At 39.4% G+C, this 132,561-nt stretch overlaps 4 protein-coding genes and 1 long non-coding RNA gene across 9 annotated transcripts; 1 reads left to right on the top strand and 4 right to left on the bottom strand.

The window, feature by feature from the left end:
* The first annotated feature begins 25,774 nt into the window (after nt 1–25,774).
* On the top strand, nt 25,775–26,857 carry LOC127414931 (melanocortin receptor 3-like). Its single transcript, XM_051653341.1, has one exon. The coding sequence runs from the start codon at nt 25,871–25,873 to the stop codon at nt 26,855–26,857; it is 987 nt and encodes a 328-aa protein (XP_051509301.1). The 5' UTR covers nt 25,775–25,870.
* Nucleotides 26,858–44,475: 17,618 nt separating this feature from the next.
* LOC127414937 (uncharacterized) lies at nt 44,476–51,412 on the bottom strand. Of its 4 annotated transcripts, XM_051653351.1 has the most exons (8): nt 50,984–51,394; nt 50,536–50,645; nt 50,082–50,304; nt 49,137–49,759; nt 48,634–48,764; nt 45,769–45,979; nt 45,000–45,175; nt 44,477–44,898 (listed from the first exon to the last, which is right to left on the bottom strand). In XM_051653351.1, exons 4-8 carry the CDS (start codon nt 49,159–49,161, stop codon nt 44,854–44,856), a joined length of 588 nt encoding a protein of 195 aa, XP_051509311.1. In that variant the 5' UTR covers nt 49,162–49,759; nt 50,082–50,304; nt 50,536–50,645; nt 50,984–51,394; the 3' UTR covers nt 44,477–44,853. The 4 variants fall into 4 exon arrangements, with proteins under 4 accessions (XP_051509309.1, XP_051509310.1, XP_051509311.1 ...); XM_051653349.1 differs by lacking the exon at nt 50,536–50,645 and having other exon boundaries at nt 44,476–45,175; nt 50,984–51,412; XM_051653350.1 differs by lacking the exons at nt 50,082–50,304; nt 50,536–50,645; nt 50,984–51,394 and adding an exon at nt 49,885–50,075 and having other exon boundaries at nt 44,476–45,175.
* Nucleotides 51,413–51,881: 469 nt separating this feature from the next.
* LOC127414944 (uncharacterized) lies at nt 51,882–63,357 on the bottom strand. 2 transcript variants are annotated; one of them, XR_007892875.1, is made up of 5 exons: nt 63,302–63,357; nt 57,830–57,937; nt 57,287–57,482; nt 54,446–54,594; nt 51,882–53,804 (listed from the first exon to the last, which is right to left on the bottom strand). It is a non-coding gene; the product is annotated as an uncharacterized LOC127414944 (long non-coding RNA). The 2 variants fall into 2 exon arrangements; XR_007892874.1 differs by lacking the exon at nt 63,302–63,357 and adding an exon at nt 62,243–62,458.
* Nucleotides 63,358–80,474: 17,117 nt separating this feature from the next.
* LOC127414939 (transcription factor 15-like) lies at nt 80,475–82,467 on the bottom strand. The gene is made up of 2 exons (XM_051653352.1): nt 81,752–82,467; nt 80,475–81,113 (listed from the first exon to the last, which is right to left on the bottom strand). Exons 1-2 carry the CDS (start codon nt 82,235–82,237, stop codon nt 81,048–81,050), a joined length of 552 nt encoding a protein of 183 aa, XP_051509312.1. The 5' UTR covers nt 82,238–82,467; the 3' UTR covers nt 80,475–81,047.
* A 38,105-nt stretch (nt 82,468–120,572) lies between these two features.
* Nucleotides 120,573–121,838, bottom strand: srxn1 (sulfiredoxin 1 homolog (S. cerevisiae)). The gene is made up of 2 exons (XM_051653353.1): nt 121,561–121,838; nt 120,573–121,305 (listed from the first exon to the last, which is right to left on the bottom strand). The coding sequence occupies exons 1-2, from the start codon at nt 121,786–121,788 to the stop codon at nt 121,096–121,098; spliced, it is 438 nt and encodes a 145-aa protein (XP_051509313.1). The 5' UTR covers nt 121,789–121,838; the 3' UTR covers nt 120,573–121,095.
* Nucleotides 121,839–132,561: the final 10,723 nt, after the last annotated feature.

The raw sequence follows: 132,561 nt of genomic DNA, 5'->3' as shown, positions 1-132,561 counted from the left end.
TTTTTGTTTTTATTTCAGTTAATGGAAATCTCTTTTCAATGCTTACATTTTTAGTTTTTTAACAATAATAACCTGATTAAATCTGATAGCATGTAGAGAGTGAGACTTGCAGACCAAAATCAGAGCATAACAACACATCACAAGTTAATTGGTATTTTTTTTTTTTTCATAAATGAATGAAACAGGGGACATATAGTTCTTAATTTATCACTATTCTCCAGAAAACACACTGACCCAGGCCTCCGCTACCGGGTCTCACACGTCATTCTGATAATAGGTACCCGATACACACATTTTCACTCCTTTTAATGTTTCACTTAAGGTCTTTGTGTTGGAATTAGCGGTATGCAACAATGGCATCCTGCCCCCAATAATACAAAGAAGAATGCATTGTCTCGCCCTGCAATGTAGACAATTGCTCATAAAGGCTGACCATTGCTCATACACTCTGTTAATCCTGAGAGACGAAGAGAAGTTTCCTTTCTTTATTTGCCATTTGTTTGCATACATTCTTTTCTGAACCATACCTTGTCCTGGCCCCTTAGCGTCCACTGCAGTTATTCTAAGTAGTTAGGTCTAGTGTGCACTTCCAGCTCAAGTGGTTTTCCATTAACTAATATGTCATTGATTACTGATATACTGAGTTGCTGCATCGATTATTGACTATAAATGTATTTATTAGCTAAACAGGTTTTCCTTGCCTGGGAACTAGGCAGCTGCTGTCAGGTAAACTGTGTGCATACTTTTTTTTACCCTATCAGAGCATTCTTCTTTTAACAGGAATCAGCGGATTGATTGAACACTCCTCTTTATGCCTCAGCTTTTGTTTAGCTTTGGATAAAAGGTGCCTGATACTGTATGTAACAAGTAACCCATCATTTCCAAAACCACCATGGTTTTTAAGCCCCAATGCATGTGTTCAGTTGCTAGAGGCTCAATAATTCCGCCACTGTCTATTTCTCTCAATTCTCGTGAGATACTTCATTATAGTCTGGCTATCTTCCATGTGGTCACTAACCAACTGGATCTGTCAGATCACTGCCCACTCCCCTGATCTTTGTCATTTCCTTTTATTGGAACTACTTTGCCCAATGGCCATTTAAGCTCTGAGAAATGCCAAACTCCATTGCACAGGAGATATAATATGGTTGTCTCTGAAATTCAGAATTGTTGATAAATAAGCAACTCTTTTAATTCTATCAGCAGTTCAAATTGCAGTAAAGAAACTTTCAGAGCCTTAAAAGGCCCATAACACCTCTCAATCAATTATAATGTTTCACAAACCTTTCCCTCCCCTAAATTGTAATCCAATGTCAAACTTTCAAACTAACTTAAATTCTACAGTCTCAGAACTCACCTTTTTAAAACAGGCTGATGAAACTTGATACATTTTCACCTTTGCTGCCACCCAGGGTCAGAAGTTAACCAGAGCTAAGGGGGAAAAATGCCACCTAAAGTGATAAAAAAAAAAAAGCCCAAATAGTGAATTCCCCATAGTAAATTCCTAGTGTGTATAATATAACACAAACGTTTTATTTATTTAAAAAGTGTTCTTGAAGAGCTTTCATTGTATTACAATATATTGTGTATTACTTTCAGCTACTTATGTATTTGCTGTTAATGTGGTTTTATAACTAACAGCCATAACTGTAGATTAAGTAGTTGATTCAGTTGAAATTTCTGACATAAATGGATGCACACTGTTTTACATGGATAGAAAAATATGTCTTCAGAAAGTTAATAAATGCCTCTGAAACACTGGCGCCAGATTCGAGTTTTAAAGTGAGGGGGGCGCAAATTGTGCTTGTTGTGACATCATCACAACAACATTCCACAGTCAATATGGCCAATTTATACCAGACCAGCTTCCAAGATTGTCAAAATCATGGTGACTGGCTAGTTATTTATCTATATACACAGTTTGAATGTTGACGTAAACTAACTAAACAGATTCAAATCTGCTTTTGCGCCATTGGCACAGAGAGAGACTGGCTATGCACTTGTCATTACATTCACAGTTCACAAATACCTTTGAGGAGGCAGCTGTCTTCCATTTTGGATATTACTGGAATACTGTTTTGGTTCATCTGCGTGTTCTTGTGTATGTATGGGTCCCTCTTTTTATGTCTATTAAATCGTTTGACAGTCATTTTATTGTTTGTGTCTGCATTCAACAATGTTACACAAGCGTAATATGTCCTGGGTTTTATACCGTTTTAAAGCAGCATATTGCATTCGACATTGTGTGACTTGAAGAGGTAGTGGTTAAATTATTTCCTCACCCCCAATAATAGGATATAAAGCAATATTTGTTCATTATCCTTTTAATAAATTAAGACAAATTTCCCTCTTGAAAGAAGAATAACAAGAAACCCACATAGTTTTTAAAACAGTTATTTTACTTGACAAGCTTGATAACATTGTGCAAACAGTATATGGTCATTGTACGACTATCATGTAAGTCATATCATGCAAGTTCTAACATCATAGTTACTTGTGTAACCTCCGTTCCCTGATGGAGGGAACGAGACATTGTGTTGATGTAGTGACACTAGGGGTCACTCTTGGGAGCCCGAGACACCTCTGGTCTTTGATAAAAGGCCAATGAAAATTGGCGAATGGTATTTGCATGCCACTCCCCCGGACATACGGGTATAAAAGGAGCTGGTATGCAACCACTCATTCAGGTTTTATGCTGAGGAGCCGATATAAGGTCCAGCCATTTCAGCGGGTAGTTCAGTGTTGTGGCAGGAGGGACACAACGTCTCGTTCCCTCTATCAGGGAACGGAGATTACACAAGTAACCATGACGTTCCCTATCTGTCACTCACTCAACGTTGTGTCGATGTAGTGACACTAGGGGTCCCTATACGAAACGCCACAATTGGCTGAACTGTGTTACGTGAACTGGCAGTGTGTGGTGGGCAGCCTACTGTGTGCTTCATAGCCAGGACACCAGGTCAACACGTAACCTCCCCCAACATAGTTATGAGTGTCGAACGGCCCTTTTTGGGGACAAGTCGACTACCCAAAAGATAGAGACAGGCTAACCCAGTCGTGGCCTCTTTTCCCCTTCTCTTTTTTCCACTCCCTAAAAAAGAAGGAGGATTATCCGACTGGGCCGCCAGGTCTAGTCGGGGGTGTCCCTCCCAAGGGGAAGACACAGCGGAGACCACACCTCGCCCAAAGAGAGGGGGGGATATTTAAGTGGAAGGATACATCACATGGTCTTTCCAACCATGTGGAGAGTCTTCAAGGTAGATCCTGCCCAATGGGGGAGGAGTTACTACAAACATGGAGACTGGGGCAGAGGGGCTCTGCCCAAGGAAGATGCAGTTTGCCAACAGGGAAACAAATTAGCGGAAGATATATATTGCATGGGGTTAGCCTTACAGGGAACCGCCACATGCGGAGCACCTACCCCAGAACAGGACACTTAGCGCGTGTACTGGGCCGGCAGCAAATCTCTCCGAAAACTCGACTGCCACAGGGCTCGGAGGAAGTCAACCAGGGAACAAACTTGAGAACACTACTGGGAATTAATGGCGCATGTCTTCAGCTCAAAAGGAGGTGGAAGGCGCTATGTGCAAGCGATACACCCGGCCGGCTATCCCGGGCTTATCCGCTTGTATTGCGTGCCACTACCTGGGATGAAACCGGTTCCACCCGGAGGTTGTAGAACCTTGCAAAGGTGTTGGGTTTTGCCCAGCCCGCTGCTCTGCAAATGTCTGTTAGAGAGGCACCCCTGGCCAGGGCCCAGGAAGCCGCTAAACCCCTGGCGGGGGCGGCATGTCCTGGGCGATATATGCCATAGTTATGGCGTCAATTAGCCAGTGGGCGATCCTCTGCTTGGAGACAGCGCTTCCTTTCTGCTGTGCACCAAAGCAGACAAAGAGCTGCTCAGAGATTCTAAAGTTTTGCGTGCGATCCAAATAGATGCGTAAAGCGGGCAGCATTTGCAGGTTCACCACCTGGTCCCTAAAAGGGGTGGTGGGAACCTTGGGCACATAGCCCGGTCGGGGTCTCAGGATCATGTGAGAGTAACCTGGACCGAACTCCAGGCATGTTTCGCTGACAGAGAACACTTGCAGGTCACCTACCCTCTTGATGGAAGTGAGCGCAGTCAGGAGGGCAGACTTCAAGGAGAGTGCCTTAAGCTCGGCTGACTGCAAAGGCTCAAAGGGGGCTCTCTGTAGACCCTGAAGAACTACAGAGAGGTCCCATGAGGGAACAAGGCGCGGTCTGGAGGGATTCAGCCTCCTGGTGCCTCTTAGGAACCTGATGATCAGGTCGTGCTTCCCTAAGAACTTACCGTCGACTGCGTCGTGGTGTGCTGCTATGGCGGCAACATACACCTTCAAGGTGGAAGGGGACAGCCTCCCTTCCAACCTCTCCTGCAGGAAGGAAAGCACTGATCCGACTGCACATCTCTGGGGGTCTTCGTGTCAAGAAGAACACCACTTAGCAAACAGACGCCACTTAAAGGCATACAGGCGCCTCGTAGAGGGGGCCCTAGCCTGAGTGATCGTGTCTACCACCGCTGAGTGATCGTGTCTACCTGGTCCAGGGGCCAGACACGGAGATTCCAGAGGTCTGGGCGCAGGTGCCAGAGGGTGCCCCATCCCTGAGAAAGAAGGTCCTTCCTCAGGGGAATTCGCCAGGGGGGAGCTGTTGCGAGGAGCGTGAGGTCCGAGAACCATATCTGGGTGGGCCAGTAGGGTGCTACCAGGACGACCTGCTCCTCGTCCTCCCTGACCTTGCACAGGGTCTGTGCAAGCAGGCTCACTGGGGGAAACGCATATTTGCGTAGGCCAGGGGGCCAGCTGTGTGCCAGCGCATCTATGCCGAGGGGAGCCTCTGTGAGGGCGTACCAGAGCGGGCAGTGGGAGGATTCTTGGGAGGCGAAGAGGTCCACCTGTGCCCATCCGAATCGACTCCAAATCAGCTGGACCACTTGAGGGTGGAGTCTCCACTCTCCCCTGAGGGTAACCTGCCATGACAGCGCATCCGCTGTAGTGTTGAGGTTGCCCAGGATGTGAGTGGCTCACAGCGACTTGAAGTGCTGCTGACTCCTGAGGAGGAGACGGCAGGCGAGTTGTGACATACAACGAGAGCACAGACCGCCTTGGTGGTTGACATATGCTACCGTTGCAGTGTTGTCTGTCCGAACTAACACGTGCTTGCCCTGGATCAACGGCGGGAACCTCCGCAGCGTGAGCAGAGTTGCCAAGAACTCGAGGCAGTTGATGTGCCAATGCAGTCGCGGACCTGTCCAGAGGCCAGCGGCTGCGTGCCCATTGCAAACAGCGCCCCAGCCCATTTTGGAGGCATCTGTCATGACCACGGCGCGCCTGGAGACCAGTTCTAAAGGAACACCTGCACGCAGAAATGAGAGGTCGGTCCAAGGGCTGAAAAGATGGTGACAGACCGACGTGATGGCCACGCGATGTGTCCCGTGGTGCCACGCCCATCTCGGGACTCGAGTCTGGAGCCAGTGCTGAAGCAGCCTAATATGCATCAACCCGAGCGGGGTGGCCACCACCGAGGACGCCATATGCCCCAGGAGCCACTGAAAAAGTTTCAGTGGAACCGCTGTTTTCTGTTTGAATGCCTTCAAACAGGCCAGCACCGACTGGGCGCGCTCGGTCGTAAGGCGCGCGATCAAGGAGACTGAGTCCAACTGAGAAAAGAGATGCTCTGAACCGGGAGGAGCTTGCTCTTTTCCCAGTTGACCCAAAGCCCTAGTCGGCTGAGGTGTGAGAGCACCAGGTCCCTGTGTGCGCACAACATGTCTCGAGAGTGAGCTAGGATTAGCCAGTCATCGAGATAGTTGAGAATGCGAATGCCCACCTCCCTTAATGGGGCAAGGGCAGCCTCTGCGAACTTCGTAAAGACGTGAGGAGACAGGGACGGGCCGAAAGGGAGGACTTTGTACTGATACACCTGACCCTCGAATGCAAACCGCTGGAAGGGTCTGTGTCGAGGAAGGATCGAGACGTGGAAGTACGCATCCTTCAGGTCTACCGCCGCTAACCAATCTTGATGCCGGACGCTCGCCAGAATGCGTTTTTGCGTCAGCATCTTGAACGGGAGTCTGTGTAAAGCCCGGTTCAGTACTCGCAGGTCCAAGATTGGCCGCAACCCACCGCCTTTTTTCGGTACGATGAAGTAGGGGCTGTAAAACCCTTTCTTCATCTCAGCTGGAGGGACAGGTTCTATCGCGCCCTTCCGTAGGAGGGTAGCGATCTCCGCGCGCAAGGTGGCAGCGTTTTCGCTCTTGACCAAGGTGAAGTGAATACCGCTGAACCTGGGCAGGCACCTGGCGAACTGAATCGCATAGCCAAGTCGGACGGTCCGGATCAGCCATCGCGACGGATTGGAAAGCATGAGCCACGCATCCAAGTTCCACGCAAGGGGGACCAAGGGGACAACGTTGTCGGACATACCGGCAGGTGGGGCCTCGCAGCGGGGCGGAGCTCGAGGTGCCACACCACGTCATGGCCGTGCTGAGTCTAGGGACATCGAAGCACTTACCTGGCTCCTTGTGACCACCCCCGGAACAGCCTGGGATGGGGGAGGAAGAGGCCTGTAACCCATGGAGACTGCCACATCGGGGGCGGCTGTGTGCCACAGCTGGGCGCTCAGGGGCAGAAAGGTCACCGCTGGAGCGCCAATCCTGCAAGAAAAAACCTGTGGACGGTAGTCGTGGTGACGACCATACACACCGGGTATGTGACCCAGGGAGGAAGGAAGCCGCTCTTTTGCTGAACTGTTGGGTACCGCAGCCACTTGGGCATGCGGCGAAATCAAACAAAAAGGCAATCCGCCCGGCCCTCCACCGGGGGATGGAATGGTCTTTTTACCAGCTCCACGTGAGTGGGTTCCCTCGTCCCTGGGTCGCCCGTCTCAGGGGTGCTTTGAGGACCTCCGTGGGTTCTTAGGCACCGGCTCTGAGATGGGTGGCATCTGCTTCCTGCGGTGGGCTCCACGCCGGGGCCAGGCCGAAGGGGCGGGCTGCGGCGGAGCCAGTGCAGTCACCGCAGGGGGACGCCCTTGGCGACGAGCAGACGGGGTGTGGGATCTTGAGCCACGCCAGGGCAGGATGTGCCGGATTGCCTCCGTCTGCTGTTTCACCGCCAAGAACTGCTGGGCAAAGTCCTCGACAGTGTCACCGAATAGGCCTGCCTGGGAAATGGGGGCAGCAAGGAACCGTGTCTTGTCGGCCTCGCCCATCTCGACCAGGTTGAGCCATTAATGTGGCCATCGTCCGTCCGAGAGACCGCGCCATGACCTTCGTCGCTCGGAGAGCGAGGTCGGTCGCCGAGCGCAGTTCCTGCATCAAGTCTGGGGCGGAACTACCCTCGTGCAGTTCTTTCAACGCCTTGGCTTGGTGGACCTGCAGGAGAGCCATGGCGTGCAGAGCAGAGGCGGCTTGTCCAGCAGCGCTGTAGGTTTTGGCCATCAGGGACGACGTGAGCCAACAGGGCTTGGACGGGAACTTAGGGCGTCCGCGCCAGGTGGCGGCGCTCTGTGGGCATAGGTGCACCGAGAGCGCCTTATCCACCAGGGGAATCGCCGGATAGCCCCTGGCCGCCCCGCCATCGAGGGTAGTGAGAGTGGGGGAATTGCGGAATTGAGGCCGGGCAGTAAAAGGTGCCTCCCACGACTTCGTCAGCTCCTCGTGCACTTCCGGGAAGAATGGCACTGGAGCGGGGCGTGGCTGCTTTTTTCTTACGCAAGCAAGCCACGACCGCAACATTGCCATGGTCATGTTCTCGCAGTGAGAACATGAACCATCCACAAATGCTGCCTCCGTATGGGTTGCGTCCAGACACGAAAGACAGCGATCATGACCATTCGAAGTTGAGAGATAACGACCGCAACCAGGAATAACACACAATCGGAAAGGTATCTTTAGAAAGACGCGTCTTTAAAAAGACGTTCCGTGTGTGCCGCTCTTTTAGAGAAATATATACTCTTTTAGAGGAGGAAAAGCTCTTTCAGAAAATATACTCTCTTGTTTTTCTGCCGAAGCACCCAGGGGCGTTCTCTGCAGTGCACCAGTGCAGAGGAGGGAGAAGCCGCTGAAATGTGCCGTCAGATCCAGCAGAGGTGAATGAACAGTAGTATTCAGCTCAATGAGCATGAACGTTCGGCTCCGAAGAGAAAATCTGAATGAGTGGTTGCATACCAGCTCCTTTTATACCCGTATGTCCGGGGGAGTGGCATGCAAATACCACTCGCCAATTTTCATTGGCCTTTTATCAAAGACCAGAGGTGTCTCGGGCTCCCAAGTGCGACCCCTAGTGTCACTACATCGACACAACGTCGAGTGAGTGACAGATAGGGAACTACTTACATAAACATCTGGACTTAGTATAACGGAACATCTCCTTATGGCTCTACACACGTCTACAATCAACAAATGTTCTGTGGCGTTTGTAGATCAGTGGTTAGAAGGATCGATCAGATTTTGATCTATTTTCACTTTTCTTAGTGCAAAGGTCAAAATGGCACGTTTACCTATATTTAAATGAATATCAGTTCCTTAAACTACATCTAATTATAGTCCTTATCAGGAATATGCTTTAATGTCTGTTGTTGTTTATGCTTGAGGACTTGTTATTGGCTTTTGTCATTGCATAATTAATGATGTACATCTTTGCAGGTTTTGGGGACTGTTTGGTGGTGTTATTAAAATTTAAAAGTTATTTGGGGTAATAGTTATGTTTTAAGTTACATTTAATGTTAATTATGTCATTTTAGTTACCCTGGGTGAGTTACTTTGAGTTAGGTGTGATACTGTTTGAGGTAATGATGGCATAAACTAAGCATTTTGAGCTCTGAATCAAATTAACCAATTGATCTGCAAAACCATTCGCTATAACGAAGCGTTTGAAACCCAACACGCTGGTGACACCTGCTTGGCGACACCTGCTGGAGAAATCACATTTGGCCAGTTTGATAAGCCCTCCGAAGCATTGGTTCGAAACAAATTATTCATAAAGCTTTATGAAATGTGTTTCGTAAGCATCCATCACTTGTTAACCTGTTCACACGTATGATCAAACCAGTGTGATCTGCATTTGTAATGCTGTTTACCAGCAAAAGAGGGACTGAAGCGGTTGTCATAATGAACCGGCTGTTCAAATAGTCTTTTCAACATCAGAATATCTTTATTTTTGTATGTTACAAACATTCAAACAATCACTAAATAAAAGTTTAAAGCAGTTACCGTCGGAGCACACACTTTTGATGCAGCAATGCATCCATGTTTGACGTCAAACAAAGAATATACGAACTAGTCAGTCACTCAAGCCTTCTTCCATTCCGTCTGTCACTCATTCTAACCACTTCTGGTGCTGGGAAAGTGGAAGGGCTAGGTTTTTAGAACCTTCTATGCTTCTATCATGAACTCAGAATTCCATGTTGCATTGCATGTAAACAATATGTGGTAATTTTTTGTGGTACTCAACATTGTGCCACAAATGCTGTCAGTTGGGCTTAACTTGTATTGAATCCACAATAGACTTTTGAATAAAAATAATGAAGTAAATTTCTAGCACTGTTGCTTTCTCATTGCAAATCTTATAGCTAATGTCTCTGACCACAGCCTTTTTAGTATTTACCTGTTGAACAGCATGTTAGATATTACAAAAAGAACAAGCTGGTCATCAGTTATATTGTAGACTATCACTACACCCACTGGATCCTCTCAAGAACTTCAAGGCTTTGTCTGTATTTTGATTGTATGTATATTCCCTTGTTTTATTTTAACTAAATGGTAAATGTTGTTTGGAAATATGAGAAGTGTTTTGTAATGTTACCAGAATAATAAATCATATTGCTTTAATCTCATATTGCATCTAAACTTAATTTGTCCCTACAATGCAGAGACAGGGTTCATTAACAATCAGTGTCAATTTTATTAATCTTTGAGGGTAAATTCAACACAAAACAGCAACAACAAACATACATAGGTAGTTAAACAATGGAAAAATATTACACATCACACAAACAGTAAGGTATACATAAGAGAACATTCATTGGTTATGCAACAGTGTGAGGGAGAAGACTGTACATCTTCTCTTATTATGCTACATAAGACCCTTCTAGCCAATCTAATTTTTGATTAATATACAGTACAACCTTCTCCAGATTGAAGTAAAAAATAAAAACTCATAAAAGCTTAATACAAAAAGAAAATAGATGGGAAGAGAACGTAATGGAATGGCTTCTTTTCATCTGCACTGAGTGTTCTCTTTGCTTTCTTTGAAAACACTGACATTTTATTTAAATGTTTCTGTCATAGCTCTCTTTCTACATTTACACAGATCAACATCTTTTACCCTCAAAAGTGCACGGGCGGGAATGGTTCTCATGATCATGAGAATAAAATGAAAGTCAATTTTAAGAAAAGGTTATGCTTCCTCAGGCATTATTCTGTACTGAAACTGGTGTTTCAGTTCTTAATTCAGTTCTTATTTTGACCCATGTACTGCACTTACACCCTCTACTGGTCAAATTATCAACACTGTCTGGATCTCCCATCAGTAATGTGTGTCTAAATAATAGCTCATTAAAAAGACACCATTATTGACAGTTGTCCCAGTTCTGGCTAAATTGTAAGAAAGTTTGTGTAGGCTGGCAAACGTTCAAGATATTGTACATTGTATTTTAGGATGGCTCATAAGGATAGACATATTTTGAACATGTTATTTTAAATAAGTTATTACATCTTTAACGGCTCAGTGAAATCAAGTTCATGTGCTGCTGCCCTTCTTAAACTTTTTTAAAGTAAAGGCGATTTGTGCAAGAGCAATGTATCAAGAGGATTTTCTTTTCAAAGAGCATTTCGCAAAGTTTTTCTGGAGCTGTGCTTTTGTAAATGTGTTTGTGTGTGTGCAAGGGTCATGGAACTAATTAATAATGAAGAGAGACTGTTGAACACGTCCACATATATTTCAGAATTCAAAAGTCTCAAAACATTTCCATTACCAAATATTACCAAAAGCAAACACTTTATTTAGGGTTTGAAACTCTAGTGTTGTTAAAACACTCTCTAATTACACACTGAGCAAACATGATTAAAACACTGAATGATGCAGTAATAGTGGGTGGACACCCATAGCAATTCTTCTAAAAATATTATGTGACAGCTGTCAAAGTACTTTAATATTTAAAAAAATCATGTAATATGGGTTATGTCACAAGGATTTTAGTGAAACTCATCCTCAATGGAAAGAATGGTGCATTTGGCTGTGTAAAATCCACAGTGTCAGTAAAATTGAAAATGAGCCACACTCTGGTTGGAAAAAAAAAAAAAAAAGAGAAAGGTCTGTGTATTTTGTATGCAGATAAAGCAGGGGAATTCAATTCATAAATGCAGCCGTGTTCTCTAAGTACTGATATAAAAGTAAAAAAAAACCAAGCATGTCTCTTTGGCTGAGAGTAAATATAGATTGTTATATGGCACTGTGAATATAGCCCCTAAAGCCCCTACTAAGACTACTGTACATGAAGTATTCCACTCTAAAGTGTAAATATCCCCAGGAGGGGTAAAACCCATACTGTGTGATCCATGAATCAAAGAGACTGCAAGTCAGTGGGATTTGATTAGGACATGAATGGACTACTAAAGGTTACGGTGCTCCCTACAGCTACAAGTTCTGACAGGTGTGCAATGACGAACAGGAATTGACATTGTAGAGTCTTTTCAGTAGCTTGAGGAAAATAAATTCATGCTGTTTTGATGCATGTATCACTCTTGCATAGGATGTCAGAGGTTTTTTAACAGAGAATGACTGTGGCTGTGACTGCTGTGCTTGTAATGGCAGTGATATGTGATTTCCCCTATAGTCTTCCGTCACTCTACCACCATAATATCTTTATATTATTGACAAATCATGAAAAAACAGGAGCTAAATTGCCAAGTTGTATCTATAAATTATTTCTATATGCATTGAAGTAAAAATGGCATTATCCTTATGCAAGATAAATATTGCACACTGAAAACATCGTAATAGACCTCAGGGTATGAGGGAGATACATAACATTTTTTAAAATTCTCTGCCAACTGTTGCAAACATAGCATATAACCATAGTGGTTCATTCATTCTGTTAAAGGGATAGTTCACTCAAAAATGAAAATTCTCTCATCATTTACTCACCCTCATGCCATCCCAGATGTGAATGACTTTATTCATTCTGCTGAACACAAATGAAGATTTTTAGAAGACTATTTCAGCTCTGTAGGTCTTCACAATCCAAGTGAATGGTGACCAAAACTTTGAAGCTCCAAAAAGCACACAAAGGCAGCATAAAAGTAATCCATAAGACTACAGTTTAATCCATATCTTCTGAAGCGATGCGATACTGCAGATGTGGGAGAGAAACAAATCAATATTAAAGTCCTTCTTTATTATAAATCTCCAAGTTCACTTTGAGTTATAGTAAAACAGAACTTAAATATTGATCTGTTTCTCACCCACACACTACAGTATAGTATCGCTTAAGAAGATATGGATTAAAGGGGTCATGACATGAGGAATCAAATTTTACTTGATCTTTTGACATATAAGAGGCCATGTACTATAAAAACATACTGTAAGTTTCAGAACTGAAATCTTCCTCCTTAATAGAAAAAGAGCATTTATTTAAACCAAGCTGCAAAAACGGAAATTGTGACATCACAAGGATCAAATACATCTGCATATGCAACGTCTATTTTTCCGTCATTGCACCCTTGGCCCCGCCCACTGGTTCTCAGTCAGTCTCACAGGTGAAGAGCAGAGAGATTGGGCCTGTCATGGGAGATTCATCCTAAATGGATTTACACAGGACACCTTCATGTGCCTGTCTGGATTAAAACATTTTTTTTTTACATAAACATGCACAGACAGATGTCTTTGACCGCTTGATGCATATCTTGGGCCATTTTTAAAAGATGTGCTGTCAAGTTACAACTCTGAAGAGGAGAAGCTCTCTGTCATTCAGCTGCTGCCCTGCTGTTTTGAGCACAAACGTGTCATGGATGCTTTCACCCATCTGCGCTATTTTTAGTCTTTGGTACGATTCAAGCTTTGCAAAGGAACTGTTATTGAAGGATGGGGCAGTTAAAAACACTTAGACATGATCGCAAAAAATGTGAGTAAACAGTTTAATTCATGAATATTTCATATGTTATCATGACTGACATGCTGACACCCTGTTTACACCGGACGCGTTCGTTGACGTGACGCGATGCAATTGCTTGAGGCTGTCTACACCGGGCGCGTCAACTTAAACTTTATATACTGTTTATTTGTGTTGTTGGCAGTAGTAGTGCCAGTGCGTGCAGTGCAAAATGGAAAGGGACATCTGTTTACTGTCGGTGCAACGCACCGCGCCACAACGGATGCTTCCATCATAGACAGCATCATTGATTATACTGGGTTCTATTGTCTTTGACGCGACATGAGTCTCATGTCCATTGTAAACAGAGTGTGAGTGTTAACAGCTGTGCTTAAGATGAACAGTTTAATGTATGTATTGGATGCAATGTGTTGGATGTGCTTTATGTGTAAACCCTGATATTTAGTTTTATAATGTTTTGGTGCTTATTCAGTTTCTTCTATTGAGTTTCAAAAATGGCTCTATTCGAGGGGCTGCACAATGTTAGCCAGTCAGAACAGTGGGTGTTTACGTTGAAGTTTTAAGGAGGTGCATATGCCAAAACAAAGCGTTTCAGATGGATGGCCAGAGACAGGGAAAATGATCATATATTACTAAATTATGACTGTTTTAATGCGAAAAAAAACCCTTTACTAAAATTATCAGTGGACATATACGGCCGTATACGGCCCTCTGTATCGTTGAATATGGCCGTCGGACAAGACTGAGGATTGATTTTATTTCTTTGAAAAAGGGATTATGTAAAGACTGCATTCAGTTTATGATGTTATTACAACTATTGACCAGAAGAGGTCGCTTGTTCTTAGCAGACCTGCTGATCATTCTAGGATTCTAGCATGCAACATCTTACATTTGCTCATCAGTTATAAGGTAAATTGAGCTAAATTTTACCTTGGCTTGTCAGCGACAATGTTAATGTATGCAGGTGGAACCCATGTCTTTTGTTTGCTTGGATACGAAATCTGTCATTAAAGATTTCAATTTGATTCGCAAATACACCATTGATCAAGTGATCAAAGAGACATACAGTATGAGAGATACATACACCAGAGCTGCTCTCCTCACAGATGTAAATGGTAAATAAAATACAAGGGTAAAAGGCATCAAACGTTTTTATGAAATCCATGACAGTGCAGGAATCACCAAAGTCATCCAATGCTGTTTCGCTTGTGCTTGTGAAAAACGAAAAAGTTGTTATAAGAGGGAGCAAATTTGAAGACATGCGTGATTGAGATGCCTGACTGATTGTTGAAAAGTCTTGCAAATAGAGAGAATGTTCTCTGATGCACGGGACTGTTCGGTCCATGTGTGTATGTTGTGGTGCTGAAATGTTTTGTAATAATGCACTGAAATTTTATGTTCTTGTATCCAGTATTGTTATTGATGATAATATTTAGATTTTAATTAATACCTATAAGCTGTTTTATGAGGTGGGGTTGAAAATTTTCATTTGTGTGTTTCTCTGTTGCAAATGTAGACAATGCAAATTAGATACATTTTCTTGAAAATGTAAGTCTGAAGTATATTGCTTGTCAATTTAACATGAATTTGTACATGTGAATGGCATGTTTTAGTAAAAACGCAAGTAACAAAATAATTATATTAGTTTTTATAAATATTGTTAAATAAAAAATTTAATATAGGTAACAAAATCTTTAAAAGAACATTGCATTAGTTGTGCATAGATTACCCACAATAATGAGGAAATTGAGTAAAGGGGTGAACATAGTTGGAGTAAGGATTTGTAATCTGGCCCCTTGGTAGAAAGGAGAATAAATGCTGGCCCACGCCCCCTTCAAAGTTGCCCATCCCTGCCTTGGGCTGATCTGAGTCAGCTTTGTTAATGCATTGTCATAGAAATTGTTTTTTAGATAATTGTGTTAAAGTGAGTCATATGAAACTGTGTAGGTAGCAACTGGAAATCTATATGTCACCTTTTACTATCTTAGAATCTTACTAATATCTTCAAATATTTGTGTCATCAGTCTAATTAACTGTATACAGAATCAAATTGCACAAGCGCTCATAATGACTATTGGTTGGATCTGAATTATTATTCCACATTGTAACAAAGTTCGTGATGGGGGTGGGGGGGTGGAGGAAGCGGGAGATGGCAAAATTCAACTCAAAATGTCATTTATTTTACACTCAAAAAACTTGCTTTCAGCGGACTGCCAACACACGCTTTCTCTGGGTGTGTGTGCATGGGTAGCTCTCTCTCTCCTCACTGGCGTCTGGCTCGCTCTTAAAACCTCTCCACTCTCACTGCAATGATAAACAGCTGTTAGAGACAATCATTGCCAGGTGATGATCCTTACCGTTCTCATCTCCTGATCTCATTCTCCATTCACAAGCCGGCGCTCAACCACACCCCCACCACCACATACCCCACTGCCTGACTCAGGCCAGGGAGCCATCCGGCCTGCCCAGTACTCCCGCTCCCATTTCTGGAGAGGAAGTCCGCAACAGCCATCTGCGCCCCCTGCCTGTGGACCACCTCGAACTTAAAAGGCTGAAGAGCCAGATCTGCACATTGGTATCCTTCATGTGATGGAACTACTGTAGCAGGGCGTGGTCCGAGCAGAGGGTGAAAGCCAGTCCTAGGAGGTAGTACCAAAAGGTGAGGACCACCCATTTGATGGCCAGACACTCCTTCTCAATGGTGCTGTACCTTGCCTCTCTCGCCGAGAGCTTCCGACTTGTGTACAGCACCAGGCGCTCCTCCCCCTCAACCAGCTGGGACAACACAGCTCCCAACCCTCTGTCCGACACGTCGGTCTGTAACAAAAAAGGGAGAGAGAAATCAGGATAATGTTACAATGGTCCCCCACATAGCGCAGCTTTCACTTGCATAAAAGCCTGTTGGCACGGCTTCGTCCACTGGACCGAGTCTGGGGCTCCCTTTGTAGTGAAATCAGTCAGTTGGCTGGTGACATCCGAATAATTAGGCACAAACCTTCTATAGTAGCCAGTCAGCCCCAGGAACTGTCTCACCTCCTTTTTGGTCTTGGGTCTCGGGCAGGCTGCAATAACTGCAGTCTTAACAATTTGGGAACGCACCTGCCTGTGGCCCAAGTGGAACCCCAGATTCCGTACTTCCACCCACCCAATTGCGCACTCCTTAGGGTTTGTTGTGAGTCCTGCCTGTCACAGCGACCTCAGAACAGCCCGCAGATGCTGCATATGCCACTGCCAATCATTATTTTATATAATGATGTCATCTAGATAGGCAGTGGTGTAAGCAGAGTGTGGTCTGAGGACTCTGTCCATAAGGCAATGAAATTTAGACGGGGCCCCAAACAAACCGAATGGAAGGGTCACGAATTGTGTAATCCAAACGGTGTGGAAAAAGCCGAGCCAATTTGAGGCATTGGATACGTGTCAAATTTAGACACTGGTTTGACTTTTCTATAATCCACACAGAACCGGACAGAACCATCACTCTTCAGAACCTGCACCACCGGGCTGGCCCAGTCACTGGGACTCTTCTATTACCCCATGTGGCAGTGGGGGCGTGGTCAAGCATCTCTCCGGAGAGAGAGAAAGCGGTAAGGGCGCTTACACCTGAGTTAAATTATGTCTAACACCTGTCTCTAATTTCAGTGAGGACGGGGAAAGCGGCATAAATAGAGCCACACAGCAGTTAGAGGAGAGAGAGAGCCTGGGCACGGACTATGAAGCCAGAAGTTTTTATGATTACAAATTGGAGAGTTTATTTTGTAAGCTAGTTTGTGGATGTTTTGAGACTGTGTTTTCCAACAACGTAAAGCCCTGAGAGTGTGTTTGTGCTGCACTGAGGAAAATAAAAAAACGCCTACCTGAACCAGGAAATCTGCTTCTCGCCTCCTCCTTCCACTGAGAAGTGTTACACTGGTGCAGAAACCCGGGATTAAAGTTTGGTTGAAGATGGATGGAAGTCGCCCCGTAGAGTCCTCCCAGTTGGCGGAGATCCTCCAAGTCCTCGCTGGTTTACATCGGAGCCACCAGCAATCCCTGCTTGAGCTCTGGCAAGATCAAGACCGCCGGTTTGTGGAGCTCATGCGCGCTCAAGCAGTTATAAATGAGCGGTTGTATAGAGTGACACAGGACACTCGGACCAAAGAGGATACAACCCAACTTTTGATTCCAAGGAGCCGTCGGGAAATGGTATTCCAGGCAGCTCATTATAATCCCATGGCAGGTCACTTAGGAGAAAGGAAGACACTGAACCGTCTAATAGCCCATTTCTATTGGCCGGACATTGGTGGCGATGTCCGCAGGTAGTGTGCGGCATGCCGCGAATGCCAGCTGGTTAACCCACCGGCCACCCCAAAAGCGCCATTGCGCCCTCTCCCTCTGATCGAGATCCCCTTTGAGAGAATTGGAATGGACCTCGTCGGGCCATTAGCTTTGTATTGGTCCTAGTGGACTATGCAACGCGATATCCGGAAGCAGTGCCTCTTCGCAACATCTCAGCACGCAGTGTTGCGGAGGCACTCTTCAAAATAATCTCCCGGGTGGGGATTCCGAAAGAAATCCTCACCGTTCAGGGCACAACGTTTATGTCACGGACACTACACGAACTGTACGAGTTGTTAAATATTAAATCGATTCGCACCAGTGTGTACCATCCTCAAACGCATGGCCTGGTGGAACGATTTAATAAAACCCTCAAAAACATGATTCGTAAGTTCGTGCACGATGATGCTAGAAATTGGGATAAATGGCAAGCCTCCACTGGCTTCTCCCCATTCAAGCTGCTGTATGGGCGACGCCCACGCGGTGTGCTTGATGTATTGCGAGAGGCCTGGGAGGAGGGACCTTCAAACAGTAAAAATGAAATTCAGTACATTCTTGATCTTAGAGCAAAACTCCACACTTTGGGGCAGTTAAAACACAGGAGAATTTGCTCCAAGCTCAAGAATGACAGCGCCGACTGTATGACAGGGGAACTCAGCTAAGGGAATTTGCACCGGAGATAAAGTGCTTGTATTGCTTCCCACATCGAGCTCTAAATTACTCGCCAAGTGGCAAGGACCCTTTGAGGTCACACGACGAGTGGGAGATCTCGATTATGAGGTTAAACGAACCGATAGAGGGGGCGCACGTCAAATATACCACCTCAATCTCCTGAAATTGTGGAGGGAGGCGGTTCCCGTGACGTTGGCTACGGTAGTTCCCGAGAAGGCGGAGCTCAGACCGGAGGTGAGTTCAAAACATAATCAGTTCACCCCGGTCATTTGCGGAGACCACCTCTCACCGAGCCAACTCACGGAGGTTGCTAGGTTGCAACAGGAGTTTGCAGATGTGTTCTCCCTTCTACCGGGACGTACAAACCTCATCCATCACCACATCGAGACCGAGCCGGGGGTTGTGGTACGTAGCCGCTCCTATCGACTACCCGAACACAAAAAGAAAATCGTTCGGGAAGAATTGGATGCGATGCTTGATATGGGGGTAATAGAAGAATCCCACAGCGATTGGTCCAGCCCAATTGTTCTAGTGCCTAAGAGCAATGGGTCTGTGCGGTTCTGTGTGGATTATAGAAAAGTCAACGCGGTGTCTAAATTTGATATACGCATCCAATGCCTCGCGTTGATGAGTTGCTCGATCGGTTGGGCACTGCTTGTTTTTATTCGACATTGGATTTGACGAAGGGTTTTTGGCAGATCCCCTTGACACCAATTTCCCGTGAGAAAACCGCCTTCTCCACACCGTTTGGATTACACCAATTTGTGACACTTCCGTTCGGTTTGTTTGGGGCCCCAGCTACGTTTCAGCGTCTCATGGACCGAATCCTCAGACCGCATTCAGCTTACGCCGCTGCCTATTTAGATGACATCATCATTTATAGCAATGATTGGCAGCAGCATATGCAACATCTGAGGGCGGTTCTGAGATCGCTGCACCGAGCGGGACTCACAGCGAACCCGAAGAAGTGTGCGATTGGACGGGTGGAGGTACGGTATCTGGGGTTCCACTTGGGCCACGGGCAGTTGCGTCCCCAAATTGACAAGACAGCGGCGATTGCGACCTGTCCAAGACCCAAGACCAAAAAGGGGGTGAGACAGTTCCTGGGGCTGGCTGGCTATTATAGAAGGTTCATACCTAATTATTCGGACGTCACCAGTCCGCTGACTGATCTCACTAAAAAGGGAGCTCCAGACCCGGTCCAGTGGACGGAGCAGTGTCAACAGGCGTTCACGCAAGTTAAAGCCGCACTTTGCGGGGCGCCGCTTTTACATTCACCTGACTTCTCTCTCCCTTTTATTTTACAGACAGATGCTTCAGACAGGGGGCTGGGGGCCGTACTCTCACAGGTGGTGGAGGGGGAGTGTCTTGCCATCAAGTGGGCGGTCCTCACTCTTCGATACTACCTGCTGGGGTGGGCCTTCACCCTCTGTTCCGATCATGCCCCACTCCAATGGCTCCACCGCATGAAAGATACCAGTGCCCTGATCACCCGTTGGTATCTGGCTCTTCAGCCGTTTAAGTTCAAGGTGGTCCACAGACCGGGGGTGCAGATGGCTGTCGCCGACTTCCTTTCCAGGAATGGGGGGGAGTGGTAGGCAGGCCGGATGCCGCCCCGGCCTGAGTCGGGCGGTGGGGATATGTGGCAGCGGGGGCATGGTCAAGCATCTCTCCGGAGAGAGAGAAAGCGGTAAGGGCGCTTACACCTGAGTTAAATTATGTCTAACACCTGTCTCTAATTTCAATGAGCACGGGGAGAGCGGCATAAATAGAGCCACACAGCAGTTAGAGGAGAGAGAGAGCCTGGGCACGGACTATGAAGCCAGAAGTTTTTATGATTACAAATTGGAGAGTTTATTTTGTAAGCTAGTTTGTGGATGTTTTGAGACTGTGTTTTCCAACAACGTAAAGCCCTGAGAGTGTGTTTGTGCTGCACTGAGGAAAATAAAAAAATGCCTACCTGAACCAGGAAATCTGCTTCTTGCCTCCTCCTTCCACTGAGAAGTGTTACACCCCAACATTGAGCATGGCCTTTAATTCTTCTCAAATCACTTTTTTTGTGCTCGGGTAATTGGTAGGGATGACTTCGTACTACTACCTCTGGGTTTGTTTCGATATGGTGTTCTATGAGGTTTGTACGATCGGGAAGGGGTGAGAATACATAGGAGAATTCTCTTTGCAACTGGGCGACATCCGTGATTTGCGATGGTGAGAGGTGGTCTCCGCAAGTGCCTCGATTGGCTTTTAAGTTCACCTCCGGCCGAAGCTCCTCCCTCTCCATTACCACTATCGCCAAAGCCAAGGGGACCACCTCCCTCCATGGTTTTAAGAGGTTGAGGTGGTAAATTTGCCGTGCTCCGCCCCTATCCATTCGTTTAACCTCATAATCGACTTCCCCAATTTGCCGTGTGACCTCCAAAGGGCCCTTGCCACTTTGCGAGTAATTTAGAGCTTGATGTGGGTAGTAATACAAGGACTTTACTCAAAAGGTAATTTATTTTACACTCAAAAAACTTGCTTTCAGCAGACTGTCAACACACACTCTCTCTGGGTTTGTGTGCATGTGGGTAGCTCTCTCTCCCCTCACTGGCATCTGGCTTGCTCTTAAAACCTGTCTCCACTCTCACTGCAATGACAAACAGCTGTTAGAGACAATCATTGCCAGGAGATGATCCTTACTGTTCTCATCTCCTGATCTTGCTCTCCATTCACAAGCCGGCTCTCAACCACGCACCCACCACCACAATAGTGCATTTATTTAAATAGTTAAATGTACAGTACCACTCAAACTGAAATAAATCTTTTATTCATTGAGATTAAACATCATCACAATTCTTCCACCTTGACCCTGCTGTCCTCTTGGACTTTAAAACACATTCAGTTACAGTTTATAGTACATGTTCAAATGGCCCTGAGACTGTTTTTTCCTTGATACGTTTGCTTAGAGGAGAGGTACCGATAATCAAAATGTCTAAACATTAATTCATCTTACCTTTCAAAGCACCATGTATTCAGAATTAATTACATCTATTCACTTCGATTTGACATGCCCCATCTACCCTGTCAGCAATATTCAACTCTCAGTCTAACTGTTGAATTTAGCTTCGGGTTTCATACATTTTTTAGAAGGAGGCCAATAGGAATCAGATTTGTTGATAAAGGATTATCTGTTGGAGTGTGCATCCAGCACCCTGTGAAAGAGTCAGGTCCAGAATTTTTCATGAGATCACTGAAGTGGGTAATTAGTTGTGAAAACTAATCAATCAATATTCTGTGGGAATAGACTCATCATACACACCCAAAATAAAGTGATCTCTCTCACATAGCCCTACACACCAGTATTGCGGATTAGCTAACTAAGAGTAGTGATGCTGCTAACGAAATTTTTCAGTGCTTGACAATAGCTCAACTATTTTCAGAATAGTGTAGCTTTTCCAGTAACAAACTACTTTTTGTAACGCTTAATGGTGTATAAGTGCTTTTTGTCACATTGAAATGTGCACGCAGTAAAACAGTCAAGGCAGTAAGCAAACGCACTCACCTAAACGGCCTTGTATCTCTCAAATGTAGTGTTGGGAAGACCAAAACATTTGAGTGAATCTGTTCATGTGGGTGGTTCATGAAAATGAACCTGTTAAAATAAACAATTCAATCAGTTTGTTTCAATGGTTCATTTAAATAAATCAGATCAAATAATCGATTCACTGATCAACAACAATCATGCCACAGTCGAAATCACTGAGATCACATTTTTCCCCCCATTCTGATGGTTGATGTGAACATTAACTGGAGCTCTTGACCCATATCAGCATGATTTTATGCATTGCACTGCTGCCACACAATTGGTTGATTATATATTCGCATGAATAAGCAGGTGTACAGGTGTACCTAATTAAGTTCTCAGTGAGTGTATAATATAATATTAAGTTTGGCTGGGTTCCAAAATCAACAGTGTAAATACAAAGTTGACCAAGGATAAAGCTGACCAAAAAGAGAGACAAATTATGTATTTGGAAATACTGTAGGCCTTATATTAAACAATTTATAAAGTTTTCATGTCACTCTACTCCTGTGCAAAATTTTCCGTGTTTGACAAGCCCTAATACAGACAAACTGTTAATTATTTGTATGACAGTTAATTAATTGTCAGCCAAATTTCATAATCGTGGCAGCCCTACTAGGACGTAACATAAAACCAATAACGTTGAAAGCAAATACTGTATATGAACTACAGCACAATCAGCACAAAATGTCAAAAACAGATTTTAGAATCCAACTGACTCTCTCTTAAAAAAAAAAAAAAAAAAAAAAAACATTTCCTATACATTTTGTAAAAAAAAGACTTATTTTTTCCTTTTTTGCTTTCCATCTGGATGCACCACTACTACAGCATTTATGATCCATTTATCATATTTACTATACATTTTACTCTGTGCAAGAAATAGCTAATAAGTAACAAATGGCACTCAAACTTAAGCAAATGTCCACTACTAATTTTATTTTTTTTTTACAGGCAGAACACTTAAGGTAGGCTTTTTAGGGAACTTTTATTTAAAATAATCATAAAATAAAAAAAATCACAAAGCAAGTTCATCATACTAGACATGACCAAAACACACACAGACACACATGCACGTATTTTAGCAAATCTGCACTTGGAAAAGTGCAGATATGCTAAAATACATAATTGTTTGTCAAACTGTTTATGATAGTATTATATAAAAATATTTTTTAAGGCCTCTGATTAGTGGCCCAGGGAGAGATAAAATGGCTGTCACACATTCAAGCAATGTTTTTCTATTTATAGAAATTTTGCATTTGCTGCATTTGCGTATGGCAGTTGCCATACCATAGCATGCAGACAAAGCCGGGAAAATATATGCCTCATTAAGATGCAGTTTGCTTATCACTTCAGTCTGTGTTGGCCTCGTTTCCCCAAAGCATTTTAAGCCCAATTATATCATTGAAACGACCATTCGAATCATCATGTTTCCCAAAAGCATTGTCATTGAAGTATTTGAAAATGGTCATAGATCTAATGTTCTGGAGTAAGGGCATATCTGACTTATGCAGACACTTGTAGGACAATCGCAAAATTACACCTCATACAATTTAACGTTAATGTCTTAAACTTTATGCACTATGCAGACGTATACAGTGTGACCATGATAATTAAATATTTTATTTTATTTATATTTAAATAGAACATAATTATAAAGGTCTACTTGTATCAATTAACTTACATAGGCCTATTTTTTATCTAATATATAATAATATATAGTTTAAAATTACGGCATAAAATAGATAAGAAAAAATAGATAAGAAGAAAATAAAAATTGATAAAATAATTTAATAGCATAAATCAATAAATGACTGACACATATTTGTGTGCAGGACCAAAGTGACCACATGATTGAATTACAAATTAAATTTAGAGGGAATTGAGATCTTTTATATTATGCACTTGCAATAGGCCCACTGCCAACACGGTAAACATATTTGTGTAAATGAAACACTGAAAACATACTTAGGATGAACAAAGCATTGATTGTGTAAAAAATAATAGATCTTACTGTACTGATCGTACAGTAATAAAAACAAAAAATATGTTAAGTTAACTAGTTTAAGATAATTACTTTAAACCTTTCCTAGCTTGGTAAATTACATGTAAAATTTGTAAAGTTATGCGCCAAGTTATGTGTTGGTTATTCAAGGTTTTTTTTTGTTGTTGTTGTTTTTTTATGCCATTCCCTACTTTTTGTGAAACGCCGCCGCTGTTTGCAGTGTCCTGTTTCTGAGTGTTGCATCACCGTGGTAATTTTTTCAAATCAAGTTCTATTTAATGTTGTCACCATAATTGTTTAATTTCACCCTTAGAGATCTTCATTTCCGTGCCTGATAAATAGTGTTCTGATTGCATAAATAAATAATATAATCTGATAGTTATATAAAAAATATTTTCTTTCTTAAATAGCTTCAATATTGTTGGCTACGTTTTGTTAGTAGCTTGAAGTGTAGCTTTTTTTTTTTTTTTTAAGAGTATAGCCAAATGTACTTTATCTACTAAAGCTTGTAGAACGGGAAGTTACAGTTTCAAAGTAGATCCCCCAAAACTGATACTCACACACTCACCCACACAATCAGTTCAAACAAGCAGTTTCAAATGCCCTTCTGTGGTGTTTCATGTTGTGTTTCATGCAAATGTTCACTATAGTGGACATATCTTTAAAAGTCATTTTTAACCATTTGTGGGTTTGACTATTTCATAAGTGTCTATGACTTGTTCATAACATGTTTCCCTGCTTAAGGTATGACAATTAAATGATTGTGGCAAAGAACTTACAAGTTGCCCTAGATACAGCTGTGTGATATGAGAGAATGCATTTTTTTTTTTTCTGTTGCCTGTAGCAAATGACTGTGAATACTTTACAGAGATCAGTTCTGCAAGCAAGGACATTTCATTATAACAGCAGTTCACATGTGAGTCAGTGATTATTGCAAAATCACTGAAAAGCCAAAGCTAGAACACCATAATTTGAGCTATTTGTCTCTGATTAGAGACTTACTGTATGTCATGCAGTAATTAATTAAAAATGTAGATGGTGTAACTATAGAGCTGTGATATGAAATCATTCTGAATTCCCAGCTAACAAATCTTTGGCATTCAGCCATAACGTGCTGTCTTCATTATGCCACTTGCTCATATGAAAAACTGCTCCATGACATAATCAAACTTTCATTTAATTATTATGATTTCAGTAAGTTTTGCATTGTATCCTCAAATTTATGAACTGTTCCAACCTATACAGTTCTATACTGGATCTATACAGTTGTTCTGCATTAACCCCCTGATGCATGAATTATTAAATCGCCATGGGAAAAATATCTGATTGTTTTTTCAAAATTATTATTATTATATATTATCATTCATAAACTTTTTTTTTCTTACACATCTGTCCTTTGCACTAGAAGATCATTTTATATATTACATATGTACTTGCTGCATCACCACTTTCATCAGCCTTGTTGAATTCATGTTGTCATAAATAAAAAAACACTATGACACATAAAGAGGACAGTCATTTAGTTATGAACAATAGTCAAAGGTAATTACCCATGACTGTTTAAAAATGGCTTTTTAATATATGTCTACTATAGTGGACATTTGCATCAGATGATTAAAATAACATATAAACATTGATAATTAAAAAAAAAACAAATATGTGCTTATACTGACTGATAGCTTTGGAAAATTAATGAATTAACTCTTAATTTACATCAAGCAAAGCACATACTGGCCAGTTGCTATGTCCTATGAATATCTCTGTGTGAATTAACCCACATTATTCATTTAAAATCTTAGGCAAACACACGCAAAGAGCAGGGGAGGCAGTATCTGCTGACGTACTGTTAGTGGTTGTGTGAGAGTCAGTTTGCTCCGAGCCTCTGAATCACAGAGCATCTCACACAAGCAAGCAGCAGAGGATTTTTCCAAGAAAACATCTGCAAAACTGCCATATCTGATTCTTCAGTCACATCTCTCTCTCTCTCTCTCTCTCTCTCTCTCTCTCTCTCTCTCTTTCTCCAGCTCTCCTTTGTTTATTATTATTTTCCATTCCACAATCTTAATCAGTTTTGTTCTTTCATTTTTTGTTTCTTCTGTAATTTCACTCTCTTTATCTGTTTCTCATCTGTTGTCTGTTCCTCAACCTTTTTTTTAATTCTCTCTTTATCTTCTCAAATCCTGATGAACGACTCAACCCTGCAATTCCTGCAAGGGCAGAAATCTGCAAACAGAACGTCTTTGCTGCCTTCTAATGGTAGTATTGCGGATCATCCAGCAGGGGCGCTGTGTGAGCAGGTGCAGATCCAGGTGGAAGTTTTTCTCACCTTGGGTATCGTGAGTCTACTGGAGAACATCCTCGTCATCTCAGCAGTGGTAAAAAATAAGAATCTTCACTCTCCAATGTACTTTTTCCTGTGCAGTCTAGCTGCAGCCGACATGTTGGTGAGTGTTTCAAACTCTCTGGAGACCATTGTTATTGCAGTACTAAACAGTCGCCTTTTGGTAGCCAGTGATCATTTTGTGCGTTTGATGGACAATGTCTTTGACTCAATGATCTGCATTTCACTTGTGGCATCCATCTGCAACCTTCTGGCCATCGCTGTTGACCGCTACGTTACGATTTTCTACGCCTTACGCTGCCACAGCATTGTAACTGTACGAAGAGCACTGGCCGCTATCGCTGCAATCTGGCTGGTGTGCGTAGTTTGTGGGATAGTCTTTATAGTCTTCTCGGAGAGCAAGACTGTGATTGTGTGTCTGATTACAATGTTCTTTGCCATGTTAGTGCTCATGGCAACTCTCTACGTACACATGTTTTTACTCGCCAGACTTCACGTCCAGCGAATTGCCGCCTTGCCCCCAGCGGCAGCTGCTGCCGGCAACCCTGCCCCACGTCATCGTAGCTGCATGAAAGGAGCAGTAACAATCACCATCCTACTTGGGGTGTTTGTGTGCTGCTGGGCACCGTTTTTCCTCCATCTTATTCTGCTGGTGTCCTGTCCACACCACCCACTCTGCCTCTGCTACATGTCCCACTTCACAACGTACCTGGTCCTCATTATGTGCAACTCTGTGATTGACCCACTCATCTATGCCTGCCGCAGCCTGGAGATGAGGAAAACCTTCAAGGAGATTCTCTGCTGTTTTGGCTGTCAGCATACACTTTGAGAAAGAACCACACAAGGACAGACACATAAGAATGCCTGATTTGAAATAAGTCATGGATGCAGTAAGGGAGTGTTTACCTGAAATGGCATCCAGAAACTCAAGTCTGCCCTGATAAGCTGGATTGCAAGTTTTAGCTTGTCTCCCTGGCTGCTCAGGCTGGTCTGTTTTCTGGTTTTAGAAGGGCTCTTTTCAGCTGGTCAGATTGGGAGACCAACTGGCAGTCCAGCTAAACCAGCTGAGCACCAGATCAGCCAGCTAGGGGAACAGCTCAAACAGCCTGGCCAGAGAGAACAGCTTTAACCACCTAAAACCAGCAAACCATCTTAGGCTCGTCAAAGTTTTGGTGGTGAAGGTAGTGGTAATGATGCTACACAGCCTGAGATAGGAAAGCATATAAAAGCAGACTACACCATTTTAAAGAACTTGAATCTTTAAAGTTGTGAAGCATTATGAAGGAAATGAAAACCTCAGATTCTATTACATGTAAAAAGTGAGGAGGGCAGACAGAATGTGACCCAGTGCTTTCTGAAAATGGCAGATCAATTATGTGTTAGTAATGCTATTTATGTATTATCATGTCTATAGTATATTTCAGGTATCTGTGGTACAGCAGTGTTCTGTCCATTCTGTCTGATAACTGTGTTTAATGCTGCTGAAGTAGAATCTTTGGATTTGCAAAAAATCCTGAAACCAGGTTGCTTTTGGAATAATTTGAGTTCATCCCCTGCTGAACAAACAAACAAACTGCATGGTCACCAGCATAATGTGTATTTTGGTTGCTGGTTCCCAGCTTGGGATGCTGGTGTTTCAGCAAATCTTCTTTACTAGCTTAACTAACAAGACTTCCGTGGACAACCAGTTTTACCAGAAAAACAATGCTGGTCCACTTGCTTTGCGAGCTAAGTTTATCTTGTGAGCAGCATGGCTTTGTTGGTCCAACAGCTACACCAACCATCATAAAACAGCCTGGATCAGCATGGAAATTCATGTTGGTTCAAGGTTTTTTTGTTTTGTTTTTTGCAGGGCCATTCGTCGCTCAGGTGTCAACTCTGGCTTCTCACAGACCAGTTGTCAGAATCAAATTCAAGATGGATTTTACAATTTGCCATCAAACTCCACCTAGCAGCTGCAGTCAGCTAATGTCAATTAGTTTGCTCTCAAAGTTTCAAATTTCTCCATCATCACCATACTCAGTTGTGGAATGTACCCTCAATAACAAACTGCAGATTCACTATTTACTTTTCGATACACCTTTTCAAAATTCACCTACTTCACCGTCAGTCAACAAAACAAGCATTCCTAACTATGTCATTTGACTAAACAGCACCACTCCACAGTTGAGCTTAGTACTACAATTTTTATGTGCACTGAGTGGTCTTATTATTTAGTTGACTTGTATCTCAAGTCTCACTGCAATGGTGTTTACATCTATGCTTGTAACTGTATTAGTGCTTCTAGCACATTAGCTTTAAGCACAGGTCGTTTTAGCACTTGACAAGTTGTTACATGCACAAGTAATCTGTCACTTAAGGAAAAACATAAATGTAAAATATTATATTTTCTTTAAATGTATGTATTGTGAGAACAAATCAAAGCTCTTTTCTGTCAAAAAAAAAAAATATGATTATCTCAGTATAAAAACAATAGAATCACACAAGTGTATGTGAGCATGTTTGTCTGTTAATTTGAATGTGTGATGTTGTGCAGATGTGCCTCTGATTTTTTTTTTCCTGAAAATTATCTTCCTGTTACAATTCTCACCCTAAATATGTTTTTCATTATAGTTCACACACAATATATATATATATATATATATACCCTAATGCCATCCCAGATATGTATGCCTTTCTTTAATCTGCTGAACACAAACAAAGATTTTTAGACAAATATTTCAGCTCTATGGGTCCTCACAATCCAAGTGAATGGATTCCAAAAATTTGAAGCTCCAAAAGGACATAAAGGCAGCATGAAAGTAATCCATTCGACTCCAGTGGTTAAATCTATATCTCCAGAAGCGATATGATAGGTGTGGGTGAAAACTATACATTTTTTACTATCAATCTCCTCTTTCACATTCTTCTTTTGTTTTTGGTGATTTGCATTCTTTGTGCATATCGCCACCTACTGGGCAGGGAGGAGAATTTATGGTAAAAACTTAAATATTGATCTGTTTTTCACCCACACATATCATATCGCTTCTGAAGATATGGATTTAAACACTGGATTCATATGGATTACTTTTATGCTGCCTTTATGTGCATTTTAGAACTTCAATTTTTATTTACCCATTCAGTTATATTGTATGGACCTACAGTGCTGAAATACTCTTCTAAAAAGATTTGTTTGTTTTCAGCAGAAGAAAGTAAGTCATACACATCTGGGATGGCATGAATGTGAGTAAATGAGAAACATTTTCATTTTTGGGTGAACTATTACTTTAAAATACTAACTTTTAATACCAGCTAATTTTTTAACTCTGGAGCAAAAATTATGTGAACTTAAGATGAACAAGGATAATAATTAGCAAATGGAAAGGCTATCCTCAAACTCAGTCATTGTGGAACTATCCAAATATTTATTTATTGTTCTGGTTAAAAAAATAAATAAATAAAAAAGGCTTTAAATGTTTTTTAAAACAGAGAGAGAGAGAGAAAAGAAAATTGGCTAGATTTTCTGCCATATAGAAAATACTGAGCAAGCTTGTGTGGTTCAGCTGATTAACATTCTTTCTGATGTCAAAGTCTGTGTAACACTGAAGCATTGATTTTTATTTATTTATTTATTTATTTATTTTTTGTCATCTTTTAAAATCTAACTAATCTTGCCATTTAGCAAAATTATTTTCCTTTGTGTTAATTAAAGCAACATTCAAAGCTTGTCTTTGTCAATAAATAAATGCATTCAGTCATTTTCACCATTTACCAACCTGACACCAAACAAATAAATAATGTTGTTTGTCATGAGTTTCCAAATTCTGTGTGCACAATCCTGCCTTGCTCTAAGATGAACCATAAAATGAGAAAAATCTCCCAATGAATGATCAGTTAATAGTTACCTCTCTGCATGCAGCATAGAATTCATAAAACAGTGGATCTTGTGAAATATTGTTGTGATGAGCAGTGTAAACATTGAGTTTGATCAATGTGTGGTGTGGCCTCCCCAAGCATATTTTAGAAAGAACTACACTGCCAAATCAAAGGAAATTTCAGAATGGCACATATGTATTGTGGGTCCATGAGAGTCTAACTATTTAAATATACTGAGATTGAACTGGCTATTTTGAATAAACTGGCTTTAAAAATCTTTGTCAAAAAGAGTCCCAACACATTAATAAAAAATGTCAGTTGCTGAAGGCAAGAATGACCTTCAGAATAAAAAGTGTTTGATGATGAACAGGGCACAGGCATTTTTGCATAAAGCTCAAAAGTATCCAATTATGGACAGTCTTATGATGAAAATGAGTGATACTCAAGTTTAATAATGTACATTGACTCAGAGACAAACCAGCAGTAAAACGGCTACAACAGTAGCTTGTTTCCTGCTACATGAAATGTGTTTTAATGTCTTGAGCAATAAACAATATGTATAAATTTCCATTAAATTCAAATGTAGGAAAACATCACAATTCCTTATAGAAACAAACCAAAAATATACTTGGTTTAAACCAAGCAGGTCTAGTACCCGGAGAAAGTTATCCATTAGCATTACTATTCATCTCAATGGCAGCTGCTTGGCAGGTGCAGGACTCCCTGGAAGTACATTATTTAATATCTGCCATAAGTCCATTTCATGCTTTTAAGGGCCCTCAAAAATATGACAACATTAATTCCATCAGAATGCATGACTTTTAATGGCTGTCAAAAGAAAAAGAACACTTTTTGGAGCCAGATGGTGTAGTTTCAACATCTACCATCAGAGGCTAACAGGGCCATGTTAAGAGTTAACATCTAGTGGCAGAATGAAAAATAAGAGAAGGACAATAATATCAGAACTCAACTGAGAATGAACAGTCTGTCTCTGGTTATTTTTATGGTCCGAGCCCATTCATAGAGTGTAGTGCTTTAAATAACTGATGATGCAGAGTGAAGATCTAATCTTGCCTTCCCACTCTCCGGCCCTTGAATCATAAGGGACTTTTTGGAATAAAGGCTCTAATTTTGATAAATACTCAAAATGTAATATGTTTTTTTTTTTTTTTTTTTTTTTTTCTTTTTTTTAAGAAACATGGTTCTTTTGAAGTTCACAAAGTACATTCACTAATATATAATTATAAAAAAATAACAATGTCCAAACTTCACATATTCTTTGCTACAAACTATAAAAAAATAACCATACAGGTTTGGAATAACATAAAGCTGAGTAAATGACAAGTAAGTTCAGTTAGGAAACTCTACATGGGGCGTCTGACAGGTCGAACAGGTGCACCTCGTACTACGCACCCAATCAGAAGCTTTTCCCTTGTGTCAAAATATATAAAGCTGCTACTTACCTCATGCAATACACCAGGAAATGGCTACAGCAGCGCATTATGTGTAGCGTTATCCCTCCACCTCCCCAGCATCACTTGTCTAGATCTGCTTTACTTGGGGCTTTATCTTGATGTTGGTACAGTAGCAGCAGCATGTCTCTTCTGTCTCAGCAGTATCATGTTTTCATGCCAACAGCAACAGCATATTGACTCATGTCAAGCAGCAGCATACATTAAGCAAATCTAGTCCGCCAAGACTAAGCTAACTTCGCTGTCATTATAATCAATAAAAATCTTGAATCTATCTCTGAGAGTTGTCCTAACTGTAATGACAGAATTTCTATTTTTAGGTGAACTACTTTTTTAACTGCTCCCTTTTTGAGCATAGAACTGACAAGGACATACCCAAAAATAAAATGGTTGTAGTTCATGAACCCTGGTCTTTGGAGGCTTTTGTCCAAAGGTCAGTATTAATGAAAGAAAAAATCTCAAATTTATTGCAAATTAGGCTAACAAATATTTTAATGTAAGAATATACTATATATACTGTATTTCCACAACCTAAACCACAATGAAATCAAAGCCCCAACCCACACGTACATCTCAGAATTGTCTGTTTTAGATCTTTTTATCTGGAAAGCATCACAATCTAATTAACATCCGCTAAACATCTTTAAAAAATCAGATTTACAAACATTCTATATCTTAAAGATACAGTATCAAAGACATCTTTTTAATGTCTTATTGACATTCGAGAGGAAACCTCTTAATATAGACGTATTGCAGATGAGTTAACAACATTAAAATGTCTTACAGATGTAAACACAGACATCAAATAGACGTCTGGAAGATGTACGTGTGCTATCAGGGAAGTCCTACCATGTTCTAGCTCTAATCTGAGGGTAATAACTCTCCTACTATGAGTTTTATGAATCATTTTATAAGATAATTTCAATTGAAATTTCAAAAAGCTTACTAATAAGCACATTCATTCAATTCATTAACAATATGCACACATTCATTCTTTGTATAATGACTTATATGCTGAAAACTGCCCCATTAATTTGTTTTTTTACGAATTTACGAATGACATTACAAAGCACCTACTGTACATAAAACGGTGAATTTCGCTTAAAGGTAAGTAGTGTGCAACCTTGGAAATTACTGTCGGTAGGTATAACATTTCTATAGTAAAATAGTGGGCAAATGCCGCGGTTTAGCTACTTTCATGTGACATGGGACTGATACTCTTAAACTGAACTGTTGAGTTGCTGATGTGTGGTGGTAAATAATTACTGCTTAGCTTCTATGAAACATGAGTCCTGCCTCAAAAGACATTGACGAGTGGTGTTAGACCACCGATATGCTATATAAATGTTCACTTTTTTAAAACTATTATGGAATCACTGCAACAATACTGTATAATGTCAGTTAGGCAGCGGTGCATAATGGACTGCATCAGAACAGGGGTGCTTGGCCATATCTGAATATTGGGGGGAACATGTCTTTGTGGTTACAGCCCTGCACACGATGTGTGTAATATGCATAATTTATGCTTTGGTGCAAACTCCAAAGCAAATGCAAGATTTAAGACCACAGGAGTTAATAATAGCACAAAACTGAATTATGACTATGTTGTTCTGCATTTATTATGGCTTTAATCCTCCTAACACACACACACACGTTGATGCGGCTATCCTTATGAGGACTCTCCATAGACATAATGATTTTTATACTCTACGAACTATAGTTCCCTATCTGTCACTCACTCGATGTTGTGTCGATATAGTGACACTAGGGGTCACTCTTGGGAGCCCCAAACACCACATGTGGGTATAAAAGGAGCTGGTATGCAACCACTCATTCAGATTTTCTCTTCGGAGCCGAGCGGTTCTATTCATTGAAGCTGAATTCATCCGCGAGTTCATTCACCTCATCTGCTGGATTTTACAGCGCATTTCAGCGGCTTCTCCCCCTCTGCACCTGTGGAGTGCAGAGAACGCCCCTGGGCGCTTCGGCAGAACAACAAAAGAGTATATTCTAAAAAAAGAGTATATTTTCATTCTAAAAGAGTGGCACACACGGAATGTCTTTTTAAAGATGCCTTTCAGTTTGTGTGTTATTCCTGGTTGCAGTTGTTATATCTCCGCTTCTGATGGCCACGATCGTTGTCTTACGTGTCTGGGCGCTGCCTACGTGGAGACATCGTTCATGGATGGGTCTTGTCCTCATTGCGAGAACATGACCATGGAAACATTGCGGTCACAGCTTGCATTCGTTAGAAAGCAAGCCACCCCAGCAGCTCCCTGCCTTGGTCCTTTTACCTACGGGTATGAGGCCGTGCCGGATAGCACTGGGGGTGATATGGGGACATCAATGGGACCACCTCCGCCGGGTATCCCCCCACGGACCTCCCATTCCTCAGCACGCTCGCTTGCCCCGGTCAGGTGCTCAGACGAGACCGCCGGCTCTTCTCAGGGCGAGTTCGACCTCTTGTTCGGAGCCCGGGAAGTCAATGAGTTATCGAGCGCAGCATCGGAGAACAGGCTCGTCCAGTCGGACACTGAGGCTTCGACTGGGCTTCCTCCTTCGGGACGCAGAAATGACAGACATGCTTTCCCGAGCGGCCATGAGCGTCGGGCTAGAGTGGAACCCTCCACTCTACCTTGAACCCTCGCAGCTCGACTGTTGGTTCCTGGGCTCGGGGCGCCGCCCACCTTTTACTGCTCTCACTACCCTTGATGGGGGAGCGGCCAGGGGGTATTTGGTGATCCCCCAGGTGGGTAAAGTGCTCGCGGTGCACTTGTGTCTCCAGAGCACTGCCACCTGGCACGGGCGCCTGAAGCACCCATCCATGGCCTGTAGGTTTACATCGTCCCTGATGGCTAGGGCCTGCGGTGCCACTGGACAAGCCGCCTCCACCCTGCACGCCATGGATCTCCTGCAAGTACAACAAGTCAAGGCACTAAAAGAACTGCACGAGGGTAGTTCTGACCCGGGATTGATACAGGAACTGTGCTCGGCGACCGACCTTGCTCTCTGGGCGATGAAGGTCACGGCGCGGTCTCTTGGGCAGGCGATAGCCACCCTGGTGGTCCAGGAGCGCCACCTTTGGCTCAACTTGGTTGAGATGCAAGAGGCTGACAAGGCACGGTTCCTTGACACCCCCATCTTCCAGTGTTTCATTTTCTGCCACATGCCCAAGAGGCTGAGGTACCCAAAAGTTCAACAAAAGAGTGGTTTTCTCGTTTCCTGGGTCACATGTCCAGTGCACACGGCCGTCGTCACGACCACCATCCACCGTCCAATTTTTGCAGGTATGGCGCTCCAGCGGCGGAAGCGATTCCTCCTCCCCCCTTCCCGGCCAATCTTATGGTGGGCGGCAGGAGCCAGGTAAGTGCTTTGATGTCCCTGGACTCAGCACAGCCATGGGGCTCGAGTCCCCTCGACGTGGCACCTCGAGCTCTGCCCTGCCACGAGATCATTCCCTTGGTCCCCCTTGCCCGGAGTTTGGGCACGTGGCTCGCACTTTCCAACCCGTCACGATGGCTGACACAGACCGTCCGACTCGGCTACACGATTCAGTTTTGCCAGGCGCCCGCCCAGGTTCAGCGGCATCCGCTTCACCTCGGTGAAGGGCGAGAACGCCGCTACCTTGCGTGCGGAGATCGCTACCCTTCTGCGCAAGGGCACGATAGAGCTTGTCTCTCCAGCCGAGATGAAGAAAGGGTTTTACAGCCCTTACTTCATCGTACCGAACAAAAGTGGTGGGTTGTGACCAATCCTGGATCTGCGAGTACTGAACCAGGCTTTGCACAGACTCCCATTCAAGATCCTTACGCAAAAACGCATTCTAGCGAGCATCCGGCATCAAGATTGGTTCATGGCGGTAGACCTGAAGGATGTGTACTTCCATGTCTTGGTCTTAACTTGACACAGACCCTTCCTGCAGTTTGCCTTCGAAGGCCAGGCGTACCAGTACAAGGTCCTCCTCTTCGGCCTGTCTTCACGAAGGTCTTCACGAAGGTCGCCGAGGCAGCCCTTGCCATGCTAAGGGAAGTGGGCGTCCGCATCCTAAACTATCTCGACGATTGGCTAATCCTAGCTCACTCTCGAGAGTTGCTGTGAGTACACAGGGACCTCGTACTCCGGCACCTCAGCCGACTGGGGCTTCGGGTCAACTGGGAAAAGAGCAAGCTCTCCCCGGTTCAGAGCATTTCTTTTCTCGCTGTTCTTGATGACAGCGCTCCTCACGAACGAGCATGCACAGTCGGTGCTGAACTGTCTGAAGGCGTTCAGATGGAGGACAGCAGTTCCAGAGGCTCCTGGGGCATATGGCATCCTCAGCGGCGGCCACACTGCTCAGGTTGATGCATATGAGACCACTTCAGCACTGTCTTCAGACTCGAGTCCCGAGATGGGCATGGCGCCGCGGGACACATCGTGTGACCATCACGCCGATCTGTTGCCGCCTCTTCAGTCCTTGGATCGACCTTGCATTTCTACGGGCAGGGGTTCCCCTAGAGCAGGTCTCCAGGTGCATTGTGGTTACAACAGATGCCTCCAAGATGGGCTGGGGCACTATATGCAATGGGTACACAGCCGCCGGCTCCTGGACTGGCTCGTGGCTGCATTGGCACATCAACTGCCTAGAGTTGTTGGCAGTACTGCTCACCTTGCGGAGGTTCCGGCCATTGATCCAGGGTAAGCACATGTAGGTCCGGACAGACAACACAGTGACAGTAGCGTACATCAACCATCAAGGCAGTCATAAATCGCCCGCCGTCTCCTCCTCTGGAGTCAGCAGCGCCTCAAGTCGCTACAAGCCACTCACATCCCAGGCGACCTCAACACCGCAGTGGACGCGCTGTCACGTCAGGTTACCCTCAGGGGAGAGTGGAGACTCCACCCTCAGGTGTTCCAGCTGATTTGGAGTCAATTTGGTCGAGCACAGGTAGACCTGTTTGCTTCCCTGGAATCCTCCCACTGCCCGCTTTGGTACACCCTGACCGAGGCACCCCTCGGTATAGATGCGCTGGCACACAGCTGGCCCCCTGGACTACGAAAATATGCATTTCCCCCAGTGAGCCTACTTGCACAGACCCTGTGCAAGGTCAGGGAGGACGAGGAGCAGATTGTCCTAGTAGCACCCTACTGGCCCACCCAGACGTGGTTCTCGGATCTCACGCTCCTCGCGACAGCTCTCCCCCGGCGAATTCCCCTGAGGAAGGACCTTCTTTCTCAGGGACGGGGCACCATCTGGCACCCGCGACCAGACCTCTGGAATCTCCACGTCTGGCCCTTGGATGGGACGTGGAAGACCTAAGTGGCCTACCACCCACGGTGGTAGACATGATCACTCAGGCTAGGGCTCCCTCTACGAGGCGCCTGTATGCCTTGAAGTGGCATCTGTTCGCTAAGTGGTGTTCTTCCCTACGCGAAGACCCCCAGAGATGCGCAGTCGGATCAGTGCTTTCCTTCCTGCAGGAGAGGCTGGATGGGCGGCTGTCCCCCTCCACCTTGAAGGTGTATGTAGCCGCTATTTCGGCTCATCACGATGCAATAGATGGTAAGTACTTGGGGAAGCACGACTTGATCATCAGGTTCCTGAGAGGTGCTAGGAGGTTGAATCCCTCCAGACCGTGCCTCATCCCCTCGTGGGACCTCTCTGTAGTCCTTCGGGGTATACAAGGATCTCCCTTTGAGCCCTTGGAGTCAGCTGAGCTTAAGGCACTCTCTTTGAAGACTGCCCTCCTAACTGCGCACGTAGAGCTTTAGAAGATCCGAGTGTTAGGTTTATGGACTAGTTTTGGCCACTAGAGGCCCTCATTGTGTTTCATTTCAATTTCCCGCTATTGTATCATGTGTTATTGTTCTCACCTGTGCCTGATTTTCTGTGAGTGTATTTAAGTTGCTCTGTTCCTCTGTTCTATGCTCAGTGTTTGATATGTTGAGACCAACCTCTCCAGTCTTTTGGTAAATCCCTCTTGTGATTGTCTCTGGATACTTTTGCTCTGTTTGATTTTCTGACTTTTGCTTTTTGTTGTCCAAATTTTTTCCCTTGAATTTTTTTTTTTTTAATTTTTTTTATTTACCTTTTTGGGAAACTCATTTCCCCTTTGAGGTTCTAAACCCTCTTTTGCTTTTTTGTATTGACTCCTTGGAACTATTTGGAGTTTCTATTTTGGAATTATATCATTTTTCGCATTGACTTTATGGAACATTTTGGGATCTTCTGTTGGAATTACTTTATCATTTTTTCTATTGACTCTTGGAATGTTTTGGAGTTTCAGTTTGGAATTACTTTATGGATTGTTTTGGAATTACTTTCTGGACTAATTAAAAAGATATTTAGTGTATTCCCTGACTGAGCTCTCATTTCTGCAACTGGGTCCTCCGCCTCCGCCTTCTCCTACATTCAGAATTCACAGTCTAGTTCTAACCTTGGTCCTTACACCGAGCAGCTCTTTGTCTACTTTGGTGGACAGCAGAAAGGAAGCGCTGTCTCCAAACAGAGGATCGCCCACTGGGTCATTGATGCCATCGCAATGGCATATCAGGCTCAGGACATGCCACCCACTGCGGGGTTACGAGCCCACTCTACCAGGAGTGTGGCGGCCTCCTAGGCCATGGCCAGTGGCACCTCTTTGGCAGACATCTGCAGAGCAGTGGGCTGGGCAGCACCCAACACCTTTGCGAGGTTCTACAATCTCCAGGTTGAGCCGGTCTCGTCCCGTGTAGTGGCAGGCACGAGCAGGTAAGTTCCGGGACAGCTGGCCGGGTGTACCGCTTGAGCATAGCGCCTTGTGGTGAAGACGTGCACTCTTGACTCCCAGTCGTGTTCACAGACTATTATCCCTGGATGAATTTCTTCCTTAGCCCTCTGGCAGTTGAGTTTGCAGAGAAACTCGCTGCTGGCCCAGTATGTGCGCTAATGAGACCCTGTAATGAAGTAGGTGCTCCACATATGCTGGTTCCTCGAAGGCGACCCCATGTGATATCTTCCACAGAATCGTTTCCCTGTCAGTAAACTGCATCTTCCTTGGGCAGAGGCCCCTCTGCCCCTGGTCGCCATGCTTTGTAGAAACTCCTCCCCCTTCGGGTAGGACCTACCATGGGACCTCTCCACATGACATACTTCCGACAAGACTCTGTAAGACCATGTGACGTATTCCACTCAAAATACCCCCCCCCCCCCTTTTGGGCGGGGTGTGGTCTCTGCAGTGTCTTCCCCTTGGGAGGGACACCCCCCGACATAGACACTTAAGGCTCCAAGTCGCTTAATTCCTCTGTTTTTGGGGAGAAAGGAGAGGAAAACAGGCCTCGGCTGGGCTAGCCTGTCCCTATTGTTGGGCAGTCGACTTGTTCCCGAAGGACCGTTTGACGCTCATAAGAGCATTGGGGGAGGTTACATGACAGCCTGGTGCACTGGCTACGAGGCACACAGCGGTCTGCCCATCTTGCACCGCCAGTTCACGTAACACAGTTCAGCTAGTTGTGCCGTTTTGTATAGGGACCCCTAGTGCACGTCAGACAGGGAACGTCATGGTTACTTTCGTAACCTCCGTTCCCTGATGGAGGGAACGAGACGTTGTGTCCCTCTTGTCACAACGCTGAACTACCCACTGAAATGGCCAGGACCTGGTCTCGGCTCCTCAGTACAAAACCTGAATGAGTGGTTGCATACCAGCTCCTTTTATACCCGTATGTCCGGGGGAGTGGCATGCAAATTCCATTCGCCAGATCCCATTGGCCTTTTTTAAAAAAAGCAGAGGTGTTTTGGGCTCCCAAGAGTGACCCCTAGTGTCACTACATCGACACAACATCTCATTCCCTCCTTCAGGGAACGGAGGTTACGAAATTAACCATGACGATTCTATCCCCTAATACTAACCCTACCCCTAAACCTAACCCTCAGAAAAAACATTATGTATTTTTAATTTTTTTTAAAAAAACATCGTTTAGTACATTTTTTAAGCGATTTGAATTATAGGGACACTAGAAATGTCCTCGTAAACAACATTTATAGCGTAATACCCTTGTAATTACCAGTTTGTAACCTAAAAATTTTTCCTCGTAAACCCCAACCCCACACCACACCACCTCCATTGCACAGCAGGGGGAATGTCATGGAGTTTGAACACACATGAGCAGCATTACTGAGTTCATTAGAGATGGCAGAAATCCTATGACAGTGATCTGAGAGATTCTCAACAGGACACAGAAAAGAATATCTGAGAAGACATGAATTATTTTTTCTGGACACTTTGAGGCCCCTGCAGCTAAATGAAAAAGGAGAAACTCTCAGAATGGGATTTTTCACTCTATAGCTCCTCAAAGAACCCATCAACTACACTAAAAACAGGGTCGTCAGCAGTGGTGTGACCGCACCTACCCATAAAAATATTGTCCTTTGTTTAATATTGTTAAACAGGAATGTCAAGGTCTTTTTCTTTTGCTCATAATCTTCTCTGCTTTCTGAATCTGAAATACATTTAAAGTTGTTCCTACTAAAGAAACAAATCAAACGAAACTCTTATTTCCCTCACATGTTTGACATCCATGGAGCAGACTCTTCTTTCGGATTCTGAGGAAGTTCTGCAAGCTTCTCACATTGGCACTGTAAAGAGGACACGCTCGGCACGTGTTGCAGACACAACAGTGTAAATCTTAATTCTGAAACATGTTGTCACCGCAATCAATGAACACAAGAGGGAGCTATTGAATCGTTTGACATTGCACGTTACAAATTCAGCAAATAAATGACATGCCCTTCAATTCACTGCCATCTACTGCCAACACCTTAATTGTCTCTCCTTTGCATTTGAAAATATTGTCAGAGTTTAGAATTTGCCAGATACAAGGAATTTGTCTAAATAACATCAAAACAAATGAAACTGAAACTCCCTATTTTCAGAAATGTGCACCGTCAGAACCTTATTTACACTAGTGCCATTTACATTTTTTTAAGTGAATGACACTGAGGCTGTGAGGGACAATCTTCGATGGGTTGTAGCCTACTGTTGTTTATGGTTTTTGGGTCATTCCACTGACAAAACATCTTTCCAAGAAATTTCAGTAGACAAAAAACTCCAGAAATGTGATAGGAGCTTTAAACAGCTCATTAAAATGTCTGTAAGTCTATCCTTCAAAGCTGTCATTCATGTCGAAAATCAGTTATGGCGCTTATGTGAAGAAGGTCTATGAGAAAACGAATAGTATTGTAGAGGTTTTAAGGAGATAACAATGTGCATATTTTGTGAGTAAGATGAGGTCTCTGAAGAGATGTAAGCAAAGTCTTAGTTTATGGTAGATACAGTTGAAGTCAGAAGTTTACATTTAGGTTGAATTTCATATTAGCTAACTATAGTTTTGGCAAGTCGTTTAGGACATCTACTTTGTGCATGACATGAGTAATTTTTCCAACAATTGTTTACAGACAGATTGTTTCACATTTAATTGTCTATATCACAATTCCAGTGGGTCAGAAGTTTACATTCACTTACATTCAAATTAACTGTGCCTTTAAGCAGTTTGGAAAAGTCCAGAAAATGATGTCAAGCCTTTAGGCAGTTAGCCAATTAGCTTCTGATAGGCTAATTGTCTAATTGGAGTCAACTGGAGGTATACCTGTGGATGTATTTTAAGGCCTACCTTCAAACTAGTGCCTCTTTGCTTAACATCATGGGAAAATCTAAAGAAATCAGCCAAGACCGCAGAAAAAAATAATTTGTGGACCTCCACAAGTCTGGTTCATCCTTGGGAGCAATTTCCAAATGCCTGAAGGTATCATGTTTATCTGTACAAACAATAGTACGCAAGTATAAACACCATGGGACCACGCAGCCATCATACCGCTCAGGAAGGAGACTTATTCTGTTTCCTAGAGATGAACGTAGTTTGTGTGTGTGAAAAGTGCAAATCAATCCCAGAACAACAGCAAAGGACCTTGTGAAGATGCTGCATGAAACAAGTAGACAAGTATCTATATCCACAGTAAAACGAGTCCTATATTGACATAACCTGAAAGGTTGCTCAGCAAGGAAGAAGCCAGTGCTCCAAAACTGCCATAAAAAAGCCAGACTACAGTTTGCAAGTGCACATGGGGACAAAGATCTTACTTTTTGGAGAAATTTCCTCTGGTCTGATGAAACAAAATTTGAACTGTTTGGCCATAATGACCTTCATTATGTTTGGAGGGAAAAGGATGAGGCTAGCAAGCCGAAGAACGCCATCCCAACCGTGAAGCAAAGGGGTGGCAGCATTATGTTGTGGGGGTGCTTTGCTGCAGGAAGGACTGGTGCACTTCACAAAATAGATGGCATCATGAGGAAGGAAAATTATGTGGATATACTGAAGCAAAATCTCAAGACATCAGCCATGAAGTTAAAGCTCGGTCGCAAATGGGTCTTCCAAATGGACAATGACACCAAGCATACCTCCAAAGTTGTGGCAAAATGGCTTAAGGACAACAAAGTCAAGGCCATCACAAAGCCCTGACCTCAATCCGAGAGGAAATTTGTTGGCAGAACTGAAAAAGCATGTGCAAGCAAGGAGGCCTACAAAACTGACTCAGTTACACCAGTTCTGTCTGGTGGAATGGGCCAAAATCCCAACAATTTATTGTGAGAAGCTTGTGGAAGGCTACCCAAAAAGTTTGACCCAAGTTAAACAGTTTAAAGGCAATGCTACCAAATTCTAACAAAGTGAATGTAAACTTCTTACCCACTGGGAATGTGTTGAAAGAAATAAAAGCTGAAATACATCATTCTCTCTACTATTATCCTGACATTTCACATTCTTAAAATAAAGTAGTGATCCACAGTTAAGTGAGTTTTCTAAAATTAAATTTGAGGACTTGTGAAAAACTGAGTTGAAATATATTTGGCTACTGTGTATGTTAATTTATGACTTCAACTGTAGCTATAGCCTGGGGGAAGATAGTTAGTAGGTAGCGATTGGTCCTGAATTTTTAAGCTCTCTCAGACCTGGCATCGACTGAAAAGGAAGATACTTGCCAGAACAAAAAGTAGCCCGGTGTGAGAGGTTTTGATTTTTTCAGCCCTGCTTCTCATTCTGGAGGAGTATAGATCTGTGAGGGAAGGAAGCTGGCAGCTAATTATCTTCTCAGCACACAGTGCTCCGTAACTTTACCTTGAAGCGCGATGATGCAGAGCTGAACCAGACAGGCATGGAGAATAAAATAAATGAATCATTGCAATCTATAACTACAATAATTCTGTTGGCAGACTTAAGCTATTTGCAGAAGGTCAGCAACACTGCATTCATGCAATGTCCAGACTATTTTCTTTTCATTATTAAAGAGATAGTTTGTCCCAAAATGAAAATTCAGTCAACATTTACTCATGTTTGTGTTGTTCTAAGTTAGGGAGAATGTTGGCCTCATTTAAAATTTAATTTTCATTGCATCTTTTTTGCCTTTAATGAAAGTGAATGGTGACTGAGGCTAACATTCCATTGAAATATAAAGTCATATGGGTTTGGAACAACACAAAGGTGAGTAAATGATAGAATTTTAATTTTTGGGGGACTATCCCTTGCACTAGCTAGGTTTTTTTTTTAATTTTTTTTTTTATTTATTAAGAATATTCATATACACATATTTTTACTTTTAGAGGGACTTCCCTAACGCCAGCTAACTCCAAGCCTTATCCTACTCCTAATATTTCACCTAACACTTACCCTGATATATATACACTGCCTGGGCCCAAAACATTTTGCAGTTTGGATTTAAATAAGCAGATACCTAAGAGCCTATGATTGGATTATTATTGCAATGATTAATATGTTTCAGCTGGCAACAATTATTTTAACCCTAACTGATGCAGTGTGAAGCTTCTCATTTCTTAAACAAACATGTCAGAAGACGTATCCTGTGGTCGTGGAAAAGATGTTACTGTGTTTCAGAAGGGGAAAATTATAGGCCTGCATCAAGCAAAGACAACAACTAAGGAGATTTCTGAAATCACTGGAATTGGGTTAAGAACTGTTCAACACATAATTAAAACCTGGAAGTATAGTGGTGTACCGTCAACTTCGCTGAAGAAATGTGGTCGGAAGAAAACTTGAATGATCGTGATCGGAGATCACTTAAACGCTTTGTGAAGTTGCATCATAAAAAATTGACAGTAGAACTCACGGTTATGTTTAACGGTCAAAGTAAGAGCATTTCCACATGCACAATATGACAAGAACTTACAGGATTGGGACTAAACAGCTGTGTGGCCCAAAAAAGCCACTTGTTAGTGAGGCTTATCTAAAACAAACTACTTCAATTTGCTAGGGAGCATAAAGATTGGACTGTGGAGCAATGGAAAAAGGTCATGTGGTCCGATGAGTCCAGATTTACGCTTTCCAAAGCATTGGGTGCGTTAGGGTAAGAAGGGAAGCGGATGAAGCGATGTACCTGTCACGCATAGTACACATTGCACAAGCCTCTGGAGGCAGTGTTATAGTCTGGCTTCAGTTGGTCAGGTCTAGGCTCAGCAATGTTATGCAACAATAAAATGAAGTCAGCTGACTGCTTGAAAGTACTGAATAACCAGGTTATCCCATCAATGGATTTTTTCTTCCCTGATAGTATGGGCATATTCCAGCACGACAATGCCAAGATTCATTGGGCTCAAATTGTGAAAGAGTGGTTCAGGAAGCATGAGGAATCATTTTCACACATGAATTGGCCACAACAGAGTCCTGACCTTAACCTCAATGAAAATCTTTGGGATGTGCTGGAGAAGACTTTATGGAGTGGTTCGGCTCTCCCGTCATCAATACAAGATCTTCGCCAAAAATTAATGCAACCCTGGATGGAAATGTATGTTGTGACATTGCATATGGTTGAAACAATGCCATGACGAATGCGTGCCGTAATCAAAGCTAAAGACGGTCCAGTGAATTATTAGAGTATGCAACTTTTTCTTGGCCAGGCAGAGAGTGAGTGTGTGTGTGTGTGTGTGTGTGTGTGTGTGTGTGTGTGTGTGTGTGTGAAATTAGATATTATGTTGGCCCTTTTTGACACTGGTTTCATCTGGGATGTCATCATATGGAGTTCTTCAGAAATACTGTCCCCCATAAGTAGCAAAACCAATTTTCACATTGACACCCACACATATGCAAGAACAATCAAACTTTTATTTATAAAATTCTCTCAAATAATGTAAATATATGCTGTTGAAATCATTTATTTAAAAATGTAAAGTAGGTAGAAGAATCTGGAATGAAGAGTTTAAAATGTTACAGTGTATTGAACATGCTAGTTGTGTATGTAATTCATTTATTCCCAGATATAGATAGATTTAAAGCATACCGTAGATCAGTTTCCTGGTTAAAGTAAAAATATGTATGATTCACAGACAAATTTACAGATAACAATATATTCACTGAACCATTCAAATAAATTACTGAACAAACTAATGGTTTTCTACATGGGTTTGTAGAATTTCTTCTGTTTGCAAGGAATGTCCATATAGATGGTGTGATGATGAAATACTGCAATTGGAGGTGATGATTATGTCTGTCTTTTTCTCCTAAGTTCTCTGAGCTCCTTAAACACCTGACGATAGGAACATATCAAAACCTTCCGACTCAACATATTTTAATATTCAAATAAACACAAACACACTGCTTAGAAGATACACAGAAGAAGATACCTACCCATATACACACAGCACTGAGAAGAACTTTACTCAAAGCCAATCCTACAGAGGTCCAAATGGTGATTAGCCCTGCATCCTTACTCACATGTGTCAATGGATTGCCAATGTTCTCTGATGAACCATTAATAAACTTGGTAGAGAAAGCAAAGATCGGTGAAACTGTTGACATACAATCTGGGGAGACAAGCACAAAGCTATATTATCTGAGCAGAAATTATCTTGCAAAAAAGTTAACATTGCCATTTTGCACAAAATGCACAAAAATTGTTTGTCTTTGTTAGAAATGTCCATGCCGTAAAAGGGATAGTTCACCACAAAATGAAAATTCTATCATCATCATTCTATATTCTGTGGGAAACAAAAGGATATTACCTCATTTACCATTCACTTTCATTGCATATTTTTGACATACAATTAAAGTAAATGATGACTGAGGCTGTTAGTCCCTAACGTTCTTCTTTAAACAGGTTTAGAACAATATGAGCGTAAGTAAATGATGACAAATGTTCTTTTTTTTTGGGTGAACTATCCCTTTAAACTGAAAAGGGCAAACTGTAGAGAATCACATCATATGTATTCAATTGTCTGTAATATGCTTATTTGTACTGTCCTCTGCTTGTGTTTTGGTGTATGAGTGTGTAGTTAGCTAAAATAGTGTAACGATTTAATAGCAGTATTACAACACTATGAATAAAATGCTGCCAAATACTAACAACTATTCATAGACCTCTTAAAACAACTGTACATTAACAGTAGGCCTACAATACCTGATATATTTAGTGTAAGCAAAGAGCGGTTGTTTATCCCTCCGACCTTCGCTCTGATCAAACACTCATACGTCCCAGTATTTGCAGGAGAAACTTTCCTTAAGATCAAAGATGCATTTTTATCCAGCAACACAGAACTGTTGTACTTATCAGTTTGGGTGTCAACACTTTCTACCTTAATGATGATTGAAAAACTGGTTTCATTGTAGGCCTTGAAGTGGAAAGAAACAAACAAACATGTGAACATGTACATTTGCACAAGTTTGTTTAGTGTATTAAAAAGTGTGTACTGTTAATACTGTATCTTTGCACATGAAACACTAAGTAGATAGAAAGGTCATCAAAACTTGAGGGCAGTAAAACCTTTTTTTTTTTTTTACATTCATGTATGGCCACAAAAATGTTGGAGTGTACCTATGAATTTATAGGTTTTTCTTCAACTTCAGGCACTGTAGAACTGTAAAATGTTTAGCTGGAAAACATCGGTATAAATGATGGGATCCTAGGAGTGTTTGAACAGCCAAGAAACACTTTTTTATGATGCTTTACTTACAGTCATACGAGCAGATAGAGGGCGCTTTCGCACTGTTATGAATGAAAGGGTGGACGTTATACCTCAAAAAATGATGTCGTTTTAAACACTTTGTCCGGTTTTGAAGTTTGGAGCAGCAGAAACAGTTACAGTAACCTTGTGTAAATTGAAATATGAACATCAAGCTTTATGCTAATTTAAAATTCTATTTCTAGCCCTTTTACATGCACCTGTTATCAGGCACGATTATGTTTTTCTATCAAGAAAATCCTCTCTCTCTAGTATGATATAAAAAATTAGGGCAAAGATGTACTGCAAAAATCTTTTTTTGTATCGTTTCCTGTAAAACTATCTAAAAATCCTTAAAACAAGATACATTTACTTAACCTTGTTTTATAAGCAACACTGCATAAGATGTTTAGATTTTTTCAGAGAATTTATTTTTAATATAATTACTGTACTGGCAGTTTTTTTTTTTTTTTTTTTTACTTGTTATTAACTTGTTTATAGTCAAAACAAGTGAAAAAATCTGCCAGTGCTGAATAAGTAATTTTGCACACATTTTACAGCATGTATTTTGTAATCTGTAGTGGAATACATTTTAAAAGTAACGCTCATGCATCTCATGATATTTATGTAATTTTAAGTCATGAAAATTACCACCACAGTGTCATTTCCAACACTTCTCAAATTCTGTATTGTGTTTAACAGAATTCTGTGGTGGAAATGACATTTTAATCTTTTTAAAAATAAAATGGCCAAATCTTTTGTCTTGCTAATTTGTTGTATCCTAGATGTACACAATTAATAATATTTTCACACTTTTTGCATAATTTGGCAGTATGACAGCTTGGTTGGAAATGATGCCCAATAAAAATATTCTGCTCACAAGTGATATTTACCTTGAATTTTCTTTGTTTTCTTAAAACATCACTTGTCTCATACTGTATTTCCTCTCAAGCATGATTTTCACTGACACTTTTGTCAACTTGGTTAAAAAGTACACTTACTTTCGAAAAAAACTTTATTAGGGGCAAAACTGTTTGGTGTGATGGAAATTATGTAATTTTTGAAAATTGCATTTGAAAATCATTTTTAGACAATATATTTTAAAATGGTTTATTTTTTTCACTTTTTGTTTATATTTTAGTACTTTTAAAATATGTAATAATTTGTATTTTCATATTGTTTTTTTTTAATAGTTTAATATTGAAAGTGGGTATGGGACAAAGCTAAAACAGTCAAATGTTTACATAAAAGGCCATTGAAAAGTACCAAAAATAAATGATTAAACAGTTTCCAAAAGTTTAATTTGAACTTCATAAAAATAAATAAATAAATAAATAAATAAAAATAAAATAAAAACCTTTGTTTCAAAAATATAATTTTAATACAAATTTTAAATTGTTTAATCAAAATCAACCCCTGGAATAGGAAAGTGCCCAAAGTTGAAGAAACACCTTTATGTGTTAAGAGGATCAAACCAAAAAGATGAGAATCTCCCCAAATCCAATTTTGTATTTATTTTCTTTAATCACCCTGAAATTCTTGATGCATTATTTAAGAAGCTATTAATCAAAGTTCTTGGCCATTTTTGTTTTGAAATCCAGGAATTTCCTAATATACAATTTGATAAATGACACAATGCTTATGCTAAAATCAACATATCAACACAACACTTTATGTCCATGTCCAATCAAGAAGTATACTTGTTTTATTTATATAATTGCCTATTCATTTATTTTGGAATGCATTACTCATTTAGCACTTAGGCCAATTAACATATTAAACTGGATTTTATTTTATATACAGTGTTTTGTTTTTTAACACTGTAATAAGCAGTCTTTTTATAAATGTATAAAAATATATAAAAATATAAAAAAAATATATATAAAACTTAATAATTGATGTTAAGGATTGTTTTTTTTTGTTTGTTTTTTTTTGCACTCAATCATTCCAAAATAAATTCTTGCCTGAAGAATCTATATTTATTTTTTATAAGGATATTTTTTTACATCTCTGTCACTGCAAGCAAGGTCAGTTTCTTTAGAACAGAAAAGGAAATAGAGGTGAAAAGGAAATGTTTGTGTGTCAGCATATATCCTGCCTTAAGCCACAGACATTCAAACAGATTAATACAGTAAAAATATTACATAACTTTACAAACCCTACAAGAAAACTATTTTGGCCATACCATGTGGATAAACACATGAGGGGTTTCAACAAATAAGGATCTGCAGATGTTTCATATAGTCAGCATGTTGTTAACATATAGACATACATTTACATCATTTCCAGCAGTGGTCATATTAGATTTCTAGGACATGGCTTACCTTGTACCAAGTAACCGAGGTGTAGTTCTGACTGTTTTGAAGGGCAGCACAGGGCAAAATGATGTTATCTCTGCAGTCTGCTGTGATTAACAAAGGCTCAGCTTCATTAACTACTACACAAAGGGTAAACGCTAAAAAATAAATAGAAAAAAGATATTCAAGTTCAAAAGCACAATCCAGACTAGATAAACACAACTGCAAAAAGGGCTTGATGTACTACACTTAGCTTGCTTGCTTATTGTATTATATGATATACATAAAGAGATGATGTGATACTGTAGATCTGTTACATACGGTATTTAATCCACCCAAATAGTTACTCAGAGACATATCCATGTTAAACTGTTGTCATTACTTGCTTCAAATAAAACAAAGGGTTAAAAAAATAAGAAAGGTCTCAAATAAAAAGTAATTATCTTGTCTAAGTGTTTAAAGACAATAACCTTTATCAGCTAAAACTGATAGATGAGTAAAATAAAGAAAGAAGAAATAGGTTTACTTACCCCAAACTATCAAAGGTATCATCATCGAAACTAGTGAAATGTGTTATGCTCACACTTCCTCTGAATTGGGCTCCATCTCACTGTTCATTAGATTTTTTTTTTGTTGTTTTTTTTTGTTTGTTGAGAAAACCCTTTGTGTGGGTTTAGTAAGTGACTAGAGGATTACTGCAGTCACCCCTAACCTCTTGCCATTTTGCAACACAGCCAAAACACTTTAAGTATAATTTTAAGTACTTTGTTTATTTGTAAACTATTTTTAATTTCATAACATTCAAAGTTAAAAAAATAAAAAATTCTGTAATACAGACATAACATTTACATTTTTTTAATGTACAAAAGTGAACAATGAGCACATTTTAAGCTACAGTAATTTTCCATTCAAAGTCATTCTCCTAACATGAACACAAACTTTTTATGTTTCTAGAGGTTTTCATCAGTTTGTACAAGTTTTTCTTGAATATTAGCTTTTTCTTTAGCTTGCTTTATCATTCTGTAGTTTAGAAACATAACAACAACAGCACAAGCCATCAGAATACATGGTAGAGTGAAGATTTTTAAATTATTCTTGTCAGGTAGAGGGTCTTTCCTGCTGCTTACAGCTTGCTGTTGAGGCTTCATGCAATCTAAGCACCACACACACACACACACACACACACAAGTTTTAGTTTTTGGTTCACATCACATTAATCATTTAAGGAAAGATTAAATACAAACACAAATGGAGAAAACGAAACAAATGTTACCGTACATGTTACAATTTAGAATGTTTGTTGCCGTTTTATGCTCTCATTATACACTTAAGATTATAAAGTCTGTTTTATGCATTTCTGCAATAGTAAGAGTCTCCTCTGGCAACCAATGTACATTGTATCACAAGAGAAACAGCAGTGTTCTGTGTAGTGTCATTTTAACCCCACCCATTCTTTGTTGGCAAAGCCCTCCTACCTGCTGAATAATATTCATAGTCTCCTTCCTGAATATATTGACCTAGTGGAGGCCACAGGGTACATCTGTAAAGACCACAGTTTTCTCCAGCAGCACCAGGTATCAGGAGAGAGTTATCCTCCCCCACCTCATAGGACTGCTTAGCAAACTTAAAGTGGAGTGTAATGTTTTTAATCAGATTCTTCAAAACAAGTCCAGTCAAAACATTAGAGATCTCGTCGACCTGTAAAAAAGTATAGGTACGTTGCATTTTTAAGACATTCCCCCAGGACGTATATGTGCCCCTAAACAATCAAATTATTCTCTTGCATTTCTGGCTCTTAATTCTGACTGAGATATTATGAATATACTGGTGAATTTAGCTGCGCATGTAGGCTACTGTACGACACTAAACCAGTCCTGCAGGTTCACCAAACATGGTTGTGCATTTGAAATGGTACTGTTTAAAACAAACCTTGTACCAGGTGATTTTCCTGTATTTTAGACCCTGTTCGATGTTTGCTTGGCATGGTATTTTAATCCGCCATTGATCCTCTATTGATAGTGAGAGGTGAACCAGATGAACTGAAGGAAGGAAATTTTAATATCATTTTATGCATTTATTGGAGGCTGCATTGAGAAACTGAATAATGCACAGCAACTGCTCTGTTTTGAAGACAACAACACAGAATTGAATCACGATCGTAACTGAACATTATAGTTTCAGTTTAGCATTTACGTGTTTTTTTGTTTTTCAGATTAACAATTTTTATTGATTCACATATTTGAACATACAAAAACAAAACATATATACACAGAATCAACATTAACCCCCACTATTACCCCTACGTGTTTTGTCTTTTGCAAAACCTTATACAAAACATGAACGTGTGCATGCAAGATGAAATGCATTTTCTACTTACAAATAATAATGTAGAATTGAAGCATTTCCGTTTTGTTTACTTCGAACTGCTGTGACTTCTGCAGCGATTCCCGGAAGAACACGACGCTTGATTTCATTGGTTCTCCTGCGTTTATATCAAAACATAGCTACAAACACGCACAGGCTTAAGAAAAAAAAAAACAACAACAACAACACCTCTACACACCCATAAAAAAACACCAACAGAGAAACATTTGCGCTCGATTGACATTTAACTGACAGTTAGACATGTTCTCTTGACTTTCATTTTCGCCTTCTACTTTCAGTTCAGTTTGCACCGTTGCATAACGCCTATTGTTCTTGAATACCGCTAAAGTTTCAGAATAACATTAGACGAACTGTTATTATTTTCAGTTGTGTTTAATCATAAAAAGTCTTAAAAGAAACAGGTGTGCAATAGCCTAGCTATCGTAGTAGTACGCAGCCTTCAAACAACTGAATATTGGCCAGTTACAGTAAGCGTAATGATCATACACATAAAATACAAAACACGACCAATAAATACAGAAAGAGGTTTTACATTTTTAGGTGATTTTATTACCACAAAGAGCATAAAACAAGATCCTAGTGTGTGCATTTCTGAAGAGCTAGCCTATTAGGTCTCCTCTACACATATTAAATGTTTAACCACCCTGAGAGGATTATATATTTTGGTTAACATTTTGCACACACACACACACACACACACACACACACACACACACACATATACATATATATATATATATATATATATATATATATATATATATATATATATATATATATATATATATATATACACACACACACAAACACACACACACACTTCCGTTCAAAAGGTTAGGGTCACTTACTCATTTTTTTATTTTTTATTTTTATTTTTTATTTTTCACATTTTAGAATAATAGTAAAGCCATCACAACTAAGGAATAATAGAAATGGAAATATGGAAATTATGTTGTGACTAAAAAAATCCAAAATAAACCAAAACTGTGTTACATTTTAGCATCTTCAAAGTAGTCACCCTTTGCCTAGAATTTGCAGACATGTACTCTTGACATTTTCTCAACCAACTTCTTGAGGTATCACCCTGGGATGCTTTTTAAACAGTATTGAAGGAGTTCCCATCTAAATGCCTGGCACTTAGTGGCTGCTTTTCTTTATTATTTGGTCCAAGTCATCAATTTCAAAAACATTTATTTTTATTTATTAAATTTTAGTTTTTATAATGAAATAAATTAATATGTTGGCACAAATATATTTTTGTCTACAAAACTAATTTCAAACATTTAAGCATACGCCTTCAGATCAAAAGGTTTTTAAGATCATGAGAAACATTTCAGGCAAGTGACCCCAAACTTTTGAACGGTAGTGTATATATGCAGTACTGTGCAAAAGTTTTAGGCACTTAAGATGTTTCACAAAAACATTTGTCTTAAGATGGTTATTTATATCTTCAGCTTTAGTGTGTCAATAGGAAATATAAATGTTAGACTCACAAACATTATTTTTGCAAATAGAAAAGATTAGAATAGAAGAACAGGGAGCCCTGCAACCGATGGCATGGCTACCACAGAGCCCCCCACTGAACATCGAGTCAGTCTGAGATTACATAAAGAAACAGAAGCAACTGAGACAGCCTAAATAGATAGAACTGTGGTGAATTCTCCAAGAAGCTTGGAACATCCTATCTGCCAACAACCAAGAAAAACTGTGTCTAGGTGTACCTAGGAGAATTGGTGCTGTTTTAAAGGCAAAGTTGGTCACACCAAATATTGATTTAGCTTTTTTTTATGTTTACTGGACATTGTATGATGTTAATTGATAAATGAAAACTATTTATGGCATTATTTTTGAAGACATCCTCACTATGCAACATTTTTCACAAGTGCCTAAAACTTTTGCACAGTACTGCATATATATACACACTCACTGAGCACTTTATTAGGAACATCTGTACACTTACTTATTCATGCAATTCAGCAGTGCAATGCATAACATCATGCAGATACAGGTCAGGAGCTTCAGTTAATGTTCACATCAACCATCAGAATGGGGGAAAAATGTGATCTCAGTGTTTTCGACTGTGGCATGATTGTTGCTGCCAGACGAGCATCTCAGAATACACAACAAGTTGAACCTTGTGACGGATGGGCTACAACAGCAGAAGGCCACATCGGGCACATTATTAGGACCATAGTGTTCCTAAGAAAGTGCTAAGTGAGTGTATATAAAAGTAAAATGTTAACCAGATATAAAGTGTACCATTAATGTAGGTTTTCAGATTTTAAACATTAAAATACATATTGCTGTATTTTCCCCTTGGGACGAAAACATTTTTAATCATATTGTCTAAAAACAGTGTTGTCTGTTGTCTTATCTAAAATTTTGAAATGACAGTCTAAAACAAAAATATGTATAGGATGTAAAACTGCTAACTGTAGGGAAAAATATAAAACTCGATAGTGTGCTTTGGCTATGCCAGAAAAAAAAGGCCTAATTATTAGAAACTTTCTGCAACTCTCTCACTCAACAGCCATAAAACAGCCAATTTTATAGAATTAACTATCTATAAAAAGTCATTCAGAATAACACAGCCACACAGAAAATAAAAAAATCTCATCAGCCCAACATAATGATGCAATTGATCCTTTAAATGTTTAAAGGTTTGAATTGTTTTAGCTTGGCTAATGGAAATGTAAAAACGTCCCCATCGGCTTTGTGTAAATTTCAGTCTTTGAATATCAACTTGTTCCTCTCCTGCTTCCCCTTACTTCCTGTTTTCTTTTTACTCTTCTGAACATGACTCATTCACACACCTGTGAAAAGAAATATTATATTAGACAGGCTTCAGACACACAAAACACACTTTCCCATATCCTCTTAGCAATCAGCCTCTGTGGTTATTGTAATTTTCATAATTTCTGAATTCAGAAAGATTTTCCGTTACTACAGCTGACAGTGAATGACATTCAGTAACCATATTTCTAACCTGATGTGCACACACAATTGATGAAACACTTGCTTCATTATCACGACATATTTACATATTAATTAGTCTATTTGGATGGTATTTGTGATGTTTGCTACAAAACTATCACTATCTTTTGCAGTAAAAAGGCCTGGGTGTGTGTGGGTGCAAATGTGTGATGAAATGTGAGTGAAAGGGATATGTGTGAAGCGAAGGGGAGCTTGTTTATGGGCCTTACCGTGTTTCCTGTTGTGCAATAGTTTCTGGGGGTGTAAAATGCAAAAAAGGTAAAAAAAAAAAAACACACACAAAAAAAAAAACAATCTTTGCTGTCTGGTCTTTTAGCTGATTGTTTAAATGTGTAGTTGATGTATAAAAAAAAAAAAAAAAAAATTACAAATATCCTGTGCATTTCCTGAAAATCTATTAAAGGGATGTAGGTTAGAGGTCTTTGGATTAACTGACTGGATTGATTGATATTATACTAACCCCCATAGATACAATGCAAAGTATGATTTTGCCTAGGCTGAAGAGAGTGAGGCCAATCACAGCCCAGTGAACAGATAATTCTGCTACAGAAGGGCAGGACACAGCAGTGATCATGGTGGTGGGATAAACTGTGCTCTTATACACACATTCTGAAAAGAAAAGAAACATTATTTGATTAATCACATCTCTCTTAGTTCTTTGTTTTCTGGATCACATATAACATGCTTGGCATACCATCACAAACATGACAAGAAAAGATTTAAAAATTCACACACATGCACAGTTTTGGTTTTGTGAAATAATTATAATAATACTATCAATATCTGATTGTTTGGAGGTAAGCCTAAGTGGACTTGAGGCTAAGGGGCCATTCACACTGAATGCATTTTTCCATCCGCCTAGGGAAACATGCGCTAGATGGATGTCTTCAATTGTTGCGCCGTGTCTTATTTTTCACATTCAGGATTGCTATCAGGCTGGCATGTCTTTAAAGGGCAGTAATTTGAACAAAGGGTGGTTGAAATTAGCAAAGCAGCTAAAATCTCTTTGTATCTGTAATGTAAGCTTTTTAAAAGTGTTAATGGAATAGTTCAACCAAAAATGAAAATTCTCTCATTATTCACGTACCCTGTTGACATCCCAGATGTGCATGTCTGTCTTTCTTCAGCAGAATACAAATGAAGATTTCTGGAAGATAGAGCTCTGTCAGGTCCTTATAATAGAAGTACAGGGGTGCCAGCACTTTGACAGTCCAAAAGTCATATTTAGGCAGCATAAAAGTAATCCACATGATTCCAGTCGATCAATGAATGTCTTCTGAAGAAAATCTATAGGTTTATGTGAGAAGCAAGTCGATAATTAAAAAGTTTTTAACTTTAAATCAGCACTTCCATCCAGGTCTCTGATGTAGTTTGAAATGGCTAAACTCTCGCATGACGTTTTTTCATCTGTTGTAAATAAGTGCCGCTTCCGAATTCTCACGTGAACTCGCCGACACACTAACATCACACTTCGCGTCAGCTGCTGGCAGAATGCACTTTTTAAAAATTAATAACGTTTTAATTTTAGATTTATTTTTTACACAAACGTATCGATTTGCTTCAGAAGACATTCATTGATCGACTGGAGTCGTGTGGATTATTTTATTGCTTTTGGAATGTCAAATGATTTATAATATGACTTTTGGAATGTAAAAGTGCTGGCAACCATGTACATTCATTATAAGGACCTGACAGAGCTCTATCTTCTTCTAAAAATCTTCATTTGTGTTCTACTAAATAAAGACAGACATGCACATCTGGGATGTCAACAGGGTAATACCTCCTACACACTACACGACTTTCAAAGACGTCGGATTGTGGTACCATTCATATTACACAACTGTCTGTCTTGTCATGGAAGTCGTAGGGTTTTCAAATTACACAAGGAATCGGCGAGAAGGGTGAACACATTACAAAAGATTTCACTATTGACGAATCCCCGACGACTCTGCCTGGACTCCAAATTAAGTTTCACAACAGAGTACACGTGAGAAGTGATTCGAGATACGAAAACAAATACATGATCATATGTTATGCATTTCAGAATATGATGTGTCTGTTTTTAATCGCCTAAAGGCATCATATACTTTATTGGTTACAATATGAAAAAGTACCTCCTACTGAAAAATCTACCTACTTGCTTACCTGACTCTCCAAGAGAATTGGTAATTTCTCTCCAACTCTTCTCTTTCTCCACCTGGTTGTGGTACAGTTCAGAGGAAACATCAAATAGGCACTGGTGCTCCTGTCAATGTTCCACAAATTTTTCCTCCATTTCTTCGGTCCAATGAGACTTTCTTGATACAACAGCCATGCTAGTTGATGTTCTGTTGCAGGTACATCAGGACTCCTCCCACTGAAACTTCCCGTGCCCCGTTTCTTGCTCTCTCATTGGCTGTAGATCAACGCTGAAGTTGTATTCAGTCAAAACACATTTCACATTGTGCGATTTGGAATCGCAGACAGGTCCAGATATTTAACATGCAGATATCTCGCTGACATCGACAATGCATCGGTGCTTCTCTCAGATCGCATCATTGATAATTCATACATTGCGTTCGTCGCTCATGGGAGCGAGCTCCGATTTGCCTATGATTTCGGGCTTTTGTCGGCGATCTCCGCAAAACTGTCGGCGAGTGAAAATTGGGCCTGAAATCGTGTAGTGTAAACTCGGCATAAGTGAGTAATGAGAGAATTGAAATTTTTAGGTGAACTATTTCTTTAAGCTTTCCAACTGCTTTTGGAAATTCCTTTAATAAAAGACTATATAAGGAAATTCTAGTGAACTTTGTGGCCCCTGCACAAGGGATGTCAAAGTTGTGTTTTGTCAGCACACACTAAAAAGGAAACGTCACTATAGTGACTTTTATCCTGCACCACCAAAACACCACTGTTGATCCATATTCAAACGACATTCAAATGTCAGTTTGGTGCCATATTGAAGTCTTTTCAGAGGTTTCCATTACTTTACCCAAAGCTAAACTTTACATTTTTTAAAAGAACAAATATCTATAACAGACAATGTTACTACATTATTGTGACTATAGATTTATCTGCCTTTTAAGTTTTTAAATATTGTATAGAAGTGGTTAGATGTAGGGGTGTAATTAGGGGCTCAAAAATATCTATATTATAGTAAAATGTAACTATACTAATATACTGTATTTAAAAATAAATATTATAAAACATATTGTAGTAATACACATACATGATAATATCCAGAAGTGACATTTTAAAAAGTTAACAAGCGTGACGTTTTCGTTACAATGAAGTTTGTAGTGCTGATTGGTACTTTAATTACCTGAGATATTCAATATAATAAAATATTCTTCATTTCGACCCCCAACGTCCGCAGTCAGGTAGCACTCATAATCTCCAGAGTCCAAAGGCATCACATTATGTAACTCCAGGGACTATTTCTCTCCCAGAGACACATAAGTGAAGTTGTTATAGAGTGTAATATTGATTTTTTTTTTTCTCTTGATGATAGGATTCTTCTGCAAAAAACAAAGACATGGTTGTGTAAGGGGATTTTGTAGCGGTGATTTCTGTGGACAGACAAAAGGCAGGTCAAATTTTACACCAGCTAAAAGACTTGCCATTGAGGTGAAGGGGCTACAACTTTTCAAAGGAAATACATTGTGTGCTGGTTAACCATGATATTCTAAAATAAAAACTTAATGTGCATCTTTCTTTGTTATTACTTTGTAAACCCTTGGTACAAAAAATGTGATCAATAAAGTACATCTCTTTTTCTTTTTAAAATTCTGTCAATCACTCGAAAACATGTCAGTAGCAATGTACTCCTTGTGTGTTTGTTCTGTACCAAATGACGTTACAGTACTTGTCTGTTTGGTCAGTAGCTTTACAGGGAAGTCTGATGTCATCATTACATTTTCCCTGAATAGAGACCATGCCCTCCAATTTCCCACTGTGTAGTGCAACAGGAATGCTGCAAATAGAGAGTAACACAAAATATAGAGTAAACATGATAACATAAAACTACTTTGTCCAATCCTTCTAAACGACAAACATCAGGTTTTTAAAAAATGTTCTACAACAGTAGGATAAGAAAAAAAACTTTCACCCAAATACTTAATTCAATTGTGGACATTGGTTGCACACAATGAAAATGAGTTTCTTTGATATAAAATTAAAATGTATGCTCTACTCAAATACTATATGTACTCTCAAATACTATGTTTCGCTAAAACACATATGAAATTGAGTAGAGCCTACATTTTAATTTAATATTCAAACAAATATGAAAACAATTTATTGAGTTAACCCAACTTAAATTTGATCTGTTCAAATAACTATTGAACCTTGAAGTTTGTTGCTAGCTATCAACAAACACATTTGCATATTACATATATAATTTTGTACTGTATAATACGTATGGTGCTGCTGAGAGTTTACAGATTACCAATCAGTCATTACACTGGTGATCCCGCAGTATTTTCTTCATGAGAAAAGCAATACACACTGTTCAGTAGAAATGTACCCAACCTCGACCTAACCATTAGCTCCACTCTTCTCCAAAATGGCAGAATGACAGAAACTCCTCAAAATCCCAAAATAATAGAACATTAAACTTTGTGTAGAAATACATTAAAATAACACTTATTATTCTCCCAATCCAGTCCCATGCAAAGTTTGCTAGGAACCGGAAATCCCCAGCCCGGTTTAGGCCTACATTGATGCATCAAATATTAATCACATAGTCTCAACCCAGTTGGATTAAGTGAACATAGATGAATTGTACACAATGAAATTAAGTTGAGATCAAATGCTAAAGTTTAAAGTACAAATCCTAGAGTAAAGGATTTTACTCAGTCCAGCACTTCCTGTTCCGGTTGCTGCTGGCATGCTGCATGAGTCTGTGTTTGTAGCTTGTTAGCCTGCTTAGCATTGCTTATTTATGCTTATATATTACGACAGTCATCGTTTTATCCTTTGCCATTTTACCGCGTGCTTCGGGTTTTTCCGCTTTTCTACTTTTCAACTGCGTGTATGTTACCACATGCACCCGTTTCTCTCTTTTATCTTTTCTTTTTTTCTGCTTGTCTACATTTCGCATCTCGACTGCGTGCATTTGTTTTCCCCTCTGTGTTTTACACGGATTATTGCATCAATCTCAAACATCTGCTGATTAGGAACCATATCGAACCACATCGATCTCAAACTGTCGCCACTCAAGAATAACCATAACAACAACTACAAACAATTACGGTAAGTCATGGCATCTGCTCATATTATTTCTTCCTGCATTGCATGCCACATGTTTACTATGCACCCACTGAGAATAATGTTAAAAGAGCCTTAATAATTGGTGATTCTATTGTAAGGAACATGGAAATAGAGACTCCAGCCACCATTGTTAAATGCATTTCCGAGGCTCAAGCATCTGTAGCTTCAGATGGCATTAAAAATTGCTAGGTCAGCATATTTTAGCAAACTCATAGAAAATAACCACAACAATCTTAGGTGTTTATTCGGTACTGTGGCTAAATTGGTTAGGAATAAAGCATCGACTGAACTAGATATTCCGTCACAGCACAATAGTAATGACTTTTAAAATTTAAATTTAAATAATCAGAAATAAAATTGGAACTATGCAATCAACTGTCACAGCACCTCAGAAAACAGTGTCTCATAGTTTTCCTCATAAGCAACTTCAATTCTTCGCTGTCATAGGTCATGAAGAGCTAACAAAACTTAAAAAAAATCAAAAGCCACAACATGTTTATTAGATCCAATACCAACCAAGCTCTTAAAAGAGGTATTCCCTGTAATCTCAGAACTTCTTCTTAATATTATTAACTCCTCACTATCCTTAGGACATGTCCCAAGAAACTTTAAAATGGCAGTTATCAAACCGTTTAAGAAGCCACAGCTTGATCCTGGAGAATTGGATAATTAAAGACCGATTTCAAATCTACCATTTATGTCAAAAATACTAGAAAAGGTAGTGTCCTCCAAACTATGTTCATTTCTACAGAGAAATGATATATATGAACAATTTCAGTCAGGATTTAGGCCCCATTACAGAGACTGCACTTATCAGAGTTACAAATTACATGCTCTTATCTTCTAACCATGGCTGCATTTCTCTTCTAGTGCTTTTTTATCTTAGTGCTGCCTTCGACACGATAGATCATGACATTCTCTTAAATACGCTGAAAAATTATGTTGGCATTAGTGGACTTGCATTAGCAAGGTTTAGGTCCTATTATCAGACCACTACCACTTTGTATGTGTACACGAGGACTTGTCAAATCAAACAAAAGTATGGAGTGCCACAGGGATCAGTTTTAGGGCCTCTGCTTTTCTCCTTACACATGCTTCCCCTGGGAGATATTATCAGGAATCATGGAATAAGTTTGCAGTTATGCCGACGATACCCAACTTTATATTTCTTCTGAACCCAACAAAAATTCATAATTCTCCAAATAAGCAGAGTGTATCAATGAAATCAAAGATTGGATGGCCAGAAATTTCCTTCTACTCAATTCCGACAAAACAGAGGTACTAATTATTGGACCAAAAACCTCTAAAAATAAGACGCTAAAATATAATTTGATTCTCGATGGATGTACTGTTACATTGTCTTCTATAGCGAAGAAACTAGGTGTTATATTTGATGCCAATTTGTCCTTTGAAAATCTAATTTCCAATGTTTGTAGAACAGAATTCTTCCACCTCAGAAATATTGCTAAGTTATAACACATGCTCTCTGTTGCTGATGCCGAAAAACTAATTAATGCGTTCATGACCTCAAGACTAGATTATTATAATGCATTGCTGGGAGGATGTCTAGCAAGTTCAATAAATAAACTTCAATTGGTTCAAATTGCAGCTGCCAGAGTGCTGACTAGAACCAAGGAATATGATCGTATTAGCCCAATTTTATCATCATTACATTGGCTACCTGTTAAATTTCGTATTCATTTTAAATTCTGTTAACTACATACAAAACTTTGAATGGTCTAGCTCCACAGTACTCAAGTGACCTTCTGACATGCTACATTCCATCACGTTCATTACAATCGCAAAATTCTGGCTTGTTAATAATTTCAAGATATCAATATCCACAAAAGGAGGTAGATCCTTTTCATATTTGGCTCCTAAACTATGGAATAGTCTCCCTAATACTGTTCGGGATGCAGACACACTCACTCAGTTTAAGTCTAGACTAAAGACCCATCTATTTAGCCAGGCATACACCTAATTTATCCATCAGCTCACAATCAGGCTGCTTTAGTTAGGTCTGCCAGAACCAGAAATATCTATCATGATCTATAACTCAGCATAAAATGTTATGGCATCTACGCTAATATTATTCTATTTGTGTACATGTCTCAACCTTGGGATTCATATCCCGAGGTTACCAGAGCCGGCTAGATCTAGCTCCATTCCTGCTTGGTATCAGACTCCATTGCTACGTGTCACTGAGTGATGACGACAAACTACAGCCGGTGCTATCCAGACATCACTTCAGTCTTTTGACTTCAGAGGATGGATACTTCATATGCCACTGCCTGAACCTTGGACTTAGGATGGACCACACAGAACCTCATCGAAATGACCTGCCGGTTGAACTGCGATGCACCTCATTGATCTCTGCCTGCATCACCTTTGTCTATTGATGAACTACACTCTTGAAATGGAATACATAGACTATCATTTCATTGTCAAGAAAAGCCTTCATCAGCCAACTAACAAAGGACAGTGCATCTATGTGAACTTCTATAATTAATCCAGCATGGACTTCAAAGATATTAGTAATTCATCTTAAAGATAATTTTTAAATTTTTTTTTTTTTAAACACTGGACCTTAACGCTTACTTAATTTACAAATTTTAAACCATGACTTGCACTGCACACAAATAACTAATATTGGCATTATATTCATGTTGTATAGCCAGAGGGGAAGTTGCTCCCACAGTAAGCCTAGTTTCTCTGAAGGTTATTTTTCTCCATTAACCAATATCTTATGGAGATTTGTGTTCCTTGTACAGCTTGTACAAAAGACTGACTGTTCAAAAAAGAAATAGAGATATAAATTTGCCCCTATTCTATTATCATTGCACTAACTACCTGTATATTATTTTTATTTATTTATTTATTTATTTATTTTTTGCACTTTCTTGCTCTAATAAAAGATTGAAAATAAGCAGTCATTTCGTAAATCCAGGTACTTTTACAGCAGGAAGAAGTAGCTTTACTTAACCACTTAACTGTTTGATACACTTACCTGAAATCTTCTGATTTCCCATTCTCAGTTCTTAACAGTAGTTATAAATGAGACATCAGTTATTAAGACAGTGGTTTCATGTCACTCACTTGTTTTACAAACAGGTTAGTGAAAAAACCACCCTCTGTCTGGAACTTAATATGCTACAAGATGCTACCTCAAGAGAGCAAAAATTAAACCCCTTCTCCTACATATACATATCAATTCTGCCCTCTGCTGGGACTGTTACATGATTTCCAGCATAAAGAAAAGTTATTTTACAGTACAAAATAGAAGGGAGTTTTGTGACTGACCTTAGCTTATGAACCAAACATTTAAAAAACTTTTAAACTTAATGATTTTATTCTATTTAAATTTGACTTAACCACTGACTTCAACTGGACCACTGCCTCTAAAAATAATAGGAAGGATAATAGTCCCATTACTAAAAAAAATAGCATGGCAGAACTGAATTCACTACAGGTATGTCAAAAATGTGCTTGTTGAACATTTCTGTGGAAAGTCTGTGGAAAGCCAGAGTTCAGCATTTTAATAATAGCCCATAATAATTTAATCTTTAATCTAAAAATTACTGTTTTAATAATGTCTGCATAAAACAGCGGTTTTAAAGAGACTTACTTAGATTACTTGAGGACTTTGAAGCTTAACATGATGTGTATGACCAATCTTAACACTTTCCCAATATGCCCAAGTAGTTTAACAGCAGTTCATTTTAACAATATTACTATTATCCTCATCTAAGGAATATGCCTTCAGAGACACCAGTTAGGCAGTATTTATAACAATATTACTGTAACTGATAATAAAAGATAAATAACATAATTTTACATTTCTTTGTTAAAATTGATTTTCTCTCATTTCCCCACTATCTCTTCTCAACAGATTAAAATGGGGAAAAAGATCAAATTATCTAAGTTTTGTATTACTTTCAAAGAACTGTGTAGAATTTGCATTTTTCTGTTTCATTCCTTTTTCTTGTGTTCTTAATTTTCTGTACAAAAATAAATATAAAATTAATTTTATTTACTTGTGATAAAGCCATAACCTAACAAGTTTTACCTTTTCTCTTTCAGAAATGATGTTCTTTCCCAAGTACAGCCCTTTCAGCGATACCTAAAACAAAAACAAAAAAAATATTAAACCACAACAATGGGCATGTAATATAGAAAGTGTTAAAATGATAAAATTAAGCTCATTATCGGAATGAAAAGCTCTATCTAAAAGGGAAATTGCATTCATAAGACTAATAAGAATTATACTGGTAGTGTGTATTGAATTGATGACATCATGGAAGGCAATAATGAAGCTTTTATGTCTCATTTCCGATGTAAAAACAATACAGGTTAGACTGCAGAACACAATCAAAGATTTTTAGAACAATATTTCAGCTCTGTAGGTCCTCACAATGCAAGTGAATGGGTACCAACATTTCTCAACTCCAAAAAGCACAAAGAGGGAACATAAAAGTAATCCATTAACAGGGTTGGGAGGGTTACTTTTGAAACGTATTCCACTACAGATAACAGAATACATGCTGTAAAATGTAATTTGTAATGTATTCCATTAGATTACTCAAGGTCAGTAACATATTCTAAATACTTTGGATTACTTCTTTAGCACTGGTAGATTTTTTCACTTGTTTTGACTATAAAAACTCTGCCAGTACAGTAAGACAAAATACACGTTAAAAATACATTCTCTGAAAAACCTTTATATGCTGCCTTTATATGCTTTTGGACCTTCAAAGTTCTGGTCACCATTTACTTTTGTGAGGACCTACAGAGCTGAAATATTTTTCTAAAAATCTTTTTGTTCAGCAGAAGAAAAAGTCATACACATCTGGGATGGCATATGATGGTAAATAATGAAAGAATTTACATTTTTGGGCATACTATACCTTTAAAGTTGCCACACCTGCTCTAATCGTTGTAGAATTTACAGATATTTTACAAAAGGTTTTCACCACTTTCTTCTTTCATTCTTTCCCTGTCTCTCTTTCTTACTCTGTCATCTCATCTCCCTCTCTTTTGAAGTCTTCGTTTTCCTTTGGGTCCCATTTGCAGTCACAAATGGCTGAATCACAGTGCCATAAAGCCACTCTTCCCTGGCAGTAAATAAGGCATCTGCGAAAGTGGTTGATGGTAGACTTGCTTTTCTCCAGGAACTCTGCCGTCTTCTCTCTCTGGAGACAGAGCTCCTTCTGCCCGTAACGTACTGTAAGACATGCCCTCGTCCATCCTGTTGTTACTTATGTTGGGGATCCCCCACTTCTCTCTCTCTCTCTCGATCTCCTTATTTTTCAGTGTTTCTTATGTCTCTCTTTTTATGATATCAGGATATTAATAGGAGGCTGTATGAATGGAAAGAGGAAGAGACAGAAAGAGGGTTGTGATTATGCCATCTGGATTAAACAATGCCTTGGCTACCTCAGGATGAACTGACACAATGAATGTGATTATAGCGGGGTGAAGTGAGAGAAGAGAGCTTTAGCCCGTGTTGATGATCTAAGATAGCTATGCCACTGCATGCAGAAAACTATTCATTTTCCTAAATATAACGATGATAGTTAGTCAAATATGGAACTTTCTGGTCATGTGTTGTTTGGTTAAGAAGCATCAGCACTTGGCTGATCTTAATGAAATTGTGGTAAAATAGTGATGGCGCTTTATGTGATATGTTTCAATATGGCTTTAAATCTTAAAATGATGCAAAAATACTGTTTTTAAGTGAGTTCTATGAATTTGATGAAAGGAATGTTCCGGGTTCAATTAGCTCAATCAACAACATTGGTAGCCAGTGCTTGGTAGTAACAGATTACATGTAATCTGGATTATGTAATCAGATTACAAAAACCAAGTACTTGAAATTGGATTAAATTACATTTTAAAATACTCTTAATGGGACTACAGTTACTTTTTTTTTATAGATTACATATTAACAAAGGAACAGCAGTAAATTGTTAATAATTTATTGATCATTTTCATATCAATATCATCATATTCTTACCCTGAAGTGCAATAGTCTCACAGATGAACATTTTGAGCATGTGCTCATTTTATGTTACAACAGTAAGACATGCACCTCAGCTAAGGAATAGTGATGGACTATTACTAAGTAATAAGGGTTCAATGTGTGTCAGAGTTTTGAGCTGTTAGCATTGGCCTAGCAATGTAATTGCTGTGGATTTCAGGTTCATTTCTGTTTGTTCATGTAATGTTTCTATTGTTTTATGCACTTAAAACGAACTAATATGTTTTGTTTTTGTGTTTTTTAAGTATTATTTCTTACTACCTAACCAATTGTGTGCAGTTCACACATTGAATTTAATTGCTTCAAAGGATCTAGTGGACACAGTGGTGTAGTCGGGGCCACACGCACATATACGCCGTATGCTTACTTTTTTCCCAGGACTGTTTGCGTATAACGACATCTGGATCCATATTTGCAGATACCCTCGATATACCCACTTGTTTTGCTGCTTCAGAAGTCCATAAATCTACTTTCATGTTAGTTTCCCTATAACTGTATTGGATTCTGCTTTGTGAAACTGAAGATTCTTTATTGTTATTGATGCATTATCACTTGAATTCTGCCATTCCCAACCTCTGACCACCGCTGTCCGCCGCCATCATCGACTGAGGGAATTTATGACAGTGAGTGGAGAAAGAGAGTCACCCTCGTTGAAGCAGTATCAGGTAAAAGTAATTAACAAAAAATGCCAAATGTCCTGTAAAATAAAGAATCCTCCCGTAATTAAGGGAAAAATTGCGTTCCGTATGAAATCCATACGCGATGCTGTTTGTCCCATATTTTAGCATCACACACCCAAACTGCTGAGAATGTTTCACAGATCGAGAGAAATTGACCTGAAACACACACGCCTTTCACGTGAGTTGTGTGAGATATTGAATGTTGCTTTACATGAATGCTACACTTGACAGAAACGGCTGGGGGAAAGATTAGTGACAATCAGTAGACTTCTTCTATCGTGTTTTCTGTCAGAAGCAAGATGATTTTGTCAAAATCATAGTATTCGAGAGCATGTTAATTGTTTCCCACCACTGGGATTTTAAAACACCAGTAAACGCCATTACATTTTATTGCATATGTCAGAGCTTGTTCTGGAAGAGAGAGAGAGGTAAGAAAAACTGCATTACTGCATTAATTCAAAATAAAAGCACAGTAGTACAGGTTTAGTTAAAAAAACTTTTTATAAACGATAAACATTATTTACTGCCAAAACAACGACACTAATCCAAGGAGAAATACACTGTTTTTATGTTAAGCCTTTTCTCTCCCTTTCTCTCTTCTTCCTGGTCGTTGTATTAAAGCGTTTTTTATTTTAAGTTTAGTAGGGGACTGTCATGAATCCAGCCTCTGTAGTTCCTCCCACTCACCACCTGAGGGCTCCATCACCTGAATATTGACGTCCACACTCTGAACTCCATTTCCCATAATCCTCGTACCTGGCACTGATTACCTACTCACCTGTTCCTCATCTACTCTGCTATTTAAGTCTCACTCACTATCATTGGAAAGTCTTGTTTTGCCCTGGCTGACATCTCTGAGCATTCTCTGTATTTACTGCCTTTTCTGTGTATGATTCTGGACTGTTTACCCTGTTTTGACCCATTGCTGCCTGCCTACTGTTACTACCCTTTTTACCCGGATATTACCTGTGATTGCCTGCCCTGACCTCTTGCCTGTTTAATAACTATCTCTCTGGTTTGCCTTGTATATTACTATTGCTGGTGATTGATCCCTGCCTGTCTACATTACTACGTTTATTGTAAATAAAGCTGCACTTGGATCTCTACTCCGATGACTCATTGTAACTGAACGCATTTTTGCATCTGTCCGCACTGTTTTTCAATGTAAAGGCAAAACACACAGGAAAGGCTGTAAATATGGGTCATTCCTACAATTCTGTGTCATATAAGTCCCCATTACAAGTATGTATGGTATTTATATTGTTTAATTTCACCCGATTGCAATTTTGATAGGCTTGTTAAAAAGAAAAACATTTTATAATGTTACACACTTCTGTGGGCTTAAAAGTTCACATTTTAAATAATTGAAATCCATTTCAATTGCACCGTTTCACTTCCTCATGTCCCAAAAACTACACGTCAAACATCTTTAACAAAAATAAAAGCTAAATCATTGGATTTCTATTTTCCCTCCACATCCAGTTAAGAGCTTAGTGTTACATTCTCTCACTAACATGTATACATTTGTGGTAAATGTGTCATTTTAACACTGATAGTGGAGGTTTTTTGTGTGTCCCTTGATTTATTGCACACTCTGTTATGTAAGTGACACTATGACCTTTCATTGAAGATATACTGTATGTTAGGAAATTACATCACACACACTGGAGGTGGACATCACCCATTCTGCAAAATAACTTTGAGTTATTTGAAGTTTAAAACTCTATTGTTTTATTTATGTTTTCCTTTATTTTGTGGTGTTAGTCATTTGTGGACAAGCATAACATGTCCACCCTGTTATGGGAAGATATATGGGAAATCATTATAATTAAAATTTCAACATACAGTATTTATGTCAACAGAAATAAAATTATAAATATTAGTTTACAAATATGTTTCCTAGATATCAATCACAGACCATGTAGTGGCTCATTTATCCATTGAATGTCCACCCTGTTATTGTCCACCCTGTTGCTGCCCATTTAACTGGATGGACATCTGAATTTTTTAGTAATTTAGCTTGACTAGTATGACTAATACAATATTTAATATGTCCCTGTAATGATGAAACATAAAGAAACTTTACGTTTTTTTGAAACAAAAGTTTCAAAACCGGAATGTCACAGAATTGTAGGAATGACCCAATTACGATATGTACAGAGTTGCAGTTTCGCTGCTCTCTATACACAGATTACATGGTCTACAGTAACAGTAAAGTACAGTTTATAGTAACAGACAACAGATGAACAGGGACTCTGCAATAGTAAACCACTTTTTTTGGTACAGCTACACCATTGAATGGACGCCATCTCTAAGGGTCCTGTTCGCAAGTACACAGTAGTTCAAAGAATGGAATACATTTTCTTCCTCTTTGAACTTTTAAGTTAAAATGATTATCCTACTCAAATGCATTTGACAAAATTAAATAGAATTAGGTTGCAAGTAATCCAAAACTAATCCAAAATAATCGTATTACATTACCCCAGAAATGTAATCTATGAGATTACTGATTGCATTTTTCATCATGTAATTTGTAATCAGTACCTGATTATAATTCACAAGTAATCTGCCCATCACTGTTCATATAATAACGATGATTACTACAGAAAATATTTTTGTATCTTGCTTATTTATAAAAAATAAAAAAGAAAAAAGAAAAAAAGAAATTCAAATATCGCGGCAACCTTTAAGGCACTTAGAATGGAAGAAAATGTGGCCAGTCCATAAACATTAAATGCACACTGCTTCAAAAGTATAGCTACAAGATGCAAGCATTATGCATGATAAATACATTTTAGTGTGTTAAAATCTCTATTCTACACAATTTCAATATGATAAAATCGCTTACAGGGTTTATCGGAGGCAAAGAAGTTGTAACATGGATATAACTTTACACTGATATGGTTGGTAAGTAATTTTATCACACTTAAATCTAGTTAACGTGTATAATGTTTATATCTTGTGGCTATACTTTTGAAACAGTGTGCATTTTAATATATGTGGACTAGCCCCATTCACTTCCATTAAGCTCCTCACTGTAATCACATGTTTTGTTTTGTTTTTTAATAAACAATGGATACATTGGAAATATTTTTGTGGCAGTCAGAATTATACCACAAATACTGTCGATTGAACCCGGAAATTCCTTTAAACAGAGTAGAAAAATAACAAAGCAAAACCCTAAAGGATCAGAGGGGGTATTCCAGAAAGCAAGGCTAACTTACCATGACATAAACACTGAACTCTCGGTTGATTAACCCAAAACTTGCTTCCTCGCGGTATGTGGGTTCCAGAACACCTGCGCAGGGTTAGTTCACTCAACTGTGCATTTGAAAGAGTTTGTGCATGTTCAGGATGAACAGAAAGTCATTCTCAGCAGATCGCCGAATTCTTGAGTCTCCATGGAAACAAACGCTAAGAAGAAAGGCTATGGAGATAGAATTGTTTTAATTAACATACAAATAAAGAGATTTACAATTAGAAATTTGGTTCACAAATAAACTGAATGAGATCCACAAATAAATGCAAGGAATTTCACAAAAATTAAATGAATTCACAAATAAATAAAGTGAGATTTGCAAATAAAAAATTATTTACAAATATATATTTTTAACTCACAAACACAACTCCACTGTCCAGCATTCATTTGTGAATCGCGCACATTTATTTGTGGATCGCTTCCTGTGCATTTGCGAATCGCTATGCATTTGTCGATTTTGAAACAAATCTAGCGTCAAGATGTGCACACAAATATACAAATAGATGGACTCCACCCATCGTCTACTCAAGCCAATCAGATAACAGCCACATTACTCGGACCAATCGTAGCACATTCTATCTTCAATCAATCACGCTTCGTTTTACTATCAGAGCGGGACCAGAGTCACAGCTCTCATGATCATGGAATCAAGCACATACAGATAAACTTCAATGTTGCAAACTTTTAAAGAAACGAACACCATCAGAGGAATACTGTGATTTAAGGTGCATATAATTTTCTCTCAGTTATAAACATGTGTAGTGTTTAGTTAAATGTCGACAGCTGAAAACTGCCCATTTATAGTGTCCTGATCATTAGCTTTATAGCTAAACTGGCTGACTGTATGCGTCTGCTATTTTAATTTTAACCAAGTTTCTTGACTAATATGTGTCATCAAAACCTTTACTCTTAAGCCGTGTGTCCACCAAAGCGTCTTTTTTCAAATGTTTGCAATGGGAGTGCCACGTATTTAAAAAAGCCAGCAGCGTGACGAGGCACTGAGCGTGAACTTTGGGTAAAACGCAGCGCTCGTCCCCAGGGTAGGGTTGCACCAGCTGTGCGTAAGTTGGGACGTAAAGTTCACACTAAGGGCTTAGTTAGTTTGTAACTATGTCAGTGCTTAATTTAGTTGCACCACCTGTTCTTAAGGCAAGACTTAACTAGTAGGTCGTAAGCTCTCCGTAAAGTGATGCATAGTCACATAATATGACGTTTGCATGTATTTATCCAATAAGCAGCTTCAAATTTGTACACAGAAGTGTTAAAAAGCCGTGACTTCAATTTAATCTTGTTACTGTTGATTTTCAAACCTTGTTTCCTCAAGTAACTGTCAGCTGTAATAAATTATATCCCCATTAAAATACGATATAATAAAAGTAGATTTAATAAATAGTATATTTGCTCTGTGTAAATAATATATAGGCCAGGAACTGTATCTAAAATAAATAAGGGGTGATAAATAAATACTAATACAACAGACTGGGAAAATAGACATTTATTCATTTTAATATCCTATATATTTTGAATGTGTTGAAACTTGACACAGAGCAACGCATCCTGAAAACTGCACCGTTTGAACAGTTTCATGCTGAGGAGCCGCTTAAAAGTAAGTTTCTCTCTCTCTCTCTCTCTCTCTCTCTCTCTCTTTCTCTCTCTCTCGTAAATGTAAACGAGTGTAAATGTCAACATCATAATGTATGTCGAAAGGACTGAAGTCTGTCACTCAAAACATGAGCTCATTGATTGAGCACCTTCAGATGAACCTTAGAGCACCATCAATTGCAAACCAGGGCAAAATCCTCAGAAGTAATGTATTCCAAGTACCTCATTTCGTATATAGTTTGTGTTATCAACAAGTACTGAATGTAAAAATGTCGGCACAAGGAAGAGTACTTGCTCTGGATGAAGGGTAGGCTGAAGCATCATTTTTCATATTAATATTGTGGTAGTCCGGGAATGTCATCTGGTACAGACATGAATAGTCAGAGACCAGCAAACTTCTCTATTGTTGTTCAGTCGTTCAGGTTGTGATGGTTTGGTGGTGTGGTATTTGTCCCGCCCCTCCTCCACTGTGATTGGATGGCTGGGTAAAAAGTGACAGTGACAAGCGCTGTATTTCATCCAAAGTTGAACATTTTTCAACTCTCGACGACCAGAAAAACTGCAACATTAATGTTTAATAGGTCGACCGTTATCTTATTTGTTTGCACTGAACTTCATTATAAGTATTAACATTCATATTCTATTAATATTATGAGAATAGGCTAGGTTTACTATATATTTTATTTTAAGATTAATTTGACTGGTATTTGCCATGTTCTGTGCATGCTAATTTTATTTTACTGTATGTCATGTGAACTGAATGTATTTCCTTTATTTTTAATACCATTTGATGTACCCAGTTTAACATTAGGGTTTCCAAAAACTTAGAATCATATCACCTTTAATTTTCCACAGTTGCTGCAGTTGTATAGGATCTCCCACAGTTGTCATCATTTTTCATAGATTTAATGTAATGTTTATCAGTAGGACACGCATGATTATTCTTAGGATGAAGGTCTGCTGTAACAGAGGTGTAGAATGATGGGAGGCCCACAGAATTATGTGACCATTATGTCCTTTTCTTATTTGGTGTGGCAATAAAACTTGTTTGTTGTCTTGTCCCCTAAAAGGCAATGGTTGTGCAGTTGGGTCCATCTACCTCATACAACTTGGTACTGAATGAAATGATGTTGTTTTAACTGAAGATCATGTGTCTGATTATACATTATGTTCATGATCTCAGTATTAGAGAAAAGTCTCTCATCTCTTCCTGAAGGAAAATGTGAGCATCAGAAAGACATTTTCATTGAATCACCTGACCACCAGCTAAAGGACGGCACTGTAGGTGACTAAATGAAAACATGTCTCATTTATATTTTCAGATAAGAGAGTACAATGAACAAGTCTGGAAATGTTGTATTTATATGTACAGTACATGAATTAAAGTTAATCAAATCTCTAACCGCTATGCTATATCTGGGGTCTATGAAATGATCACATATTATCTAGTTCGTGAAGAAGAAGAATGAGTGATTAGTTGCTTAAGCTTTGAATTGGCAGCCATTACCCGCATATGGATACTATGGAATGTTATAAATAATATGAATATTCATTGACTGAAAGAACTGTAAAGAATGTGGGTGCTATAATAATTTTATTCTTTGATATTTATAGATATGTTCATTAATATCATGAAATAAACTTCTCATTAAAATAAAAAGCACAATATACACAATTTGTTCACTTTTGAATGCAAATCTGTGGTTTGTGAGACTGGAAATGCCAGGGAGAAGAAGATTTGTGAGGTAAAGATTGCATTTTACCATAATAATGCTTTAAAAGTATAATAGTGTGCGTAATCTGAGCTTCCACGCCCACTGTCACTATCAAAAGGGCACACATGCACTGACAACCTCTGAAACTTACTGAAATAAACTAACTCTGAAACATAACCTACTCCGGAGCACATTATGTTCAGAGAGTAAGTTGCTATGGTTACTAACATACCCTGAAAGTTACCTCAGTTTTTGGAATCAAAAGTTGAGGTTATCCACTAACTCTGAGTGAACTTACCTGGGTAAGTCACTTAACCTGCTTTGTGGAATACCCCCCAGGTATCACTGAAGCTTATTAATAAAAACTAAACTAAACAGAAATTTGACTGTAGACGTGTGGGTGTATTTGTTTACAATTTCCTTTCGAAATGTGTTTGTAGTCTGGGAGATTTTCATATATCGGTCATTCAGTTTAAATATCGAGTCATATGTGTGGGTGTGTGTTTGTACAGTCGGCAGCAGGTCCCTGAGGTTGTTAACAGGCACAGATGTGTGTGTGTTTATGAAGGTCCATGTTTCTGTCAGTGAGCTTGTTCAGACGCTCTTTCTGGTGTCTGATTGAGGATTTCCTCTAGATGATCGTTACCTCTGCATGCACACACACACACATGCACAGAGGAACGCCCCAAATGTTCCATCAATACACAGCAGACTCTCAAAGCCTCCACAGCTGGGAGATTTTCCCATGTGAAAACAGTAACAAATATGCACTCATACACACAACACACAAACACACCAATGATGTAATAAACATAATGTTAATATTGTGTATAATACAGTTCACTTACACATGCAAATACACTAACATGCATTTGTTATTATTTGAGTAGATTTAAAGGGTTCACCCAAAAATGAAAATTCTGTCATCATTTACTCACCCTTGTATTGCTCCAAACCCATATGACTTTCTTTTTTCAGTGGAACACCAAAGGAGGTGTCAGGTAGAATGTAACCCTTAATCAACATTCACTTTCACTGCTTTTTTTTTCTTTTCTTCATTTAATGAATGTGAATGTTGAATGATGCTAACATTCTACCTAACATTTTCTTTGTATTCAACAGGAGAAAGAAATTAATTCAGGTTTGCATAGATTCAACAAAGATGGATTTCTCTTTTGATTGACCTTGAATTGCATCACTGTTTTCCATAAGACTTTGCTGATATTAGATGGGCATTCAGATTCTGTTTTGAACCCATTTACATTAATTGATTTGGCAGAGAAACATATTCAAATGTCATAATTCAGTCTCAAATGAAAGGCTCATTTAAAGAAATGCATTCTGGCACAGACCAGAATGGACTTTTTGTGTTTGTGTTTGCTGTGTTTTGGCTGAGAGCTGCCTTCACTGACCCAGTTTTGACATAGTCCTTATTAAATAAACCTTGGTGGTGGTGATAATGATGATGTTAATGATGATGATAATGATGGTCTCTCACTCTCTGCACCCCTCCTGCTGTGTGGGTGTCTTATTGTTTGAATTTTTTCTTTCGGAAGCTTTGCAAGCACAATACTGAAACTGACCCCTCACCCCCAGCTTACCACCCCTGCACGGTTAATGTCTGGGAGGGTCCCATCTTCTGCTCAACAGCATTCCGCGCTGATAGCTATGGAGCATTTACATTGTCCCGCAATTCCCAACTCTGGGAATTCCGCTTCCAGACTCCTGAACATTGAACAAAAACAATATGTCTGGGTGTGCGAGAGAGAGAGAGACTGAGAATGTGAGTCAGTGTACTGTAGGTGTGTGATGCTTCCACCTTGCTTCTCCTCAAAGCTTAAAGGGATAGTACACACAAAATTGAAAACTGTGAAACACAAAAGACCACAAAAGGAGATGTTTAGCAGAATGTTAGACTCAGTCACCATATACTTTCATTGTATGGAAAAAGGATGCAATGAAAATGAATGGTGACTGAGGTTAACATTCTGCCTAACATCTCCTTTTGTGAGCCACAGAAGAAAGTTGTGGAGTTTGGAACAACACAAATGTGATTATTAATGATAGAATTTTCATTATTTGGTGAACTATCACTTTGGGCATGGCTGGGTCTAAGGGGGAGCTTGGGGAGGCATCGCCCCCTAGATTTTCATTGTTCTAATTTTCATTAAAAAATTAGCACCTAATCATGCAATATTCTACAGACAAACCATAAGTAGTTGTTACATGCGAACAATTAAAGCATTGTTAGTCCTTGTTGCTCAACAAGTAACGAGATTCCCACATTTTATCAAATTCAGTTGTGTTTCCGACAATATTATATGTAGAGTGGAAGTGAGTTCTCTTAACCACGCTGGCAGGAGAGGCCTTCTTTTTTGTTCTACAGAGACAAAATGACTTTCTTTACTACAATCATCCCCATATTGTATGGTTTTCTGTATTCTCCAACTATGAGACTCCAGAGAATCTGACCAACCTAAAATGGCAATCTTTGGATCAGCTGGTGGATTACAATAATAATCCTCAGAGTAAAAGTGAAACATTTCTGTCCAGAATCTGGATCTCTGGGCATGGCCAAAAGAGGTGCCCTAAGAAGGGATTTCCATTTCCTTGGGACTGGATGAGTGAACAAATGTTGAAAAATGTTATTTTATTCATTTTTTGAGCAGATCTGTTAAATGTTTCATGTTCTGTTATGTTGGTATTTAAAAAGAGTGTCTGTTAGGTTGGAGTTTTGGGGGTTACCTTTGTGAAGATTGGTGCTTGTGTTTAGGTTGAAGATGGACTTTCACTTTCAAGTGATGTTTGATTTGAGTGCTGCTCCATAAGCAGTTGCTTTCAAATTGACAGTGCAACAGTTTCACTGTTCTTACACTTGCTCGCCTGGCATAATGTATACTAATGATTACTGTAATAAAATAAATTAAGTTGGATCAACTTAGAAAATTAATTAAATATCAAAATAATAAATTAAACATTAATCAATTGAGTTTGACTAACCTAATGAATTTGAGTTAAAACTACTATAGTGCATTGATTTGACCTAATTTAACTAAATTATACTGGCTCGACGAAAATGACTTAATCTGAATGAACGATATTAAATTGTTTGTAAAAACTTTCTGAAATTCAAGGGTAATGACTTCATTTTTTGAGTGTGTAAGGAGATCATAATTCTCACTCAATTCGGAAAAAGTGGAAAAGCATTATTTATGTATAGGTCTCTGATTATGAGAATTCCCTTTCTCTCACACTCTGTGAAGACTTTGTCTAAAGATGATGGATAAAATAAATGGTAATAACAGATAAGAGCAAATGTTGAGATATTTGGTAACTGAACTGCTTTCTAATCAGATTCCATATTTTGACAAAGGTATCAAGGATAAAATTATTGCCAGCAATAGCCTTTGTTGACTTGGGATTCGCAAAGAGCAAGGCAAATAAGGAGGAGTGAGCTGTATTTTGCTCGAGCATAAGCCAAGATGGAGTATCAGCTTGAAATGTACCTGAAAAAGTGTCTCAACAATAGACAAGGGCTTTGCAGTTTGAAGCCCAATAATAATGAAAATTAGGTAACCCTAGGCCACCTAACTGCTTGAGTTTACAAGATTTTTGGAAATACAAGGCACTCCAAACAAATGACAAGACAAGAGTCAAGATTTTATAAAATTGGTATGTTTTAAAGAAGATATAGCAGTCCTGGTAGAATCACCATTTTAACTGCATTAACATGACCTATCATTGATATTGGAAATGATTTCTATCTCTCTATATCTTGTCTTAAATTATCTAACATTATGATTTAACCTAAATATATATTTTTGGATCCTTGGGGACAGTTATACCAAGGTATTCTATTTTATCCTTAGCTATCTTAAATGGTAAATTCTGCATAAAAAAATTATCTAAATTGTCACTAATGGGCATGAATTAGCTTTTTGCCAATTGATGGAGTAACCTGAAAGTTTGCTGAATGATTCCACTAAGTCCAGCAAGGGTAGGATTGATTGCTCTGGGTCCAGTAAATATAAAAGAACATCTTCTGCATAGAGAAATATAGTATGTTTTCCCTGGCCATGCATCGGGCAAGGATCAGTGGATGCTGTCTTATTGCTACTGCTAATGACTCTATTGCAATTGTAAACAGCAGGGGTGAAAGTGCCGTGTGTATAATCAACAAAACATGTGGTGATTTATCTCATTAGTACTAATAAACTAAGTTGGAAATACATCGTTTTGACCCATAAGGCAAATCTGTCTCCTAATTAAAATGATTTAATAATAGCTAGAATGTAGTCCCATTCAACTTGGTTGAAGGCTTTTTCTGCATCTAGGTAGAGAATTTCTATTTCGGTTAGATATTCGTGCTTCAAATAAATAATATTCATATCATGTCTTACATTAAAAAATGAAAATCAGGGTGGATAATCGTTGAAATGCATTTGTTTAATGTAACTGCCAAAATATTGGTTAACATTTTTAAATCAGAATTAAGAAAAGCAATAGGACTGTAAGAAGACGTTTCAGTCTCATCCTTGCCTTTCTTCATAAGTAAGGAAATATTGGCAGAGTACAGCGATAAGGGCAATTCTCTAAAAAATTTACATAAACATCATTTTGATTTGTCAGTACTTTGCCTTCCTTGTTTTTAATTTTATTGATCTATTGGCATGGGAACCCCTTAATTTGAAACCCCTTAGCCTTGTTTCAGCTAGAAGAGCTCCAAAGCATAGTCAAATCATTTTTATTACAATATTAATATGATTACCATGGTATTCAGAGTAAAATATGGTTTCTGGGAAACATCAGCCTGCTGGACTGGTGGAGAAGCAGTGAGGTGTGTGTGTGTGTTTGTGTGTGTGTGTGTGTGAGAGAGAGAGAGAGAGAGAGAGAGAGAGAGAGAGAGAGAGAGAGAGAGAGAGAGAGAGAGAGAAGGGGCACGGTGAGACAGTCACAGTGGGGTCGAACATGCATGTTTTGCTTTCCTGTGTGTCCATGACAACTTCCTGCAGAACAGAAGCCTAGGGGAGCCATCTCACATCGGACATATGAGCCAAAAATGCACACACCGGAAAGAAAGTGAGAAAAGGTGAGAAAAAGAAAGCAAAACAGAGTTCTTCTCTATTCTTAAATGGTAATGGAGTTTCCATGAACACACAAACACCAGGGAGTCTTCCTCAACTCTTCCTCAGCCAGTAACTGACCTGTCTGCTCTAAGTCTGTCAAACTTTGTGTGTATCCATGTGTATGTGTGCATGTCTTGTGTCCATACTGGCTGAAGATTCTATTTTCCTGACAGAATTTAGAGGAAGGAGTTTGCTTTTGGGACAAGTGTCACTAGGCAACCATTCAGTCATTAGTAAACGAATGTCAGGTTTGAGTATAAGAGGACAGAGATTGTTGGGTTTTTACATGAAATGCTTCTAATAAGCCAAGTGAAAGACCCATTGAGACCCAATCAAAACCGATTTATGAAGGTCTAATATTTTAAAGTTAATCCTGCAGAATCTCCTGTCAAATGTTGAAATCACAGCAGTGGCTGTGTGAACATATGCCTGTGAGAGATCAGTCACACATTAGACACTGCTGATCTGCATCTTAAAAGGGGAATTCAGGCTAAGCCAGCCGCCAAAACACCATTGCAAAGTGCTGAACCACTTAAAAAGCATTGTAAATTACTGATAAAAGTTAACTCCAATTAACTTCAAAAATCAAATAATCCAAACTTAAGTTCATGTGGCCCCTCTTCCTCTCTAACCTTCATAATTTATCACAGATACTTAAAGTGTAACATACTCACTGATGGGTTTAACAAGTTGAAATAGTACACTGCAAAAAATTTGATTGCATTTTATCTGGCTTATGGGGTTTTTTGAGTGACAGATACTATGAAATGTGAATAACTTTGCATTGACATAAAAACACATGTTAGACCAACAATATTCCCCTAAATGTTGCCCCAACTAGTCTAACAGAATTGTGTGAACAAACAATTTCATAATGAACAATGTTGCTAATTTGCAGGTTCACAGCATGCATTGCAACATGAATAAATTATGCAGTTTGTGTTGAAGGCCTTTTTTTTCTTTTCTTTTTTTTTTTTTTTTTTGCTGTTTGCTGACTTTATTTATGCTGTTATTGTTGTTTTTTTTTGCCACTGCCAATTGTTGTATGGTGATGTGAAAAGCTCATCTTTTAACTTAATGAGGTTTGTTGACTGTCATCATTATTCAGGTTTGTGTGTTAAGGTTTGAGATCTATTGTTTGTCTATGTAAAACAATTGTATGTACTGCATTGCCTTGCAAGACATAGTATTAGAAATGGTTACAGAAATTCTCGTATTGCAAATTGATAGTTGGTGGAACAATAAATTAGTAGTTCTCTCAACAAGAATATTTGCATTTAGTGAACAAAATAAACTCACATTGAATAAACAAAGCAATGTTACTGAGGACAATTATTAAACAGTTATTGAGAGAACTCAAAAAACTTACTGCATGATGTTGCCTTGATTTATTTTTATTTTTTTTAAGTTTACTCAACAACCCTTTTTTTACAGTGTATATATTTTTTATGTTTTTGTATGCTGTCTCATTGAGTGGGTGGTTAGGAAGGGTTGTTTTGTGTCATATTGTATGTGTTTTGTATTTATTGGAATTGAAAACAATCGAAATGTATTGAAAACTATATTTATTTAATTTATAGTGATTTCTCAAAGAAATTCTGAAGCTTTCAGAGTCCAAATACGCTGTTTCTCTCATCTGTAGAAGAGACGTACATCACAAAACTTACTGTATATCAGAAACTCAAACTCTTAGTCACTCTGATGATGAAAGATGGAATGAATGACTGCATGTTGGATAGAACAACAGCTATCAAACCAGAGCAGTAGGAGAGGGATCAAGCACAACATATTTGCTGTCTCTTGGGTCATTCAAGGCTTCCCCTTTCTCAACCAGTTCACCCAGTCCAAACACAGAGGCTTCTTTTAGGGCTTTAGCTTGACGATGAGATTAAAAATCTTATAGATGTTTTTCAACTGGTAGAGCATGGCAATGCAAAGTTAATGGGTTTGATTCCCTGGGAACATACATACTGATCAAATGTATGCTTTGGATAAAAGTTTCTTCCAAGTGCATAAATATAATTTTTGGAATGCAAGTTTTTTTAAACACCTACTGCACCAAACTTGTATGTACAGTAACCTATGACCTTTAACATTAGTTTGTGATGCGGAATCTTCACCCAGACCTTTGACCTCCCTTTCTCTTTATCAAACCCCCCTTCCCTCATACACTTTCTCTTTCACTTTATTACTCCCAACACCCTCCCCCCATCCCCAATGTTGACCCCAATGGTGATTTATGCAGTTCACAGATGCACAGCTGCAGGTCCCCATGCTGACCGAAGGGTAATATTTACCGTGTCTAATACATCCCAGATCTCAGAAACACATGGAGAGAGTCACAGAGAGGAAATAACAGAGAGAGAGAGAGAAAGAAACAGGTTTAATAGAATTAATGCAAATATAGTTGTTTTATCTGATTCAAAATTTATTTTTAGAAGGCCTGCATGTATCTCATGAGCCCAGAACAGTTCTTTTAGCTTGTAGCTGTATTTTCCTGACCATGATTGGATTTTTTTTTTTTTTTTTTTTTTTTTTTTAACCCTATAGGGAAATTAATCCAGAAGCACAGAGAAGAAACAAAATCCAACAGAAGATGCTATATTGTACTCCTGAAATGTCTACTGCCAATTTCAACAATTGGGCAATTTCAAACATAAGATCAAGGTTAGAATCAAATAAACTTTTTAAGCAGATAATAAAAAAAAAGAAAAGAAAAAATGCTGCAGTGTTTACTTTTTGCACATTCACATTCATCAGCTGAATCATCCACTGAGAACTAGCTTGTTTTGACATAGGTGATACCCAAGGGCACTAAGATTGAGCACTTTATTTTTAAATTGTTGCTATAAAAATAAATAATTTTAAGACTGTATTTAGACTACGTTGTAGTTTTATTATTTTGTTAAATTCTTAGGACCATTATGAAAGCTCATCACCATGATCAGCATATAGCCTAGTTTTTCATAGCCTACGTAGGTACATTTGGAAGTAATTGGTAAGATTATTGGATAAATAACACTTAAAAAGTGCAGATTCGGGTTTTGTTTTTGTTTTTTGTTTTTTTCCAACAGTCATCCACTCAAAACTGAGAGAGAAATCTGATAAAATATATTTTATTTCGCCGTGTTCTCACAATTTCTGTAACAAAGTATAAATTCTCTTTAAAAAAAAAAAAAAAAAAACATTTTATGCACTGCATTTTACATTTTTATATCTCTATACAAAACACACATAGGGGAAAAAAAATGTCATAATCAACTCTTGTTTGAATGGCGAGTCTTCCGAAAATCTCCGTCCCGCGCGTGTTTCGCGAGGAGTCTCCGGAGCGTCGCGCGGCTTGCACACCTCTCACGGTCCCTGTGTTGCGGCTTCATCACGCGCTGCTGCTGGCTACCGGCGTGTCACGCGCAGTGAAGTGATTCCCCGCATACGAACACAGTCCGTCCCGTCCTTAATCTGAAAGAGCACACATGGGCAAAACAGCAGGTGTGATTTAAAGTGACAAGAAGACAAAAACACCAGAATAAAGGCTATTTATTTCCGGCCATACAAATATATTCATGTGATGTATTCTATTCACATTTCTTATCCTTGTGGTTTATTCGATTTTCATCATGAACTCAGAGGCGTAGTTTTATGGTTAATTAGAACACTCTGGAGTCTGTAGCCTGCATGGACCGCCGGATGCTAAAACAGCTCGTGCGTTTAGGCCTCGATCAAGACATTAAACCAGTGCGTGTCAGGGAAAAATAATAATGTGAGGATCGAAATCTGCAGATAATTTGAATTAGAATAGATAAACATTATGTTCATAATCATTTGCCACACTCGTATATAGTTTAAACCCCCTCAACTGATCAAAAGGCTCTGCTTTTACAGTTTGTTTTTTAGCTTTAAGTTTGTCTATCTTTCATACAGCCTCAACATAAAGTCCTCTCTTTAAAAAGGCTACTAATTATATTTAAATGGTCATTCAGAATAAACACACTTTCTGATGTGCATAACTCTGACCATTCTCCATTTCCCTCTAAACGGTACCTAAATCTGTGCTTCTCACATAGCCTATTGTATGTGCATAAATCTGAATTGCTTACCCCTTTCCTCTGGCTGCTGAGGCAGAAAGTACAGATAGTGCGCGGCTGCTTTCCTCCGCTCTCCCCCGGCGCACTGTACACCGCGCTCACACACGGCTGCGCGTCCTCTCCTCCGTCCCCTATCAATAGCACATTGGCCAGATGTGAGATGTAACTGGACGCTAAACGCAGAGTCTCAATCTTTGACAGCTTTCTGTCCACCGGCTCGGTGGGAATAAGAGTCCGTAACGCCGTGAAAGCCGTGTTGACGCTTTGCGTCCTGTCGCGTTCCCGCGCGTTTGCTACGTTCCGTTGCTTTACAATAACCACACCGCTCACTGTGGACTTGCGGGACATCCGCCGCCGCTTCTCCGCACTGAGGCAGCAGCCGTAGCTCTGCTCCGAACTACCGTCGCTCTCACTGCGGTTGTCCTCATCCTCGGACATCATGGCAACATCCGGATACGCTAGATGAGTCGCTATGGGCCGCAGCATGGCAAATGCCATCACCGAAATGGTTTGGACTCCGATTAAAAATCAGAAGAGCTCGAAGAAAGCTAGAAGCCAGTATCCAAAGTATCCCAACTGAAACAATCGCTGGTTGTCAGGCACTATAGCCACGCAAAGACAGCATTGCAAAACCCTGATGGGCTGTTATCTGATGTGTTTCAACAGTGGATCAGTATCAGTTGCTCAAAAACACTGCAAAGATCCTCAATACGCCTCCTTCCAATAATTCCACGCGCAAACAGCTAAACCAGGAGCTGAGCGCGCTGAATCTTATATGATCAGGGAGGAGCAGTCAGTCATATGCAAATAACCAAAGCTACAGTCTCTCAGACTCTTACAGTTTACAACAGATTAAAATACACCCATGGACCATATAGCTACACTGTGGCCCAGCGAGAAAACAACAACAAAAAACAAACAAATAAACAAACAAAAAACAAAAAAAACAAACAAACAAACAAACAAAAAAAAAAACACTATAATTATGAACGAACAAATCAATAAATAGACTGTTTTGTGCACTCCATTAAGTATTAGCCTAATATTTTCTACTTTTATTACCCCATTCATTTATAATACATGTTTGGGTTATTTATTTATTTATTTATTTTATACCGTTGTTGTAAAACATCATTTATCATTATAGGCCTATTATTTTATTTATCAATTTATAATTAAGCCCACTGGGACAGCTGAAAGAGCTGTGTTTCATGTGTCAATGTTCGCATGTCCGTTATTTATATTTGATGATGGCACATATTTAACTCAAATATTTCCTAAAACTCCAAAAGGTTTTGAGTGTGCTTTTGCATCTGTCAATATTAAAACACACATATTGATAAAAGAGATCGTGGAGTAATATGAAACTTCACTTGGAAAAAGACAGAAGCTGCACCTGCGAGTAGCCTTAAAAATTTATTGCCTTGCCATTTGACAACGAGGCGTTTAAAACAACACTGGGCTCAACAATTAACGCCAAACAAACAAACTGGCAAAGGTAGCCTACAAATAGGCCTATCAACTCAAGTTTATTTACACAAGGATTTTCTGAACGTCAAGATGCACCTAGTATGTGGCTGAAAAATGTAAAAAAAAAAAATGCAAGAACATATTCATCTGCGAATCGAGTCATTAAACAGCAGCGCACATTTTGCTTGTAAATACTGCATACTTTCTAAATTGTTCAGAATGACATATATTAATACTGAGAGTGAGGCGCGGAGTTTTAGACCTGCTGTGGTTTGTTTTCTCTCAGTGGCTGGAAGAGCACAGGGGGGCCAAGATAAAGAAACTCTCTCTCTCTCTCTCTCTCTCTCTCTCTCTCTCTCTCTCTCTCTCTCTCTCACCCTTTTTTTCCCCACTTTCCCTTCCATTTTCTTGCCTTTTCTTCTTCTCATACACATGGAATCATGGACACACTCTAGTTGCAGTTCCTTTTTTGTTGTAGTTGTTTATTTATTTTATATACACACTATCGGTCAAAAGTTTTGAAACACTTGACTGAAATGTTTCTCATGATCTTAAAAATCTTTTGATATGAAGGCGTATGCTTAAATGTTTGAAATGAGTTTTGTAGACAAATATATAATTGTACCAAAATATTAATTTATTTCATTACAAAACTAAAACTGTATGTAAAAAACAAAAAACAAAAACAAAAACAATTTCAGTTTTTGAAATTGATGACTTGGACCACATTATAAAGAAAAGCAGCCAATAAGTGCCCAACATAGATGGAAACTCCTTCAATACTGTTTAAAAAGCAGAAAATGTCAAGAGTACATGTCTGCATATTCTAGGCAAAGGGTGACTACTTTGAAGATGCTAAAATATAACACAGTTTTGATTTATTTTGGAATTTATTTAGTCACAACATAATTCCCATAGTTCCATTTATGTTATTCCATAGCTTTGATGACTTTACTATTATTCTAAAATGTGAAAAAAACAAAAAAAAAACAAAAACACTTTTTGACCAGTAGTGTGTGTGTGTGTATATAGATATATATATGTATATATATATATATATATATATATACATTTGATTTCATGCCTCACATTTACAAATTTAGGTTTTTGTTTGCTTTCCTTCCTATTACAATTCATGACTAGCCCTGTCATGTAAGAATAACGTGTCTCTCCAGAACAGGACCGCGCTCTGACTCAGTTTCTGTTTCAGTGCAAAGGAATGCAATACCTTAAATCAACCATATGGGCTTATGTGACCAAACTCACTAACCTGTGACCTCTCATCTTTAACCCCAACATATGTGCCAAAGCAATGCGGTAATCTTCGTTTGGTCCAATAACATCTCTCCCTTGCCATATGCATAACTTGGAACTGTATTGGAACAATAACATTTTAAGAAAATACTGTATATTCCTTACATGGCATTTTGACCTGCACTTGAGATTTTAAATACAATTTTAAACTGGATCTTGGTCATAGATTCCCCTTACTATGCTTGGACATGCCATATCACAACAGCTAAAAGCACAGCTTTACACCAGCTCTGATACAGAGATTTTAATGTCACAAAGTGTAAGGTTCAATGGGGCTGAAGGCACACCTTAAAGAAAATGGGATTTTTTTTTTCTTGTCACAAAGTGTATAAAGATTGAAAAAATAAATTTATTTTTATTGAACATTGACAAAGCAACATCATTTGTGTTAAAAGGGATAATAACAGAAGGTTGTTTTGATTAAAATATTTTTTTTTAAAAGGTGGTGAGGGAGCCCATGGGGGTTACTGTGATATCATGTAAATATAGGGACAATAGTTAGTATTAATACTAATTAATTATTACTATTAATAATTAGTCAATTTAGGCAAATACTTTTGAGACAGTAAAAAATTAAGATTGTTACATTCACTAAATAAAAATTTCAGAAAAGTGTTAACCATTTTCTGTTAATTTCAATCACATTTGGCATTTCATAACATCTCAAGTATTTTATAAACAAATCAATCTCCATTGTGATTGGATCACTTTTAATTTAGCAAATCTATTCCCACCACTAAAGACAAATAATGTGTTTTATGGGGCATTTAGCCCCTGCATGTCATAATATGCCCTTGTAGTCATGTGAAAGTGTATTAAACGCAGCAGTGTATACAACGTTGTTGTAGGGTCTAGTGTTAATTTCACAAGGAAACTGTGACGAAACATAGAATTCAGCATGTAAAAGTCAGTTTGCAAAAATGTTGTCATAGTAATGTTTATTCTATTAAACTAGGTTGCAGCCTCATTAGCTATTTACATAAATTTGCAACGTTTTAAAAATTAGTAAATATTAGATCAAATAAAGTCAAAATCAAACTGTAGACACTGCACACAATGATCTAATGGATCAACAGTATTTTGCAGTGCATAGTGACAAACAGGTGTTAAGGAAAGTTCTGTGGTTGTTTTTGTTGCTGTTAAGTGTTTTGGGAGAAAATAAAATCAAGTGCCTTTTATCCCAGGGGGCCTTTAGCCCCGATGTACCCAATCTCAGCATAAAATGTAAAATAAAGGGAAATTAAAGCAGAAGTGTGTAACTTTTTTGATGTTAAAATACTTTCTCCTATCTCCTATTTTGTCATTAGTAAATAGCTTGTTGTGTCAGGATGTGTCCCTGAGGAGTTAAAGACTACGATAGTTTAATGGCTTCTGAAGAAGCCTTTATTAGACTTTTCGATTGCTAATAAGTATAGACCAATCTCAAAATTACCTTTAATTAAAAATATTATAGAGAAAGCTGAAGCAACTTTTGGAGGTAGTGAAGGAGGATAACAATACTTTTGAGAAATTTCAGTCAGGTTTTAGAGAAAACCATAGTACAGAAACCGCCCTTCTTAGGGTTGCCAATTACATATTGATGGCGGGGGACCCTGGAGAATGCTCCATTTTAGTGTTGCTTGATTTAACTGCAGAGTTTGATACAGTTGATCATTCAGGCTTAATTGATACATTGAAGAGAATGGTGGGAATATCTGGGGTGGCTTTAGATTGGTATGTTTCCTATTTGTCTAATAGGAAATTTGTAGTATCTGTTGGAGATGAGATGTCCTCCTCTTTAACGATAAATTGTGGTGTTCTGCAAGGATCACTATTGGGGCCAATTTTGTTTTCTCTATATGTTACCTCTTGGTTCTGTGATTTAAAAATACAATGGAAATTTTCATTGCTATTCAGACGACTTACAGTTATATTTGTTGTTAAATCCCAATGATCTGTTTAGTTCAAATGTTCTTCAAGAGTGTATAGCAGATTTTAAAAATTGAATGGCATGTCAGTTTCTGCAGTTAAATTCTAATAAAACCGAGGTTGTTATAATCGGTCATCAGTGGCGCTGGCCGTACACACTGTGCGTACCATGAGCGCTCTGACTGACCTGAGAAACATTTCATGAAATGTGTCCTGTATTTCTGTTGTTTAAAAGAACTAGCAATGCCCAATTTGCAAATGAATAATTCTTTTGAGTTGGTTCTTCTCAGTGAATTGGTCAAACAGGCTTGCAAAACGGTCTGAATTGATTTGTGATTCAGTACAATCTGCTCTCTCACTGAATCATTTGGAGTGGTTTCTCACACAATAAAACAGTATCAGGATATTTACGAACACAGAGAACAAACAGCGCTGAATACAGTAGAAATGTACCAACAATCAACTGAAACAAAAATCTTTTTAAGAGGTAACTTTGAGAAACTTCAGCTAGTGCTGTGTCATGTGAACAAGGGGTTGTTCAAACTGAACATGTTTTTGTGTGTCGCTCGTACTGTTTCAATCGTTTTCCATATAAGCATTCACTAGACAGATGTCTTTTGACAACTGCATCATGTTTTACTGTGTTTTAAGCATCTCTCATGGGAGCACTGCATTTTTAGACACCATGTTAAGTTAAAAATAACTTCTTGAGCTGATAAAAACATGTCTCGAGACACCTGCGTTCTGCTCTATTCATTGTGGTGCATTTTGCTTTTTTAGCGCGAAAACGTGTCTGTCTGAACGGTTACTGGAAGGAATGCTTTAGCCAATAGTTACATGAATGCTATTCATACACAAGAAAATAAAACAAATGCTTATCTCAAAGTCACCAAAACTGAACGCTTGCACACACACACACACACACACACACAAAAAAAAAAAAACCCCGGGGGAGCATGCCGCCGGTCCCCCCCTAGATATAAGGTTTATTAGGCAGATTTCTGTGCATACCCTCAGATTTAATCCCACAGGCGCCCCTGTTGGTCATGATTCTAAAAAAAAGTCAGTTTGAGTCAGCATTTAATCAAGTGGTCCCGAATATTCAGCATTTTGAATATCACCTCAGGAAGTTAGTTCAGTCTTGTTTTAATCAGTTAAGGAACATTTCCAGTTTTAGTCAGGTTTTGAGTTTTAGGGATACAGAGAACTTTCTTCATGCTTTTATTTCGTCTCGCCTAGATTATTGTAATGCATTGGTTTCAACTTTAAATCAACGCACTTTAGCACTGCTACAATCAGTGCAAAATGCTGCAGCTAGTCCTTTGACATGAACTAGGTCTTTTAATCATATTACTCCAGTTTTAACTTCTTTGCATTGATTATCAGTTCATTTTAGGGTTGCTTTTTAGATATTATTAATTACAAGTAAGGCATTACATGGGTTGGTGACAGATTATTTAGCAGAACTTTTAAGACCTTATGAAACAGTTAGACCTCTTTGATTTTTTTGTTGTGAACTGTTGGCTGTTGCAAGATCAAGATACAAAACAAAAGATGATAGAGCGTTTATAGTGAAGGCCCCATGATTATGGAGTGTGGATTATGGAGCCTTCCCTGGGACATTAGATCTGCTGAATCTGTGTCTGTATTTAAGCCTTGTTTAAAACTAATTTGTATAAACTTGCTTTTACTACTTTGTAAATTTTAGTTTTACCTTATGTTTTATTGAGTGTGTTTTGATTTTATGTTTTGTGAAGCACTTTGTTCTTGTTTTACTAAGTGTGTTTTGATTTTATATTTTGTGAAGCACTTTGTGCTAAATGCTAAATGGTACTATATAAATAAAGTTATTATAAAGTTATTATTATCCCAGCTTAATATGCAGAGACAACTATAAGTTAGCCATTTGCAAGTTTATTATCTATTGTGTCTCTGTGCTGGCATAAAAAGTCCTCAATTTTGTTTTTCTTTTTTTTTGAGCGACCTTTCCAGCATGACACAACAACATCAACTCAACCCATGGCATACATTTTGGGGGGACTGTCTGTTCTTTCAATAAACAGCAGACAGGGGGCGTATTTGGTAGGCTGTTTGAAAACATTGTTTATTTTTTGCTATTCCATTTGGTGGCGCAGAAATTACACACTTCCGCTTTAAATGAGTCAACTTCAGTGCAGTTTTGGGATGATGATGTGCTTTTAATCAGCATTCCTTGACCAAACCTCAATACTAGACACACTGACTTGACTTGTGTTACTTTACCTGATTGTAGCCTTACATGCAACTGCACTGAAATCATGTTTGTTTATCTCTCTTTGGTTTGTGGCCCTGCATAGGGCAAAAGTGCTGCTTGAGGCTACAAGCTTCTGCAGGGGCTGAACTCATGCAGAGATGGTTTGTTTATAGCCAGAAGCGGGTGTTAAGTAAATAAACATGAGGCAGATGTTTAAAATGATCTAAGAAAGAGAAAGTGAGACAGTGGCAAATGGTTTCCAGACCCTCTCTCTCTTTTTCTCATTTATTTTCTCTGTGGTTCAACAGCCCATAACATTTCACTTGGAGCAGCTTTCGCAAACATGTCACTACAAGCCATCACTTTTTGTCCCCTCAGCTGCTCCAACAACCCCCCTCCCACCATCTACGACACCTCTACGACATTGTTATGACACCTGCATGGCATTTTTACAAGCCCAGGAGGCAATAATCAATAAAGACAGAATAACCCCATTGATCCGCAATGATCATAAAACTGCTAAATACAATCTTCTATTTACAATATATGCGTCACAAACAATAACCAATTAGAGCGGATCAACACATAATAATCAGATCCATTCAACAAAAAGGGAAACAGTTAATACATGTTGTGCTGATTCAATAAAACGATCCTGTTTAATTCTTAACTAGTTTTGTATTTATCATGCAAGCACAGACTCAGTGTTCCTGTGTGTGTTGGATGGAGTGAGTCACTGAGGTTAGAGTGCAGCTGTATACACAGATTAACAGGACTGATAACATCATGTAAGAGACAAACCAACAGTCCTGTTTAGAAGGAAAAACAGTGAGAGGGACTGGGTAGGCTGTAGGGTTTATATATTTGAGTGAGTGGAGCAGGTGTGTGTTTCGGGAAGTGGGGGTAGACTATGAGAACTCCATAAGTCCTCCCCCTTAAACCTATACTTTACGGCTTGCTGTCATATATTGTACACACAACACGTTCCACTGAGGACGTAGAATCATAAGGGAAAATATACACTAAACAAACTTAATTCTAAGGATAGTGTATACTATAGTATAATAATGTGGGGGTTTAATATGATAAAATAATTCAACTGTTTGGCCTTGGTCTGTGAGTCTGTCACTTATAACTCATATTGTGCATGTTGTGGCCACATGTGACGGTGATGTGCATGTACTGTAGATATTTTTACTGGAAAACAAAGACAAAAAGAAAAATTAAAAACTAATTAAGAATTCATTTCTGCAAAGTACATAAATAGATAGATCGATCGATCCCCTGGCTGCAGGGTTGATATAACACTGAGCTACATGGTCTTAAACTGTACCCTGTGAAACCTGCAGTGAGAGAGTTTAGCTGGACACAAACAGCTGCTGATTACAGGAATCATGTCTTTGCAGCGGCATCCTTTGATCATGGAGGAAGGTACAGGCCTGTGAATAGTGATTACTACCTTGTAGATCACTGCTGGAAGATAACAGGGTCTCTCCACTGGTGATATATAAGTCCCTGGGGTGCTGGCCATGATCTTGGTCTCCCTTTGGGATCCCTCAGGAAGTGAAGAGGGGGGCCCCGGGCCTCGGCGGAACAAACCTGCATGACTGTAAATTTCTGGCAAAAGAATGGTCGCGTGTGAGAAGACTTCCTGTTGCTTCCTCACGGTGTGGAAAAAATGTCTCCTCAGAAGTCTCCTGACACGCACAACCCAGATTGAGGAGACCGAAAGAAAGAGAGACAGTATCACACCCAATTTGGGAAGTGTGGATAACACCTGCTGCTTTTTGGGGAAATAAATTAAGCTGTAAGGTTGTCATCTGCATCATAAAGATTTTTTTTCTTAACTAGGAGGAGAGAGAAAGACAGTGGGTGGGAGAAAATATGGTTCCAGATACATCAGGAAAAGTTTTATTTAAAGATTAATAGCATCTTGAAGTATTTGTGTGTTCATCAATGGGTAAGTCTTTGTGAGTATATTTAAAGGAATAGTTCACCCAAAAATGAAAATTCTCTCATCATTTACCCTCATGCCATCCCAGATGTGTATGACTTTCTTCTGCAGAACACAAATGAAGATTTTCAGAAGAATATCTCAGCTCTGTATGTCCATACAGTGCAAGTGAATGGTAAACAAAACTTTGAAGCTCGAAAAAGCAAATAAAGGAAGCATAAAAGTAATCCATATGACTCCAGTGGTTTAATCCATGTCTTCTTAAGTGATTTAATTGATTTTGGGTGAGAACAGACCAAAATAGAATTCATTTTTCAGTCTCTAGGCACAATCATGATTTCAAGCTTGATTATACTTCCTAGTGCTTGACGCATGTGCATAGAACTAGATGGCACCAAGAAGTGTAATTGAGCTTGAAATCATGATCGCCAAAGAGACTGCTGATGTCAAGATTTATCGTGAAAAAAACAATAGTTATAATTTGGTCTGTTTTCACCCAAAACCGATTGAATCACTGGATTAAGACATGAATTTATCCACTGTCGAATGGATTACTTTTATGCTGCCTTTATGTGTTTTTTGGAGCTTCAACATTTTGTACACCATTCACTTGCGTTGTATTGAACTAGAGCTGAAATATACTAAAAATCTTTGTTTGTGTTCTGCAGAAGAAAGAAAGTCATACACATCTGGGATGGCATGACTAACTTAAGTGAGTAAATGATGATAGAATATTCATTTTTGGGTGAACTATCCCTTTAAGAATGTTTTTAATAGTCTTATAGTGAATGGACAGGCCACTGTGAGTGAATATCTTGGCCTCACAGGCACCTGTTTATGTCCACCGACTAAGTAATTCTATTGCTTCATGCTTTCGACAGGCGTGAGAAATGGTCTCTCATTTAGACCAGTGGTTCTCAACCTTTCTGACTCCAAGGCCCCCCATTGTCTGAGAAAATATTCGAAGTCTCCCCATGTAGGCTATTAGATATTTATATTATAAGATATATCTATAATAAGATATTTCCTTATAACTTGTGATTCCAGAAATGTCTAGAATGGTATATTCTTAATAAAAAGCAAGCTGTTGAAGGGAGTTATTACATTTTTTGCATTTTCAGTAAGTTGAATTATAATAACTATATAAAAATTATAATAATCTATCATATTTGAAATAATTTTAAGAGATCTTGAGGCCCCCCTGGAAGTGTGCTGAGGCCCCCTAGTGGGTCCTGACCCCCTGGTTGAGAGCCACTGATTTAGACAAATCCACTCTGCCTAGGGATCAGGAAGGCTCATAGACTTGGACCTAATCTAGACCTTGAAGAACACCTATTCTCTTGTTATTGTGCACAATATTCTGCCTGTAAGATTCAGAATTTGCAGTTGTGGAGATTTTCATAGATCTTGTTATAGTAGATAATGTTAGCCAGATTGCCAGTTCTATTAGTTGATAAGGTGACTCTCAGTCCTGGCTTCTGAGATATGTCAGAGGTCATGGCAGAGAGCACTGACCCAGTTCTAGGTGTTCATTATGAGTTTATATGAACTAATTTGACAAGCAGATGGATAAGTCTTTGTGAAATGTTTTTGAGTTGCAGTTTGTACATTTAAGAAAAAAATATGTACTATTTAGGGCGTACTCACACTAAGTCCGGTTGCCTTGTACCGTGCCCAAGCATGATTGTCCCCCCTCCCCCGTTGGCCTGCACTCACATTGCACTTAACGTTCTGGGCCTGAGCACACTTACGCCATTACCATGTGACTTTTTTGTTGTTGAAGAAAACAGGAAGAAAAGCACTCTTGCACAGCACAATGGAGTCCATCATTGTAACGTTACTTACTTTGTAGCTTTTTTTGAGTCATTTGGGGTGCAGTGACACACGGCCCTCTCGAATGCCTAATTGTCAACAGCATCATACCACTGGAATTTATCCTTTTCGTCCGATGAACTGCCAGCTTTACGGAGTGCATCCCGTACCTTCAGATACTGGACCCACAGTTTTTTCAGCTTGTCACATAATTGCTCAATGGTTCTTTGGTATTCACGAGCACAAAGACAGTTGCAAATTTTACCAAATATCTCGGAGTTCTTGTGTGTTGTATCCAGTTGTTCCTGTATACTCTCGTCTGCCCAAATTTCCAGTAAACATTGCACCTCTGCTGTAGACCAAAGTGATCCCTTCGCCCAGTCGCATCATTGACGTCATGTTTCGAGTTCTGTGCTTGGTCACGGTTAGCAATCACACTAGATGCACACCGTGCCTGAGCCAACTGAACCGTGCCTGAGCCCACCTCTTCAAGCAGGTCAAGGCACAGTTCACAGTTCACACTAGTCAAATGAACTGGACTTTGGGGGTCAAACGTTCTCAGGCACGGTACAGATCGCCTAGTGTGAGTACACCCTTACACTGTACTTATAGTTTCATTAGTTTGGTCATATTGGTGTTTCTTGGTTAAACATGTTCACATAGACCAGTACCAGCCATGTGCAAAGTTTCACAGACTTATTTGCATGGGCAGTGTTTAAATAATGAATCTGTTGGCAGAACATTGATGCTGACTTGCTCTATTCTCCGTTTTGAAGTGTTAGTTAAGTGTGTGTGTGTTGATGCTGCTGCGGTATGGCCTTGTTTTGTATATTAGAGTTATGGAGCAATAGGACATGAATAGACTTCCTTTTCCTGTACAGCTTTTGGCAGGATCCTACCATTGACCCTTACCTGCAGGGGTCAGTCAACATAACATAACCTTGAATAGCGTCTGATTTCACACTGTGGCTCGGTGCGCTGTACGAATCCCCTGCTGACGGTGCAATCCGTGCAACCATGATGACACAATAATGACATACTTGCACACTCGCAAAGGAAATTTTACACATCTATTTCAGCATGCTTGTGTAGTTACACACAAATTAATATAGACAGGTAGGCTTGATTGACAGGCTTCTTTGCAAAGGCTGAGACATTTTTTGCTGTCCTGAAAACACATTTGTCTTCTTCGCTTTCTCATACAATACAAAAAAAGAAGAGTATTTTGTCTACTGCACAGTATAAAAAAGTGAAAAACAAGTGAGAAAAAAAATCTGCTAGAGCATTAAGACAAAATATACTTACATTTAAGATGTATTCTCTAAACACAAGTCTAAATATCTTATTACAATTACACAAAAAACAAGAAAAAATACCAATTGCAGCATATCTGTCTTATTACTATTATTCACTTGGGCATCTGTAAAAAAAAAAAAAAAAAAAAAAAAAAATCACAACTTAATTACATTGAGAAAAACTTTTCCACGCAATTAAATTTAAATTTTCCAACAAAAAACAATTGGTTTAAACAGTGGCGGCCTGTGCATTTTAAGTCTAGGCATTCACTGCGATTCATACCATTAAGAAAACACAGTTTGCCTGGAGTTCACTAGCTTGCAAGTTCAAATCCCAGGGTGTGCTGAGTGACTCCAGCCAGGTCTCCAACCAAATTGGCCTGGTTGCTAGGGAGGGTAGAGTCACATGGGGTAACCTCCTCGTGGTCGCCATAATGTGGTTTGTTTTCGGTGGGGCATGTGGTGAGTTGAGCGCAGATGCCGCGGTGGATGCCGTGAAGCCTCCACACGCGCTATGTCTCCGTGGCAACGCGCTCAACAAGCCACGTGATAAGATGCGTGAGGCAACTGGGATTCATCCTTGCCACCCGGATTGAGGCGAATCACTACGTGACCACGAGGATTTAAAAGCGCACTAGGAATTGGGCATTCCAAATTGGGTGAAAAAAATAAATAAAACACAGTTTCACAATGAATAAGACACCGTATGCTTATCATACATTATGTGGCAGTTAACTAATAATACCAGTTGACATTTTAAAAACATATCCACGCACGAAAGCCAGAACCAAGGAGGTCTAATATGGAGAAAAAGCTTTCTAATAATATTTGCCATTTAAATGTTGCTTGCAATACATTTTGTTTCGTAAGGTTACATGGTTACTTTTCAAAACTTGATCCGACACTGAACGCTCAAGCAGCCTAATTTACATTTAGAAAACTCCTGATGTTGCTATAACAATGCAAAAAGTTACCAATTTGCCTGAAGTGAAAATCAGTCCTCCTTTCCTGTTTAATTAATCAATCACATGATCATGCAGAACATTTCAGGTTTTTAAATCCATAAGGACCTCTTTCTCAATGATGATGAGGCAGTGACAACCAACTCGTCAGCAAGATCTCCAGCTAGAAGGCCTGGACTGGGACATATCCTATAGACCACACCCACCAAGAACAAATAAATCAATTTGATTAGCTGATGAATCTGACAATCTGATTTTAGATGCCCATTCATGTGCACTGTTGAGGGATACTGCAGAAATTCTGAAGGCCTAACAGGGACTCACGTGCTTCAGCTAAGGAGCATGCGATTTGTGAAACAACCGACACGCTTTGCTTATTGTCACAAACGCCGGTGAAGATTCCTCAATCGACCACCGGAGGTCTCACTCACCTGAATATTAACATTGAACTACATTTCCAAAGTGCCCACATGCCTGGACTGATTACTCCACACCTGCCTCATATCACTCAGACTTTTTAAGCCCGGTGTGTGAATTCGTTTATTGTGAAGTCTTGTTTGCCCTGGCTACATTTCTGAGCGTTATTATTTACTGTATTGATCTGCCCGTGTTTGACTCTGCTGTGGATTACCCTTTACGATTCTTTGCTGCCTGCCTATCACTGTGTTTTGCCCTGTCTCTGATATTGTTGGTTGCCCTGGTTATTTTACCCATGCCTGTTTGTACTCTGAACTTGTTGTGTTAATAAACCGCACATGGAACCTTTGGAGTCAGTGTTATACTTATAAGCATCGAGGGATTAATTCTGATTGGATAAACCTTTCGTTTTTTTGATATTCATTTGTGGATACATTAGGAGTGGAAAACGATTGCAAATACATAAGCAAAAAGGTGAATGAGAATGAAAGGATGAAAAAAATATTTATTTATTAGGCATGTTACGCCAGCAGAGATGGCTTTTGATGGCCCTGAGAAACCGCCACTAGGTTTAAACTGACTTGTTCTGGTTCTAGTTGTAAAAACTTAAATTAATTTGGTCAAACGAACTAAATTTTATTAACCATTATGACTGTTTTACATCACATGCCGAGGCAGCGCGTGAGCTGAACTGAAGCAGTGCGTTAATTTTGCAGCAAACAACGCGTGTGCTTTTACACCAGCAGCATTTCTGCTGCAGAAACTGCTGCACTCTATACAGAAAATAAAGTTATAAAATGGTTATCAGGAGTGAGCTATTGATGTGTTACAAGACTGATCGTCATGAAATCTTGCACAACTGGACGGTTTGACCATTCTGTTTGGCTTGATCACACTTAATACTATAGTCAGAAAAAAAGTTATGTAATGGTGATATATTTTTCTCTAAGGGACTTTTATTTTGGTGGGTGGTGCTGTCTACATTGTGCGCGAGAGAGAAGTAGAAGTCAGTCGCGCCTTGGACGTTGGAGAAGACAGTTGCGCTGCGCTCACTGTGCGAGAAGAGAGACATGCCATGATCGCTGTGTAAGAAGTAGACATTTTCTCTGCTGAAAATGTAAAGGATGACAGAGGCACACAGTCAAGTTTTGTGAGTTAAGTGTACATCGACATGATCATGTGAAACTGAAGACGTAGTTGAAGCAGAAGTTCGGTTGATTGCGCCATTGAACGGAGAACGGTGATAGAGACTGGCCGAGAGCACGAAAGAGAGTTGCTAAAGCCGTGAGTATCATTCAGAACATTGTTGTTTCTGTCATAATACTGAATTTAAGTTTTTGTAGAGTCATCTATGAACCGTGTCATAGATCGTGATACGTTGTTTTCCCGTGAATCGCTTTAGTACACTTGGAAGTGCACTAGAAAAAGATTTAGTTTTGCACGGAATGATTTTTTCCCTTTTTCTGAGTATTTTTGGCATTCAGAAGAGTCTGACAATTGCAGATGATCAAAATTTGCTTTCAAGAAGTGTTTTTCTTGTTTTTGTGGATTGACCCTATTCAAGTGGGCCACGTGCGTGCTGTGACTGACCCACGCCATTTTGTTCCAGAAAGTTCCAGAGTTTTCCCGAGCCGCGCTGAAGCTTCTCTGGTGTTTTTTGTGTTTATTACCCTGCCAAACAGATGACATCTCCTCATTGTCCTGTCTCAGATGTTTTGTTTCACTGTTACAAGTCATCACAAGTTACAAGCCATAATAAATCATAAGTCATCGCAAGTCGTCACAAGTCATCACAAAGTCGACGCATCAAAGTCATTGTTGCCACAATCTGGTACAAATGTTCTTTACACACACCTATATGAACATTTTACTGAGTTAGATTGAACTGAACTGAGTTATTATCTGAACTGTGAACCTGAACTGTGATTTTGAACTATTTGATGTGAATCTGAGTCAAATAGAATCTGAATCATAAAGTTGATTCAAAAGAGTCAATTGAACGAAGATAAGAGTTGAATCATTTAAATTGTACTACAAGAGTCTTTGATTTGATTCAGACTTTGTTTAATAACATCCAGTGTTACTAGTGAGTTAATTTCCGTGTCCAGATATTGAAATTCATTTTAAAGAATTTATATCTGAGGGGTATTATATAAAGTGTTTGAAATTGTTAAGCCTTGAAGGCTCATAAAGGTTGTAAGACAAATTCAGAGAACCTGTTATTTGTTTTATTATTTTATTTCATTATTTAATTTAATTGTAACAAACCTTTTCAGAAGAATTCCCAGTTTCCTAAAAAAGAGAAAATAAATTATTAATTGTTAAAAGTAATACAGTTGATAATTATTTGTGGAACTTACCTTGGAGTAGGGGCATCTCACTTACACTATTAGGTTTAGGGGGGTGGGAACGTGAGCTTAAGTTATTACTTTGCATCACTTTTATTCTTCAGGAAGCCACTGTGTTGACACTTAATTGCCTGAAGCCCACACTTCTTATTCCTGCAGTATATTATACAATAGGTAAGCTAAAACATATACACACTTACTGTGTATACTGAGACTCAAAGCACTGGGGGTGGGGACTAAGATCCTGTCACTTCTAGGTCTTTCAGGGTAACGTTGTATTATTCCCCTACTAGGCGGGACCTAAGAGCCCGCTACATTTTGGCGTCACGAACAGGATACATACTAGCCAGTGTATTTATCTTTTTGTGTGATACGAGTCCCAGGCCTTACAAGTTGAAAGATGGCAGAGCTTGAAGAACTGAGGAGAGAGATGGCGGAGAGTCAGAGACGGTTTGCAGAACAGGCGGGAGCACTCAAGCAAGCCAGAACTGAACAGAGAGAAGCCCTGTCACTGGCCAGAACTGTAATCGAACGTCAAGCTACCATGCACTCGACCCCATCTGCCATTTGTATTCCCAGAGACAGAAAACTACCAGAATTCAGTGGTCGTTCAGACAAGACAGGAGAGTTAAGCATCGAAGAATGGGTTGCATCAATGAAATCAGCCTTCCAAGTGATGAGAGTACCTGCAGAAGATCATGTAGAGTTGGCGAAACAGCATCTTATGGATGAAGCCAAAGCGACTGTGAGGTTCATGTTGGGTGGCGGTGAAAAGTATCTTTGAAGTCTTACTAGACACATATGGAGACAAAGTGGCAATCGGAACCAGACTGAAAGATTTCTACGAATGTAAGCAAATGCAAGGAGAGACAATACGCTCATACGTGTATGACTTACAAGAGAAACTCAGCCGAGTTCAGCGCAGAGAGCCGAACCGAGTGCCAGATGCCGAATGTGTGTTAAAAGAACAACTTGCTTTGGGCCTTCGAGATGATTTTCTAAGGTGTGAAATGAAAAGACTAATTAAAGAGGACACAAGTTTGACTTTTGTTCAGGTAATGCAAGCTGCAATCACCTGGTCAGAAGAAGAGTAGACACAAGTGCGAAATTATCCAAAACCCAGTATCCGCGTTAGAGTAGTTAATGCTGATGCAGAGCAAACTTCCTCTATGCTAACCCTAGAAAAACTGCATGAAGCTATACAAAAGATTGCAGCCCATCAAGAAGAACTTTACCAGACAGTACATGGTAATAGTAGGGTACGGTTGCAACAGAACCATCCAAAAAGATAACCCCTGAGGGACAGTGATGGCCAATACATCTGTTATTCATGTGGCGAACCCAGGCACACTAGTAGATGTTGTACACAAGGTGCTGAAGCAGCTAAGGTGTCTGATCAGTCTAGACATTCTGAAAGGATGGCTGAAACTAACATAGGAAACGTTCCAACCTGTACAATACAAGCCAGCTCTGGGCCATCTATGATAAGGAGCCATGTAGCTGAATGGACTGATGAAGTAATGGAAACGTTGAAAAACGGTGCATTTGGAGACTGTCTGACTATTGAATTTAGAATAGCTGGTGTTGAGACCAACTGCTTGCTGGATACAGGCTCAGAAGTATCCACTATTACAGAGTCACACCTTAGGAAGCACTTTGGTGAGCAAGATCTGAAATTGTCATCTGCCCACTGGGTTAGACTCACCGCAGCTAATGGACTTGACATTCCTGTGCTAGGATGTTTATATGTTGATGTGGAGTGCATGGGAAAGGTTCTCCCTAGGGAAGTGCATCTTTGTGCTGACAGACACCAGCCCAGAAGCAGAAGAGATAAGAGGACTTTCGGGAATCATTGAAATGAATATTATCAGTGAGTTTAAGTTGCTGTTTGTGACAGGAAAGGGCGTAAGGATAGCCAACAAATATGGACGATCTGCAGAAGCAAAGATAAGAAGGGTGATAGCAAGTGTTGAGAAAACTGAATCTCTGAGCCCTGATGGTAAAATTGGATTTGTTAAAGTTGGTGGAAAGCAGGCCATCACCATCCCTCCACTAAGTGCAAAGGTGTTTGAAGGCCATTGCAGAGTGCCACCTAAAGTGAAATGCCAGGTATTAATTGAGCCCACCACTGGTGTAAGTTTACCAAAGGGGCTCCTGGTGGGCAATGTGCTAACAAAAACTGAAAGAAGGTAAAGTTCCTGTACGTGTAATGAATTTGCGTGAGCGAACCATTACACTTAATCCAAGATGCAGAGTGGCAGTAGTGTCCAAGCCATGGGAAGTGTTAACTGAGAATACACTGGAGTTTGAGGAAAAGGAAAGGACGCTTCATGTTAGATGAGTGGCGTATGTTCAAGCAGTTGAAATCCCTGACAATCCTCCAGTACCAGTCCAGGTGAATTACGAAAAGCTCACACCCACACAAAGAGAGGAACTAAACCAGTTGTTGGCAAAGTACAGAGACATATTCTCTAAAAGTGACAGTGATTACGAGTACACACAGGCGGTGACGCATGATATTCACACTGGTGATGCTCTGCCAATAAAATAAAGGCACTGTCGAGTACCGCCACATGTTCTCCAAGAATTCAAAAGACACGTGCAAGACCTAGTGTCGCAAGACATCCTTAGGGAGAGTGCGAGTCCCTGGGCGTCCCCAGCAGTGATAGTGGTGAAAAAAGATGGCAGTGTGCACTTCTGATTGTGATTACAGAAGGTTAAATCAAGTCACATGCAAAGACACTTATCCGCTTCCTAGAGTGGAAGAATCTCTGGACATGCTGGGGAGTGCTCAGTTGTTCTCTACCCTAGATCTGATGGCCGGCTATTTCCAGGTAGCTTTGAGCGAGAGTGATCGTGAAAAGACAGCCGTCACTACTCTCAGAGCTGAAGTGAAATTTTTAGGTCACGTGATTTCCTCTGAAGGAATCAAAGTTGACAGTGAAATGGTGAGAGCCTTGGATACTTGGCCTGTCACAAAGAGCATGAAGGAAGTGAGACAACTGATCGGATTTATGAGCTATTACCAGCGGTTCGTGCCAAAGTTTCTCAAATACTAAAACCTTTGCATGCGCTAATGGGCAGTAAAGACAAAAGTAAAGCCTCTGAACTGTTCATGTGGAGTAGCGAATGCCAGGCCGCATTTGACAAATTGAAACAATGCTTGATGTCACCACCTGTCCTCGCTTACCCTGACTTTGGCCTTCCCTTTATCCTCACTACGGATGGGAGTCATCAGGGCCTTGGAGCTGTATTAAGTCAAAAGCAAGGGGGAGCAGAGCAAGTAATTGCATTTGCGAGCAGAGGCCTGAGAGGTTCAGAGAGAAATGACAAGTACTACAGTGCGTTCAAATTGGAACTGTTGGCACTTAAGTGGGCTGCAACAGAAAAATTTAAAGAATACCTGATGTTTTCCAAATTTACTGTACTCACTGACCATAATCCACTGCATTATCTGGAGACTGCTAATCTTGGAACAGTCGAGCAATGCTGGGTGGCTCAGTTAGAGGACCTTAATTTCAAGGTTCTGTATAAGCCAGGATGACTGAACACTAATGCTGATGCATTGTCGAGGATTCCCTCCGAGGAAGATCCTGAACAAGAAGACACAGAGAAGGATTTAATCCGACTGGACACTGAGGAAGTACGTGCATGCCTGTGGCCTGCACAAGGGTCCAAGCGGGAAGAAACTGATGTTCAGTGAACGGTTACATCTGGGATGAAATTAAAGAGTTGCAAAAAGTGATCCTTTGATAGGTCCCCTACACAATGCCGTGTCTAAAAACGAAAGACCAAGCCGAGCGGAACAACAGAGTATGCCGTCAGTGTTGAAAAAGCTTTGCAGAGAGTTTGACCATTTTCAGTTGCATCATGGAGTGATGTTTAGATGTATTCTCGACCCAAGGGATGGAGAGAAAATTAGGCAGCTATTTGTACCGACTCCCTTACAGCGTTCAGTTGTATGACAGTCAGCATGAGCATGGAGGTCATTTTGGAGAAAAGAGTACTCTGACATTGATGAGACAGAACTACTATTGGCCTAACATGTCTAAAGATGTTCAAGAGTGGATAGTGTAAGAGATGTACCCTTGCGAAGGATGTATTTCCAAGAATCAGAGCTCCAATGACATGCAGCAATGTCACTGCTCCTTTAGAAATCCTGGCAATGGACTACACTCAGCTGGAAATGTCCTCAGGAGGGTATGAAAATGTACTAGTTCTGACTGACGTTTACACGGTTTACAGTTGCCGTCCCAACCAAGAACCAAACAGCGAGTACTACTGCAAAAGCCCTCATAAAACATTGGTTTGTTTACTATGGGTGTCCAGCACATTTGCACTCAGATCAGGGAAGAGTCGTACAAGTCCCTACCATCCTCAAGGAAACTCTCAATGTGAAAGGTTCAATCGCACAATGCATGATATGCTGAGAACGTTGACACCTAAAAAGAAGAAAGACTGGAAAACTCACTTAACAGAGCTAGTGTTAGCATACAACAATCATGTTCACTCATCCACTGGCTATGCTCCTTTCTACTTGATGTTTGGGAGGGATGCCCACCTTCCATTAGATGTCCTGGGTGGAAAGGATTTGGAGGAGAGTGATGCAGAAAACTTGGATAATTGGGTGAAGTATCATCACAGCTGACTAAAGACTGCCGTAGAAGTTGCGAATATGGTTGCACAGGAAGCCTCCAAAAGACGGAAGAGAGTGTATGACCGCAAGTCCTCTGGAGCACTTGTGAGGCCTGGTGACCGTGTGTTGTTACACAATCACAAACACAGGGGCAGAAATAAGATTCAGGACAAGTGAAAAGGGGGGTCCGTCCAGAGTAGTACACAGAGATCAACTTCATCACTGCACATTTCCTTTATTGTCATCTATTATGCCACCTACAACCAGACACAGATCTGTAAACCGATCAGATTCTGAAACAAAATTCCCAGGTCTTATGTGTTTTCCAGCCGTCGCACATAGACAGAGTAGAGATGAAAGGGTGGTACAGATGGAAACAAATGGTGTAGAACAAAGAGAGAGTGTAATACAAGAACAGGGGAATGTAGCACAAGAGGAGATCCCAGAAATGGAGTTAGGAGTACAAGAAGTTTCAGATGATGCTGATATTTCAGACTCTGAATATGAAAGTGTTCCAGAGCTCAGATGCTCTCAAAGAGAAAACCATGGTAAATTACCTGTGAGGTATAGGGATGATTATCTGATGAAATAAGGTGAAAATTTAACTGCGATTGTAAAGAGAAATATGTATGCGCCATTGAACGGAGAACGGTGTTAGAGACTGGCCAAGAGCACGAAAGAGAGTTGCTAAAGCCGTGAGTTTCATTCAGAACATTGTTGTTTCTGGCGTAATACTGAATTTAAGTTTTTGTAGAATCATACTGCGTTTTTGGAGTCATCTATGAACCGTGTCATAGATCGTGATACATTGTTTTCCCGCGAATCGCTTTAGTGCACTTGTGAGTGCGCTAGAACAAGAGTTAGTTTTGCACGGAGTGATTTTTTTCCCTTTTACTGAGTATTTTTGGCATTCAGAAGAGTATGACAATTGCAGACGATCAAAATTTGCTTTCAAGAAGTGTTTTTCTTGTTTTTGTGGATCAACCCTATTCTTGTGTTTATTACCCTACCAAACAGATGACATCTCCTCATTGTCCTGTCTCAGATGTTTTGTTTCACTGTTACAAGTCATCACAAGTTACAAGTAATCATAAACCATAAGTCATCGCAAAGTCGACGCATCAGACATCGTTGCTACAATCTGGTACAAATACTCTTTACACACACCTATATGAACATTTTACTGAGTTAGATTGAACTGAACTGAGTTATTATCTGAATTGTGAACCCGAACTGTGATTTTGAACTATTTGATGTGAATCTGAGTCAAATGGAAACTGAATCTTAAAGTTGATTCAAAAGAGTCATTTGAATGAAGTTAAGAGTCATCAGAGTTATTTGAAGTGAATCATTTGAATTGTACTACAAGAGTCTTTGATTTGATTCAGAGTTTGTTTTATAACATCCAGTGTTACTAGTGAGTTAATTTACGTTTCCAGATATTTAAATTCATTTTCAGATTCAGAATTTATATCTGAGGGGTGTTATATAAATTGTTTGAAATTGTTAAGCCTTGAAGGCTCATAAAGGTTGTAAGACAAATTCAGAGAACCTGTTATTTGTTTTATTATTTTATTTTATCATTTAATTGTAACAAACCTTTTCAGAAGAATTCCCAGTTTCCTAAAAAAGAGAAAATAAATTATTAATTGTTAAAAGTAATACAGTTGATAATTATTTGTGGAACTTACCTTGGAGTAGGGGCGTCTCACTTACACTATTAGGTTTAGGGGGTGGGAACGTAAGTTATTACTTTGCATCACTTTTATTCTTCAGGAAGCCACCGTGTTGACACTTAATTGCCTGAAGCCTACACTTATTATTCCTGCAGTATATTATACAATAGGGAAGCTAAAACATATACACACTTACTGTGTATACTGAGACTCAAAGCACCGGGGTGGGGACTAAGGTCCTGTCACTTCTAGGTCTTCCAGGGTAACGTTGTAGTATTCCCCTACTAGGCGGGACCTAAGAGCCCGTTACAGTTATTTTGCACAGCATTGAATAGCAATATCTCTTTGTTCAAACACCAGCCAAAACATTTAAGTGTTGAATATGTCCTCACAAAAAGGACGCACTTCCAATATGTTAACTCACCATCTTCACCAACAGCCAGGTACAGCATCCACGTATTTTCCTTTGTTAATTAATCCTCATAAAAAGTTGAGGGCAATAGAGCTCTTTAAAACAAGTGTCTTTCAATACAAGACTGAGGTAAGTTCTGAATTTACCAACTACATGTGCTGTCCTGTGCATTTATTTACATTTGGCAACACTCAGCTGTATATGGGTATTGCTGTTAACCCTTTAGATCTGCTTTCAATGTAATATTATAAAAAGGGCAGTTTTATTTTGTTTATTTAAGCCTATGACTTGTAGTTTTAAATGATAAAACCATATGTCTGCTTTATATATATTAATATGTGCAGTTGAAGTCTGAAGTTTACATACACTTAAGTTGAAGTCATTAAAAATCATATTTTAACCACTCCACAGATTTTATATTAGCAAACTATAGTTTTGGCTAGTCGTTTAGGGCATCTACTTTGTGCATGACACAAGTAATTTTTCCAACAATTGTTTACAGACAGATTGTTTCACTTTTAATTGACTATATCACAATTCCAGTGGGTCAGAAGTTTACATACAATAAGTTAACTGTGCCTTTAAGCAGCTTGGAAAATGATGTCAAGCCTAATTTAGCTTCTGATAAGCTAATTGGAGTCAATTGGAGGTGTACCTGTGAATGTATTTTAAGGCCTACCTTCAAACTCAGTGCCTCTTTGCTTGACGTCATGGGAAAATCAAAAGAAATCAGCCAAGACCTCAGAAAAAAAAATTGTGGACCAAGTCTGGTTCATCCTTGGGAGCAGTTTCCAAATGCCTGAAGGTACCACGTTCATCTGTACAAACAATAATACGCAAGTATAAACACCATGGTACCATGCAGCCATCATAGCCATCACGCATTCTGTCTCCTAGAGATGAATGTAGTTTGGTGTGAAAAGTGCAAATCAATCCCAGAACAACAGCAAAGGACCTTGTGAAGATGCTGGAGGAAACAGGTAGACAAGTATCCATATCCACAGTAAAACGAGTCCTATATCGACATAACCTGAAAGGCTGCTCAGCAAGGAAGAAGCCACTCGTCCAAAACAGCCATAAAAAAGCCTACAGTTTGCAAGTGTGCATGGTGACAAAGATCTTAACTTTTGGAGAAATGTCCTCTGGTCTGATTAAACAAAATGTCCATAATGACCATCATTATGTTTGGAGGAAAAAGGGTGAGGCTTGCAAGCCGAAGAACACCATCCCAACTGTAAAAGTTGGGGTGGCAGGATCATGTTGTGAGGGTGCTTTGTATATATATATAAAATCCCAGGAGATCAGCAGTTACAGAAATACTCAAACCAGCCCATCTGACACCAACAATCATCCATGCGATTATCTAATCAGCCAATCGTGTGGCAGCTGTGCAGTGCATAAAATCAGGCAGATACAGGTCAGGAGCTTCAGTTAATGTTCACATCAACCATCAGAATGGGGAAAAAAATGTATCTCAGTGATTTGGACTTTGGCATGATTGTTGGTGCCAGATGGGCTGGTTTGATTATTTCTGTAACTGCTGATCTCCTGGGATTTTCACACACAACAGTCTCTAGACTTTTCTACAAATGGTGCTGTTATTAAAATACGATTTAGTTGCTTTATTCTGCCTCCTCGCAGTCACTCTTCGATCAGGAGATGAATTCACCGGTGGGAAGAAATACACGGACACAGAATGTCACAAGCAGTTCTTCGATTTATTAAAGTAAAGCATGGGGTTATATAGTTCTTGTCACACAAGGCTGGTTACACCCCCCACCTTGAACTTTCTCAATCCTCCATATATGTGGTTGTTTCCTCTAGCTTACAGAAGTACATTCTTGCCAAGTTCATTTTGTGATCAAGACAGTGCCGAAAACACACAAAGCAGATAAGCAAGCATCAAGGTCAAACTGTTCCATCTGAGGCCTATTTCTCACATTGCCCACTTTTGTCTCAAAGAGACAAGTGCCTCAGATGGCTATTCAAAAATCACATCCTGTTTACCTTACATTCTATCTTTTACTCATTACCATCATATTCCTCCCAACGTGTCCCATAACCCTTTCTATCAGCATCTTCAAGGTTTATCAGAGCATAATTAGCATTTAAAGTGTTACCAATGGTCCTATTGACCAATGCTTTAGCACATGGAATCACACAACAAATCAGTAATGCTATAACAAGTCAAATTACTTCTATAGGTATTAAAGCATTCAAAAACATTTTTCCCCCAACCATTTAACCATGTCAATAAGTCGTTGACATCATCTACAGTTTCTCTCACTATCAAGTCTGCTGCTATCTTCGTCATGTTTTTCTGGCCCATTTCTATGGCATGTCCATCTTCATCATTTTCTGGAATGAAAGTACAGCAACTCGTTCCCATGATAACACATACTCCTCCACTGGCAGCTGTTAACTGGTCAAGGACCAGTCTATTTTGTAGCGCTGTTAATCTTTGGCCTTTTAGTTCTTGGCGTACTGCATCAATCACTGTTTTTGTCGAATTTATGAATGATATCAGTTCATATCTAATAATTTCAACTTCTTTCTGTATTATTGCAACACCCACTTGTGGGAACAGTGCTCCAAAGAATTTCTCTGATCCTGTCCATAATCTGTGTTCTCTCGGTGTGTTATTGGGTTGACTTAGACTACTTCTTCTGTTTGTTGTTTTCTGAATAGCTCAGACCACCATGGTGTGGTCACTTATTTCTACCATGGCACATCTACCTGTACACAATTTTGGCAGAGCAGTGTACAAATTATGACCACATTGCCAATATCGTTCTCCTATCACTCATGTTCCTTGTTTAGTAGAGGTTACCTTTACCGCTGATGTAGATGCACTATGCAGCATATGCATGCATACATAACAACTGCCTTTCTTTTCCAGTGTTTTTTGCCGTAAAGTTAGCTAGTTTCCACCACAAATTGGTAGCATATGTATGTGGTGCATCAACATCATCTATCCATGTCTTCGTCCCTTCTAATTCTCAAGTTCCTGGTTAGGCACTGGCGCTGTATGTTCAGCTCCTCCAGTACTTTCACCGTTCACTTTCGATATAGTCAGTCTCTCCCCAGGTGCAGGCTTGATGCGGCTTGCATGTATCCACTGTGGTTGCAGATCTGTCAGTACCCCTCTCCTGGTTACCGCCAGAACCGTTGTTGGACCCAGATACTTGTGCTCACCGAGCTTCGTTGGTTTCAGACACTTCACTAGGACCTGCTGGTTTGGAACATATGGGTGAGTGGGCTTTTCTGTGGGCATAGGGAGAGAAAGAGAAACATCACCATTTATGCTATTCAATGTTTTGACAAGAGAATCCATGTAATCAGCTACTACCACCTCCAAATCACCTGTAAACAAAGAGCATGCGCGGCCTTTGACCCAAGGGGTCGGGAAAGGCCTACCCATTAGTATTTCAAATGGAGACAGTCTTGTTGTTGCTGATGGAGTCATTCTTATCTCTGTTAAGACTGCTGGTAGTATAGCTACCCATTTTCAGCATGTTTCCAGGCATGCCTTAGTCAACCTATCTTTTATTGTTCTGTTATTTTGTGCACACACTAAGCACACGTCTACAATTATAGAGACCATTTTTCTCACATTTGCAAAGCAATAAAATCTTTTTTGTTTATCTTTTAGCAGTCCCCTATCATCTGATAACTCACTGGCTGCCCAGTTCTCTAAGTCGTGTGCTGTTGGGTTTGCTTGCAAAATTTTGATGTCAAGATCACTAGTCAAAGTGGAATGCATCATTGGTATGATGCCCACTTTGGTATCTCATTCATCTATGTGTGGGCAATGAATTACTTCTTTTGCTGCCCACTTTGCTACTTCATCTGCAAGCCTGTTGCCCTTTGCTTCTTCTGAGCAACCAGTGGCATGGCCTGCCACTTTGATTACTATTAATTTGGAAGGCAGCTGTGCTGTTTTAATCAAATCAGCTAGCACATTGTGATGTGATACTGGTTTTCCAACCAATGTTTTATCATTTCTTTCTTCCCATAATTTTGCAAAATCGTGCACTACCCCAAATGCATACTTTGAATCTGTGTATATATTTATGCATGGGCCTTCTACCAATTGACGGGCTCTTGTTAACGCTACTAGTACAGCAGCTTGTGCTGATTTGTATGGTAACAAGTATGCTTCTATAAATTGATTGGGTAGCTCTTTAATTGCGTAACCACACCAGTACACATTGTTATTTGGTTTATAGCATGAGCCATCTACATACCAGTGTCTCCCCTCTTGCAGAGCGGATGCAGAAACATCCGGTCTGCATGCAATGGAAACCTGTATTCTCTCCATACAATCATGCGAGTCAGGCTCGAAAGTGCCTTGAACCAACAAATCATGCAAATGAATCATTGGTCCATGGGCCACACTGGTTGGTTTTAGAGTCAAATTAGCAATAGATGTTAAAATAGCTTCATAACCAGACCGTCTTTGTGCAGTCATGTGTTGTGTTGAAATATTGTGCATAATAGCACCTACCTGGTGAGTTGTGTGCACAGTCAGAGGATGTGAAAGCACAACTCATTCTGCATCCTGTACCATCATCGCTGTTGCAGCCACTGCTTGCAGACAACCAGGGAAGCCCCTTGCAACTGAATCCAGTGTTTTAGATAAATACGCCACTGGGCGGTAAGAACCCCCGTGTTCCTGGGCAAGGATTGCACCAGCCTCGTGCACATACAGATGGAAAGGCTTGCTGTAGTCTGTAAGACCCAGCGCTGGTGGTTTCCCAAGGCATTACTTACATTTACATTTATTCATTTGGCAGACGCTTTTATCCAAAGCGACTTACAAGAGAGAAAAACATAAGCAAATCATCTTAGGAGACAGTGGTATGAAAAGTGTTGTATTACAAAGTATCACTAGCATCATAATAGTATTCAAAACAGAATAAAGTGCAACAGAATTTTTTATTTATTTATTTATTTATTTTTTAATGACTGGTTAAGTGCTCATGGAAAAGATGTGTTTTTGGTCATTTTTTGAAGACAGAGAGTGAGTCAGCTTCACGGATGGAGTTGGGAAGGTCGTTCCACCAATGTGGTACGATGAAGCTGAAAGTCCGGGAAAGTGTTTTGGTGCCTCTTTGTGTTGGTACAACAAGGCAACGTTCCTTAGCCGACCGCAGGCTTCTAGTGGCCGTGTAGCTCTGCATAAATGATTTTAGGTATGCTGGAGCGGACCCAGTGACTGTTCTGTATGCCAGCATCAGAGCCTTGAATTTGATACGTGCATCAACCGGTAGCCAGTGGAGAGAGACAAGGAGTGGTGTAACATGTGCTCTCTTTGGTTCATTAAAGACCAGACGTGCTGCTGCATTCTGGATCAATTGGAGGGGTCTAGCTGCACATGCAGGGAGGTCTGCAATGAGAGCGTTACAGTAGTCCAGTCTAGTTATGACAAGTGACTGGACAAGCAGTTGTGTGGCATGTTCAGAGAGGACGGGTCTTATTTTCCTGATATTGTAGAGTGTAAATCTACATGATCTTGCGGTCTTTGAGATGTGGTCTGTGAAATTTAGTCTGTTGTCGATGGTTACCCCTAGATTTCTGACCGATTTGGAAGGCGTTACTGTAGTTGCACCCAGCTGCGCGGTGATGTTGTGTTCAACAGCAGGGTTGGCTGGAAAGACAAGGAGTTCAGTCTTGGCTGGGTTGAGTTGCAGGTGGTGCTCCTTCATCCAGGCCGAGATGTCCGCCAGGCAGGCAGAAATTCGAGCAGTCACTGTGGTGTCATTGGGCTGGAAAGACAAGTAGAGTTGCGTGTCATCAGCTTAGCAGTGGTATAAGAAACCATGTGCCTGAATGATGGGTCCCAGTGATGTTGTGTATATAGAGAAGAGAAGTGGCCCAAGCACTGATCCCTGAGGTACCCCAGTAATTAGCTGATGTGGCTTGGATAACTCACCTCTCCAGGCTACCTTGAAGGACCTACCTGAGAGATAGGAATTAAACCAGTCAAGCACAGTTCCTGTGATGCCCAGCGAGGATAGGGTAGAGAGTAAGATCTGATGGTCGACTGTGTCAAAGGTTGCAGAAAGGTCCAGCAGAATCAGGACTGATGATTTTGATTCAGCTTTTGCCCGTCTCAGCGACTCAGTGACAGACAGCAGGGCAGTCTCGGTGGAGTGTCCACTTTTAAAGCCTGACTGATTGTCATCCAGCAGCTTGTTCTGTGAGAGATAGGCAGAGATTTGATTGAAAACTGCCCTTTCAAGTGTTTTTGCCATGAATGGGATGAGAGAGACTGGTCTGTAGTGTTCTATTTGTGTGGGATTAAGTGCGGGTTTCTTCAGCAGCGGGGTTACTTGAGCCTGCTTAAATGTAGTGGGAAAAGTGCCTGTAAGTAGAGATGTGTTAATTATGTGTGTGAGTGCAGGTAGGATGGACGGAGAAATGGCCTGGAGAAGGTGAGAAGGAATGGGGTCAAGGGAGCAGGTAGTGGGGTGGTTGGAGAGGAGGAGTTTAGAGACCTCAGTGTCAGTCAGAGGAGAGAACATAGAGACAGAAGAGTTGCATACAGGAGACAGGTGTTTGACAAGGTGTGGTGCTGAGAATGTATTGCTGATGGTTGTAACCTTATTAGTAAAAAATGTGGCGAAGACATCTGCTGTCAGTGATGTGTCAGGCGGTGGAGGGGGAGGGCAGAGAAGTGTGTTGAATGTTCTAAACAAGCTGCGAGTGTCTGTGGTGCTGTTGATCTTGTTCTGGTAATAGGAGGTTTTTGCAGATTTAACATTATCTGAAAAAGTTGCAGGGACTGATATTTACCTAGATCTGCTGGATCTTTAGATTTCCGCCATCTCCTCTCAGCTGCCCTGAGGTCAGTCCGATGTTCACGAAGGACGTCAGACAGCCAGGGGCTGGGTGGTGTAGCATGTGCTGGCCTAGAGGAGATAGGACAGATGTTGTCTAGACAGGTTGTTAAAGTAGAGCTTAGTGTGTCTGTGGCAGTGTTTACATTAAGCATGGTAAATACATTTTGTGTAGGAAGAGATATAGAGACAGCAGTGGAAAGGCGAGAGGGTGAGAGGGAATGGAGGTTACGGCGAAAGGAAACCAGTGGTGGAGTCTGTTTTAATGTAGATGGGAGGGTCATGTTGAATTGAACAAAGTAGTGATCAGAGACATGTAAAGGAGTAACAAGAATATTTGAGTTGGTACAGTTACGTGTAAAGATGAGGTCCAGCTGGTTGCCCGATCTGTGAGTTGCTGTGGTGTGTAGTTTTTCCAAGTCAAATGAGGCCAGGACAGTATTCAGTTCAGTGGCCTGGGGCTTGTCTTGGTGTATGTTGAAATCACCAAGAACCACAAATGGCCTACCATCCTCCGGCAAGGAGGACAGCAGGGCATCCAATTCACTTTAGATGTTTAAATGCCAAGTCCATTTCTGTAGTCCATTGGATTGCATTATCACTGTTCAGTGTTGCTAAATTGTCTTGATTCGATCTGCAGACATGCGTACAGTCCCCTTTTTTTAGCACATGTCCAAGGTATTCAACCTTTTGTTTGACCCACTGTAGCTTTAATTAATAATTTATGCTTTTCTGCAATCCTCTGATGTTTCAGCAGTAACCAGGATGTTGTCGGCATACTGCAACAGGCATGTGTCAGGTGGTAGTTTCACATCCTGTAATGTACAGTGCTCAACAGCTGAGAAGACAGCTGGCGAATCTCTGTACCCTTCTCCATGTATATTGTTGGCCCCCGTAGGTGAATGCAAACAATGGCTTGGTCACAGGTGAAACAGGTACACTGAAAAAGGCAGAACATATATCAGTTACAGTAAAATGACCATGTGTTGATGGTATTAAATTAATAATTGTTTGTAAATTGGGACTATTGGAGAAAGTGGTTCAATTAAATCATTCTTGTGTCAATCTCAAAGTTCCATTAGCCTTTCTCACAGGATTTATTTGAGTATTGTATGGAGAGTGTGTTGGTATTAGAATACCTTGTTCAGTCAATTGCTCAGTGATTGGCCTAATACCTTCTTCCTTTTTAATCGATAGTGGATATTGCTTACAGTATACTGGAGTGTTTACAGCTAATTTAGCTGTATTGTGCTGGGCCCATAGTCTGGGGTTAATTATTGCTTCATCAGCCTCCAGCAGTTGCTGTCGGCTCACTTTCTCCCCCACACCTCCTGTAGGCACAGTGACTGAATACACAGCAGGAAACATGAGTTGCAGAGAAGCTTTGTCAAAAACTATTGGTGCACCAATTTTATGCAATAGATCTCGGCCCAGTAAACAAAATGGAGAGTCTGGTATGATTACAAAAGCATGCATTTTGAACAAATCTGGCAAAAGATCTTGTTTACGGACTGATAATTTGATTAGAAATTCTGTCATATGTCTGAACATCTGTGTGTTAGCCCATTTAAAATCTAGTGTTCGTTTTAACATAATCTTACCGTCTTTCCCTTTTTCTTGTGATCTAAATTTTGTGGATTTGGCTTCTTCTTCCATTTTTATTTCCAGTAGATTGTGCGTGCTAACCAATTCGGGGACTTTGTCAATGAATTATTTCTCAGTCACCTCAAATGATTTTTCATGTATTTATAATATTTAATAAATATTTATAGTCGCCCCATCCTTTGTACACCAATGAATACGGTTCAGTTCCAAAACATTTGTTATATATATATTACATATATATATATATATATATAAGTATATACGTATGTTATATATATTGTTATAGATATTTGTTGCTATATCAAATCAAAATCAAATCAAATCACTTTTAATGTCACACAACCATATACACAAGTGCAATAGTGTGTGAAATTCTTGGGTGCAGTTCCGAGCAACATAGTAGTCGTGACAGTGATGAGACAATTTACAATAAACATCTGATTTACAACACAGTTTAAAATCTAATATACACATAATTACACACAACACAATATACAAATAATAACATACAATGTACAGTATACAATACACACAATATAGAATACAAATTATACAATAGAAAAAGAATATATAGTATATATAGAATGTACAGTAGGTTGTATTGTACTGTATTGACATTCAGGCTGTCAGTTGATAATAAGTTGTTAAGACAGAATATAATATAATAATAATATAATTTCTGACAGTCTTGTGAGATATAAGAGTAATAAAGTGCAGTGCTGATGTATTTGATCATGGGAGATCAAGAGTTCAAAAGTCTGATTGCTTGGGGGAAGAAGCTGTCATGAAGTCGGCTGGTGCGGGTCCTGATGCTGTGATGCCGCCTGCCTGATGGTAGCAGTGAGAACAGCCCATGGCTCAGGTGGCTGGAGTCTCTGATGATCCTCCGAGCTTTTTTCACACACCGCCTGGTATATATGTCCTGGAGAGAGGGAAGCTCACCTCCGATGATGTGTCTGGCAGTTAGCACCACCCTTTGCAGTGCTTTGCGGTTGTGGGCGGTGCTATTGCCGTACCAGGCTGAGATGCAGCCAGTCAGGATGCTCTCTACAGTGCAGGTGTAGAACTGTGTGAGGATGTGGCGGTTCATTCCAAACTTCCTCAGCCGTCTCAGGAAGAAGAGGCGCTGATTAGCCTTCTTCACAACAGCTTCAGTGTAGATGGACCATGTTAATTCCTCAGTGATGTGGACACCCAGGAACTTGAAGCTGCTGACTCTCTCCACTGGTGCTCCATTGATGGTGATGGGACTGTGTTCTCTATCTCTTCTCCTGAAGTCCACCACAAGCTTCTTTGTCTTACTGACGTTGAGGGAGAGGTTGTGCTCCTGACACCAGTGTGTCAGATTGTGCACCTCCTCTCTGTAGGCTGTTTCACCATTGTCAGTGATCAGACCTATCACCGTCATATCATCAGCAAACTTAATAATGGCATTGGAGCTGTGTGTTGCCACACAGTCATGTGTGTACAGGGAATACAGGAGGGGGCTGAGAACACAGCTCTGCGGGGCTCCTGTGTTGAGGGTCAGTAATGAGGAGATGTTGCTGCCTATTCTAACCACCTGGCGTCTGCTTAACAGGAAGTCCAGGTTCCAGCTGCACAGCGAGCTGTTTAAGCCCAGAGCCCGGAGTTTCTCAACAAGCTTGGAGGGCACTATGGTGTTGAATGCTGAGCTGTAGTCTACAAACAGCATTCTCACATAAGTGTTCTTTTTTTCCAGGTGGGAGAGAGCAGTGTGTATTGTAGATGCAGTGGCATCATCAGTGGAGCGGTTGTTGCGGTAAGCAAACTGCAATAGGTCAAGTGAGGGAGACAGCACAGAGCAGATGTAATCTCTGATTAGTCTCTCAAGCATTTGCTGATGATGGGGGTCAGAGCAACAGGACGCCAGTCATTTAAGCAAGTTATTTTGGATTGCTTTGGAACAGGCACAATGGTGGACGTTTTAAAGCATGTGGGGACTACAGACAAAGAGAGGGAAAGGTTGAAAATGTCCTTAAAAACACCAGCCAGTTGGTTCGCGCACGCTCTGAAGACGCGGCCCAGAATGCCGTCTGGACTCGCGGCTTTGCAGATATTCACCTGTCGGAAGGATCGGGTTACATCTGCTACAGAGACGGAGAGTGAACTAACCTCTGTAGCTTCGGCCATGAGAGCTGTTATTTCCCTCAGAATGAGCATAAAAAGTATTTAGCTCATCCGGGAGAGAGGCAGCGGTGTTCGCGGCGGAGTTTTTATTCCCTTTAAAGTCCGTGATAATGTTAATTCCCTGCCACGTGCTTCTAGAGTTGATGGTGTTAAACTGTCCTTCAATCTTGTTCCTGTACTGACGTTTTGCTGATCTGACTTTTCAGAGGGCATAACTGGCTTGTTTATGCTCCTCCGCATTCCCGGAATTAAAAGCGGTGGTCCACGCATCAAGTGCCATGCGAACATCGCTATTAATCCAAGGTTTCTGGTTCGGATAGATCCGTATTGTTCTGGTCGGAACGACGTCCTCTACGCAATTTCTGATGAAACACGTTACACTATCAGCGTAAAGCTCAATGTCGTCATCAGAGGTGGACCGGAACATCTCCCAGTATTTTGGTGCGACTGATTTTAAACTGGCTTTATTAAAGTCCCCGGTCACAATGAACGTGGCCTCAGAGTGCGCGGTTTCCTGCTTGCTTATAATCCTGTACAGTTCCATGAGTGCCCGGTCTGTGTCGGCTTGTAGCGGGATGTACACAGCAGTGATATTGACCGGCGTGAATTCTCTCGGTAGCCAGAATGGTCGACACAGAAGCATGAGAAATTCCAGATCAGGAGAGCAGAAAGACTTGATAGAATGTACGTTCCTCTGATCACACCAGGATTTGTTGATCATAAAACATACACCACCACCTCTGCTTTTACCTGAGAGGTCTTTTGCTCTGTCCACTTGGTGCACGGAGAACCCCGCGGGTTCAATGGCTGAATCTGGAATCTCAGCAGACATCCAAGTTTCTGTTAGGCAGAGAATGCAGCAGTCCCTCGTCTCTCGTTGGAAAGAGATCCGCGCTTTCAGCTCGCAGAGCTTGTTATCCAGAGACTGAACATTTGCCAGTAGAATACTGGGTAGCGGGGGTCGATTTGCATGACGTCTTACTCTGATGAGAACGCCGGCTCTGTTTGCCCTTTTCCTCCTGAGTTTCCGCGACCGGGCAGCCCAGACAAAGGGCTCCGCTGGTGTGTTTGTAAACAGCGGGTCGGCATTGAGGAATTTGAAGTCCGGTTTGCGGTGTGTAATTGCTGAACCAATGTCCAAAAGTGTTTGTCTGTCATAGACAATAAGGCAGACAACATCCAGTACAAAAAACAAAAGAATTGTAAACAAAACAAACAAAACACTACAGTGTTGTGTCGGAGCTCGCAACGCAGCAGCCATACTCCTCTTGAGTCCAAAAAAGATGGCAACAATATTAAATATTGCTATATAAATGTAACATTCATTCATTCATTCATTCATTCATTTCTAAATATCCAATGTACGGGCGTTTCGCCTTCTATTGGTCTGCTTATCGTTTGTCCCATTTTGTTCAAACAACAAAAATGTCTCTTGTTTTTGTTTTTTGGTATGAACAATTCTCTGATTTCATCAAAGTTCATTCCTATCACGAAGAGTGAATGCGACAGTGAAACTCCTACTGACTGTTAGTGGAATCCGCTGCACTTCATCCACAGGACTGGCCCTTTTAACAGTCTTCAACAACAAAGATCCTCACCTCTCGTGAGATCGGACCGTGGTTTTTGTGAATTATCGTTCTGCGACTAGTGACACACCCGCAGTTGTGTGACAGACAGATCCTGACCATCGCAGACATACAAGGAGTTTTACTTTTATAACAATATTTAATAGATATCTCACAGACAGGCAGATCAATTATAAAAAGATCTTACCTGTCCGGAGATATCCCACTTCTGACACCAAGACTGTTAGTAAAATACGATTTGGATGCTTTATTCTGCCTCGCAGTCACTCTTCGATCAGGAGATGAATTCACCAGTGGGAAGAAATACATGGACACAGAATATCACAAGCAGTTCTTCGATTTATTAAAGGAAAGCATGGGGTTACATGGTTCTTGTCACACTAGGCTGGTTACACCCCCCACCTCGAACTTTCTCAATCCTCCATATACGGGGTTGTTTCCTCTCGCTTACAGAAGTACATTCTTGCCAAGTTCATTTTGTGATCAAGACAATGCCGAAAGCACACAAAGCAGATAAGCAAGCGTCAAGGTCACATTGTTCCATCTGAGGCCTATTTCTCACAGGTGCTAAAAACAAAAAACATCCAGTGAGCGGCAGTTCTGTGGACAGAAATGCCTTGCTGATGAGAGAGGTCAATGGAGAATGGCCAGACTGGTTCGAACTGAGTCTACGGTAACTCAAATAACCGCTCCGTAAAATTGTGGTGAGAAGAATAGCTTCTCAGAATGCTATTCTGAGATGCAGGTTGGCACTGTTTTGGCAGCACGAAGGGGACCTAAACAATATTAGGCAGGTGGTTTTAATGTTGTGGCTGATCGGTGTATGCTTATTCTGTGCAATATCTACTTTTTCGTATCAACTCCTCTTCATGATCCATCAACAATGCAGTGACACTTTAATTCAGCGTGAGCTGCGCTGCAAAAATAGACTCAATGCCGAAGCTCACGTGGTGCTTCTGCTTCCGATGTAAATACACTCATTTGTTAAAATAGATGCCAAAAAAATACGCACAGCTTCTGTCCTGGTTCAGCGTACAGTGTAAACAGGCATAACGACAGTGAAACTGTCTCACTGTCAGCAGGGTTGGGGAGTAACAGAATACATGTAACGGGTTTACGTATTTAAAATACAAAATATAAGTAACTGTATTCCACTACAGTTACAATTTAAATAATTGGTAATTAGAATACAGTTACATTAAAAAAGTATTTTGATTACTGAAGAGATTACTTTGCATTTTATTGTCATTTGTTTCATTTAATATTTAGTCCTTTCAGATGGAAAAAATGTATACATATAAATGATGCAATCCAAAGTGCATTTGAACAGCGGTGAAACACTTTCACCAACAGACAAGTAAGTTTGAAGTACGTTTGGAGCAGAAGAAATAGAAATAAACCTTGTGTAAATTGTTAGCTTTACGCTAAGCTAAAATGCTATTTCTAGCCCTTTTACCTGCACATTACCCAGCACGTCATATTTTTTTATCAAGAAAAATCATGTTGGATCATAATTAAAAAAAAATCTAGTAAAAATATCTAAAAATCCTTAAAACAAGATCAAATTGTCTAAAATCTTGTTTTAGAAACAACACTGCATAAGATATTAAGGTTTTTCAGAGAATGTATTTTTAACGTGTATTTTGTCTTACTGTTCTGGCAGAGTTTTTATAGTCAAAACAAGTGAAAAAATCTACCAGTGCTGAAGAAGTAATCCAAAGTATTTAGAATATGTTACTGACCTTGAGTAATCTAACGGAATACGTTACAAATTACATTTTACAGCATGTATTCTGTAATCTGTAGTGGAATACATTTCAAAAGTAACCCTCCCAACCATGACTGTCAGTTTGATAGCAATTACTCATAGAGCTAAACAGCACTCTAATCAGATATCACTGAAAATGAGAGGTCATCCTCAACCTAAGAACAAGTACCAATCTTCACCACAATGGTAACTTCAAAACTCCAGCCTAACAAGCAATCCTTTTAAATGCTAATATAACACCATTAATCATGAACAAATCTCCTCCTATTCTTATTTTAGTCAAAAAAGCATAAAATAACACTTCGTTACAACATTTGTTCACCCCGCCAAGTCACCTGCAAAGCATGCTGGGTAATGGAAATCCCCTGCCCAGTTTCATCAATGCTACAGAACGTATACATGTAGTCCTAAAACTAAAATTTTACAAATGTAATTAGGTAGAATGTAATGAAATCAAGACAAAATTTTCTAGAATTGTGTTGCTTTAGTCCATTTTAATTAAGTAAACTGAACAACCTGCAAAAATCCTATATGCAATATATGCTTCAGAATAGTCTGGGTTTCAAAATGAGCAATGCTTGTTGTTGAAAGCAGCCCTGTCCGAGGGGCCTATGGATATGGATACTATGTAAAGGTCATGGGTCAAAAGGAAGTGAAGTGCTGTTATGGAGGAAAAAATGTGAAGCGCCATCCTCTGATCTCCAGACAACAGCTGAGAGAAGGTTTGATCCTCTACTCCCCAAGTCAAGACACAACACTGTTCTCAGATTAGCAGTTCCACTCTATTTCCTCTACATCAGAGTACAGTGTGACTGTGAGCATAAATCTATCTATATATAGCAGTGCAAAGCTAGTGCATTCATTATTTTGCTTCTCTCTAGCCTGCAGAGGAGAAGAGCGCCGGCCAGTTCTCATGACACATGACCCCCAGTGTGTCCTACCTTCATGGATGAGCTTCAGAGAACGTTCAACAATTCTCATGTCCTTCCACTAGCACATAAAAATGCAATTTAATTTAAAAAAAAAATGCTCAGTGTTTATAATTTTAGAGTGCAGAGTAACCTCACACAAAAAGCTCCAGCTTTCACCTCATACAAAGTACAACAGTTATTAAATTAAAACATACTGATTAAGTGGAGCCCCAGTGGCATTTAATAAAAAAGCATTGTGTTAGTGTGATTAGAAGTGTCTTCAACAGCACTGGACATAGTATAGGGAATAAAATCCTTGTACGAATCTAAATCTGCCAGACTACCATCTTACATCAGAGTCCTCTCTTGTGACCCACTCTCAAGGCTTGCGGTTCAGAGCACATAGCATGGTCAAGCCTAATATTCACCAAACCAGCACACGCCTGTGGTCCTCTAGTGGATGCTTATATTTTGGTTTGGCCTAAATCAGAAGTTTCTAGGGGGTCTGCAGAAAATGTGTAAAAATTATTATATTTTTTTAAAATTACAACTTAAAAAAAAAAGAAAAAGGAACATTGACCAAATCTGACATCATCAGTGCTGCTTGACACATTTGTTCTGCTTTCTAAAGTCTAATCATGAGATCTACCACAATTATTTATTTTTAAGGAATCGTTCACCCAAAAGTTAAAATGTATTTACCTCATGCCTTCCCAGATGTGTACGACTTTCTTCTGCAGAACACAAACAAGATTTTTAGAAGACTATTTTAGTTCTGTAGGCCCATACAATGCAAGTGAATGGTGACCAAAACTTTAAAGCTCCAAAAAGCACATAAAGGCAGCATAAAAGTAATCTATATGACTCTTAATATGTGTCTTCTAAAGCAATCCAATCAATTTTGGGTGAGAAGAGACCAAAATATAACTCCTTTTTCACTATAAATCTTGACATCAGCAGTCGATCAAGTTTGCAAGCTTGATTACACTTCCTAGCACCATCTCTGCGCATGCATCAAGCACTAAGAAGTGTAATCGACCTTGAAATCATGATCGTGCCTACAGACTGAAAAAGGAGTCATATTTTGGTTTGTTTTTACCCAAAACCAATTGGATCGCTTCTGAAAACATGGATTAAACCACTAGAGTTTTATGGATTACTTTTATGCTACCTTTATGTGATTTCTTGAGCTTCAAAGGTTTGGTCACTATTCACTTGAATTGTGAGGACCTACAGAGCTGAGATATTCTTCTAAAAATCTTAGTTTGTGTTCTGCAGAAGAAAGTAAGTCATATCTGTGATGACATGAGGGTGAGTAAATTATGAGAGAATTTATAATTTTAGATTGCCTTTACATTTTAGGAAGGAGGTCCCTCACAAGGGGATCATCATAGTTGAGAGTCTTTGGCATTTAAAGTTTTAAAAATGCATAGACTGTCTGAATGAGACATCGCTGGTTAAACTGGGGTCTGAACACAAGTTGGAAACAATCATTTGCATTTTATTTTACAATGTATTCAAGAATCAAGAATATAATATATAATATAATCTGTATTTTTCACCATACATCACTATACAATAGAAGCATCTTAAATTACAGGGACAGTCCTCATGAAACCACCTGGGGTTAAGTGCCTCGCTCAAGGGCACATTGTTGAAAGTTGAAGGATATTTACAGAGGACCATCCACTGGACAAAAGATGAGACACTATATAATCAGTGTTACAACAGTACCATCTCGTGGCGAGACTGAGATCTGACAGATACAGGCAGATCTGTTTAGTCATTGTGACTTGCATTATATAGTAAACTTGACTTTTGCACAGTAGGACCAAATATGTCGGGTTTCGTCTTTTGAAGTTGGTCAGAGCTGTGATTTTTGCTCTCCAGGAACATCAACATGGCATTTCCTCTTTACAGAAATTATTTTCCAAGTAAACCCTTTTTTGGACCATGTGTAAAAACAGTTATATAAGACATTGTACAACCAGTACAGGCCAAATGCCTTTGTCGGGTTAGGTTTTCACTAATGGCTGTGCAGGCCTGTGTGAAATCACAGTTACTGTAGATTTGGCGTGGATGCTCCCAGGTAGGTGCGCAGGTCTGAGATGTTTGATTTGATTATCTTGGCTGGTATGGCTTTTATCTTTAACCTCTCATAGGCAGCAAACCGATGGCAGCCTCCAAATGAATAGTAATAATTGCCCCCCTTTTCTCCAGTGATCCAAAGCACGTCTATGGGAGGCACAACTGAGATATCTGATCCCTCCTGAGAAAATTATTACAACTCAGTTAATAATATATCTCTGCTGAGCCCAGATTCACATTCACTCTTTTCTCACACACACACAAACAAACACAAACACAAACACAAACACACACACACACACACACACACACACACACACACACACACACACACACACACACACACACACTATTTCCAAATAGTTTAACTGGTGTCTTGTCATGTACTCATAGTACAATATATATATATTATCATTGTAATTTTTCTGGTTGTTACCTGGATGCTGCTCATGAGGCTTTGGACCTTCTGTTCGTTTAAAACAGGCGGAATGGGTCGTATGATCACGTCCATTGGGATGTTATGCACTTCCTGGATGTTATCTGAGTGGATAGAGCGATTTTCGTTTTTTAAACTGCCCATGTTACGCGTAAATATCCCTAGCGTATGCAAAGACGGAGTGCCGAAGTGCTTTCGTATAACAACACCGCTCAGATTTTGAAACATCACCAGTAAAGTAGATCAGCAGGGAAGTACTCAGACTGCGCATGCGCGAGTATACCACTTCCTTTCCCCGACCGTCGTTTCCCGTCGTCAGCAGACCAAAGACCTTTTTCGCATGGCGAGTTTGGAAGGCAGAAGTAAAGGTGTGCAGGGTAAACTTCGACAGCGATGAATGGGAGTGAATGAGGACCACAGCAAATATTATTTTCACTTACCTATTTGCTCCCAGACCAAAAGAAAAAAATCCCGTTACGTTTTAATGACTTTGCGGAAGAAGAAAAAAATAGAGAACGGTGGATTAAGACAGTCAGATGGGAGAAGATGCCAAATTTACTGTCATTTTCTCAGCAGCTGTAATAGAAACTCCCTCGCAGCTGTAGAAATTCGGTTTTTAAAACTAATTCCAGGGCAGAGGTGGGTAGTAACGCGCTACATTTACATTTACTTGAGTAACTTTTTGAAAAAAAGTGCTGTTTTTTTTTTTTTTACTTTTAGAGTAGGTTTAAAAGTGGGTACTTTATACTCTCACTCAAGTAAATGTCTAATGAAATTTTTTTACTTTTACTTCTTTATAATGGGCGGCGTTCCTGACATTACATTACGGGGTTTAATTTTTGTTAATGTGTAATTTATTGAGAGATTATTGAATGGGACTTTTATGAGAGCAGAAGTTCACAGCTGCGCGCGCTGTCACAGACTGTCACTCAAGCCGAGTCCATCACTGCTGCAGCATCAAACTCAAAGTGAAACACTTTCTTTGCTCCGCACAGTGAAAAAAAAAGAATAGTTTCGTCATGCAATGCCTTCATTTAACACCAAGACAAGCTGATATTTAAAGACAGCTTCAACTTAAGGCAGGACGTCAAGGTAAATTGTGGCTCTAATGCTAACTTGGGCTTTTCTGTGTAATGTGATGGTCATTTTCAGGGTGATAATGTAACTGGGCTATTATGACATCAGTTTTTAAGTGTACATTTTTAAATCAGTGCAGCAATATATCAGTGTCCCGCATCCCGCATGTCATGAGCAGTATTTACACATTTACTGGAAACTATTGCAGCTACTTTGGGAGGATTAACTGTATACATCCATGTAAACATCCAAGTTAAGTGTAAATGCCTTTTGTTCTGCCATTCACGTGATTGACAACTGGAGCACGAACAGACAGCATTTCTGCATGTGCACAGCGAGGGGCGCGAGGCACTCGTGTGAGAGATGTGCGGGCGCGAGGCGATCGTATGGCGAAGAAAGTGGCTGTGTCCGAAATCGTTCACTCATTCACTATTTCCTATATATTGAATGGCAGTGAGTGCACTATATCTCAGCAGTGAGTGAACGAAATGAGTGAGTGAATTCAGACGCTGACATATATACATAGAGCGTCGGAGCTCTGGGGATGTCACAGAAACAATGTCACATATGAACTTTTAAAATACTTGGGCCTTACTTGTTATGCTTATTAAATAATATATTAATACAATAAATCTTCATTCTGTTTGTCATTTTTAAATATATACTGTATGTTAATATAAAGAGTAAACACAATTTATCAAATAAAGAGTACATTTTAAAATGTATCTGTATGTTTTGCCTCTCTATATGTTATTGTTTTATTTTAATCAAGAAATGATTTGTCAAAAAGTTATTTAATACATTCAGCATGAAATAAAACATTGCAGGAGTGAAGGAAGCAGTAAACTCCCAGCTGGTACATCTTTCCCGTAGTAGATTGTGGCCAATTAACCATCATTGAGTGTACATCAAATGTACACTCGAAATTAGAGTGCATTGTGGGTAATAATGAGAGAACAAAAGTAGGGAATGAGTGGCTCACTCAGAATTCCTACAAAATGGTGCACACCCAAAATAGTGCAATATATAGTGGATAGGGGGCGGTTTCAGACACAGCGAGTGTTCAGCGACCGGGGGTTGGTGCCCTACGCAGGCTGTGTACTCTGTGTTTAGAGAGCAGTGGTACTGCTGTACAGAACTAATGATCTAAATTCTTACGACACTGAAAACTGTAACTACACTGAAATAAGAATCCACGCAGGACTTTAAAAGCTATGAAATAGCGAAAGTAGGCATTAATAAAGCATTGTCTTGCTTTGGTTTATATTTCAGCATTATATATAATGTCCTTGTGGAACATTTTCACGTTTTCACCGTAATAATAGAAGTGTTTCCAAACCTCTCTTATTGACAAATTCATCCAGACCTGACAAGAGCCCTTACAGGTATAGTTCACCCAAAAATTAAAAATCGAATTATTTACTCACCCTTATGCCATCACAGATGTGTATGACTTTCTTTCATCTGCTGAACTGAAATGAAGATTTTTAGAAGAATATTTCAGATCTTTTGGTCCATACAATGCAAGTGAATGGGTGCCAGCATTTTAAAGCTAAACAAAATCACATAAGTCAGCATAAAAGTAATCCATAAGACTGGATCAGTGGTTAAATCAGTATCTTCAGAAGCGATGTGAAAGGTGTGGGTGAGAAACAGATCGCCTTCCCATTCTTCTTGTGTTTTAGGTGATTCACATTCTTCTCTGCATATCGCCACCTGCTGGGGGCAATACACAATATTGATGTGTTTCTCACCCACACCTATCATATCACTTCTGAAGATATGGATTTAACTACTGGAGTCTTATGGATTACTTTTATGCTGCCTTTATATGCTTTTTGGAGCATCAACATTTTGGCCTACAGAGCTAAAATATTCCTCTAAAAATCTTAATTTGTGTTCTGCAGAAGAAAGGAAGTCATACATATCTGGGATGGCATGAGGGTTAGTAACTGATGAGAGAATTTTCATTTTTGGGTGAACTATCCCTTTAAAGTGATAGCTCAGCCATAATTTAATATTCTGTCTTCATTTCCCTACCCTCATGTTGTTCCAAACCTGTATGACCCTTTGTATTATGTGGAACACAATATATGTTAGAAAGAATGTTAGTGACATCTCAGTCACCATTCACTTTCAAAATATGGAGAAAAATAACATTCACTGAAAGTAAATAGTGAGTCAGGCAAACATTCTGTCTAACATCTCCTTATTGTGTTGTATGGAAAGTCATATGGGTTTGGAATAACATGATGGTGAATGATGACAGAATTTCCATTAATAATAATAATAATTCTGTAATACACTATATGGCCAAAAGTTTGTGGACACCATATGTGCGTGATGAACATTTGATTTCAAAACCTTAGGCATCAATTTCCCCCTTTGCTGTAATAACAGCTTCAACTCTTTTGGGAAGGCTTTCCACAATACTGTATGTAGTAACATGGCTGCAGGAATTTGCTCTCATTCAGACACAAGGCTATCAGTGAGGTCAGGAACTGATGTTGGTCGATGGGGCCTGACTTACAGTTGCTGTTCCAGTTCACCCCAAAAGTGATCAGTGGGGTTCAGGTCTGGGCTTTGTGCAGGCCAGTCAATTACTTCCACGCCAGACACAGTAAACCATTTCTTTATGGACCTCACTTTGTTCACAGGGGCATTGTCATGCTGGAACAGAAAAGGGCTATCCCCAAACAGTTGCCACAAATTTGGAAGCACACAAAGCCCAAGCCATTACATAAAGAAACATTACATTTTGTCTTTACTGTATTTAATAGAGTAACCAAATTCGTTAATTAGAAGGGGGTGTCCACAAACTTTTGGCCATATAGTGTACATGTTCGATGTGTATTATGTAATGGAATATAGGGTAGATAATGTCCATTATGTCATTTGTGAAAGTAATGAGTTACTCACAACTTGAGTACTCTTTTAATTGGATACTTTCTTACTCTTAATCAAGTAATTATTTATGTTAGTACTTTTACTTCTACTTGAGTAATTATTTTTTTAAAGTAATTGTACTTTCACTTGAGTACAGTTTTTGGCTGCTCTACCCACCTCTGTTCCAGGGTAATATAACACAAAGCATAATGTTATAAACTTACACTCAATATAAAAAAATTTAAAAAATGATCATATAAAAAAGTTTGCTATATTCACGCTGCTAAATAAGGCGGAAACCTGTCAAACAGTCTCAATACATTAACCTTACTTGAGCAGTGAGGATGTGTAGCTCATTTGCATCAAATGCCTTTAAAAAATTCTCATATGGGTTCTCTTAACATGTTAATTATATTGCTAATGCTGCATCACTGCCTTGCATCCCCAATAAAACTGATCTGATATTATGTGGATTGTCTTCATAATTTATTCCATATTGCTGCATTGTTTGGCCTTTGCATTAAATCTTACGTGAGTTCTCTTATATCTCTAATATAATATATATCGCGGCATATTTGCCTTTTTATCACGTTTTTAATAAACAACTTTACGAATTATAAGTGTTTTTCTTCGCCAAATATGAATAATATGAATACTATTGCTGTGACTTGCAGTGCGCTCTGTGTGCCTTTGAATACAAAAAACAAAATAGTTATTGCTGTGCTATTTTTAAAAGTTGTTAAGCAGTATTAAATTATTTAATAATGGGTTTTGTTGGGTGAGATCTGTGTTTTATTGCTTGCACTCTCGGATTGTTTACATTTCATCACTTTTAATTAGTAACATACAGGGGGTTTAGTAAATATAACACAAGTAGATGTACATGGGAATTAGATACAGTCAATTGTTTGTTTTAACAGTCATTATATGTGTATGCATTACGCTGTTATTTTAAACAAATACACTAAACACAAGTATATACAGCATGCGTGGCAGTTGCATATAATCAGTGTTGTTCCAAATGATAACATGTTGTAATCGTTCATATTATTTTTTACACTTGATTCTTTCTAATTACCCCTCTGACTGTGTATACATGATAATACCATCAGTCAACATGTCCAGCAGATGAACTGAAATAGTTTGTGAAGTGTCTTGAAAGTTTTCTTTCTCTTTGAACAAATCGACAACACACTCGTCATCGCTGATGCAGCTGGTAGAGAGATGCGCTTTATTTATTTTTTTCTATCTGCTCTCTAGAGAATCATTTGCTTTTCTTGTTTGTTTTGCAAACTTGTCAAATGGTTAATCTTCTCACCCGGTGATGGGCGGAGGGCGGACCAGCTCAAAGGTTAATTGAGACACCTGCCGTTCCGGGGTAATGTTGCTTGTCGATTAGCGCCACCTTGTGTTAAGGCGTGAATGTGCTAAAGGCGAACATTTGCTTTGCTTTATATGGGAAAGGGACATTCGCCAGTGATTCGCCTCTCATAATCGCATCGCCTTTGGTGTGAAAAGGCCTTTAGTTATTAAACATTTTTTGAATAATTATCACACACAATAATCATTATTTTTTAACAAAACTGCTTAATTACTTATTTGGAGACAAACATGAAAAGGTTATATATATCACCCAGACATCTTTGATGTGTGTTTACATCTGGAAGACATGGGTATTTATCAAAATATGGTGACAAACATGTCCCTTGATTTTTCAGTCATGAAAAAAATTTAAATAATAAAGAAACCCTATTTAAAAGTCATCATTGTATAACCTAACCTTTTATTAAATAATATGAAATGGATTGAATTTATATTGTTTTACACATTTTTAGAAAATATATTTGAATTTGTCAATTGCCTGGGGAAAAAAAACTTTTCACCATCATCTGTTACATCACTTGAATGACATTTACAGTTATTTATGTGTATCAATGGATGGAAACGTCTTGTTGATAAGAGAGATCAACGGAGAATGCCCAGACTGGTTCGAGCTGACAGAAAGGCTAGTAACTCAGATAACCACCCTACGAAAATCGAGAGTTCATGGCACATTTGCACCAAACTTGCTGCAAATTCACCGCTGATAATTTTCACATGCAAATGAACTTTGCGGAAAATTTGCGGAAAATTGTCCATTGTTGCCAAAGGTTTGACGGAGGTTCACCACTACCGGTAAAGAGGCTACTGGGCACTTTATTAGGACTATAGTGTTCCTAATAAAGTGCTAAGTGAGTGTATAACTATTTAAAAACATGGTTATAAAACAAACCTGTCAAGGGTATATGGGATACAAATTACATGAAAGTGAAGAAACAAAAATGACATTAGACATTTTTTACATAGTAAACAGTTGCATAGTTCTTATTGCTTTCAGATTTTCACTTTTAGATATCGTTTCCAAGTATGTTGTTTTAATATCAAATTTAAATAGTTCAAATATAGATATTTTTTCAGTCCATTTAAATTTATGTATAATAACGAGCCATAATAATAATTAAATCACATGCAAATGCTAAATTTTTATAATTATAAATTGAGATACATTTTCAAATTACATACATTTCTTCAAAATTAATAACAATCCTGTTTACTTTTTGGAAATCATTTTTCAACTCTCTCCAAAAGACTTGCACTTTAGGACACTCCCAAAATAAATGATTAATAGTTTTAGGGGCTCTGAGGCTGCTCAAATGTGCATATAGTGATTTTTCCACCATGTTGAAAAAGTTATTAATTTACATTTTAACTGTAATTTTTCCCATGGCTCATTTAAATATGCCATTGGTGTTACATTGTTTAATGTTCATGTGAAAGATTTTTGTTGAAAAACTTTAAAGATTTATTGATTTTAGTCTGATTATTTGTGTATGTTTTGTGATGCTGTTGACACCATCTTAGAAAAACATTTTGTCACTGGTGTTACAACCCTCGCTTCATTGTGTAACAAAATTAAATAAGTAGATAAAAAAAGAACAACAGTTAAGTTGTCCTTTAGGAATACAGATCATGTGAATATGTAAAAAAAAATTTACCCTCAGCTTTTATGGGCGAAAACTGAACTGAACTAAATTGAAAATTTCAATATTTTGTAAGTTGGAAAGTCGAATTTTTTTTTGAGAATGACCCACGTATTATTTAAAATTTTGCTGATATGCACTACATCTATAAGTAGGGTTGCAACCTGTCCAGGATTTTCCAGGATCGTCCTGGTTTTTGGCCATCTGTCCTGGAAAAATGAAATTCCATTCTGGGATGAAAAATGTCCTGGAATTTCACTATTTTTCTGACGCATTCACACATGTGAACCCTTTATAAGCACACTATGCAAGGAGAATCAAACGTATTCTAAAACGAATCATAACAAATGCCTATTAATTTTCGTGAACTGGTTTGTTCTGATGATTGAAACTGATATTTTTAACTTTTGTGTCAAGGGCATGTCCCCCACGTCCCCCGCAATCTTTAAAATGGTGATCTGTTGCCCCGCACATTTCTAAGCTAAACCCATACCGAGTCCAAATGGTGGATGTGTAGACAGTTTTCTTTGCGTTTTGTTACTTTGGGCCGATTGAGCAACCATCCAGCCAATCACAGGTGAGTTTCATGAGCCAAAACAACTCTTACATAATAGATGTCAGTCGGAGAGTCTAATCAACGTGGCTCCGTTCATTTCTACAAAGTTGCTTTCAACAATGCTCATTTATCCATGTTTTTATCGGCATTGATGTTGATCTAAATTAATAATCTAGAGATGAGGAACACACAAACGAGAGTTATTTATATCTTGATTGGCAGCATTATGTGAAATGCACTGCAGAAAAACAAAACAAAGGACAATCCTTCTTTTAAGCACTCATTGTAAGTGGAGTTTATATCAGCGCATGAGTCTTCATTACGTTATGCTTTTTACATTATGTTTGTGAGGTAAAATTTGATCGGCTCATTTTGCCAATTTTAGCAGATTACTAGATCTGCATTAAATATGTAAAGCTATTTTTAATATCAGCTCCTGTTTTTTACCTCTATGTTGGTGTGTAGTCGACAGACTGTAAGAAATAAGATAGATCTGCTGTGTTCTTAAAACACTTAGGCATTTTACTGAAGTGAATAGATATGTTGACACTTTTTTTATACATGAAAATGTACGTACATTATTGAAACTCATTATAATTATTATAAGCCTAATATTGTTGTCTTTTGATAAAAGTCATGCTCAGTAGCTCACAAACTGTAGGGAAATGATAGATTTGCTTTGTTCTTATAATGCTTAAAATCAGGGGAATTCTGGATTTTAGATGGAAACTTGCCCAAAAGTTGTCGCTGTTCTTTTCTGCATATTGCGGCCCCCTTCGGCATATCGTGGCACCGTTTTGCAGCCCTCTTCAGCCTGTCGCGGCCCGTTCGGCATAACGCGGCAGCCCGTTCGGCCCCATTTCGCAGTCGGCCCATTGGGAAAAGTCCCGGTTCTCCCTATAGCCAGTTCGCCCCTGCTTTAAACCTCTACATAACAGATTTGGGGGGGCTGGGTAGCTCAGCAAGTAAAGACACTGACTACTACACCTAGAGTTCAATTCCAGGGCGTGCTAAGTGACTCCAGTCAGGCTTCCTAAGCAACCAATTGGCCCGGTTGCTAGGGTGGGTAGAGTCAGGTTGGGTTAACCTCCTGGTGGTCGCTATAATGTGGTTCTCCCTCTCGGTGGGGTGCGTGGATGCCACAGAGAAGCCTCCACATGTGCTAGGTCTCCGTGGTGACGCGCTCAACAAGCCATGTGATAAGATAGGCGGATTAATGGTCTCAAACGCGGAGGCAACTGAGATTCGTCCTCCGCCTCCCGGATTGAGGTGAGTCACTACGCCACCACGAGGACTTAGATCGCATTGGGAATTGGGCATTCCAAATTGTGGAGAAAAGAAAAAACCTCTACATAAAGTTCTGTCGTCTGTAGACATACAAATTTTAAAGGATTGAAATTTTCTTTTTATCGTTGATTCAGTGACTAACTAATTTGACACAAGACACTCATTTGTCATCACCTTCTGGCATCACCAGAAATGGGCACTGAATCATTAAATGGATCTGAACGAATTTTGGTGAACATAGTAAAAACACTCGAGCCACTTGGATACATTTAAATACCTCAATGCACAAGCACAGAGTATATTACATTATCGTAACTGATTAAATAATTTATTCAGGACCAGCTTGTTCTCAGTCTTTTATTTCATGTGTGAAACAGAAGCAAGTGCTCCACAAGATACCCTTTATTTTTGCAGCTAATTGTGCAAAATTTTGCAATTATTTTGCAATACTTCAATCTTTAAAATACTACAAATATTAAAAGTAAATAATATGTACAGTATATATATTAATATAATACTTATATCATACTTATATATTAATAATATATTAATACTGCACTGTAAGTGTTGGGTCTGTGCGAGTCACCTAGTGACAGCTGTGTCCCCCCACTTTTAAAATGACTGCTATGCCCCTGTTTTGTTTGAACAATCCTTGAAACTTTAGTCTACTAACTATAATGCTTTAATGTTCTGGAAAACATGTCCAAAAATAAATGTCCTTCCTTTTATTGTAAGAAGCCTGTTTTTTTTTAAGATTTATGCATTTCAATTTCATAACAAATTTCCATCATGTTGAATTTTGTGACTTTTAATAAAATTAAATTATTAAAACTTTAAAATACTAATATTAAAATATTACATTTTTTTTTAACTAAATTTAGTTAAAGATTACTCAAATGAATTTGATGGAAATTTGTTAGGAAATTAAAACACGTAAATCTGTAAATATGGAAAATATTTTTTGAGTGAATGTTTCTGAACATTTATTTGACTTCCTTTGGTTTAAACGTAAAAAAAGAAGAAATTTTTTTTTTTACTTTATACACAACTTTATACATTCATATTTATACATTTTAATACATTTAAATGTTCAGTATGAACCATAAACTCAAGAAAACTGCTTAGGGCCAGAATAAGTAAATAAAATGATAAACCTTCACACACACATACACACACAAATTACACTTTTTTTTTTTTTTTTTTTTCAATTTCATACAAAATTTTCATCACATTGAATTGAGTAATCTTTGACAAAATAAAAGAAAAACTAAATATTTTATATTTTGTTTAAAAAAAAATTTTTTTAACATTATACAATTCATTTTGATGGAATTTTGTTATAAAGTTCACATGCTATTTTTAAAATTTGCTAAGTAGTTTGTATTTATGTTATTGTTAGATTGAATTATATGCTATATATGCGGTAAATTCCATATCAAACAAAGAGTAAACAATTATAAATTATATGTTTTATTTCTTGAATGATGGCCCGCAATAGTTTTTTCGGTCATTGAGCAGGTGTCCAGGAATTTCATGGGGTCAAGGTGGCAACCCTATCTTTTTTCATGATTAACATTTTTATTTATTAAAACACAGGAAAACAAAACATAATTATAAATACACAAAATCAGCTTTTAACAACCACTACCACCCCTCCTCCTCCCCAACCCCAACCCCAACCCCAACCCCAACCCAAACCTCAACAAACATTCCTGTGGTCTTAGATGAACACAGATAAAAGAATACAAAAACAAAAACCAAACAACTAAAAGAGGAAAAAAGAGAATAATAATAATAATAATAATAATAATAATAATAATAATAAATACATATATATATATACAAATATAAAAATCACACACACTGACAGTTACCCCTCTCTCTCCACTATTCCACCCGAGAACCCTCCAAGAATGCTAAATATCCACCCCATTTTCCCACAAACAGATCCGGATTCCCCAGTCTTCTATAAGACCCCTCCTCTAAGGCCGCCACTCTCCCCATCTCCGAGCACCATTCCTGAAACGGGGTGCTCCAACCGACTTCCAACCCCTCAAAATCACCCGCCTGGCGACCATAACACAGGTCAGGACCCAATCCTCCACATGTTTATTCTCCACATTAATTTCTGCCCCATCTCCCAAAATACTGAGTCTGGGGCAAAATGAAACCCGA

Source organism: Myxocyprinus asiaticus, chromosome 24 (genome assembly GCF_019703515.2).
Source record: "Myxocyprinus asiaticus isolate MX2 ecotype Aquarium Trade chromosome 24, UBuf_Myxa_2, whole genome shotgun sequence".
Taxonomy (NCBI): domain Eukaryota; kingdom Metazoa; phylum Chordata; class Actinopteri; order Cypriniformes; family Catostomidae; genus Myxocyprinus; species Myxocyprinus asiaticus.
Note: the sequence above shows the minus strand (reverse complement) of the source record. Positions and strands in the feature narration are given on the sequence as shown.

Excerpts from the sequence above, each read along its gene's own strand:
- LOC127414939 (XM_051653352.1), bottom strand. The coding sequence starts at position 82,237 with ATGGCATTTGCCATGCTGCGGCCCATAGCGACTCATCTAGCGTATCCG. Across the intron at positions 81,114-81,751 it reads TCAGCAGCCAGAGGAAAGGG|ATTAAGGACGGGACGGACTG; the intron begins GTAAGCAATTCA and ends GTGCTCTTTCAG.
- LOC127414937 (XM_051653348.1), bottom strand. The coding sequence starts at position 51,080 with ATGAAATCAAGCGTCGTGTTCTTCCGGGAATCGCTGCAGAAGTCACAG. Across the intron at positions 50,646-50,983 it reads TCAATTCTACATTATTATTT|TTCATCTGGTTCACCTCTCA; the intron begins GTAAGTAGAAAA and ends TCCTTCCTTCAG. Across the intron at positions 49,760-50,081 it reads CTATGAATATTATTCAGCAG|ATTGCATGAAGCCTCAACAG; the intron begins GTAGGAGGGCTT and ends TGTGGTGCTTAG.
- srxn1 (XM_051653353.1), bottom strand. The coding sequence starts at position 121,788 with ATGTTTCAAAATCTGAGCGGTGTTGTTATACGAAAGCACTTCGGCACT. Across the intron at positions 121,306-121,560 it reads GCCTCATGAGCAGCATCCAG|GAGGGATCAGATATCTCAGT; the intron begins GTAACAACCAGA and ends TAATTTTCTCAG.
- LOC127414931 (XM_051653341.1), top strand. The coding sequence starts at position 25,871 with ATGAACGACTCAACCCTGCAATTCCTGCAAGGGCAGAAATCTGCAAAC.